The 144179-nt window shown below is 35.5% G+C and overlaps 7 protein-coding genes and 2 long non-coding RNA genes across 10 annotated transcripts; 4 read left to right on the top strand and 5 right to left on the bottom strand.

The window, feature by feature from the left end:
- The first annotated feature begins 25271 nt into the window (after window positions 1-25271).
- On the top strand, window positions 25272-42980 carry LOC144357006 (E3 ubiquitin-protein ligase CCNB1IP1-like). Its single transcript, XM_085493637.1, has 12 exons — window positions 25272-25318; window positions 25576-25676; window positions 27530-27589; window positions 31975-32045; window positions 33122-33196; window positions 38674-38788; window positions 39379-39399; window positions 40175-40266; window positions 40462-40484; window positions 40943-41046; window positions 41509-41571; window positions 42539-42980. Exons 2-12 carry the CDS (start codon window positions 25601-25603, stop codon window positions 42679-42681), a joined length of 843 nt encoding a protein of 280 aa, XP_085349763.1. The 5' UTR covers window positions 25272-25318; window positions 25576-25600; the 3' UTR covers window positions 42682-42980.
- Window positions 42981-44402: 1422 nt separating this feature from the next.
- Window positions 44403-48235, bottom strand: LOC102806448 (uncharacterized). The gene is made up of 2 exons (XM_006819841.1): window positions 47836-48235; window positions 44403-45676 (listed from the first exon to the last, which is right to left on the bottom strand). Exons 1-2 carry the CDS (start codon window positions 48233-48235, stop codon window positions 44403-44405), a joined length of 1674 nt encoding a protein of 557 aa, XP_006819904.1.
- Window positions 48236-50225: 1990 nt separating this feature from the next.
- On the bottom strand, window positions 50226-54135 carry LOC102805283 (uncharacterized). Its single transcript, XM_085494042.1, has 8 exons — window positions 54014-54135; window positions 53737-53858; window positions 53426-53552; window positions 53197-53285; window positions 52852-52909; window positions 52150-52349; window positions 50775-50945; window positions 50226-50689 (listed from the first exon to the last, which is right to left on the bottom strand). Exons 1-8 carry the CDS (start codon window positions 54120-54122, stop codon window positions 50540-50542), a joined length of 1026 nt encoding a protein of 341 aa, XP_085350168.1. The 5' UTR covers window positions 54123-54135; the 3' UTR covers window positions 50226-50539.
- Window positions 54136-57670: 3535 nt separating this feature from the next.
- Window positions 57671-66755, top strand: LOC146730912 (uncharacterized). The gene is made up of 2 exons (XR_014927487.1): window positions 57671-57923; window positions 66599-66755. It is a non-coding gene; the product is annotated as an uncharacterized LOC146730912 (long non-coding RNA).
- LOC102805164 (uncharacterized) lies at window positions 60304-67051 on the bottom strand. Its single transcript, XM_006819832.3, has 8 exons — window positions 66896-67051; window positions 66156-66339; window positions 64966-65090; window positions 64366-64471; window positions 63862-63950; window positions 62687-62893; window positions 62029-62190; window positions 60304-61824 (listed from the first exon to the last, which is right to left on the bottom strand). Exons 2-8 carry the CDS (start codon window positions 66277-66279, stop codon window positions 61699-61701), a joined length of 939 nt encoding a protein of 312 aa, XP_006819895.2. The 5' UTR covers window positions 66280-66339; window positions 66896-67051; the 3' UTR covers window positions 60304-61698.
- Window positions 67052-71229: 4178 nt separating this feature from the next.
- Window positions 71230-77664, top strand: LOC100371627 (cyclin-dependent kinase 1-like). The gene is made up of 8 exons (XM_002737469.3): window positions 71230-71320; window positions 72184-72236; window positions 73701-73857; window positions 74396-74519; window positions 74843-75013; window positions 75630-75793; window positions 76127-76268; window positions 77080-77664. The coding sequence occupies exons 2-8, from the start codon at window positions 72194-72196 to the stop codon at window positions 77185-77187; spliced, it is 909 nt and encodes a 302-aa protein (XP_002737515.1). The 5' UTR covers window positions 71230-71320; window positions 72184-72193; the 3' UTR covers window positions 77188-77664.
- Window positions 77665-79561: 1897 nt separating this feature from the next.
- On the bottom strand, window positions 79562-93831 carry LOC100372781 (la-related protein 7-like). Of its 2 annotated transcripts, none has more exons than XM_085494025.1 (9): window positions 93656-93831; window positions 91703-91987; window positions 90875-90958; window positions 90255-90419; window positions 87181-88175; window positions 85926-86148; window positions 82619-82778; window positions 82224-82330; window positions 79562-80108 (listed from the first exon to the last, which is right to left on the bottom strand). In XM_085494025.1, the coding sequence occupies exons 2-9, from the start codon at window positions 91979-91981 to the stop codon at window positions 80031-80033; spliced, it is 2091 nt and encodes a 696-aa protein (XP_085350151.1). In that variant the 5' UTR covers window positions 91982-91987; window positions 93656-93831; the 3' UTR covers window positions 79562-80030. The 2 variants fall into 2 exon arrangements, with proteins under 2 accessions (XP_085350151.1, XP_006819903.3); XM_006819840.3 differs by lacking the exon at window positions 93656-93831 and adding an exon at window positions 93339-93554.
- Window positions 93832-93883: 52 nt separating this feature from the next.
- LOC102806212 (uncharacterized) lies at window positions 93884-108263 on the top strand. The gene is made up of 9 exons (XM_085494026.1): window positions 93884-94126; window positions 97397-97643; window positions 102845-102904; window positions 103195-103267; window positions 103659-103837; window positions 104133-104372; window positions 104643-104725; window positions 107057-107253; window positions 107615-108263. The coding sequence occupies exons 1-9, from the start codon at window positions 94009-94011 to the stop codon at window positions 108113-108115; spliced, it is 1698 nt and encodes a 565-aa protein (XP_085350152.1). The 5' UTR covers window positions 93884-94008; the 3' UTR covers window positions 108116-108263.
- A 28833-nt stretch (window positions 108264-137096) lies between these two features.
- On the bottom strand, window positions 137097-142171 carry LOC144357008 (uncharacterized). Its single transcript, XR_013421612.1, has 2 exons — window positions 141960-142171; window positions 137097-137609 (listed from the first exon to the last, which is right to left on the bottom strand). It is a non-coding gene; the product is annotated as an uncharacterized LOC144357008 (long non-coding RNA).
- Between the last annotated feature and the right edge of the window lie 2008 nt (window positions 142172-144179).

Here is a 144179-nt window from a genome sequence, read left to right as displayed (position 1 = left end):
TTAGATACTGAATTTGCTATTGGTTCCGCTACTAAACGCTCCAACTGTCTTGACATGGATGTAGTCTACCATCGCCTGTCATTAACTGCTGACTGGTGGTGGGTGACTTGTATGTTCCAATTACTTCTTTCATGTCAAGTTCTCTTGAGGACCTCGCAATTACTAGAAGACGTGCCATGAGTGAGTTGGATGCCCGTAGACTTGTCTGTTCCATTGTTGTGTTGGTTTTTAATGGCTTACAACCAGCACTCCACCCAAGAACTTTTACCTTGCTCATATTTTCCCACAGATTTTTATTTCCACAAATCCGTTCTTCAACAAACAATCTATAAGAGATTCTGTTCCATATATGTTTTCTGCTACATTGTCAGGAAGTATGACTTTTGTCATCAAATTGAACAACTTAAGTTCAGTTCCATCATCTGAATCACCCACTCTGAATGGATTGGAGTTTGATAGCACTTTTTTTAGGTCATGTATATACTTCTCTTGTCGGTTTAATTTAGTGTCTGTCATTTGATGGTGTGAAGTTCTTGTAAATTTTGTCACTCCTAACATGTTCTCCAACTCAGTGGATAGTCTTGTTAATTCAGGAGCACTTAGGCAATACCTAAGTAGAGCTTCAGGGTTTGTGGTTGTTCCAGATACTCCTCCATCACCTTTGTGACCTTTGTTGACATATTCCTGCGCTTGGTCAACTCCAATAGCTGTAAATGCTACTGGGTTGGTCTTCACAGTGAAGTTGGCCTGGGCAAAGTCATCCCAGACATCAGGGTTTGTATGTTGCAAATGATACATTCGTGCAATGTATTCAGGTACATGTAGGGCATAATCTAGCCTGTTGTATGCAAAGAACCAGATACATAATTGTTCTGATGATGCCAACGTGTCACATGTACATTCTAGCCCATCTATAAACAGGGTACTTGTTATTTGCAGCATCGTAATCATGCAATAGTTTCCTAAAATTGGATGCTGAAATTGTAGATATCAGATCTTGATGAGCTTGGGATACATTCTTCTGCTTCTTGCACGCATTTAATAGGTTATGTAAACTATCCTGTAATGCTGCACAAGCACCTGGGTTTTTCTGAAAATAGCTTCAAGCAAAAGGTCATTCATTACTTGTAAGGTCACCTGATGACATTCTATGGCTCGGTTGTAGTGTTTACCATTCATAATCTGCATGACCGTGACAGTACTGTACATGTCTGCCTGAACCCATGCATAATCTAGTCCACTACTTTCAACTGTTTGACCAAGGCATCGCAATGCGCACAATACTGTATGAAACTGACCCGGCGACTCAATCCATTTATTTGAAAATTGAGTTGGATCCATGTAGGCAAGTTTAATAATTCTTTTTATAGATCCATATCTAGCCAAACACACAGTGGTTTATGGGAAACATTACTTCTGACAAGCTCATTCAATTCGTGTAGCTGTAAGAGTGAGGTAGTCAAAGTCGACCATTCATGGGCTGGTGCATTAATAAGAGGTAAAGCATGTACCTGGTCAGGTGTTTTCTGATTATCTGATATTGAATCTGCATTGATTACAAAGTTGTAAGCAGCCCACCCAGGTATACATTGTTTTGCTGAGGTAGCTTCCTGGGTGGCTTCCTGCTCCATGATCTGGAGGCCAGTATCTCCACTGAAATTTGACTGTGTTACTGCTGTAGTTGCTTTATTGCCGTCTGGGTGTTCCATGGTCTGTGTTTCTGCACTGATACGTGACTGTGTTGGTAAAGAGGGCATGTCCAACTCATGTATACTAAATACACCTTGGGTAGCTTTGCTGGTGGATGCCTGCTCATTAGTATGTGTGTCTGTAATGATACATGACTGTGACTGTAGTTTCTTCAGTGGTGGATGGTTGTTCCATGATCACAGTGTCTGTACTGATACATTTTTGTCTACAGAAGTATCATGCCAGCAACCAAGCAGTGATACAATGTTGTGACTCCAGTAGCTTATCGAGATGTTGGAAAACTTGAAATTCAGGATAATGAGGGCTTGCTTTGGGTTTAGGTGCACCGATAATATTACATGACAATAACTCTACACCAGTTAAAGGTACATTCTTCAACTTCATAGTGGAAGATTTCGTACCCAGCTATGGGTTCAACAGTTACTCCTTGTTGAGCTCCTTTCTGAAATACAGTTGCTGCGAGTGTATGAAAGGAGTTTTTACCATCTGGGGTATCTACCTTTGCATCGATATTGTCGATAGCCGCATAAATAGTTTTGCCCTTACTCAAACCAGGAGGTACATAAACACCTTTGTTGTCATTCATGTTTGCCTGTACTTCGCCTGCAATCTGTGATACATGTCCTAATGTAGATTTGTATGAGGTTCCAACCCCAGCATGTGCTAGAATATCAACCATGTTTTACTTCTTGTTGCATGGTAACAATGCAGGGACATTCCTGTTGTTAGAGGGGTTTCAGTTGTGTTGCGAAATCCAGCCATGGGTGACTTAGGTTTATATGCAATCTGTCTCTTTGATTTGTATGCTTGTTTTATCTGTTGGGCTAGGGTGTTGCAACTACGGTGAATCATATTAGCACGTAATACTGTCTGGGGTACAGTATGTCCCTGTATTATCCATCTCAGTAATATGTCAAGTTCATATGGTCCATTTGTTGCTGCTAGTGAAGCACTAAATGTCCATGTCTTGGCTTGTTCGATGGCCCTGCGCACAATTTGTGCACATTGAAATATAACTTGCACCTCTTCAATGCCATTCTTGTGTGCTGCAGCATCTACTGCTTCAGCTTGTGCTGCTTTTGAGTGAATCAATGTCGGCCTAGACTTAACTTTTGGATGTGTGAATTCTACATTCTCAATGTTTCTTTTAATTTTTCTTTGAGCATGTTCCTTGTTATTGTTATGCTAGCTACACTGTGTTCCTTCATGATTTCACTATAATCTGCCATGGCTTCAGTGATTGGGATATATGCCCCAAAGGAAATGCTGTCATTCAACTGAGTATAAAACTGCATCTCAGCAGCTAAGAAAGCCATTGTCTCTTCTGTATCTTGTTCCTGGGCTTCTGCCTTTGAAACACAGTATTTTTTCCACTGTCGTGTCATGCAAATCGTGTGATACATTATGTCTCTTGACAAAGCATCGTTTTCTGACAAGACATCATAGTTCACCTTCCATTGGGCAATATCTGAGTTTGTGATGATTTTCGATATTTGTGCCCCAACATTGGTAGAACGGCATTGATGAAGAGCGTGTTCAAAAATTTGACTTTGACAGAAGAAACACTTATTTCTATCAAACATAGGTATCTGTGACCGTGTATATCTCACTATTGTACATCCTTCTGCACTGTCTGCTTGCATGCTTGCTGCTGTTGGTCGCCCTCTCTTTCTTTTAAGTTGCGAGGTATCCTTAGCAGCGACACTTTTATCATGGCGCTGTCTTGCTCTTTCAAGTTGAATGCTGTTAGTAATAGATGAATAGCGTGTGGCATGCCATACAGCAGCTTTGTTCTTCAATGTTTCTACAGTCACTTTACAGAGACGCTCCCAAATTGGGATACACTCCACATCACCGTATTCAGCTCTTTGACATACTCTGTCTAAGAATATGGTGTAGCTGCTTATTTTGGATTGCTTCTTAAGGGCTCCTTTGTTGAAGTTTGACATTTAAGACACGGTTCAAAGTTTGTCTCCATGCATTGTTTCTTTCTTGTTGGTTCTGCCATGTCTTTATATCTTTATTAATTGAAATAAGAAAATAAGTATTATTTTAAGGTAGCAGGAGAGTTTTTTTGCAAGAAAAATGTAAACACCTATAATCGGAATAAATTTTACAAGAAACCATACAATCTATATATGTTTAGAAAGCTCTTGACTTGTATTTTCCTACTATTAATATTTTGTGAACATTGTGTTTGTTTTAGCGTCACGTGATTCTGAAAATCAGCGGGGCTGATAATTTAACTAACGTGAATAAAATTGTAATTGTCATCTCTACAGTCATTCATGCGATCAAAAACTTTACACTGTTTTGAAGCAAAGATCATGAAGTTTAAATCCGTATTTCTATTTTGTGCATTAAGTTTTTTTTTTCTTTCCGAAAATCACAAATTTCAAGCACGTTTTTTGGTGTTAAAGTTAGAGTATACCGGTGGTTTGCACGAGGTTTGTGAAAAAACGCAATAGAATTTTGCAAATATGCAAATACGGATATGAAGCCAACATATCCAAGAGTAAGAAAAGTTAAACGGCGACATCGTAGCGCTATTCACTGAAACGCCATTTAAAATTAGGTCAACGGTAATTGCCAAAAACCGAACACCGAGAAATCGGCACTTTTATGATTTCAAACTTCAATCAACGTTAACTCCCGTTTTAGGAGCAAAATTTACATGGGCTAATTGTAAATGAAATGCTTTGAAAGTTGTTTTCGGGAAAAATCATGAACCGACATTTATATCTGTGAAAAACTTTGTTTTTTGGCCGTTTTCTTTCACGCTATGGAGTTTTTTGACGGTCTGTGCTGAACGGTGCTGCAAAGTGGGCGGTTCTGTTTGCGAGTAACAAACAATACAGACACTACACTTGGCAGTTGAAGTGTTTGCAAATACAGTGTATTTATTTTTGGGCCGTTGTGTTTGTAAACTTATTAGTTCAAGCATGATGCCACGAGTTTCGAAGTCTCCTGGAGGCAGCTCGTACATACTGGCGAAAGAGCGGACCCGTTACTGGTTGAGGTAACCCCTAATAGCTTGACAGTTTCACCAGAGCGCGCCGTCCCTTTCCAGTCGCTCGCATTCCAATGGCAGCCTTTCTATTTATTTCGAAAACTGCCCCCTTCTTTCGGGATGACGGGAAGCTAGGCTGGCTCAGTTGCGATCGAATACAATCTCCTTGCGTGCAAAGAAATTCAAACTGACTGCCTAGACCGTGACGCCTGCGCTCCACTATTGAGATATTGCCTACTTTGCAAAATTGACAAATCTCTTTTTCTAGGGCGCCATTCAACAGTGACATGTCAACGAGTCGAATCTCGCCATCTTCAAACGATCGGCCGTGACATTCACTCTCACTTTCTTCTTCTACGTCGGAAGGTAACAATATTTTCCTGCGAGATACAGACATCTCTCGAACGTTTTGAACAGGAGTATCACCCACTATATCGAAGTCTGATTCATCGGACTCTCAGTGTCACGGTAAAACTTTCTTCGCCCACTTCATGGCTGACACTGGTTTCGACGGGGAAATCCGTTCTGTACGAACCCAGCATCGTCTCTTTCAACATCTTTTTTGACAGGAGTGATCATTCTTTTGACGTTTTTCTTCTTTCTTCCTCGCTTTCTTTTTCTTGGAAATTTTCGCGTGCTTACTATATCGTCCATAATTAGTGAATGACAACTAAACTAAAGAATTACTGACAACCCTCTCCTTCTTTGCATATTTTGCACATTAATGAAGGAAGCTGCCCTATTTTTTAATTGGTGTGAATAGAATAATTGTAAAATGTGACCCAGTGATGTATGCCGGCATGTAGCATTTCCTGTGCTATTAAAAATCAAATCCCGCAAAACAGAGTTTTACCGTCGCAGTAACCTCCGGTATTATACTTGTAGATGAATCTCTTCAAAATTTAATTGTAACCGGACTCACTGTTATCATCTATAAAAACTACCTAGATTTTAGATGATACTTTTATTTTTTACCGAAGTCGTACGAAAAAGTCAACCCTTGCCTTGCGTGAAACACTGGCCCACTATCCGATGTCAAGACGTCGGCCGGGGGGGGGGGGGGGGCACGCTACTATTTCGTTGCCGTGCATTTTGTTCGCATGAGCACATTAGATAAAACAACCAAGTATTTATCAGACAGATTTATTACATGTAACATAATTTACGAATTTAGAAAAACCTAAGCATGCAAGTATGCCTACTTGGTGAAAACTCCTCTGAAAAATGGATTATATAAACCAGGTCCTAGCATATTGTTATCATTGATCAACCTTTACATGTAGTTTGTGGCCTGAATTTTCATGCAATGCATAGCCACCACAGATGGCCGTATTTTATTGTTTGCAACCATATTTTGTAAAAGGGAGCACCCTCCCAATGTAACTACATTACTTCTGGACTAAGAAAGTAACCCCGTGGTCAGACACCTTTCAATGACAAAGCCAAGAAAAAATATTACAGAAATTTATTGTAAGTTTTTATTCTGTTAACATATAATTACATTGAAGTGGTACATTCATGTACTTTTTTGTTTATTCAAAATTTGTTGTTCAAAAGCGATTGTTTTGTCTTTGCTGTACTTCCTGTCTAGAAAGGCAGCGTGCACACATCTTATCAGCTGTGTGTAAACTACAAACAGATATCTTATCAGTTGTTTGTAAATAGCAAATAAAGAAAGTGGCTCAACTTAAAACTATTTACCCTCAGTTCAGTTATGTTTGTAAACCATGCATATTAATGAGATGCACTAGTTTGGTGTACACTGGATAAACAAATACTTGGCCATTTGTTTGCACACAAGAAAAAAATCAGTTTACTTGTACAAGATATTTTTTTTCAATAAAATAAAAACACCAATGTATGTAGCATGCCTAAGGGAGCTATTCGTGTGATTTTCAAAAAAAAATGTGAAAAGTGCACAAAAAACTATTCTGCTACCTTAACCACTACAATATATATCTAACTTGTTACAGTGAAAATTATCACAATATTCAAGAAAGCTTCAAAGACAATTAACACAAATTTTATTTCTATGGCCGCCATTTTGAATTTGGCAGCCATTTTGAATTTTCACTGCCATCTTTAGTTATATCTCATCAATGTAAATTGACATAGTATGGAAGTAGAAAAACATAGATTATTACAAAGAAAGATGAGAAAGAAATGTAAAATAATGAGCAATATGTGTTTTTGTTATGTCAAATTCAAAATGGCTGCCACAAATCCAAGATGGCGTCCATAAAAATGTAAACCATATTTTTTTATAATTTCATGATGTACTGAATGCAAAAAAAAATGATTTGCAAGATTCTACCCGAATTTTTGACGGGATTTGTTATTGTGACACAAGGGTATGCACTAATACTCCGGGCAAGGAAATCTATTTATAATTATAAAAACTCACAAAACACATTATTATATATAATGAAAACTGCTCGCTGTGAGTTTACATTATATACACAATTGCACTCCCAGGCCGTTCACATTATATGTTTATAGTCGTTTACCAAATTATCGAAATACTCAATTTATTTACAAATATGGCGGTTTCAGAGGGAGGTCGAAAGTAATTCGATATTTCAAAATAAGCATAATTTTAATTATCTTTGAAAATTGTTGAAGCAAAACGTTCCGTACCACAGGCAGATAATGAACACAATAACATTATCATTTGTTATAGTTGCTCTTTAAGTCTAAATTCGTTTTGGGTTTAAAATTGGTGTCAAAAATGTTATAGATGTTATAGAAATATACACAATTTAAATAAACTCTTTTACGATTCAAATGCATCAAAATCAAACAATCTTCGTATAGTACACGCATTTGTAAATAGGTTGCAAAAATCATTCTGAAAATGAAACAAACTCGCCTTACTGCGTGAACGTCACTCAAAATAATGAGGGCGTGGTCTAACATCATATTATATCTTATAGCTTGTTCCTGTCTTATCACAAACGTTAACGCTGAATCTCAAAAAATAAATATGACAAGATCTGGTTGGAATAAATCCGTTGTAGTAAATCTACAAAATAAAACAAGCATGATGATGAATTGGTAAAGGACTGTGGTTTAAATAATTACCAGAAATTTACATTGGAAGAATCAATTTTATTTTGTTTACGACTTTGAAATAGTGTATTTGATTTCTATCTATATTGTAAGATTGTCCAGTATGAATGTACTCATTCTCTCTGCGGTTTGAATTGTAAAATATATTAACAAATTAATAACGTATATAGTTAAAGTGATATTATTACAAAATCTGGCATCTTTTTCCTGAGTCAAAAACGTAATAAACGTAAAAATGAATGTTATCTACATTAAATAACGTGTACTGCTTGTTGAAAAAATACGAGAAAATTTACCACGGAAGGAGAACATGCCCAGTGTATTTTCTGATAAGTGAGTGTTCCACTAGATCACAATTTAATTTACACGACAGTTTGATACATAAGAGGCTCATTTATTCCAAAAATGCTCTCGAAATATAAGTCTCTTATTTGATTTGACAAACTAGGAGAACGAAGTCTGGTTGTAATTATGTAATTACGAAAACCTTTTCAACAACCAAACACATTTACAAAGAGCTTGGTGAATATTGATTCAAAATTTGATATTACGAGGACACCCCTTATTCATGTTGTCTAATGTAAGTGTTCGTTCTCACTCACCACTCAATACCGCGACGTAAGTGTGCAGTGTTATAATAATAATTGATTCTCTAAGAACACAAACATAGTGTCTATGTCTGATTTGCTATAGTAATTTATCTACACGTATTTTGTATTAACCTATTTTAACTGCATATTTGAAGAAGCACGCATGCGCTCTGGTGGCGTATATGGGGGTGTACATGTTATCGCAATATGTTTAACGAAAAGAATCATGTGTTTATACATTTCAGGGTATAGTTACATATAAACATAGTATATATATATTTATATAGAATTGTTAAATTCGGTTGCGCTAGTGAATAAAACATGTCAGTCGTATTCAATGCTAAAGGTCGTTTACAGTGTCAATAAAGGTTTCCTATCAATGCATTATATTAGACAATTTGTATGTCTGGTTTCATGTTTCTGGACTCCAATATCTCTTATCCATTATCTATCAATACATCGTATTGTATTTTATTCTTATTTTTTACTTGAGCGAAAGTTTTAAAAAAAAGTCATTCTAATTACAGAATATACTAATTCGACATTTTTTAACTTTTTTACTAATGCAAACATGAATATTGGACTGCCAAGCAAGAAATAATCAAGGCATTACCTCGTCTCTGTCAAATAACAACTGCTGCAACATATCCTACAAATTGACAACCCTCGAACACGTTCTCACGCTTATTAGTAAACTAGATCAATACAAATTTGGTGGTTTTGATATGAAGCCCGTCACGGATGAAGAAGGTGTCATCTGGTATCAACTTTCTGTCATAATTAGAAGATGTATACAAATTGACTCCTGCTGATTATGGTACATCTATGTCAAGCAAGTTTAGTCAACCAGCTTAAAGAATCATATTCCAATTTTATCTGCATTCAGATAACATCGTAGCTGTAGACACAAATACAAAGCACAAATGTCGTTGGTGTGACTTTAATTGATTTATCGAAAGCTTTTTAATGTCTGCCACAGTATACTCTCTTTGACAAATTAATATCGTCTGACTTTCAGGGCAGTAGTGTAAATCTATCTGACATACCGTCAAACTCAAGAATTGCCTTTAAAACCGGCAAAGATATATACTGGACCCAGATGATTAAATGAAAGTGGTCGTGGAGGTCGTCGCGCCGCGTCCTGTTCGATATGGGACTCATAACGACGTATACAACGCATGTAAAATACATTGTATGTTTACATGAACATGCGCTTCGTGACGACCATCGTCCTTTAACTTATTTCTTGAAGAACTGTTAATTACATCGCAAATTCGAACTTAAATTCGTATGCTAATCGCCTATATTGTGTATCAGTAGTTTATATCAGGAGTGTCACAACAAGACGAAATTAAACAATATACTCGTATGCCGGAAAACAGGGTAAACTTCTACGTCGGTATGTATGTAAACTCTGGGACCAGAATGCAAGGTATATTTCTACAACGCTACATCTATGCCAGAATCCAAACCAGAATCCAGGGTATACTTCTATTATGAAAAACAGTGTATACTTCTATATTGTGATGTAGAATATACTTCTCCGGGAATGCCGAATGCATAGTATAATTGTTCACGACGAGAAATGTTAATGAGTGAGCCAACAATTTTGAAAACGCGATTTCTGAAAGAATCGTGCTTCATAATATATAATTTACCATTATAATCAATTTTCGCTTTTATTGACGCGAACTGCTGATGATCAAATAAATTATATTTATTGTCGTAAATTTAGAACAGCTTGGTAATTATTGTAAAAGATTGATTAGCACAAGTTCCAAGTAAACGTGTGTATTATGTTATTTTATAAATTGACACAACAATGTTACGTAACGATTATTACCCGGAAGTAGCATTAATTAGTGTTTTACGGGTACATCTAATATTCCAATCACGTTTCGCACCATGTATTAGTACTTACGAAGCCAATGTAACGGCATGGATGATAACCTATCACTATGGTAACTCTGATAAGACTAGGTTTGTCTATTCAATATTAAGCCGTCTTAATGAATAACTCATTGAGACGCTCCATTGACTTTCGTATATCTACATTTAGATCAGGTGTCATGTGATGTAAAGAAATTAACATTGGTTTGTTGTTTGAATGAGTATAAGCAGTCTGTCGTCATCACTCGACTACTAATACTCACAATACTACACAGAGAAAATCGATGTTGTTTCTAGTGTGTGCGAGTGACAATTTACTGTGAACGTATTGTACGTATCCAATATAAACGCATTTATGTGAATTAGCATCATTTGTAAATTGCTTCGGAATCCATATGTTGGAAGTATATTTTTTGTTCCTAGCCCGAGTCAATTATTGCCGCATGGTACATTAGATTTCTGTTGTAGTCGGCGACTTACATATCATATGGTATATTCAATATAAGTGTCACTATGGTATTATTATATATTGAAGCGGAAAGTCGCCATCTACGCATGCGTCAGATGGCCATAGCGTGTCATTGTTACAAACAAGCGTCTACCCATGAGGTTTTGCGTTTTTAGCGCGTGTTGTTATCAATTTCTTCGCGTGCGCAGGTGAAGAGCCTCCCGCTTTAAACATGTTTTAGTGTGATCATGATGTAACAGTTGAATATGCAGACAATGCCAATCAATTTTAGAGTCTTTTACTAACAGCAACACATAGTATATTATTTGTATAATCCCATTTTCTTCTCAATATTCGTATCAAGGTTTATATACGTGCTCTAATGCCTACACATAATTACCATACTGTTAAAACAACGGAATAAAATAACGATTGGGATTGCGGAGTATAAACCGGTTTTTGCTGAATTGTGACACGTTGTAATATGTGTAATATAAGCTGGATAGGTGTCGTTTCGTAAGCTCGTTAAAGAACGGAAATCACATACTGATTGCGGGCATCGACAGACATGGCGCCAATGATGCTTAAGTAAGAAAAAGTTAATCTACGTTGATGAGCGTGATAGGGAATTACAAACAAATTATTATCGCAGTTATCGCGTGATTTGTGGGACATGTGATTAATTCAAAACGTACGTGCATTTTATGATTTCATTGTATGCAAGCCTCGCTTATAACTATTCAAATGCCTATTTTTTTTTATTTTACTGTATTAGATTCGATGATTATTTGCCAAATATGCAGTGTGCTGTAGCCGTGTTCAACTTCTGCAACTGTTGAAATGTATTACTCGTTGGAAGTATACAGACAATAAATCTTTCGAATATTTCGAGTATGGAAGAGTCGCCGAATACAGAATCAGAATTTACTGTAGGATAAAAGGAACTGCGCTTTCTATTTATGTTAATACGGATTATTGGAGAAATATTGGAGTGTTTCCAACTGTCACTTAACGCGATGAATAATATAATTCACGTACAGCCACCATCTGGATGCAATTGAAAAAACGGTATATGACTGGCACAATAAGTAACCTCATAATACCCAGGAAATTAAACGGAGCCTTTCAATGACTGCTTACACAAAGAGTAGAATGCAGAAATAAAGGAGAATTGCAATGTCACGTACTACTTAGGAAAATTATAATTAAGTATTTTCTATTTTAGAAATTCTTTACTAAACATGAACCCCTTTGCAAAGTTCACTATATTTATGTCGATGCCTTCCAGTAATGGTAGTCATTTATTGGATATTAAAGGACAGTTATTTCCTGACAAGTTTAATGTATAACACATTAGGTTACTCAGCAGAAGAGTTAAAACTACATGGGCCTGGGACCTCGTGTAAATTCGTCATGAGATATCGCTATTTCTTGTTCATATTTGGCGAAGCGCATATCTAGGAAGTGAGACTCGAATACAATTATATTTATGCTCAAACATTACTTTTAAGCAAATATTTGCTTGCGAGGGGATTCCACATTATTCATGAAACATGTATTATACGATACAGATTCATCAGGGAAATTCATCGGACTGGCCGTGGGATTCATAAGAAATTAAGAAACGGAGATTGAAAATTAACCTCTTTTAGTGTCTTATTATTTTTGAAAAAACTGTCTACACTGATTTTTAGTTTTGTTTTTCAATTTTATTATCCGTACGTTCGTAGATGTGACTATCTGTTTGAAACCACCCATACTATGCTTCTTCATGTTGCAGCAGCTTGCGTAACGAATTTTAACTCCAGTGCCGGACATGAACTATAAACGTATAAAGTATGCCGCTAGATTTTGTTTTTGATTATTTGTATTTCCAAAAAATAACTCGTAACGCATAAAAAATACGTGTTTTAAATGTGAATTTAGGGGTCAATGTTGCTGTATTCAGTATAATTTGATTTACATATTATGAACACGTATATAAAATATATATCACAATTAATGCATAAATATCAACAATGCAAGTATAATATGATATATATATAACTATAAATCATATTTTTTTATACTTCAATAAGAATAAATGACAATACATTTTATTTCAAGGGATTTCTAAATATTTTCATTTGTAAAATAAAATTAATTGCACCATGCGTCCATTATAAAATATCGAGTACCAGCCTAGACAGCAGACCTCCATATTCATCACATTCCATTTTACGGAAGCTGATGACTGAACTCAAGCACATATGCGAGTCTTTGGTCGGTTGGAAATGGTCTCCAGCTTGATTATCTCACACTCAAACCCCCAAATATCTCTTCTTGGTGTGTATTGATTTGCAAATAATTGGATATGACATTGATCAGTGCACTGAAGAACTCTTGTGTGATTAACATTTCGCATTTCTTAAGATATATGTCGTTACACTCCAAGACCCAATTAGTATAAAAATAAACTATAAACTATAATACTATTGGAATTACAACATTTAATTTCAGATGACAAATGAAAGCAGTAGATAACAATGCGAGACGCAATGTGCAAAATGAACACCTCACTTCAAAGAATAGACTCGCTCAGTACTAAGCCAATTACGGTGTCGTGAAAAAAAAACAAGTTTGAATAACCCAGTTTAGGTATCCACCTTCTAAAACTGAAATGGAAATATACACTATTGATAACATGGTTACAATGTAATATAACGGTCATATTTAATATTCCAGAACAAAATCCGTGATTGTCCATGGATGATAGATATTTCGACTGTACAAAAACGGTCTTACGGTGAATGCAAGAGCGATTCTCGATTTCACCTAAAGAATTACACGAATGTATAATGTGTTTCTCGAAACCAAAAACACAACCTGGGAAATGTGATCGGTGGATCAGTGCCTGTTCTCGTGCCGATGGCTTTGAAAGACACTTGATCACGCAAGACAACTTACAGTACTCGACCACGTTAGCGCTCAGTGTCTCCGGGCGCATACCCCAGCAAAAATAGTGCAAATGACAATTTTAATTGACTATGCGACAGATGCGTCTTTGAGGGAAATAAAATTACGAAATTAATTGCGTTGTCATTGAATAAAGAAACAGAAATGGTCACAAAAAATATGCACATTTTATTACAATGTCATGATTTATTTCTATTTGTTTAAAAATGGTTCACTGATACGACTTGATAGCTAGTTGCCAGTGAATATCTGGTTTATACCATTCAACACATTTCCATAATCTGTCACCATTTAGACCTATGCGGTGCCTTGGTCGGAACTGAAATCATTGACTGAAACTATTCATGACGGTTGGTATGTGTAGTTTTCCGATAGAGCAGACCTTCAATTAATGTATATGACGTGTTAGATACTTCGAGTGATTGGCTGTGTGTGAGTTGACTGGTTGGAGGCTGTGGCTGTGGCTCGATTTTGGAAATCATTGACTGTTTACCCAATTTATATAACCTTTTCACTTGATTTTTTTCATAATTTTGTTTATAAATAAATTTTGCACACAAAAAGTCAATTGACCCAATTCAGTTACACTTTAAGCAATGATCAAAGACCAAGTTTTATGATTAGACTGTCAAATTAAAAGCATGGGGATTTACGTAAAAGGCTCTTGAGCCGCGGCACTGTGGGTTTGTCGACATAATACATCATATAAACGTAAAAAGAACGATAAAACAAACGGATCGCAACTCTATGCAAGGGCGCCAATTTGAACCAAAGCTTGACCTGTGTCACGTGGCTGACAACCGTTGTCATGGTATCTCGCGGGATCTCGCACTGAGCGGAATATCCACTATTGGTTATCTCCAGCAATTCTGAAAAACGTGTTATCACGGTCTCAACACTATATTATGTCCCATATCCAGTACTATTCACCTTTCACCAACAACTGATTTATTACCATCCGTTTCGATAACTCCCTTCTAGTTGGCTGGGAATTGACAATGAACGCACATATTTGCTTAAATTTATTATCAGATTCAAGTATATTATTCATATCCACAAACCGTATGTAACGTAGACACATTCTTTCAAAGAATAGTAAACTTTATTCGTAATATCTCAAACGTGAACGGTTCGAAATGGCTTTAGATGCGTGCAACACACACACAATAATGTAAACTCGTATTTCATTAAAAGATAATGCAGCGAATGTCGCACTACCTTCTTTGATGATTTTCGCAAAAGAAGAAATATTTTGTATTGTTTGGACCCTGGAGATTTGAAAGACCCATATACCCATCGAAGAATCGAACAGCTTCTCACGCACAGTATTACAGAGTTTAGATGCATTTACAGCGAACACACAATAACAAATTGCCGTACAGTCAGAGTCTTTCCCGTTTTTGGCTATCACGTCGTCGATCATTATTTAGCTTCACATTCTGGCTAAACACCCTCACCAAACAGCATTTTTAGATTTTAATCCTCAACAACTTTCACCTAACGATTGCCGATAGTGGCCAGTCGACCAGGGAAAAGATTTATAGGGAACACGTATCACGCGCGGATTTAGGGGAGGCGCGCCCTCCCCTTCAGCCCACAAAAGATGACAAATCAATTGACAAACCCAGCGCCCTGAATCCGCCATTGCGTGTTTATATAGATTCGTACAACAATCAAGTTCTGGGGACGATAATAGAAAGGAAATTTAACCAAACCCTGAAACACTGCCTTTTTGCATTCGTTCGTAGTCGTAATATTTCATGGTATATAAAAGAGCACCTACATGCTGAATTGTTCGCTGAAAACAAATAACACGAGCTTCATTCACCATCATGTGGGTATTCCAGCTTTTTCAATCGTGTCATTTAATCTTTTGACATTCCGGTAATTGCATTAACCGTGGCAAACTGAAAGAACTACGTCCTTGTACTCTCGACTAATCAGACCACCATGCGTTAAATTTAGTGTATTGTGTTATATAAAGTGACAAGGGACGAACAAAATGAGATCGGCACAATTGTTGTTGAATGTGAAATTATAAACAGCAGTATACATTTATATATGTACATTTGTGGTCATTTTAACCTCATGGTGAAGTGACCGTCTTAAATTGATAAAACTAATTTCCTTTCGGATACAAAATCTGAGTAGTTATATATAGCGATGAGCTGGAGCTTGATTCGAGGGCCACAATACTGAACTCGATTTGATGAAAGATAATCTACACACATACTTCTATATTATTGCTCAACAACGTTAAGAATTTCATACAAAGATATGCATAGTTAATTAATAAATGCCTATGATTAGTTTGATGCTGTCCCCGTGTAATGTGCCTTCTAGCAAACATACACATCAGGTACGTTACGAGTGTTCACATGCACAAAGGTCTGTATTTATATATTCAATATGCATCGACTGAACGTAAGCGAATTTCAATGTGTTCGGGATATGTCTACTTTGTAATAACGGTTTGAGACAGTAATGAGCTTCGCTGATACAGAAACGCGTACGTGAGATAAATTGTCATCATATCCATGCACTTATATGTCTCTGTCAATAACAAGATAAAATAGACGGTGATAGGTGTACATTACAGGTTAATTATTGAACCTTTAATTGTGTTACAATGTATGGCATAACACGTTGTCCAATACAAGGGTGAAACTTTGTCATGTATAACTAATCACACTATTGGAGTAAATTTTAATTTATTATTAAATGTCTAAGTCTAAAATTGAAAATCGTAAAAAGAAAACGGTATACGCCGTACGTATTGTGGGTACTCAATCGTAGACATCGCCCTGTTCTGCAACTAATTAAAAGTGAACAAACGTGAATAGCGCCATCGATTGACAAACAGTCTAATAAACTAATATCAATGGCGGATTTAGAGGGGAAGGCCGCAGCCCCCTATTTTAAACAACCAACAAACAAATCAGCAATTTTCAATTAAGTGAAACGTCAAAATTAACTCCAAGGCGGTACTGTTACAATTACACAACAATGTCTAGCGTTTTGTACGCGAAAGTGCTCGTGACTAACTTGCTTGGGAGAAAAAAATCCATGCCAACCCAACAACATGTGACTCACCAACAAGACGCGTACAGCCATGGCAGATAAACGCAAACCACAGCAGAAAGGTTTGTTTCCATTTTTCATGTTCGAATTTATAATTTTAAGTTAGAGTAAAAAGGGGGTTGTTCTCCTTGTAGGTCCAGAAACGTTAGCCATACCGTAACGATAGCTTTAATTTTGATCCTGTTTGATATAGGCCCGCCTGCTCTGCATGCATTTCTGACAAGATATTTCCTTGGTAATCTTCTTCAGGTTATTTGTAAACGTACTGCTACTTTCGTATTTCTTCTACAAGTGCATCGTCCTCTGAAATATTTCTTGATGTTTTCATGATGAGTACACAGTATTTCGAGAATATTCAAATATCAAAATATGATTTCGAAATCAGATGAAAGTGCTGCTAGGAAGCCAAAACAAAAGAAACCAATGGAACCTCATTTAGTTTTTGAAATGACAGCGGCATACCTTTCATTTTGCGATTATTCCAATCGATTGATAAAGTTTTGATGTATTCGTAATTTCCCCTGTCATGTTTCAAGCGATTATATTATGTGGAAAAAGTTTACCAAAAGGAGTGATTTCACAGGCCCGCTATTTTCAAACAATAGTATTTTCACTTCAGCCAAAGTCAACCCCCTTGATGAAGATAACGACCAACCCTCTTCGTCAGACATTTCTGACGGAGAATCAGAATTTGACCAAAATGACCTTTTTCGGAATGATCCCGCAATGGCAGTTTCCACAGCAGGTATTAATGCTTACCTTTTTTATTTTCGATAAAGTTTTCTGTGAAATTCTCAAAAATGAAATCCATGAAACTTACTGGTACAACAAATCAGACAGGATCAAACTGAAATCAAAACTATTGTTTCGCGACATGAATCTTCAGAAGCTGATGGTCGATACCGAAGATACGATAGCCTCTTTCTTTTGGGAGGATTTACCCAAGCAAGAACTTCGGCTGTGGTGGCGACATTGGACTCCAGAGAAAGATACAGACGAGCTTCCAACCACTCTCTCGGGCACTCCGAAAAAGTTGAAAGTGGACGGCGTCGAGAAACTTCATCCTAATATAATCACCATTTTTCGTATGGTTCTTACCTACTCTGCAACCAGTGCAACTGTTGATCGAACCAATTCAGCGCTGAGATTCGTGAAGAATACCTATAGGTCAACCATGGGTGAAGACAGGTTCAATGCTCTAGTTCTTCTAATGACACATGAAGATTACACAGTTCCACCAAATAAATGAATGAATTTAAACCTAATTTCTTTACCTTCATTCACACTTGGTTTACAGTACAAATCTATCAAAGATCTACAAAACTTATTTGCCTGGTCATCTCTCAAATTTCTAAGTGAATTGAATTTATCGTAATTTACTATAACAACCAGTTCACCATTACATTCATTAGCATTTGAGGTTAATACATTACTGGTTCTGGAATAAATAGCTCCAGTATAAATATACCACATAATTCGGAAATATAATATTCCTGTCGTACAATAGCGTTTGTTTCTCTTGTATTATAAAATAGGGAACCTTTCAGGGAGAATTATGTATTGGAAAACAAATATATATGTCTATTAGGAGTAAACAAAATTTGGCGAAATTTAATATAAAACATATTAAATCAGCTAATTGCACTATTGGTCAAATAACACGATTTGTCTGATCACCCTTACCTTGTACAGGGTGGCAATGAGCTACAGGCTTTATTGTTTGGTGGCAAGCTTTACAGATGGCACAGTAACATTGTAGACCAATTACATTAGGAGGTCTCAGCTATTTGTATACCACCTTGTATGGAACTGAGACAATGTTGACACAATGTAAGAGTCCAATTAAAGAAAACACTACAATTACGACTTTCCGTTTTCGATATGCTTTCGTTTCCTGTGGATTTTGACAAGAAAATGTATCAAGAAGTTTCATAACGAAATGTATTCCATATGCTCACCAATGATAATTACCGATCACACAAGAATTTTACCAATGATAATTACCGATCACACAAGAATTTTACCAATGATAATTACCGATCACACAAGAATTTTACCAATGATAATTACCGATCACACAAGAATTTTACAGAAACAACTGCTATATTCTCTATATTTTCGCCTTTTAGTTGTTTTGAACTGTGACTGAAAGAAGCTGAATAAAATTACAAACTATGTAGTGTGTTCAACTACTCATGTATGAATAATAACTTCATTAAATATGATTTTACTTCGTAAAATACTGTATTTACTGTATTGCATTCTACATAAAAACGAAGGAATTTCAAAATGTCGAAAATTGTAGGTCTTTATCGTTTTTTTAAGATTAAGTTCTGTTTTATGCAAATTTCACATTATAGTGCAATTTGACACAGAATCGCATTTCATGATTCAGAATTGTTTTGTAAATTTTTATCAGTCGTTTCTTTTGTCTTCTTGGAATTTCTCTATGCGATTGATTGATTGTTTAATATGTTATTTTCACTAGCTTTAATAGCACATGTGTCACGAGGTTGAATGTTATTCAGCACGAACAATCCTGTCCGTGAAGAACACCACCCAATACACGTGATTGTGGGTTTTTTTTACCCATGGGACCTCTCAATAAATAACCAGATTGGAATCGTAAGATAGTAATTGCAGGGTATAACGTCACTCACATGTAATGAAAACACAATATTGGTAAAATTAATAGATTTAATATACGTATGCAAAATAGCACGTACAGTAAATAATTATCTCCAAACAATACAATCAATAATACGCAATAACACACGATTCCGAACGAAAACTGTTCACTGCAGAAAAAAGGCATCACACTCACGATGCGAATTGCAGGTATATTTTGGCCAAGGGATTGGCAGTGCAACCAGGCAAACAGTGCTAATGATGGCAAATACCTGCAGTAATAAAAGCCATGGTGTTACTAGCCAGAATTCCCTGCTTCAAAATTTAAAGCAGCTAGCAAGGAAGATTCGTTGTTGTTGTTGTTGTTGTTGTTGTTGTTGTTGTTGTTGTTGTTGTTGTTGTTGTTGATTTTAAACTTACAAAATCCTCAGCTACAACAACAATGCCAGACAGTAATGGCCTGCGGCGCCGATGTCGTGCTGATGTCGTGCCTTACATTTAATGTCTGACTCGTCTTGTGTTCGCTAGCTTGTCACTGATTATCAATGTCCCTCATATTGTCACCTGTTTGTCTAGCTTGTTCTTTATGTAACACCTCGTTTTGTTGTGTCCCTTGCCACGCATGCCTTGTTCTGATGAATTTGGCTCAGATACACATAAATGTATCACACATATATTCATTGTTTCTATAGGCGTTCTGGGACCACCAATTGTTTATTTTAGACTTAAAAAATCCCCTGCTACAACAACATTGCCAGACACTAATGGCCTGTGGCGCCGATGTCGTGCCTTTAACTGTTTGTTCAATATTTAATTTTTGTTTTCTATTTTTTTTTAGAATAATCTAATCTTCGAGTAAATGCCAATCATTTATAGCTTTTGCTTTTCGCAAATAACAACCAAAAAGCAATCACAAAGTATAAAAATATAAGTTTAGCAATACATGCAGTCACCCTGTATATATTCTATTCCTGGTACAGCTGGCGTCATCTCTAATGAAACTTCACACATAACCTATCATGTTGAATGTGTGGGTGTTTTGTTACCGAACAATCTTATCGTTGATAATACGATATCAATATGTAGTTGTGGCAGTGACAAAGACCCATGTTTATTAAGCTGATACAGTCACGTGGTTTCTCAGCTACATGGTTCTGTTGCCAGATTTCAGGATAGTGATAGGCATACCTACATTGCTCCCATCTCAAGGGCAGACTCAGAAATTTCTTCACCAGTTCTTCTAGGAACACCAGCTTCGTTAGTGTAATTTCACCTCGTATTCCTGGGGAGGAATGTAGTGAGAGTCTTGGTGAACTTTTGATTTTGCATCTATACTGATAAACCTGTGTCAGTTTTGCACATTTGCATTGACTGTTCAGAGATTTCATTGCTCTTGATTTACCGTACTTTACATCTGGCTTCTTTCCGTGGTGCTTTTCATGTACACGCGTCACATTCATACAGTGAGTTGTTGTTGAATTGTCTATCCAGAGTATCAATATTGAAGTCACGATTATAATCGGTTTGCACTCTGCAATCCTGTGTGTGTGAGGGGGGTCTGATTGGTCAACATCCATCAGAAACACGTGGTCATAGAAAAGCATTATGTATGTAGACATAAATGCGGACACATACTTGCACTGAGGTTTATTTCTGAATTGATTTTTCAGTACTGTCATTGAAATGGGTGGCCCACAGCTCGTCAGTTTTTATGACGACTGCGTGGTTTAGACAGCTTACCCTGTGCTCTATTCATACATATTTTGTTTTGTAATTGAGAGGCCCACAAAGGTGCTTCGGTGACAATGTTTTTGTTCCTGGCTCATCATCATATAGAGCTTATGAGAATGTATTTTCAATTGCACTTACATTTAATGTTTGACTTGTCTTGTGTTCGCTAGCTGGTCACTGATGTGTCCCTGATGTCTCATTAGTATTCAATGTCCCTCATATTGTCACCTGTTTGTCTACCGGGTTTGTCTATCTTGTTTCTTATGTTACATCTCGTTTTGCTGTATTCCTTGCCACGCATGCCTTGTTCTGATGAATTTGGCTTAGATACACGTACATGTATCACACATTTATTTATTGTTTCTATAGGTGTTCTGGGACCACCAATTAGACCTTAGGGACACAAGGCATCCAATCAACGAGGGGAAACATACGATACAAGTTAGCCAATCAGGTGGCAATACGAGGGTCATTGAAAACTGATGAGACCTTAGAGAACAAGGCAGCCAATCAACGAGGCGGAACAAGCGGGCCATTCTGGGACATTGAATACTAATGATATCTTAGGGACACAAGGCCGCCAATCAATGACCTGCCAGTAAACACAGCGAGATAGCCGATCATTAAATATTATAAGAACATAAGCATAGTGTTCTAAAAGAAACACGAGTACGGGAATCTCGAGCAATTTGACCTTTTTAGTGCTGCGTTGTCGTAAGTTGTTATTGAGATATAGCATGTCTGATGCATGTAATATCTACGCATCCCATCTATCAATGAATCCAACAGTTGGTGTTGTCACAAAATGTGTCAAGTCCTACCAATTTTTATTTACGTACATTTTGTATTTTGCTGTAGGTCACAAGCAAGCAATACTGTAGGTTTTCTATATGTCACTGTGCAATATACACATAGTAACACTTTTATTTTCAAATGCCCTTGATGTCTATTTATTAATTGGTGAACTTCAGTCGATGTTCAAAAGTGAAAAAATATATTTAGAATAATATATATACGCATTGATAAGTACAATAATTACATAATGCATTATGCTGCGAGATTACGTATTCTTGTCCTCTATACACTTAATTATTAAGGTTATTCGACGACAACTTTGAAAAAAATTACTTCTGTGACTGAAAACGGCATTCACCTTGGTCAAAAAGGTCAAATGACAAAGACAAAATCAAACACTGATTCCCATTGATTTTGTAAAGGACAGGAGTTTTTTTATAACTGAGATAACTGAGAAACAAACCTTCGTTTTCTATGGCCAATGAATTAATGTAGATAACCCACCTATTTATATTCTGTCAGAACACGGTTTGCAGAATTGTGCCAGAAAGTCAGATTGAATAACATTACACAATCACATGTAATCACATTACATGAAGCAAACTGCCAATTGAGGTGCGCCAGCCTGTGTCTTTAATTGTTTTACAAGGCACAGAATCATGTTTCATAACTATATGTTGAATAGAACGCCATAGCTGCTTTAATTGCGCATCATAGTAAATCGTGTACATTTAACTTGGGTGGCTAATGCTACAAGTAAATATGACATGGGTTGCCGATGTTATAATTAAACTTGGTGTAAGATGTTGTTGTTGTTGTTATGATTACAATCAATCGTTGGTGATGATATGAATAAATTAGACTTGGTTATTCGACGACTTTGCTTATATTGTACTTGGTCGATGGAAGCTACGAGAAAATGCGGATAATGTGGCTGGTAATTTGGATTAAATCGTTTGATCGTAATTCAGTAGTAGATACCTACATATAAACGCTGACTTGAATTGCCAGTGATTGTAAAATGACTTGACTGGTAGATGGTTACAATAGAGGGCAATACATTGGATAACAAATACTTATACGAATACAAATGCTGTTTCATTCATTCATTAACATGATCATTCATTCTTGCTTGCCAAGATTGAATAGCACATTGGATACATTAATATGCATCAATGACAAATGTTACCATTACAACCTTGGTTATTCTGAAATAATGAAATACATCTTATATTGGAAATATTACTTGTATATACATACGATAAAATAGGGTTGCAATAAAAAAGAAAAAACACTCTGCATAAATTAATCAATCGATGCTCAAATAATTGTAACTGGAACAATGTTAAACAAAACGTAACTGTGTAACATTATTCAATTCGTCAAAACCAGCAATTAAAACAACCATATTGAAAATAATCTTATTATTTCACTTTTCATGTGGAGAGTTTTGAAGGATTTATTCAGTGGTAGCTGCTCATACACCAAATTCAAGTTCACTGCCGTTCATACAAACCATTACATCCAATCAAAATTGGTATACAACAATCATTCTAAATGTGTTGATGTTATAATAGTAAAGTGAAGAGCCAGATACGAATTCTCATGCGAATTAAAGCCACATATGAAATTAACAATTGTAGTTATGTAGGGTCGACAGCCAGCCGCTAGTCCGAATTTCACAAGCAAACGTTAATCGGCTGGGGACTTTACAATTAATATCAGTACCAACACCAATAAGATATTTTCCAGTAGACAAGAGTTAATCTTAGGGTTAACAATGATCTAACAAAAACAACTTGCAAGCCTGTTTGTCTTCGGTTCAAAATTCGAAATTCCTGCACAACCAATCATCGAAAACTGCTTTGCTTGGGATGCCTTCTTTGAAAAATTGTGTATTGCGGTTTTGCGAAATATTCGGCACTGTTTAGGTATTTATAAGTGTTTTAGTATTATGGTAATTTTAGATCATTATTGACTATTGTTGCGTGGTTTGGCGCAATAGTATCAAGGCTAGCTTTATTATAATTTCCAAACTACAAAAACGTGTTCTCATCTATACGGTGATCATATAAATGTCACATTTATCAATATAGTGCAGACTGGAAGTCTAGATTGAAATCGATTTCCACTAAAACTAAAACACGTCAGATTCTTGTCATCGCCATGTGCAGTGTATATCAATAACAGTAATTACGCATATGATTGGTCAATACAACCATTCAGTCCAATATCATCCGCAAATTAAGAAAACTTGTTTGCCACAATGTGATATATTTTACAAAAACATACACATTTTCCCAGACGAATATGCGGCTGTGAATTAATCTGTGTCGTAAACTGTGGTGTTTTTCTTAAAGCATCAGTGAAATAGATCATTCTTATGGCATATTACACATGCAGCTTTAATAGGATTATCTACGAGTTTTGCAAAGTTAAACTTACACAATTGTTCTATATCTGAAATTTAATTTCCGCCTAATACAAAACAGTGGGCTTGTTTTTACCAACACAGGTTAGTTTATTGATCAAATCCCAGTTGAATTTCATATTTTCATATTTATTAATATTGATCTGACAATAAATAAACGGATATATTCTGCCAATGAATTATGCCCCAGGTATTTTTTTTTTCAAGTTTTTATAAGTATATTGACAAAATAACGGAAATTATGTCCGAGTACACTGTACGGCGAAGGTATTGCCATTGACAGTTTCGAATTAGAGGTTGGTTATCTCACAGTAAATAATCGGAAATATTCTGCCGATAAGTTATGCCCCAACCTTAGGTAATTTTTTCAGCATCATAAGCTTATTAACAAAATACCGGAATTTATGTTCGAGTACATCGTACGGCGACGGTTTTGTCCGAGACACATCGCAGTGTTAGGTTCGATGAAGGTTTGCTATGTTCTACTTCTATAAATACAGGACATGTAGACCCATGTATTCTGTATGGACTAGATATCTAGCGTGTTGTTATATCGTGGAGCGCCATCACCGACATACGAAATAGGGAATGAACATGTCTTTAATCAATAATGCTTACAACCCTTTTTCAGTCTGTTTGAATATCCAACCATTTTTATTGTCAACGTCTTCACAACATTTTTGTCCTATATTAATACCGATTAATTTGCTAAAATATCTATACAATCTATACAAAAATATAATATAAAACGCATATTTACCTGTGTTTTTGGTCAGCATGCGCACCATCAAGAAAAGTTCATCAAATCCCTAAATATGTTATTTTTAATGAACCCGGACACTTGCCGAGAAGCTTTGCACAACCATTGAAGGCGTGAGTAACTTTTAACCAATCAGTGAACGCAAACAATGATGACGTCATTGAGACGCCATATTGGATTTTCTTCGTGGAGGTTAGTTGTTCCGTCGTACTGTTGCCAGGTAAATCGTTTGAGTTTTAATTTCATTGATGGGGTAATATTTCATCGATTGGGAATGTTAATCCAGTCTTTATATTCATTTAGAACATCAAGGTAACTGAAAATCGAAGAGAAATTAATTTTGATTGTGAATTCGTAGATGATGAACTGATTCAGTGATTGCGTGACTGATCGAGTCAATGTAAATGACTGCAGAATTGCTGTTTTGATTGCGTATGTATTGAATTATTATGTTTCATTACTATTTCATCTAGCTAGAAGTTACGTATGATTAGTCATTACTATGGATGATCTGGTTTGTAATTTCAAGAAATGCCGGAAAAGACTGTCGGCGTTTGCATGGGTCACATCATGCTCTCGTATCCTTTTTAATCAAATGTTATGAACAACAAGCGAGAGTACTTGTCAGCACAGGAGCTACTTGCTTTGTTCTTCTTTTTTAAGGGAAATGGTCGAATTTCCTTGCCTTTTATGCACCAGTCAATTGAAAGCCCGACTTCCAGAATTGGAATACGTGGTACGCAGTGGCAATATCTCAAGGAAAAGCCAAACCTTTCCCTACAGTGGTATATTTTTGTGGCACAAACCACACGCCGGACATGTTACAGCCGTGTGGGTCGAGTTTCAGTTCTTGAACATGTTTCTTGAGTAAACTCCCAAAATTAACGAGATCTCGCGCACTGCCTTGGCTACAGATGATGGGCTATTTTTTCACCAAGTTTACAGTCTCAACATCCTGAAACATTTATGTGTACACAAGCCCACTAAATTGTAAACTATCGCCCTCTATGGAGCTCTGGATTTCAGTTGACTGGTGAATTACTCTATGGTTTTTATTTTATGCTGTAGTACACAAAACCCAGATAAAAATGTTGCTTTAAGTTTGTTTGGGGGATTGGGGGTTATTGGACAACATTTCTAGTTCCACTGTCCCAGGATTAGTATTAACAGTAGCCAGTAACAATAAACATTTGTAAAGAAAGCGTCATAGAAAACGTATTCCATGTGCACACCAATAATAGTTTTAATTATTACTGTCACTGATATCATGAGAATATTAAAGACAAAACATAATTTGTTTGCAATGTTTTTATAATTTAATTTGTTATAAATTATTTTCCCTCATAAAAATGAAAAAATTTAAGTTGAAAACAGAAAATCTTTATCGTAGTGTTTAGTAATCTTAGTTAATTTGTTAAGGTATCATAGTACATGTACGTTTGGGTAATTTCTTACTAGAAATCCACAATTTGGATTGTACAGGGGTTTTAAGGCAGACTTTTTTCACCAATAATGCCCCAGAGACTTTGTCCACTAATAATGACTTATAAACATTGTTTACTAATATTGACCCAGAGATTTAGTCCACTAATAATGAACCAGACTTTATCCGCTAATAATGACCCAGAGACTTTGTTCACTAACAATGGCCCAGAGACTTTTTTCACTAATAATGACCTATAAACATTGTTTACTAATATTGAGCCAGAGATTTAGTCCATTAATAATGAACCAGACTTTATCCGCTAATAATGACCCAGAGACTTTGTTCACTAATAATGCCCCAGAGACTGTTTTCACTAATAATGCCCCAAAGACTTTGTCCACTAATAATGACCCATAAACATTGTTTACTAATATTGACCCAGAGATTTTGTCCACTAATAATGAACCAGACTTTATCCGCTAATAATGACCCAGAGACTTTGTTCACTAATAATACCCCAGAAACTTTGTCCACTAATAATAACCCATAAACATTGTTTACTAATATTGACCCAGAGATTTTGTCCACTAATAATGAACCAGACTTTATCCGCTAATAATGACCCAGAGACTTTGTTCACTAATAATGACCATGAGACTTTGTTCACTAATAATGACCCAGTGACTTTTCAAAGTGTTAATCATGATGATTAATTTAGACCTTGATCTGTTGTGATAACTGGGTCATGGATTTTGGGTCAAGTAGTTCAGCAATCAGTCAATGGTGCTAGTACCATTCTGTTTATTTCATGTGTGCATGTCCACTGTTTATTTGTAATGGTGTCATAACTGTGCTGGAAGAAAACTGTCTTCAATATCTTCAATCATGTCAAAGATGTGGTAAGATGTGGTAGCTAGGCCATGCAACTATATATTAATGTTATTGCTAACATAGTTCACAGAGCAAGTACAACTTGTGTTAGTTTCCTTAGTGATCCTGTTTTAGATATTTTCTGTGATGAAGATGGGAGCAGGGAATTCAATAAAACTTATAGCTGTCCAGCATGTAAGTATTACTGTTGCTGTGGTAACAGGAGCTTGAACTTGAATTTGAGAGGGCAAACTCATTTTCAAGGCCGAATTTATTAAATTTTCTTAGCATGTAGGAATATAAGAGCATCAACTCGAACATTGAGGCAATTGCCTTTGATGCCTCTGTGAAGTTCAAGTCCTGTGGTAACCTGTCACTAAATTCTGTTTACCATATGCAATGGTCCATGCTTTACCAAGAAAAGTATAGTGAGCCAAGAAAGTTAATATGCATGTTATAAGTTATGGAATATTAGAAATACAGGGATTTTTTTGTTGACACTCAGAAGAAATGAAAATTGTGACACTTGTTCACAGTAATGAAATCTGATATTTTAAGGTCATTCATAAGATCATTACTCTTCATAATTGTTGCATAACCTATTTTATTTTATTTGTTTTACACATGAAGTGATTTTGCTGTTGAAATTTCATGTTTAGAATCATTTTCATTTTACTTCAATTTTTTTAATAATTATACAAGTATATAATAAATAGCTTTGTAACCTGATAGTGATAATAATCTCCATTCATTGGCCAATTTAAATGCTCACAGATCATGTGATATCCGAATATTAAGTAATACTTAATAATAAGTAATATGAGGTTATTTCTGAGAATACTCCAAAGTATGCATGAAGACAGTACAGTGATTGTATCGACCGATGCATACAATCATCTTTTGACCTGCACATAGTACCTGATTCTGCCATAAATTCGCACTGGGCTTTTAAACGGCATTTTAGGTTTTTGAAAAAAATAAAATGGGACCAAAAAACCGCCCAGGGCGATTTTTCGGCAGTTTTTTAAGGTCTTATATTAATCTTTTCTGATGCCTAAAAGTTTCACCGTAGTCATTGATGCCTATTCAAGAGTATTGATGTTTATTGCGACTAGTGTGAATGGGTTAGCTTTGTTTCGACAATGAGCTGTTATTGCTGTAAACAATGTTAAATTATTCTTCAAATGCTCAGTTTATCTTGTGAAAACAACTATTTTTTTTATTTGAAAATAAAAAATACCGCTTTCCCATCAAAATCCAAGCCAAAAGATCGTACAACAACATCGGCAAATTTCTTCCGTGCTGTGTTCAATAACTTCAACATATTTAAATGAGCTATGGTAATTTGAACACGTTGGCATCATCCATTGTTTTCATTGGTTAATTAGCGATTTGACATGTCAGGTCAAAGAACAATGTCTCAGGTCAAAACATGGCGGATATTCATTTCTACAGCTTCAAACGTTTAAAATATGACAGGAATCATTTGCTTACGATGAAATAAGTTGAAATTTATTTCCATTTCATAACAATTCAATAAATTAATTTTTTTCACATTATTATAATCATTACTAGGGGGTGATCTCATATTCAAACATGCGGGTCAAACCTACGAAAACCCAAACCACCCTAAACCGCCCGAACAAAACCCAGTTTTGCGGTTTGGAAGTTTAAACAATAGACAGTGCGGTTCAGGACGACCGCACGAATTTGCATAAAAACTGCAGTTCGAACTGATCTCATTCACACCTCATTCAAGCTGTTGTTTATTTTTAGGATTGACAGAGTTTACATTGCTTTTTGAAGACTAGATAGTTGTCTTTAAAATGTGTCGATTTATTGGTGTACAGTAGTCATTTTACCGTGTGCCTTGCCTAAAAAAACACTCTTTTATATATTGGTGAACAGCGTGCTGAATAAATTGTTTTGTTTTGATAAACTTATGCTCGAGTCGCAAATTGAGCAGAGGACATAAATCAGACTTTTCATTGGGCTGGACAATTGATATGTGTCTCTGACAGCTAATAAGTATCAAAAGACGAACATTTATTGATACAAAGTCGCACTTGAGACTTACGCTACTGTGTTCAAGCCTTTACTACTGTTGCGCATTCAATTTTCAAACAGTTCTTTCAGGAGTACGGCATCGCAAAATCCGGAAAAACAAATGCAGCGTACGCCATGAAAATTTATTTCGATTTGCTGCACATCGGTTATTTGCAGTTTTTCTTATTCAATTTCCAGTGACACGAAGTATCAAAACAGAAAATTAAATTAAATAGACTCGTGCTGATTATTCACGGCTATTCATCTGCAGGCGAGACTGCTTATAAAAAACGAACCCTGACCTCTGAAAATACTTTATTCATAGAGTGCCTTGTACCTAAGACCGTCGCCCAGGGCGACACAGTGCACGTTGCGATATTGCAATCGATGCATGCTGGGTTACAAGGGGAAATTCTGATTGAGGTAACCAAGATTGCTGCGTTGAGTGCATGGTTTTCTGCGGTGTTTAAAACAACACCTCGTTGCCTACTTCGCCCACAGTTCCTCAAGGCACTGTGCTTCGATGTATTTTCTAAAATAATCATTTATTTTTAATTAACCGGGGGTTTGAAATGTATGCATTTTGTCACAGACAAGTAAGATATCGGCAGCGGTAAATACCCGTAATTTCCCCGCAATGCCGCCAGCTGACAATGTTACTGTGATCGTAGCGCCAGAGTCGTAGCATTAGCCCCGACATTAGTTTTGACACAGTGATAGAGGGACTGTGGTTTTCAGATGCCTTCGTAGAAAACAATGTTGCCATTATCGATTTAATACTTTCATCATATTTTGATAACTCACAGTCTCAGACTTTAAAAAATGTGTTCTATGAATTTATGAAATGGCATAGACACAAAACTGACCGTACTTGTTGCGGACAAAATGTACCAGTTTGCTCCATGGATAAACATATTTTACTGACTATGCTATATATATATATATATAACATAAATAATTTATCCTAAGAAGCTGCTCATTAAAATTATAGTGCATTTTTTCCCTGTTCTGTTTCAAACATTAATTTACCATATATATCACAATAGAGAGGGTTTATGGTATCACTTGATTCACATTTAATGACAAAATATAACAAACCATCACGTCTGTAATTAATTCCAGATAAATTGAATAACAATAACAATTTTATTGACTTGTACGTACCAAATGTAAGTTGTGGGAAACTGATTATTATTACCAATCACTGAAATAAATGAATATAATTTTCATCACACTTATAAATGACATGATGTAAATAGATTTGTGAAACAAATGCAAGTTTGTTTTTATTAGCATTTACATGTACAAGACTTGCAAAGAAAAAAAAATCGCTGCTGTAATTCTTAACACTTCAAAGTATAACACTCAGTATGAACATTGGGCTCCATAGTATACATCTTATTTTTTTTCCTACTGAAACTAGGCTGAAACAGTATTGTAAGAAAAACCTAGGTTTCCCTAGGTCTGTCTTCTTTGTTCTCTGTTGTTTGTTTTCAGTGGGGGCGTTAATGGGCAGTTAATCTGGAGGTTAGGTTCAAACCTACTACTAATTTGCATATTGTAGGTCTAGTAGGTCTGAATAGGGCAGGTCGGATTAACCCAGGTTGACCCAGGTTTGACCCAGGTTTGACCCAGGTGTTTAAATATGAGATCACCCCTAGGTAATACTCAATAATTGTGATACACAGCATGACCGGATTGCACTACCGCAATCATTTGCTACTAAGCAATGCAGTTGTGTTCGTTTTTATTTGAAACTTTTTTTAAATATACTTTCGTTACTAATAAAATGAAAAAAATAATTGTATTTGGCGGACAAGGTTCGTTAATGTGATTTTTTTGGAGACATTGGGTGACATTGTAATGAAATTTTAGGTGGTCTACTTTTTAATTCGGCAAGAAAAAAATGTATGAAATTTTAGATTAGCTTCTGCAATAGTTTCTTTCGTTTTGGGGGGTCCAACTGCCGGCGTTAAAAATCGGCAAAAATATTTTATGGTCATTTTTTGAATTTTGAACCCCAAATAAGGGCCCACCAGCCGTGAAATCGCCCAGAGCGATTTTTCGGATGGGCGAATTTACGGCAGAATCCGGTAATAATTAAATGTGAAATAACAAAGAATGTTTGGTGCTGTGTGAATGTTTGAGTTCGTGAGTGACGGAATTCTATTTCCATCACTCATTGAGTGCACTCCTGCATCTGAATTAGTAAGCACAGAAAAGTGTTTGATTATTGCGTGAACATGGCGCAGAATTTTTAGACAAGAAAGACATCCATATATCCATACTGGTAAATTCTATTAATGTTGGTTTCAGGCTTTTAATAGTGGTGTTTCTATCAGCATTTTCAGTCAAGTACACTAGTTTATAGTCAGTGTAGCTGCAGTCATTTGACTTAGATTTGTGGGTGTATTGTGAGACGTCAAACCAGAGAAAATGTGTAGATTTTAGAAAATACATAATATCATGCACACCTCTGAAATCAACAAAGGTGACTAATTAACTCGTATACAATGGCATCTTTTCATTTTTAGGTGAAACAAGTCTTTCTGGAAAGTTTGATATTGTACGAATAGACTTGAATCCAATTGAGCAATACAAATCAGTGAGTATTCTTTAGTAACATTTGTGTTTAAAACCTCAGAATGAAAGGGTAAAAGTTTTATTTATTTGGGAAATTATGTTTATAAATTTTTCTCATGGTTTCATTTATTTGACTTGATCAATCACTTCCTTTCCTAATGTTGAAATGAATCTAAACAAGATGGAATTCTTCATGAACTTTATCACGAAACAGACATTAATGTTCATAATTGTTGACAATGAAAATCAGCGCAAGTGTTTTCAACTTCTTTAACTTAATTGCTTACTAATACCCGTTCGGCTTAGCGATGCTCTGCTAAGCGCCAACTCTCTACTTTTTGTATGTTCTCTTTTTCGGTGTCACATTTGGCTAAGCACCCATCCCCTCCAAAATGCCCCAAATTTGACTTTCTAATCATAAAATCTGGTCTTTGCTTTTTCTGAATACTGGTGATCGTAGTTATATAATACAGCATGGATATCGACCGCCATGATTATGTTGTGATTAATGCCTAGACCAGGGTAACCATGCCGCTTTTTCACAGAAATCAATTCCAATAAACTGTACTACACCGATAATTCACTCCCGCATTGCATTACCGAAATGCCTTCAGGAATTCCTGGAGAATTGCTACAACACAGCATTCTGATTTGTTAATAACAGAATTTACCTATCAGGTCAAAGGATGTTGCTGCATATCAAATCGTGCAAAAAAACATCATATGACTGAAAATGATTTGTTTTGAAAGTTTGCGCTTGATTGGCTCATTCAACAATGAAGATATTAATAATAATTTTAACCTTGTAAATTCAGCTGGTACATAAACAATAGTGTAATAAAATGTGCAAATTTTACTATTTCTTGATTGTGAAAGTGAAATTAATTATGACGCGAACAATTTTGTAATTTTTATTATTAAATACATAATGTGAATGAAAATTGCCATTTGCACTTTTTTTTGACGAGGGTGCTCAGATAAGGCGCTAAGTCAGACAAGTACTGTATGTAAGCTTCAAGCACTGGTGGTTCAACAAGTATATAACTGAAATGTTCAAATAAGCTTTATTATACACTTGTTCTTCCCTTCCACTCACAGATGGTGTTAGCAGGTCAACGTCCTGAAGTTGTAATGGAAATAGCATCAAGAGCATTAGCATTCTGGTCATACCAGGTATTCAGTTATTTGTATTTGTATATATAGTCCACAACTATTTCTCAGATAAGCTGATTTCATTCACACGCATCATACCATATGCACATGCATTTGTTTCATGATCCAGTTTAAGATGATCAAATGGCAACCACTTTTTTAGTGCTGAAAATTCATCAAAATAATGCATTTCTACCATTAGAGCATTGACATATTTCATTCAAATTTGGTATGTTCATTTTTCAGATCAGATTAAAAATGCAGTTCAACAGGGTCATATCTTGGACATATTTTGATATAATGATATGCATTTGTTTCATGATTCAATTCAAGATGACCGAATTTTCAACTAGAAAAGATTGGAAATAGTCCAGACTAAAGATGTGTCAGACTTGTCTAGTTAAATAGTCCAAACTGGAGATATGTCAGACTTGTCTAGTTAAATGGTCCAGACTGGAGATATGTCAGACTTGTCTAGTTAAATAGTCCAGACTGGAGATATGTCAGACTTGTCTAGTTAAATAGTCCAGACTGGAGATATGTCAGACAAGTCTAGTTAAATAGTCCAAACTGGAGATATGTCAGACAAGTCTAGTTAAATAGTCCAAACTGGAGATATGTCAGACAAGTCTAGTTAAATAGTCCAGACTGGAGATATGTCAGACAAGTCTAGTTAAATAGTCCAAACTGGAGATGTGTCAGACAAGTCTAGTTAAATAGTCCAGACTGGAGATATGTCAGACAAGTCTAGTTAAATGGTCCAGACTGGAGATATGTCAGACTTGTCTAGTTAAATAGTCCAGACTGCAGATGTGTCAGACTAGTCTAGTTAAATAATCCAGACTAGAAATGTGTCAGACTTGTCTAGTTAAATAGTCCAGACTGGAGATGTGTCAGACTTGTCTAGTTAAATAGTCCAGACTGCAGATGTGTCAGACTAGTCTAGTTAAATAATCCAGACTAGAAATGTGTCAGACTTGTCTAGTTAAATAGTCCAGACTGGAGATGTGTCAGACAAGTCTAGTTAAATGGTCCAGACTGGAGATATGTCAGACTTGTCTAGTTAAATAGTCCAGACTGCAGATGTGTCAGACTAGTCTAGTTAAATAATCCAGACTAGAAATGTGTCAGACTTGTCTAGTTAAATAGTCCAGACTGGAGATATGTCAGACTTGTCTAGTTAAATAGTCCAGACTGGAGATATGTCAGACTTGTCTAGTTAAATAGTCCAGACTGCAGATGTGTCAGACTAGTCTAGTTAAATAGTCCAGACTGGAGATATGTCAGACTTGTCTAGTTAAATAGTCCAGACTGCAGATGTGTCAGACTAGTCTAGTTAAATAATCCAGACTAGAAATGTGTCAGACTTGTCTAGTTAAATAGTCCAGACTGGAGATATGTCAGACTTGTCTAGTTAAATAGTCCAGACTGCAGATGTGTCAGACTAGTCTAGTTAAATAATCCAGACTGGAGATATGTCAGACTTGTCTAGTTAAATAGTCCAGACTGGAGATATGTCAGACAAGTCTAGTTAAATAGTCCAGACTGCAGATGTGTCAGACTAGTCTAGTTAAATAATCCAGACTAGAAATGTGTCAGACTTGTCTAGTTAAATAGTCCAGACTGGAGATATGTCAGACTTGTCTAGTTAAATAGTCCAGACTGGAGATATGTCAGACTTGTCTAGTTAAATAGTCCAGACTGGAGATATGTCAGACTTGTCTAGTTAAATAGTCCAGACTGGAGATATGTCAGACTTGTCTAGTTAAATAGTCCAGACTGGAGATATGTCAGACTTGTCTAGTTAAATAGTCCAGACTGGAGATATGTCAGACTTGTCTAGTTAAATAGTCCAGACTGCAGATGTGTCAGACAAGTCTAGTTAAATGGTCCAGACTGGAGATATGTCAGACTTGTCTAGTTAAATAGTCCAGACTGGAGATATGTCAGACTTGTCTAGTTAAATAGTCCAGACTGGAGATATGTCAGACTTGTCTAGTTAAATAGTCCAGACTGGAGATATGTCAGACTTGTCTAGTTAAATAGTCCAGACTGGAGATATGTCAGACTTGTCTAGTTAAATAGTCCAGACTGGAGATATGTCAGACTTGTCTAGTTAAATAGTCCAGACTGGAGATATGTCAGACTTGTCTAGTTAAATAGTCCAGACTGGAGATATGTCAGACTTGTCTAGTTAAATAGTCCAGACTGCAGATGTGTCAGACAAGTCTAGTTAAATGGTCCAGACTGGAGATATGTCAGACTTGTCTAGTTAAATAGTCCAGACTGGAGATATGTCAGACTTGTCTAGTTAAATAGTCCAGACTGGAGATATGTCAGACTTGTCTAGTTAAATAGTCCAGACTGGAGATATGTCAGACAAGTCTAGTTAAATAGTCCAGACTGCAGATGTGTCAGACTAGTCTAGTTAAATAATCCAGACTAGAAATGTGTCAGACTTGTCTAGTTAAATAGTCCAGACTGGAGATATGTCAGACTTGTCTAGTTAAATAGTCCAGACTGGAGATATGTCAGACTTGTCTAGTTAAATAGTCCAGACTGGAGATATGTCAGACTTGTCTAGTTAAATGGTCCAGACTGGAGATATGTCAGACTTGTCTAGTTAAATAGTCCAGACTGGAGATATGTCAGACTTGTCTAGTTAAATAGTCCAGACTGGAGATATGTCAGACTTGTCTAGTTAAATAGTCCAGACTGGAGATGTGTCAGACAAGTCTAGTTAAATAGTCCAGACTGGAGATATGTCAGACTTGTCTAGTTAAATAGTCCAGACTGGAGATATGTCAGACTTGTCTAGTTAAATAGTCCAGACTGGAGATATGTCAGACTTGTCTAGTTAAATAGTCCAGACTGGAGATATGTCAGACTTGTCTAGTTAAATAGTCCAGACTGGAGATATGTCAGACTTGTCTAGTTAAATAGTCCAGACTGGAGATATGTCAGACTTGTCTAGTTAAATAGTCCAGACTGGAGATATGTCAGACTAGTCTAGTTAAATAGTCCAGACTGGAGATATGTCAGACTTGTCTAGTTAAATAGTCCAGACTGGAGATATGTCAGACTTGTCTAGTTAAATAGTCCAGACTGGAGATATGTCAGACTTGTCTAGTTAAATAGTCCAGACTGGAGATGTGTCAGACTTGTCTAGTTAAATAGTCCAGACTGGAGATATGTCAGACTTATCTAGTTAAATAGTCCAGACTGGAGATGTGTCAGACTTGTCTAGTTAAATAGTCTAGTTAGATGGTCTAAACTAAGTTAATGTCAGACTAGTTCGGTTAAATGGACTCACAGTACCATTATAGCATCATACTTAGTCTGCATGGCTGTTATGTTAAGCAGTTTATAAGTTTGGGTGCAGGCTGATTGGAGGTCAAACTAGTCTTCCCACAGAGTTGGACAGTAAATCCACAATCAAATCTAAAAATAAACTAAGAACCTACAAACTTTTTAAAACCAAAATTGAACAAGAAAAATACTTAACAATTATGAAAAACAATGAACTTCGCAAATCCTTAACAAAATTTAGACTTGGCAACCACTGTCTGAAAATTGAAATAGGCCGGCATATAGGTTTGGATTTTAAAGACAGAGTCTGCAATATGTGCGACAATGACCATGTTGAAGATGAACAACATTTTGTCATAAATTGTCCTCATTACAACGAAATAAGATCAAAACTTCACATTGTAGCTAATAAATGTATACCAAATTTTGACAAATTTAGTAATGAAAATAAATTCATATCATTACTAAGTAACGAGAAAATGTCAATTCTTTTAGCGCAATATTTAAAAAACTGTTTTAATACAAGACAGCAGCATCTACATAAACTAAGCCAGTAACACATTCCTCGTATACCAATTTATCTTTTTTTTTTTTTAATGCTTTTTTGTTCCCTTACTTTTTAGGTAGTTATTTTTCTTTTACTAATATTTGATTTGTAACCCTTTTCATCCCCTCCGGGGGATGTTGTGTGTTAATAAATAAATAAACACACATTTATCAGTCCCTGGTCCCTGTTCAGACGAAGTCCAAAAACGGGGACTTATAATTCGGTCTCCGTCCGTCCGTCCGTCCGTGCATCTGTCCGGAGTCATATCTCAGAATCCTTTGGACCGATTGTGTTCATTCTTTGCATGTACCTAGTACTTTATGTAGGACATACTGTAAAGGGGGTAATTATTTACTGGGTTTTAATTTAGCTTATTTCGCTGACTGGAAAATGCGCTAAATTAAAACCCAGTGAATATGTAAAATTTAGCATAGAACACATTATCTAAATGATGAAACCGTGAATTTAAAACCCACTGAATATGCCTGAAATGGTAAATCAGTGAAATTTAAACCCAGTGAAAATTAGTCATTTTACAGTATGCACATGCAATGGTTTAGAGATTCGATTCAAAATGGCCGACTGACAGCCATCTTGTTTTTTGGAAATGTTGCATTTTTGACATGCTTTGTCAGTTTTCATTCAAATTTGGTACATAGATTAAACATGTTATGATACATGTTCCCGACTGTCCGTGAGTCTGTCCGTCCATGCATCAGTCCGTCCAGAGTCATATTTCAGAATCCTTTAGACCGATTCCATTCAATCTTTGCATGGGCCTAGTACTTTATGTGGGACATATGCACATGTAGTGGCTTAGCGATTCGATTCAAAATGGCAGACTGGCCATCTTGTTTTTTTAAATTGTCATATTTTGTACATGTTTCGTCAGTTTTCATTGAAATTTGTCCATGACATTTTCTTTTGCAATTGGATCAAAGATGGCCGACTGGCAGGCATCTTGTTTATTTTTTATGTTTGGTATCTTAGACATGCTTTGTCAGTTTTCATTAAAATTTGGCACATACTTTATACATGTTAGGATACATGTCCAGGACAATTTGTTTCCAAATCGGATGGAGGATGGTCGATTGACAGCCATCTGACTTTTTGGCCTTACTACTATATTTCCAAGATTTATGTACCATTTTCATTCGTATTTGGCACATACATCATACATGTCAATTTGTTTCATAATCAGATCAAAGATAGCTGAATAACGGCTGTTTTTATTTTTGGCCATATTACTATATCTCTGTCACCATGTATCATTTTCATTGATATTTAGCATGTCGTAAATGGATACATGTACATGTCAATTCGATTTGCAATTTGATCAAATATGGCCAACTGGCGGCCATCTTGTTTGTTTAAAATGTGATAACTTGGACATGCTTTCACTTTTGATTTATGTTTTTCTTTGCTGTCTTAAGCCGGAGGGGTTGTAACACAACACGTGTTCGAATTTTATGTGAATAAATAATCTGTTGTATATGCCACTTGGGACTCAAGTTTCAAGGACACACACATGACAACCCCTCCGCTTTAATATGATGAGCACAAAGAGACATTTCAAAAATTTAACAGGGCCTGTGTCATTTTCAATGACTTGTTTATAAACTGATTGTTTTATATTCTGTAGTGTCATCAAGAGAAAACATATCAAGAGTATATGGCAAATAAGAATAAGGAGAGAATCACTCAACTAGAGCAGTACTATGAACAGATACTAACTCGAACACAAACTGAAATTAAGTGTATCCTTTATAGCAGATTTGCATAGGTTTATTGACTTCAATAAATATATACTGTACTAAATTGATAGTAGGGGAACCAACATCATTTTTCTGTTTATCATTATATTACTAATTTCTGATTTCTCCCACTGCTTCCTGATTTGTTCACTACTTCCTAATTTATCCCAACGATTCCTGATTTCTCTTATTGATTTCCTTCACTGATTCCTGATTTCTCCCAGATTCCTTACAATAACTTTCTCCTGATTTCTCACAATGTTTTCTGAATCCTCTCAGATTTTTTTATTTCTGTCACTGATTTCCCCAACTGCTTTTTGATTTCTTCTCTATCTAACTAAATGCTTGGTCTCGTATGCACTGTTTTCATGACTAGTGGGAAAGTAGTAGTACTGCCAGCAGTTATACCTTTGTTGGTAAATATAAAACATTTTAATGTCATATAACTAGTGAAAATCCAATTGAAAACATGCTGAATAACTAAACAAACATTTGAATTCTGACAAAATGTTAGTCTAGCCTTTTGTGACTGAGATATATACAAATATTCTTTTCAGATTCTTCAGGTATTTTTCTTAAACATTTTCCTTCAGCTCTAAAAACTCAAATATCAGGTAAGAATTTTCTAAACATTTGATATTAAACATGCTTCAAATGACCTATATTTGGAATTTTAAATGAATGACAGTTGGTAAAATTGACATTTACAACATAATTTGGTTCTTTGAATTCAAGTTATGTTAATTTTAAATATGTCTCTATGTAATTGCTTACTCTTGTGTATGAAACACACAGTAGAAATATTTCTAGTTACCCTATTTGTGTGTGTGTTTGTATGTCTATTCCACTGCTCATCATAATTTTATGTAATATACTTAACAGACAAATATATATAAAAATAAAACACAGGACAGGATTAAAACTCACAACTACGGCCTTGCCACTATGAGCAGATGACACTCTTCCCTGTGCAGGGAAGGTTGGCAAGAACTTGATGTTGATTAGCATTCAAAAATAAAATAACAGCGAATGTTGTTCACTGCTATTATTAAATATACATGTATATGTTCCTGTTTATAAAGCAGCGTATGAGCAATGTTATCGCAGTAGATCGCAACACATTATTGATCAGTGAGTGACATTTGTTATCATAAGTTCACAAGCCAGTTGGCAAAAAAATAAACATATGATATCACAGTGCAATAGACTACGGTATACTGTGGGATACATTGCTTTAACATTGTGCATCTCAAAATAGAGCTAATATAGCTATATATTAGCCAACATGGTTATATATAGTTATCAAGGCTATTTTTGATTTGGTAATTTTCAGCACACACGAGTTCTTTCTACAGTGAGAGGATTTAATTGTCATTGATTTCCCTACAGCTGCTAAGAAAGAAATAGAAACAACTAAAAAACGATTTAGCGAAGTATCAGATAAGTTGATGGAGAGAAACAGACAATATCAAAAATTACAGGTATTTAATGTATATGCATGTGTTCTTTCTATACCTACCATTTAGGTTTAGTTGATAAGAAAATGAAAACAAGATAAGATGCATACCACCGATAGTGATTATTGATTTGCAAAAGGTTGTGAAAGAAAGAAATATTTGTGTGTTATATAACATCTCAAATGTAATATTTTTGTTTTTTCATTGCATGCTGTCCAGACAATGTATGATGCTCTTCGAAGGTATGCCATTTTAATTTTATATGTTTTATTAGTTTCAGAGCTACAGATCTAGAACTATTGGTTTTGCTCGGTTTCTCTTTTATTTCTGAAATTTTCTTGGGGAATCCGCACATTTTGTGTGTTTCCAGCATCCTTTGCAAGCCTCCCTGTGATTAACCGACAGGCCAAGTTTTCTAAGTTTGTTTTCTTCAGCACATGTGCAGTTTGTGTTTTTCTCATAGTTAATACACTCGCTTACCATGGGTTATTCAAAACAGCACATCTTTTGTTGGAGTTGGATGATTTTTTTTTTGTCACATTATTTTACTGGTATTGTCAAATTTCCCTTTCAAAAATGTATAGACATGCATAGACACATTCGAGCTGACATTTTAGTAGACACCTCGGGTTAAACAATTTACAAGAAGTGACATCACTGTTATAAACCCATTAATTGTGTTTCATGTACACTCTTTCAGACGTACAATAAATGCTTCCAGTTTTGACACAGGTGTTAAAGATATGTCTGGTAAATTTGGTAATGTGACTGGCACTTTCGATATACCTATAGCAACTGGGGAATGTGAGTATTGATTTAACAATCAACCATATCTGACACTCAGTTAAACAGACACATACATAAATATGCCAAACAATTGAAGCTGACAAGCTGAAACAATAGTATAGTGTTCAGCCAAATCATCAAGAAAGCCTATTACCAGGTAAAAATAATAAATAAGACGTAAACAGTTTTATACTTTGATGTACAGTATATAAGCATTGTGTAAAACGCTTATAAGCCATCATTTTGAGAAATACAAATATGTCTGCTGTCAACTTTTAAATAGTTGATATGTACCATATTTGTATAAATATTGTACCATTCAACCATGTGCCATATTTGTATAAAACTGTCATTTGAGCAATAGCTAGTGCACACTAGATGTCTTATCCATCATCTTACAATCTCGTCAATGCAGTAATGTGATATTTACCTTAAATTATGTCAACTTGTGATTACATTTATGTTTCTCTTTATATACAGCTGTGTTAGGCCACCCTGTGAGAGATAATACCATGATGCACCAGACACCAACAAGACCAGAACGTAAGTATCTCAGTCTTGTAACAATGAATTTCATTCAAACTTGTAATATTCTTTGGTCGATATGCGACCTTGATGGACATCATTTTGTTTTTCAGATTCAATTCAAAATGGTTTGAGAGCATAATATTTCTGACATGCCCTGACACTCACAAACTGTATATGTACTAGCATGTCATATCACAGTGTTTTGTTTTTCGTGTTTCCTTTTTTGGACTTTAATGAGAATACAATTCATTAAGATATGCACATACATTCATTACACAATTCAGTTCAAGAACAAATTCAATGCATCAAAATCAAGCATTCCTGTTTGATAACATACAACATAATTTTATATTAGGTTTTGATTTACAATCATTAATTCTGTTTATATTATATACTGATATACGTTAAATAATCCATATATACACTACGGATTGTACTTATTAAGAGCTAGTCTATAAATCTATATAGTACATTTTGTGCATAATAATTAGCTAATTAACAGCTAATTTGCTAGATACACATGTCGTCTGTTGCATTCCAAAACTTGGCACATGGTTGATACATATTGGTATAAATTCAGATACAAAATGATGACTGGTGGTCATATTTGACACAAAAAAGTCTAAAAACCTACATCTACATAAGTGTAGCCCAATGTCACCAAGTTGTGCTAGCCGATTCAAATTAGAATATGGCTAACACCTAATGGTGTAATAAAGCACATCCTTGATTTTTTTTCGAAATTGGTCAACTGGCAGCCATTTTGTTTGTCAAAAATAGCTGGTACATGCACAAAAAGGAATATATAAATGCTGACATTTCATTTGTCATATATTACAAAACAAGAAGTACAAGAACAGGGGGGCTGACATTCTCAATGACTTGTAGCTGCTAAGAATTTCTTTGTATTTTTTTGCTAGAGCACATTCATAATAGTTGGGAAATGGTGTAGTTAATTATTGATTGTTTTGTTTTGTTCCAGATGAGTTTGTCTTTCGTCCTTCAGGTAGCACAAACACTACACCAGTACTTGCTGGTGGAGACAATGCTGCTCTTCAAAATCGTTTTAGTTTAGATTTGGGTACTCCAACTGAAATCACTCGTAGATTAAATGTAAGAAAGTAAATTTTTATGTCTTTGTTGCTTGTCAAGTTTAGAAGACTATTTTATACTTGTGAAGTAGTGCCTTCATTGGAAAGTGGGAACAGTACAGACCACTTGAAAGTAGAGGTAGTGTATTACTCAAACTAATTGCTAATTGTTATGTACAGTTACACTGAATAGTTTGTTTGCATTCAGTATTCGTGTAATTACTTATATAAATTTTTGTGAGGGGTTGTGTATTTTTTTTTATTTACGCATTGTACCAGAATAGTAATATAATTTTTAAAATAAATGAAAAATGTTACCTCTGTCTCTGCAAATCTATGAATTATTATTGTGTGTTTAAGGTAATTCGCAAAATGAACATATATGTAGATTACAAGACACCAATGTCCACATATATATGTAGATTACAAGACATCAAGGTATACATGTATATGTAGATTACAAGACACCAAGGTATACGTATATATGTAGATTACAAGACATCAAGGTATACGTAAATATGTAGATTACAAGACACCAAGGTACACATATATATGTAGATTACAAGACATCAAGGTATACATATATATGTAGATTACAAGACATCAAGGTATACGTATATATGTAGATTACAAGACACCAAGGTATACGTATATATGTAGATTACAAGACACCAAGGTATACGTATATATGTAGATTACAAGACACCAAGGTATACGTATATTACAAAACATCAAGGTATACGTATATATGTAGATTACAAGACACCAAGGTATACATATATATGTAGATTGCAAGACATCAAAGTATACATATATAAGTAGATTACAAGACATCAATGTCCACATATATATGTAGATTGCAAGACATCAAGGTATACATAAATATGTAGATTACAAGACATCAAGGTATACATATATATGTAGATTACAAGACATCAAGGTATACATATATATGTAGATTACAAGACATCAAGGTATACGTATATATGTAGATTACAAGACATCAAGCTATACATATATATGTAGATTACAAGACACCAAGGTATACATGTACATATATATGTAGATTACAAGACATCAACGTATACATATATATGGAATAATTGGAATACTTTCGTCCTAAATTTATTACCTCCTACCAGTCTTGTAATAGCTGTGTTCAAATAGTCATGCTTTTTATTTTGGCTACGCTGCACACTGGTATAAGAGATCTCCGGCGCCGACATTGTTGCACTGTATCAACGTAATCGCAACGCAACTTTGAACTTAGAATGAACTGTAAATGCTGCCTTCAATCTAGGAAATACTATCGCAAAACGGCAGAATACGTCCTAGTAATGAAGTAAAGTGACTTCTAAAAACTGAATGTTTTTTGCGAACTTCGTATACGGGGCCAGGTTTTGCTATAAACAGCAGAAAACATATTGCTTGTTTTTTTAGTGGAGCGGATCGCCAACCAGCCTACCGGCTTGTACAAATATGACTGTCAGTTTAACTCCCAGAGTGCATTATACGTGTTTGCCGCAAGTTTAACAAAGTGTATTATACAAATATACCTGGCAGTTTACCTCCCAGAGTCCATTTTACAAATATGGTTGCTAGTTTAACTCCCAGAATGCTTTATACAAATATACCTGCCAATTTACCTCCCAGAGTGCATTATTCAAGCCTCCCAGTCTGAGAGTGTAATTTATCTATATGGAGATCGTCATGTAATCAGTGGTGTATAAAATCAATTCAATAATAAAGTTAAAATTATAAATCGGAGTCTTTACTACATTTCTTACACTTTCCCGGCAGTTTTTTGACTTTGGCTATGAGTTTTTTTTCAGATAACGTAAAACAAACAGATAAAATAACTAAACCAATAACTATGTACGCCATAACCAAAGCAGCTCCTAGTTGTTTTTCGCCTGAAGTGAACTCCAAAGTTGGTACCATATCGCCGAACCCAATGGTTGTTATAGTAATGACACTGAAGTAAAATGAATCAAAATAACTCCAGTCTTCATAGAGCCTAAATATTGCAGCACCAACACATGTATATAGAATAAGCATAACTGCAAGAAGGGAGATTGGGACGCTGTTATAACTCTCACTGCTTTCTTCTTCAGTGCTACTGCATGTTTGCGCAGCGATCCTTTCTTGCCTTACGTACATCTGACTTGAAGATGATTTTCTGACCTCTGTTGTCATAGTTTCCGCTTCTGTCTGGTGAGATATTATATCAAAATACTGAATATCACACACTTTATGTTCATGTATCGCATCTGGTAGCGTATGGGGTGTTTTGCCTGGCTGGTTCGTTATGAGTAAGAGGTAAGATTGTTCATCTGTTGATGGCGAAATAGTCACAGAACTGTTCTGATCAGCATCATCCGTTAGCGCCAATATAAGGTTTCTCGGGGAATTGTATTCAATTTTCCTACACCGAAAAATGTAGATTTTCCCCTGGCTCGCACTTTTATTCAAGTCTTCACAGTTTGTTGTGGGTGTTGAGAAATCCGGAACACCTTGACGTATTTCATCCGTAGATAGTTGAACCTGAACACCTTCTGGTGTTTCATCCATAGATGGCTGGTCATGAGCGTTCTCTGTTCCCCTACTCTCAGTTTCAATGGTATTCATTGCACTCCAATTCGTGTATCCTTCCGTGTGTGTACAAGTACGTGCATCGGCACCTTTCCTCTGACAAGTCGCATCTTTCTCACATGGTGTGTTCGTCACAGTCCCGGTGAAGTCACGTGATATGCCTGTGATACTCTGAGTATCTGTTGTATACTCATACGAGGCAGGTATTTCCATAATTGTTTGGTGGTTAGTTATATAGCTATTGCTAACCTGTCTTTTAACTTGATTGTGTGTTTTTGACATGTGCTGTATGCATCTTTCGATGACGAATTGAAACGGCATGGCGACGACGGCTCCAGCATAAGAGAGGAATGCCAAATTGAGGGGTATCCCAACCAAAGCATACATCATACAGAAAACTCTCCCACCAACTGTGACGGGTGCCAAGTAACCATAGCCTGGAGATAAAAATAAAGACACATACATACACATAATACATCTAAAATGACTTGATCACTGTATTATTTATTTTATTGTGGGCGAATTGTGGTAATTGCTCATGACGTAATCTACCCAATCCACTTGTGAGTAGTGAGGTAAGCATGCGCATGACGTAATCCACCCAATTCATTTGAGTAGTGAGGTAAGCATGCGCATGACGTATCTACCCAATCCACTTGTGAGTAGTGAGGTAAGCATGCGCATGACGTAATCCACCCAATTCATTTGTGAGTAGTGAGGTAAGCATGCGCATGACGTAATCCACCCAATTCGTTTGTGAGTAGTGAGGTAAGCATGCGCATGTCGTAAATGACCTAAACCTCTTGTTTTTTATGCGAATGTTTTATATATGTCGTAAAACAGGCGAGCAGATCTCATCTAATTTTAGAGTTTGTAATTAAAAATTCGCCATAAATAACTAAATAAATTGAAATATTTTATTGATTTAATTTTCCAAATATTGATATTATTGGATTTATGTTTTATTATTAAATATTGTTTTGTTTTGAGTTTTGCAATCTGTTCGTGTTTAAATGCATATTATATTGTGTTAGAGTGGTCTGTATACAATTAGAAAATTGAGGCAATATTATCTAAAGCTAAGCTACTTTCTATACTAACATTTAATAATATTGCTGTTTTCGTCGACGTCGTCATTGTGGTTCGTGTTGTTGATGTCGTCGTCACTGTAGTCATTGTTTTTGTCGTAGTTGCAACTTTTAATTGCTGTTTTTGATGTCGTTGATGTTGTTTATGTTTCTGTTGATGGTGATGACGGGGGGGGGGGTAGCGTTAGTGGTTGGAATCGTGACGACGGTGTGGGCGGTGGTAGTCGTGTTGGCAGTTGGACCATGAAGGTAGTAGTATTTTTAATGGTGGTGGTGACGGTGGTGTAGACTATTAAATTAACCATTATACTTGACATTTGACCTGTTCGACGTAGACCACGCTTCGGTGAATGATTGATTACGTTTAGCCTTGAACTACATGTGTCGAAATTTTTACATTTTTATTATTTATGGCATATCTGCATCAGAGTATAAACATTGTTCAAACGAGCTGCCATCTGTCAAATCTAACAAAATTCATCTATTCTCTGGTGAAAAACCAACGTTGTTGCTGTATTTTAATATTTGATATATAATATTTTCATAAACATCTATATCAGTATTGATATGGGGTATTTTTTACGGTGGTCATATTTTTATTTATAATTAACTATAATAGAAAATAAGGTGGTATAATTCTATTATTAGTTAGTACATTTCATTTATTACTGTCTCCATACCACGACAGCTTTCAATATTCTTCAAGATTCCAATTAATGAATTTTCAGAGCAAATGAAATGGCATATGGAATGAGGGTGAGATCTCCAGTTATCCCCTTCGACTGCTCGTAAAGTGCCACAAACTGAATGCCGCAAACCAGCAAGCGACAATATGCCCTCTTTTTATTAGCTATTTAAGTGTACAGCCGACGATGAGAGTCGGACACGCGATTCCTCAATGATTGACGGACATCATTAACGCTACCATTATGCCATTTATCATACAGTAAAGATTACAATATTTGTGATCTAATATAACCAATAGACGTGTTGTAAATTGGTGAGTTTAGGTCTACTCATTTGTGGCCATTCATTATGTTCAATATTCGATTTAAGTGAAAACTCCAAATTAAAAAAAAAAGACGTGTATTTCGAAAACATTTCCAGAATATGAATCCATATAGCAGTAAAATTGAATGATAAATTTCAGACATCACTAATAATTTTAATTAATCCATTTTCACACTAAAGAACAATGGGGAATAGCTCAACAGTAGAAATAGGGTGTGCCCTTATTTGTGTGAGAAGTGGTGAACATAGTTTCCATTAATAAACTAATTATCCGGGTTTTGTGGACATTATGACATAAAACAACACAGTAAAATTCAGTTAACTGCCCTCGGGACATGCATAATAATAATAAAATACCCCGATTCATGTTAATTATAGCGTGGCAATAATTATATGTGTATATATACCTGTCTTTCAAAAAAAATATTTGCTAGTAATTAATATTCTAATACTATTCGTAATACATTTCACAAGGTGGGCGAATATATTGGGCTTACCTATCGTTGTGATAACAGAGACACAGAATAAACATGTTGATGTCCATGACCAGAGCTCGGCCCCCGTCGGACCTACGCTTGCTTTCTGCAAAATATCTTCAAATCGCTTCAAAAGTTTGGAAGCAACTTCACTAAAATTAGCTTCTCCCAGAACGTTGCATGATTGAGTGAGTTCAGCGGTGAAGTTGTCTCGTATCTCTGGAACACGACCGTAGAATTTGTTGCTGGTCCCTGCCCCTTCGATAACTTGGAATATAAACGTCCCCATGAAGAGGTACACAAGCAGCGTAATTGTAAGAATGACACTCGTTCGAAGTTTACCCAGAAATTTGGAATGCTTCGTGCAGCACCCGCACAATCCCGCATTATTGGGAGCAAGACCACTTCCGCCCTGGACCATTGCGACTCGGTGGTTGCGTTTAGATGATTAATATATGTAATTAGTCAGGTTTTCCAGATAGCAACGGTTCCCGATCATGCGGTGCAATTCTGACAGTAAACAATCCCTAGAATACCGGCATTTTCTACTTATGGTGATAACAGCTCATTGTTTGAGTTCCAAAATAGGTCACACGATACGAGCTACACATTACGAGGTCTAAAAATATCATATATAGAGTTCAGAAAGTCGTGACCCATTACAAGACTTTTAAATTTCCAACATAAACAGCAGAGCCCACGTGAATAGGAATTATTCTATGCTGTACGACATAAATACGTAGTCATCTGTTGACTACATCGCTAATTAATTAATTTAGTACACTTCGTTAAAAACTATATTAAACGACTAATTGCGTGGTTAATTTTATGCTTGATGAAACATCTGGTGTGTGTGTTCGAATAAACAGGATGCGGGCAATCTCCATGCTACGCCGATGTAACAAGTTATTGTTTTTCTACTGAGTTATGACATGATGATATGAATATATATTAGTAACCAGTGCACAAGTACGTCGAGACAGCATGGTCAAATTTATGCAGTACATATTATAGCAACTTGGACGTGGGTGGATATTTTAAAGAATATATATTCTGAGAACTCATATAAATGCAGTAGAAATGCGACAGCATAGAGAAAACTAGTGCCGCACTATTACTAGTAGATCCAGGGCGAGCATTATCAAAAGTCTCAACTGATCAGTTTATTTGGTCACAATTGACTATTACTGAGTGGTTGGCTACTTAGAAGACATAAGAGCGAAAACTGTCATTTGAAACCTCAAAGCGCAATTTGCTTGTCATGGACTAATAAATTTGTTCGGAATCATCAGAGAAATTCAAGAAAATCTGTAGGTTTTGAGCACATTGCATCTTCGCCCGAACAGTGGTGTGGTGGAAAACTAGCACGGCAAAGAACTTAATGAGAAAAGTAAATTTAGCTTAAACATGTACATGTATATCAAATTGAATAGCTCTGCTTTGCTCTGCATTTTATGAACAAGCAGTCAATCATCATTTCACACAATCCATTAAGGAAGTGCACGTGAAAATTCAAGTAGCAACGTTAAAGCATCCTATGAAAACAATCCACCAGACCATATTGTCAGAAAGCCACAACACTTAAAAGACTGTGTAGAGAACTGAAATATAGTAGATAAAAAACTGTAGTAATAGAAAGTAACCGTTAAGTTAAAGCGCGGTGGTCGTCGCGCAGCGCGTGTTCGAATTTCATGTAAATAAACAATGTATTTTACACGCGTTGTATACGTCGCTATGAGTCCCATATCGAACAGGACGCGGCGCGACGACTGCCGCCCTTTAAGGGATTTGTACACAAGTCGATTTTGTTCTCCGAGTCATTTTTTTTTTCAAATGGAAAAGAATGTACAAGTAATGTACAAGATGTTGTATTTTCAACTTAACTACAACATGATACATGAATATATATTAGTAGGAGCTAGTGTTCATAATGTTGTAAGTCATCGTGGTTTGAAGGGACGGCTAAATAAGCACAGTGTATGTTACGACTCGCAAAAAAGCGTTTCCATTTAATCAATGTACATAGAAAACATTGAACTGAGTTACGATGGGCTTGATACTCTTCAATTGACTTAGAGTCATCCTTCTGTCTTTCTATTATTCATCTTATAGACTTTATGACAGATATAGTGTCAGTATCCTTTGAGTTCATGTTTCTGATTACCCGTTGATGTAGTTTTCTGTTAATTTATAAATATTTAAATACTATTCAATTTGCAGTATGTCAGTTGAAAACTGTTCAACCAGTCATAGAAACAGTAATCAAAATCAAGTGGTCTACAAACTTGCCTAGACAAACTAGTCCAATGTCATTGTAATCTCAAAATAAAATAAAAACAAGTCTACAAACTTGCCTAGACAAACCGGCATCATAAACCCAAGAATTAGAACGATATTTGGAGAAACGCTAATTACGATAATAAAATAAGAAATTTATTTCGAGAATTACAAAAATCATGAATATTGAACTAATACTGAATTATTAAACAAATGACGCAAAACGCATCTCCCGCTCTTTTAAGTCAATACCTAACGTGTCGTTGTAAGCGTCTACCCATGAGCCCTTGCGGTTTTAGCGCGTATTGTCATCGTCGCTTAGGTCTTAATTCCCACGCCTACGCAAGTGGCGATTACCTCTCCGCTTCAAGTGAATAATAAATATATTGGATAATCCAATGCCAACAGTGTTGAAAATGGTCAGTGAACTTGACGATTTTGTTATAGGTTAAAGTGGTCGGTTAAGACTCGTTCTCGACATAGCATGCATTGCGTGTGCAACATCCGCCATTCCACTGTCAACTAGAGCGCCCTCAAGGGTAGAATTGGTTGCCATCATACCATCACGAGCAATCCATCGCTGAAGAAGCTCAAACACCTAAAAAAATATCAAGGGTCAATATTAATTATTCAAAAATTAGGAATGCAAACTATATTTTTCCGATTTAAATTACATTCAATACCTGATCCCTGGGTCTATCTGGGGCCAATCTTTTAATTTTTTCCACTTCGATTTCAGTAAACCCAAGTTTGTTAGCAAACATCAGCCAGTCACGCTGCGATATTTTTAGTGAGATGTGGAAAAGTGTACCGTTTGATGGACGTCCCTGTGGATCACGGGAGGTTTGAGGTTCCTGTAAAAAAGGAATATAATTGACGTATTACTACAGTGCCCATTTATCTGACACCCTACATTTCAGTACATTTGTGTGCAACATATTTCACGCTACAGTTAGAGTGTGTATCGAGGCGCGAGAATACCTAATAATACCCTATCCTCGGGGGCGGACATCCGGGCATTTTCACCGCCTGGCAACCCGCGGCGGTGAAAACACAGGCCAAAAACTCGCTGAAAACAGTACTTTGGGATGATTGTTGAGACTCCTCTGAACAGTGTAACAAGATTAGCCCTACGTGTGTAACATATATAAATTTGGCTGTTCGGGATTACTTCAAAGTTGAGTTTGTGTTGTTTTCTCGAATTTTCACCGGCTCGACCGGCGTTCCACAGCAGCGCGCACAGAGCCCATAGAAATGCATGTGCAGTGGTGCGCGTCGTAGCAACGTGGAACGTCTTGTGACGTAGCTCCGCCCCGAGGATATTTTGAAAATACATGTAAATGTTAACAAATGGTGGCGTACTTTACTGAATATAATACCAGGATAACCAAACCTTGAATTTGTCACTTGAGCTAAAGTGAAACTCTACATGTGTTCGGCAGAGTCAACTTGCCAGTGCCAGAGCGGACACGTGTTATCAGGCTCATCTTTGGGATTAATGTGATAATATCTTTTAATGTTTGAATTTAAATACCAGACGAACCATTTATTCATTTTTGTTTTATTTTGGGTTTTCACATTGTTGTCTATGAGTATGTAATTGCAGTGAGTCATATATACATATTAAATTTAAGGAGACGTTATTCAATGGGACATCTCAAACAGGTTAGAAACTGACAGTTCTGAAAAAATATCCATGAAAATGTCATGTCGGAGAACATATTGCTGAGATAGAGACATCATCTAGTGTAATTGTAATCATTTGTGCCATCAACTGACCTCCACTGATTGGCTAAATTAGTGTATTCGGTCGACATTAAATCCATAGTCTTCCAGTGTTCTAATAAACCTTCACGTTTTGATACCTAAATCTGACTAGTGTACGACTCTCCACTCGTACATGCTTGTATGTGTGTATCGATTAGGTTCCCGGCTTCCTTTTCTCTCTCTGCAAGGCTGAGTTATAATACCCAAAGCCACACTCTTTAACAGCCATCTACACCTGAAGTCCTCTCTAGCATTTACATCCCTTACAGTCATCAATACAGTGACACTTACCTCACGTATCGTCCGAAGGGATAGTTGTGACGTCCCAATTTTGGTGGGATTATACCTGCCGTCTACCCCAGCTGCTCCCATCGAGCCTGCCGCAAAATCTTTCAATTCTTGGGGTACTATCGAAAACTCTAATATAGACTGGACTGAGTCACGTGGTAATTTCTTCATCCATCGGACAAATTGTTCTTCGTCAATTCTTCCTGCGATTGAAAAGGATGGAAGTGAAATATAGACAATTGGTACCCATAGTAACTGTTCTAATCTTTCTATATATCACTTCTAATGGCCAATTACATTCAATATGGAATCGTGTGACGCGATGTTTGGTTACACAACTTTGTGTAAGTCGATCTCGGATGCCTCATGTCATCATAGACAATGAATTACATTTCAAAGCTCGTTTTAGCCGGCATTTTTGTGGGGGCGAGACATGTATTGAATACAATTTCTATGCTATGATTACACTGGGCAGGGTTCGACAAATGCGTCTAACCTGGGCCAGAATCGTCCCGTTGGACCAGAAGAGCGGAACGAAACTTGCGACCAGGTTGCATGCATCTTACCTTGGATTCTATACACATACGTACTACACGAAATCTCCAAACTAATTCGACAACTTGTGCTCGGTGATTATTTGCCTAAACAAAATAATTTCTTTATCGCTGAGTAAGATTTGCGTTTATAGTATAATATTTTTTTTACCTTGTTTTTTATCATCTATACACGCCATAAGAAGTTGTGATCGGAGACTCAGGTCCTCCTAAAAAGAGATAGAAATATTCACATGAAATTATTATATTACTGCTCGTCCGTATGCGAAAATGCTAAATAACAATAGAGCGGAATTGATCTATGATTATATTTGCCATAAAGCAATATCCAAATATGTTAACGATTTGAGATTTTCCGATATAACATCTAAATATGGCAACACCCGAATAAACCGATAAACAAATATTCAGTTCAAATATGGTAATAATGGATTATAATAATACCCATATATGGTAATCGTGTGGACATGGATAAATAGGCATAATAATGTCTTACCCTTGATTCGCCGAGATAAATCTTAGATAAAACATTAGTTAACAAATCTTGGGAGACACTCTCTCCTCCGTTAAGGACTTTGAAAATGGCTGAAATACATGGAGAAGAAACTGATGTAAGTACCAAAAACACATCTTTCATATTTGTACATAGTATTTATAAATCATTTTAATCTTAGTCAGTTGGCTTTCCTGGCAGTGTAATTTCAATATATTTGTTGTTTGCTTACCCCTTAGTTTGATTTCCTGTGAATTTTCGTGATCGAATGGATCTGGTTGTTGGAACCATTTCATGGCATTGCAAAACGTTTGGAAATGCAGACTCCCTTCCCTGTCTCTGGGAAAGTAGCGAACTATCTGGAGAAATCGTAGTTTGAATTGAATAGTAGTTTGGTAACCTAAATCGACATACGGTCAATCATTCATAGTTTCACTCACTGATTCAGTCCGTATCATTTAGAACGGTCACTGTTTCATTCATTCATTCATTCGTTCATTCATTTTTGTGTGTGTGTTTGTATTGTTTTATATTGTTACTCACTTGTTTCAAAAATAAATCGTCCTTGACTCGCTGTTGCAGTGTCGCGTCATCGAGTACTCCTCTGTCATCGCACCCCATATATTGAAAACGGGACCAGAGTCTTTCCACTTCCGGTACTTGCACTGTGTACATAACATGTTTTTTTTCAATTTATATGAAATAAGTTTTATAAAGTAGTTTATCCTGACTATACACTCTTAGTCTGTGGGCATAAAACACGCGAAATGGTAACCGGAGTGAATATATATTGGTTGTTGATACAACGCGATGTACTTACTCTGACAAGCTTTGGCGTGTGCTGTTATCCAGTTGGGCTTGGTGGAATCCGTGTAGGTATGAACAACGCCACCACCGGCGCCTTCAAATGAACTTGCAAACGTACCCATACTCAGTTGTCGATTAGATCTAAAAAAACGCATTCACAACTTTTAATCAGGATTACTAGTAACATTCCAGTATTACTAGAAAGAATCAGGATAATACGAGGAACATGGCTATGTTACTAGTAACATTCCAGTATTACTAGAAAGAATCAGGATAATACGAGGAACATAGCTATGTTACTAGTAACATTCCTGTATTACTAGAAAGAATCGGGATAATACGAGGAACATGGCTATATTACTAGTAACATTCCAGTATTACTAGAAAGAATCAGGATAATACGAGGAACATGGCTATGTTACTAGTAACATTCCAGTATTACTAGAAGGAATCAGGATAATACGAGGAACATAGCTATGTTACTAGTAACATTCCTGTATTACTAGAAAGAATCAGGATAATACGAGGAACATGGCTATGTTACTAGTAACATTCCAGTATTACTAGAAAGAATCAGGATAATGCGAGGAACATGGCTATGTTACTAGTAACATTCCAGTATTACTAGAAAGAATCAGGATAATACGAGGAACATGGCTATGTTACTAGTAACATTCCTGTATTACTAGAAAGAATCAGGATAATACGAGGAACATGGCTATGTTACTAGTAACATTCCAGTATTACTAGAAAGAATCAGGATAATACGAGGAACATAGCTATGTTACTAGTAACATTCCAGTATTACTAGAAAGAATCAGGATAATAGGAGGAACATAGTTATGTTACTAGTAACATTCCAGTATTACTAGAAAGAATCAGGATAATACGAGGAACATAACAATGTTACTAGTAACATTCCAGTATTACTAGAAAGAATCAGGATAATACGAGGAACATAACAATGTTACTAGTAACATTCCAGTATTACTAGAAAGAATCAGGATAGTACGAGGAACATAGCTATGTTACTAGTAACATTCCAGTATTATCAGAAAGAATCAGGATAATACGAGGAACATAGCTATGTTACTAGTAGCATTCCTGTATTACTAGAAAGAATCAGGATAATACGAGGAACATAGCTATGTTACTAGTAACATTCCAGTATTACTAGAAAGAATCAGGATAATACGAGGAACATAGCTATGTTACTAGTAACATTCCAGTATTACTAGAAAGAATCAGGATAATACGAGGAACATAACAATGTTACTAGTAACATTCCAGTATTACTAGAAAGAATCAGGATAATACGAGGAACATAACAATGTTACTAGTAACATTCCAGTATTACTAGAAAGAATCAGGATAATACGAGGAACATAGCTATGTTGCTAGTAACATTCCAGTATTACTAGAAAGAATCAGGATAATACGAGGAACATAGTTATGTTACTAGTAACATTCCAGTATTACTAGAAAGAATCAGGATAATACGAGGAACATAGCTATGTTACTAGTAACATTCCAGTATTACTAGAAAGAATCAGGATAATACGAGGAACATGGCTATGTTACTAGTAACATTCCAGTATTACTAGAAAGAATCAGGATAATACAAGGAACATGGCTATGTTACTAGTAACATTCCAGTATTACTAGAAAGAATCAGGATAATACGAGGAACATGGCTATGTTACTAGTAAAATTCCAGTATTACTAGAAAGAATCGGGATAATACGAGGAACATAACAATGTTACTAGTAACATTCCAGTATTACTAGAAAGAATCAGGATAATACGAGGAACATAGCTATGTTACTAGTAACATTCCAGTATTACTAGAACGAATCAGGATAATACGAGGAACATAACTATGTTACTAGTAACATTCCAGTATTACTAGAAAGAATCAGGATAGTACGAGGAACATAGCTATGTTACTAGTAACATTACAGTATTACTAGAAAGAATCAGGATAATACGAGGAACATAGCTATGCTACTAGTAACATTCCAGTATTACTAGAATGAATCAGGATAATACGAGGAACATAGCTATGTTACTAGTAACATTACTATTGCTCAATTTCTTGAGCAGCAACATACTGGATTCGAACCAACGAGATCGACTTGGTGTACATGAATACATGTTATACGTCACATCAATGAACGAGGTAACTATCAGTATTAATAGTGACATTACAGTATTACAAGCAACAGTCCAGTATTACTAGTATTATCACAATATTACAAACAACAGTCCAGTATTAATAGTGACATCGCAGTATTACTAGTAACAGTCCAGCATTAATAGTGATATCACAGTATTACTAGTAACAGTCCAGTATTAATAGTGACATTACAGTATTACAAACAACAGTCTAGTATTATCACAATATTACAAACAGCAGTCCAGTATTAATAGTGACATCGCAGTATTACAAGTAACAGTCCAGTATTAATAGTGACATTACAGTATTACAAGCAACAGTCTAGTATTACTAGTATTATCACAATATTACAAGTAACAGTCCAGTATTAATAGTGACATCGCAGTATTACAAGTATCAGTTCAGTGTTAATAGTCACATCGCAGTATTACAAGTAACAGTCCAGTATTAATAGTGATATCGCAGTATTACTAGTAGCAGTCCAGTATTAATAGTGACATTACAGTATTACTAGTAACAGTCCATTATTAATAGTGACATTACAGTATTACAAACAACAGTTCAGTATTAATATTGATATCGCAGTATTACAAGTAACAGTCCAGTATTAATAGTGACATCGCAGTATTACTAGTAACATCACAATATTACTTGTAACATTCCAGTATTACTAGCAACATCGCAGTATTACAAGTAACAGTCCAGTATTAATAGTGTTATCGCAGTATTACTAGTAACATCACAATATTACTAGTAACAGTCCAGTATTAATAGTGATATCGCAGTATTACAAGTAACAGTCCAGTATTAATAGTGACATCGCAGTATTACTAGTAACATCACAATATTACTTGTAACATTCCAGTATTACGAGCAACATCACGACGAGACATGGTGTTATTAACCATAATTCCAGCTGCAAACTTGCTGTCAGTTTCAACATTGTTCTTAAGACGGGAGAGTTGTTCCCGGAACTGTGATGTCGTAAAAGAACCGAATAGGTCTAGAATAGTAAGTGTTACCTATGTTACATAATACAGTTTATCACATTCAGGTTTTCTGTCACATTTAGTAACATTACTCGGATAATTCGATTCGACATTTTCCGGCTAAATTCGGAAAGTAGATGTCACATGACAGCCTTTGATGTCAACCTTTCTGCTAACCATTTGCTATAATTAATGTTGTCAGACTGGCTAATAGGGTGGAAATTACCACAAACTACCCTTGAAAACGCTGTATCGGACTCTTGAGCCTATCCCGGTACGACGATTGTATCACACCTGTTTAACTCGGTGAAGACCGTTAAGACAATGCACACATTTCTTTGATTGATCTCATCTTAGCTTGCTTATGAGTATTATTAATGGTCCGTCCCTTGAGAGATATACGGCTTGTGTCGCTTTGTGGGTGCATCATCATTCTATTTGTTATTTGGGCCGTGCCAAATTCTTTGGAAATTTTTAACAGCTCGGAACAATACGCACTACGCTGCTGTTCAGGTGCGCTATTCACATTGCCCGATAATTAAACTGTGAAGCAGATTCATGGTCATTATTTCAGAGCCTGATATAGGGATCAAGTTGAAATGTTATCTCGCCAGGACGATAATCCCATAATCTGAACTTAGATTACGTGTGAAAGCTGACAGTGAGTGCTATGATTCTGACGGGCTGCCACTTACGGTCATTATAAGAGCTATCGAATGTACGAATACGGGCGTCGTGGGATCACTCAGTCATGTCAGGTAGAGTAAACGATTTAACAGATAATGTGGTTGTAACTAACTATATAATTGCGCCACCACTCCAGGTTGACTGAAGCAATCGAAACTTAAATACTCGTTATAAAATCACATGATGAAGTGTTAGATATTCCAATTTACAATTCGGGCACATTTACATATAACTTATATACGCCAACAAATATACTATCTACTATCGTATGAGTGTAATGGTACTTACCAAGCCTATTCGACGTTAACCAATGTCGAATATTTTTAAACGCAGATATCTTTAAAATTGGAATAGTCTTTCACACTATAAATATAGGCAGTCTGTGGCAATGCGAATATTTCGCATTCAGCGTTGAATAGATCCGTTGGTTGCAGTCTTTCGTATAGAAGTTCTCCGTTTCTTAGAGACTTTTGTGTCCTTCAAACAGACAAATAAAATCGAACAATTGGTGCACACATAAGTTCATTCGGGATCTCGTTAATCAAAACACAGCCTTTATTGTAGCAGTGTTATAGCGTACCAGTACATGTATAGACGCAAATAACAGTTGGAATTTCCACAAATAGGATTAGGGGGATGATCTTTGCACGGCAATCCTATTAGCCCAAGGATCAGTAGGTGCGTATTAACAGTCAGTAGTACCGGTATACCAGAAAGTCGTTAAATCCTTACGGGCTATCTCCGTTACTTGGGTTGCGGTGGGATTAGATTAGACCGAAAAACGACATCAAATACATGAGTGGTCTAGGGATTGTGTCTAACTTTCACAGGGGTGGCCTACGATGGCGCGTATATTTCGCACAAGCGTTCAAGGGATGTTGTGGGGGGGGGGTCAGGAGATGTTGTTTACCTTCCATAAGGGATATATATATTTCACCAGGGATTTCGGGCAAAAAAATGGCCAATCTGTGTTCAAAACATAGTGCATATATACCCGTATGAACTACTGCCGCTCATCCGTTCCCGTCACAGAGAATTCTAGACCGAGTCGATCACATTATGATTTATTGGTACGTACACTATAAAATGTGGGTTACCGGAATGAAAGTACTAAATTGAATGAATTCATTTGTGTTTGAGGCATAGCCTTGATTCCACTGCGCTTTTCATTTTTTTTTTTTTTTTTTTTGAACTATTCTTAGCACAAATGTTATGACTTTCAATAATTTTAACGTTGGTGGCGCCCTGCTGTATTGCTACTTCTCTACTACTCCAACTACCAATGTTTGAGGTCGCCCTATACACAATTTGATAATTGGTATTGAATCGACTAGAATTCAATTAGAGAATTGAAGATTTCATCTCGAAATGAACAAATTTGAAAGTGGTCCACCCGAATTACATATAAACCAAGTTTAAAAAAACGGGGGGGGGGGGGGGCATTCTGAATGTTTGCTATTCATAGCCTTGCTAAACAACAGTGGTCTAACACTCCCTGTAGCAAGGTACCTAAAGAAGTGTTTTAAAATAAGACAGCAACCCCAGTAACAACCTTCTTCCACTATTTGAGTTTTGCATTTTGTTTTCTATCTATTGTAGTATCATAATTTAATCTTAATATATTTATCTCTTTTTTAAACTTTTGTATCCATTGCCAATCCCTCAGGGGAATGTGCAAGTGTTAATAAAAATTATTATTATTAAAGTTTGGACCAATTAGTGCTGAGGCCCGATGGCCATTCTGGACTTTTCCGGAACGCAGATTATCGCCCCTGTTTTTAGGAGAAATACAAGGTGATGGATATTCAAACAAGAGACATTGAAGGTGTTCCGAATTGAAAGTATACTTGGGTGGCCAGAAATAAAGATACATTTGCTAATTTGTAAAATCACCCTCATTGGTGACTTACAATATACCATTTCCTAACATCTTGTCAAAAGTTATGAATAGTAAACTGTGTAGAGATATTCATCCTAGGAGCGGATAATCGTTTGTAGCTTGCATTTATTACTAATTTGTAATCACATGCAGCTATGTAAATAAAGTCATCAGAATTAACATTTTGAAATAAAAGAATTAAACACATTTTGAGTGTTTCATTGAAAATGGTGAATTAAAATTTTGACTACATAACAGCATTGATGTTTACTTTTCAAAAAATTAAAAAAGTGAGTTTTAATCAAAATGTGTCTGAAAAGGTGCATCTCATCCTTTGAGTGACAATAGTTCTGAATCAGAGATTCTAGAAAGTGCTCCTGTCAGTGTGTGAAGTGAATGCAAAATCCTAACCATTTCTGTTTAATCATTGCTTATGTTGGTTGATCCACAGATTGATTCAAAAAGTATGATACACTATTTTCCAATCCACTTGTTTTTAAGTTGAAAATAGTATTCAAATTGGTTAATTAGTATTCACACAGAAAAACAGATAATCAACCCCACACAGTATGTACAAATATTTAATTTATTTGAGCTACTTTTACAATACAAAATAAACAAGCTGAAAAGTGAATCAGTATGTAAATGAGGTAATTAATATGGAAAAACTGATATCAAATTTTCATCCACACACAGCAAGCATGCACAGAAATATCACAGAACATACTGAAATTAAGTGTTATGCAAATTAGCTAATTAAAATGCACAGATTCATTTCAAACAATTACTTGCGTCTACACAAACAGTACAGACTCATGCAATTAATTTTAATTCATTTGAGCAACCTGCTTGTTCTAATGTGTACCAAATTTCATACAATCCACCAAGTAGTTCTTGTGATATGAGAGAGTATGAAATCACCTACTATTTGTACTCTGCTCTGCACACAAGAGCCAAAAACTGATTTTGGAGTTATAAATTTTGAAATTTTCAAAATAAAAAAGTAATGTATCTGTAGGATACAATCTAAAATTTATTCTTAATATATATATATATATCCACCAAATAAATCCATTCTTGAAATATATATAAATATTCATCTATCAAAATCATTTTTTTATATTTATATATTCCTATACACATATTCACAATATAATTGACATTTCTAACAAATTAATAGTTAACAATATATTTTTTAAAAATTCATAACACTAAACTGTGGCTAAACAGACATTTAACACTAATTTGAACACAAAATATACATAAATAATCCAGATAATGTAAAATAAAGAAACATGAATTTTGATGAAATAACTCAGTAAGAGTTTAATAAAAAAGGTTTTTTTTTATTGCAGCCATGTCACCATGGGTTGCTATAGTTATGGTAACTATGGAAAACTATAAACCAATCATGACATCCAAGCTTCAGTTACAAGATGAAAAAAAATTAAATCACAAAATTAAAATTAAATCACAAAATTAAAATTAAATCAACATATTACAATTTGATGATAAACTGGTTAAAAATTTCTAATTTTGTGGATATATATTATATATAAGATATTTTCATAGATATTTATATTGTTTGATTCCAAATGAGCCAAACTTTTTGTCGAGCCACAATATTATTAAACCTCTGAGTCTATGCTTGATAAGATCAAAGCAATTTGTTCATGCATACATCAGATATTTTGGAAAAAATACTGTAAATTGCTAAAATTAGCCAGTATAAATTTTTCACGTTTTGATTAAATAATGACATTATTTGGTTTCCATACACAGGAGCCAAAATAAGCACATTTTGAAGGGACTATTTTATGAAAGGTGTAAGCACAAAAGATAACTGTGGTGGTGAAAGGGTTAATGCTGCTGATGAAAGGCTGAATGAAATTGAATTTATAGCATTCAATGTCAAGTGATTTTGAACGGATAAAATTAATTGTGTTATGTAGTATTGTGTTTTGTTTTTATTCAAGATTCATGACTTCATCCGCTATATCTCCCATCTGACTCTCCCTCAATGCTTTCTCTAAAGCAGCAGCAGTAGCATGATGTGCTTCTTTAGACATCCATGTCTGAAGCATTGAATAAATCTAGAAACAAACAAATTGAATGAATGCTTGTAAGTGATTTTAATTTGCAAAAATTACAAAAACTCCAATCCCCTATGATGTGTATACTAAACAGTAAAACAGTTCATTCATACCTGCTTGTAAGTGATTTTAATTTGCAAAAAATACAAAAAACTCCAATCCCCTATGATGTGTATACTAAACAGTAAAACAGTTCATTCATACCTGTTCATGGTCTTTCTTTGGAAACCTGACGGCTAGTTGGTCAACATCTTCTAGAGTGAAACCTAACTTATTGGCGAGTACACTCCAATCTCTTGCACTAGCACGGGTGGCAACTGTATCCAACATATCACCAGTAATGGCTTGTCTTCTCTTTTTTGGAGGCTGCAATAAGTAGACATAACTATGTGAAATTGAGCAGTGGTACCATATCTTGCCAAGTCGTGGTAAACATTGGTTAGTGTTGTATCTCTCCCAGTTGCTATAGCGATTGGTTAGTGTTATGTTTCTCCCAGTTGCTATAGTGATTGGTTAGTTTTGTATCTCTCCCAGTTGCTATAGTGATTGGTTAGTATTGTGTCTCTCTCAGTTGCTATAGCGATTCGTCGGTGTTGTGTCTCTACCAGTTGCTATAGTGATTGGGTAGTTTTGTGTGTCTCCCAGTTGCTATAATGATTGGTTAGTATTGTGTCTATCTCAGTTGCTATAGCGATTGGTTAGTATTGTGTCTATCTCAGTTGCTATAGCGATTGGTTAGTGTTGTGTCTCTACCAGTTGCTATAGCGATTGGTTAGTGTTGTGTGTCTCTTAGTTGGCAAAAATCACAAATTTTTGTACTCATTGTGACTTTCACAACATTTTGACAGCTGTTTATACTTACTGGTTTTGAACTATGACTTGTTGATAAGTTATCTCTTCTAAATTCTTCTTGAATGTGATCAGGTATAATGGAATACATTAATATCTTTTGAACAGTTTCATGTGGCATGTTTTTCATCCAGCGAATAAACTGTTCCTCATCTATATATCCCAGTCTTCTTTTGTCAACTTCAGACATAAACACCTTGGCATGTCGGGAAATCGCTTCCTGCAAGCGAATGTATTATAACATAGTTACTGGCTTGATAAGGGGTACTTAAAGGAAAAGTCAAGGCTAACAACATAACACTCCCAGATGAAAGAGCTCAGCAAATGCAAGGACATGCAATTTACAGTTTATTTATATCACTTTTAATTCTCTAGATATTCAACTTTTCACCAGTATTATGTAGTCAGCCATCTTGGTTCTTCAGCAAAGTTTTATAGGTAAAGTATATCCATTGCTGTCAGAAATTGAGAAAATGATTTCATCTATAACTTCAAAAGTTGAAATTCAAATTGGCTGAAAGTTTATAACATGGTAGCATACATGTACTGGTGCCAAACATGCATATAAAATAGTTGTCATGACAACAGTACTGAAAAAAAATCATTTTTGTGTTTTTCTACCAAATGCTCAACTAATATTGTATACAATTTGTCAATGTCAGTAGGTTATATAGGTGATATATAATCTGTTTACCCCAAAAAAGGGACTAAAAAGTGTCATTCTATTTTTAATGACTAAAATAATGATTTTTATTTGTTTTACATTTGTGGCAATATCTTCACTTTATTTGTAACATTCTAATTTCTATTACTATAATGATATACATGAGTTATGTGCACACTGAATTTGAACAAATTCGCGTTACGTTTGGTTTCCTGACACTGTGATGTAAATGAAATTAACAGTATGACTGATGTTCTGCATTTGCAGTTTTATGACCAAATTGTTCATAAATCGGTTTAATTTGAGAACAGCTACAGTTTTCAATGGTATAACAAAATTCTACATTGTTTATACAGATTTAGTTCACAAATAATTCAAGTAGTTAACACAATAATTTACATTCAACTAAAATATTTACAATAATCATTATTTCATTGATAGAATGTCAGGCTCCATGGCAAACACTGATATTCTGTTAAAACTTGAGATTTCCATCAGATTACAACTGTTTAAGTCTTACTTACCCTATTGTCTTCAGGGTAGACAGACTTTAAAATCTTCTTTAATGTATCATTATCGATGTAATGTCCATCATTTAGAGTTCGAAAACACCCTGGGAATATAAATAAGGTGATAGAGGGCGCTGTCACTTGTGATATGCAAAAATATTATAGTAACGTTACCTCCTCCCCAAACCTTGTATTTTACTAAATTTAGTATCAAAAATTCATCAGTAATAATTTATGAGAAATGAGAAATCCATATTGTATCCCTCAGCCAACTTTCCCCAGGGACTTCAATACACCTGTTACAGGCTCAACTTTATAATCAAAAGTGATTGTTTAAAATGTTTAGTTTAGTTTATACACCAATCAATCACCACCCCCCCCCCCTCCTGAGTAGGGTGCCCTCTATGGCAGATTTTGAAATCTAGCATACAGAATACATACATGTACATTGATCACACTGCTTGGCATTTTGTATTATCATCTTAAATTGCAAAAATTCTCTTCATTTTGCTGTCTCACCTCTTAGTTTTCCTTCTATGTTGATGTTTTCACACCATTTTGATGCATTGCAGAATGTTTGGAATGTCATTCCTCCATCTTTGTTTTTCGGCATGTGAATAAGAATCTTCATAAACAAATATGCAACAAATTAATTATTATAGAAAACATGCATACTTTGAAATGGTTACTATAGAAATGTCAGGTACCCAAGTGTTTATTCTTTTTAGTTTCATGCATGATGTAAGTACACAATTTTCATGACCATTGTTTATAATATGTACATAAACAATTTTTTTTAGTCAAGTTCAATTCACACATTACAGAAAGGGGATTCATGCAATTTGCATGTTTGTATAAACAATGCATTTCACCTACATGCATATGTAAACTTCATATGTGACCCACATGGGATCCACATGAAACCCACATGGAATGAACACATGATCCACATGGGATCTACATGGGATCCATGTGAGAATCAAAATGGTATCTACATGTAAAAGTCTAATCTAGTGCTGACTAAATTGTGCCATCTATACCCATCATCACATTGTTGCCATAGTAACAACTAATAAACAATCTATTTCTTTATATACACCAACAAATACAAACACTTACCTTTTTAAGGATGTCATCTTGGTAGATATTTGCTTCACTAAGTGCTGTTTTGGTCAGTATACCGTCACTACTACCACCAAGTTGTCGAAATCTCAGCCATAGTCTTTCAACTTCAACCACAGGTACTAGAAAATAATCAAAAAATCAAAAACATGAATGACAGCAGACAAATGAGTGAGTTAGTCAACAGCTTGTTTTAACTCCTATGTTAAAGAAGGTGGTTGTCACGCAGTGCATCAAAATTGCACATAACACATGCGCATTGTATACATCACTATGGGACCCATATCGAACACGATGTGGCATTGCGACCACCGCCCTCTAATGTTAAAAATGCATGAAATAGTATATCATCAAAACAACAGATTAACATACAATAATGAATATGCAGTCTTCTTCTGCTAGATACTGAGGGATGAACCAATTGAAAACTGGGGAATTTTCAATATCAACAATTATTATTTCAATGATGTTTGTCTTTTCATAGTAACACTGAGAAAGCATGAATACAAATCTGACAATATTACTCTTTTTTTTTTTATTGTTTTGTATTTACAATTTGTTTGTGCCAGGCAATAGTTCTAAACATTGATTGTCACTGTTGTATGTGCAAATTGCAAGTGCTGGCACATTTTTGCCACAGAGGTCATATTCATGTTTGGGACTATATGACAGGGCTTTGCGGCCATCTCTCTATCAAATGGCAATTTTAATGCGCTATCCTGCAGTCAACCAGGATTGGTCGAACACAAGCACCTGCGGACCTTAATCAAGTCATAATCATTCGTTAGTGAATGAATCTCGGCCAGTGGAATTGGCCTTTCCATTGAGTCTGTCACACTCACCCAGGGTGGGGGATGTTCAGCTTAAGGTAGGATTTGAACTTGACTGATGCAAGAACCACTATACTACCAGTGACCGGTTATCAATACTGTAAAGGGGTTAATTATTCACTGGGTTTTAATTTGGATTATTTCGCTGACTAGAAAAATGCGCTAAATTAAAACCCAGTGAATATGTAAAATTTAGCATAGAACACATTATCTAAATGATAAAACCGTGAATTTAAAACCCACTGAATGTGCCTGAAATGGTAAATCAGTGAAATTTAAACCCAGTGAAAATTAGTCATTTTACAGTATTACTCTTTCCTTTAACCCTTATTACTTGTAAAATGTAAAAATACTCACTTTCACATATCTGTGCATGAACATTAATCCAGTTAGGTGCTGATGGATGATACTGTTCTGTCAAAACAACTAAGTTTTCACCGTCATCAATGTTGCTGTCAAAACTACTACTTATATTACCCATAATGACAGTGACAGATCTAGCTCAGTACGACTTATTGGAAAATTGTTACAGGATCAATCCCTGAGTGAATGAGAAAATTTACAGTCATTTATTCCTATCGTCACATCCAACAAACCCATTCCCCTCATTCAAACTAAAATGAGAGGTTTGTATTGGCCAATGGAATAACATAAGAAGATGACGTCGCTGGTCACTGATTGGCTGCAACTGAAATTTTAATATAAATATTTATAAAAATGAAGGGAATGGCTTTTCAATTATAGTACCAAAAACTGAAACACAAAATATTAAATTCTTTTTAATTTGTATTTTTTTCCAGATCACGACAAATAAAGTGGCTGTTTGTCTGAAGTCTGATTTGTTATAACATCCAGATATGATGACGTCATGAATGATGTGGATGAAGACTAGGGGCAGAACAGATTGAATATGTATTGCACGTGACTTTAAAGAATCTTACATTCTGAGATTCCAAATACATGTATGATTTTTCGATAAAATTAATATCCAGTAGGTAGGATCATGGAGGATACACCCTAGGGGTACCAGATCATGAAAGGCGAATTACGAACTCCTCAGATCTATATAAAAAAAGTAAAGTTTACTGCGGTCTCACCTCTACCCACACTGTCACTACAACACTCGTGGCACCGGTATGTTTTCACGACATATCAACAATCACAACACTGCCGAGAGAGGTCGCCATATTTGTTATACCCACAATGCAAAGCATTTATATATGACCTTACATGACCCTGGACTGAAAACAAAAACGTCCCAACCACACATGCTTGTAACGAGTAATATCGCTCAACCGGTATGGGATAATGCACTTGGGTCCGGTTGAATGTTTACATGCGACTTAGGTTTGGCTGATCGTAACCCCCAAAACATAAGGCTGTACGCAGGGCTATGATATAATAAATAGTACTTATCTCGGGTGCAAGGGTGCATAGAACACAGACACGTATCATAATATAGCATTTTGTATCAGTATTATAACATTCTACACTCGGACTGTAACATTAACGGACTAGATTTTCACCATAATAACATACATTACTTTCTTTTTAGAAATATTGTCACCTTTCCTCTAAGCATATAGCGCCGATATAGTCCGTTAGCAGCCTAACAGGCGATGGTAACGTAGTCATGGACCGGATTACTTATACAATGCGGCTCAGACTTCTTTTAGTGGTTATCTTGCAGCAAGGACGCCAACGCTCATTTTCTACGGCACTTAAAGACAATGAGTATACTAGATTGTACAAATATATTTGTCATCACGTTCTTTGGTTCTACTTGAAGTTTGAATTTTCTATTCGAAATAAACTTACTAAAACCAAACAATGCTTTTTGTATATTCAAGCTCAATTTGTATATCATATGATTTTCCCGTTCAATAGTAAGTTCATGGGTGACCCGCAAAATATAAATAGCAATAAATTCCAAATTTATGGCCTTCCTCGTTGGGAATTACTGTTACTCAAAATCTAGATTATTCAGTGTGAAAACGTAACAACTTCCTGAAATCAACCAACGAGCTGGATTTATGAAGCAGCTTTCTTCTCTTATTACAGATGGAATTTCATAATCATATCTAGTACTTCTTTAATTGTATACAAGCTATGAAACCGTGTCTGTAGACAGAGATAGTTGATCAGCATATCAGCATATCAGCATATCAGCATATCAGCATATCAGCATATCAGCATATCAGCATATCAGCATATCAGCATATCAGCATATCAGCATATCAGCATATCAGCATATCAGCATATCAGCATATCAGCATATCAGCATATCAGCATATCAGCATATCAGCATATCAGCATATCAGCATATCAGCATAATCCTAGGATAAACACCCATTAACATACTTATCTGTAATAAATTCGTAACATACTGTAATTGTTTTCACATTTTGGCAAAAGTCATCAGTATGAAACACTTTTAAATATAAAAACTGTCATGTCACGAAAACATGTGAAAATCAACTTGAAGTCGACATATGAAAATTAAAATTACATTACAACTTTTTAAAACAAAATTAGCGGCACTATCCTTTTAATAATATATGCACTATGTTGAAATTGTGGATTGGTTAATGATGAGACATTAACTAAAGAAATTTACAGTACTTAGATTTGTAAATACTAGACACCGGGAAGATTTTGTTTGTTCTTGAAGGTCAATTACATTGTAGGTATGCTAGTCTACTAGAACCTATTATTCTCAAAATAAAATGGGTGACAAGGTCAGGGCAGGATATCTACTTTTAATATCTGACAATTATTATATCGGTTTTTATATATGTTATGTTTTAGTTTGTCATAGGGATGATGTTTTGCGTATACACATATATAGTGAAACCAGTTCAAGACTACGAGATCGAGGCTGCATCCGGGTTATTGATTGAGGCTCAGACAACAAATGTGGTTGTCTGCGAGTTCATACTTGATCTAAGCATGCTAATACAGAGGCGGCGGCACGAAATTTTGCATGAGGGCGAGATCTGATATCTAGACCCTCTGAAACGCTATTTCCTGGATTTTGAGGGGCACATTTTGCTGAAACAAAGGGTTTCAGCTTGATTTGGGAGCGACATTTTTTCCGAGTGGGTGACCACCCCTCTGCCCCACCGCCACTGCAATATAACAGCCTTTACATCATCATACGGTATATGCTGTAACACTTTCAGTCAGGAAAATGCCCTGTGAGTTGCGCAGAACATCTGTAACGCTGTAGGTTAGAGAATGTGTCTTTTTTTCTTTATCTGCCTTTGTTTTGTTTTGTTTTGTTTTGTTTTTATCTCCGTTGACCAAATAACGACAAACATGCTACTACGAGCAACGGGTTGTCGGTACGCTATTGTACTCACCCGTATACAAGCTTTCAGATGGTGTATAAGTTGTTATAGTAGCATACTCAGCTGATTTGAGAAAATGTATAAATTACAGATCAATTTTCAACTCATTTTCCGCTGTTGTTACCGTAACAGTTTCAATGATTATTAATAACTTTATTACGTCGTTATCGTTACAGTTAAAATAGTTTACCAACGTGCTTTTGATAGTTAATAAGCCAGTCCACTTTACGTGATTTGCAAAATATTAATATTAAGCATCTGAATTTGCTAAACCGTGACCATAATAACCAATCTTAAAGCGCGGTGGTCGTCGCGCAGTGCGTGTTCGTATTTCATGTAAATAAACAATGTATTTTATACGCGTTGTATACGTTGCTATGAGTCCCATATCGAACAGGACGCGACACGACGACTGCCACTCTTTAAATCTATATATGATATGTTACTGAACAACTTTTGAGATATGGTAAAATATGATGCGGTATATTTTGCACAGAAACCAGTATTACAATGTAGTTTTAATTGTATTTACATACTCGGAGTACGTCGATCGATTACTATTTTTCTGTAATGCCATGTTTAAAATTGGTTAAAATAAATGTTTTTGTTATTGACAATCTAAGTAGTTATGATCATATTTATGACAATTCGTCAGCTTCAGCACTTCGTTTGCGCAATGGTATTGTTCTCAGTGAAGTAGAAACTCAGTGGTGACGAGATCCCTGTTTGATCCCCTCAGATTCACCTCTGTGTATTGTATTAACAAGTTAAATTAGACAGAACCTGTTTTCTCTCAAAGTGCCATAAAATTATAATAGATGTATTTGTTTTAAATGTGTGTTTTTTCGTCTATAAATTGATGGTTATACAAATCAAGAAAGTTCTGTGGAATTCGATTATATGTTACTTTTTCTTCGTATTATTATTGGTAATGTCCTCATGGTACTGAAATCGGAAAAATACTTAAGGTCGTCTGAATATTATCACAAATCAAGAATTATCACGAAAACGGCATTTGTTTTTTGTTTCTGTAGTGAAAGTATTTTCCTCGGTTCTCAAAATATTAGTCCCTCTATCAGAGAATGAGGATAGAGGGAGTGACTGTGGTCGCCGTAATACATTTTTATTGATAATGAATCTTAATATCGGCACGTTCAGGTGTAAAATAGCATTTAATTTAACGTGAGATCATGTTGCCGTTATTTGTGTCTCTAATAATGACAGATGTTCTCGGTAAACATTTAAATTTGGCTCGCATCTCCGATCACGTGATTACCAGGGATGTGTCTCACGGTTAAAGCCTTGCGAAGTTGCCACTACTAAAAACAGTTAGTAAACAATCTATTTATAAATTTATAAAAGTCGTGTAATATATTATAATAATGTCTACTTTAAACATGCATGCTGTTGTTCCTAACGATCTCACGTGAACCAAATGCGTACATGATATCATTGATAACACCATTTATATTACTGGAAAAACATCTGACGTCAATTGTATATGCTAGATTTCACAGAATAAAATAGGATCCTGGTTCGGGCTTTTATTTCTACAGTATTTTTCAGACATTGAATTTAATTGTCGGTAGTTAAATCTACTCGAATTTAAAAATAATTATCTTCAGTTTCACAAAAGTTGCCTGTTATGATATAAGGATGAAGAAAATGTAATACAAATGTTAGGTCATCGGGGGAAAGTTGATGTAAAGAATGGTGAAAACAGCGTGTTTTAGGACATGTTATCATTCCTTTTTATGGCAAAGATATATCTCAACATTTTCCTCGGTGCCATGGGTAAACATAATATCGTACTAGTATGTTTATAAACTTGACATTATTTTTATGGTTTTTAATGACGAAAACCATCAGTAAATTGCCATTGTATGTATATTATTTTTCCTAAAAGAGTTAAATTTTTAAACTAATTCCTAATGATGAAATAAAATCAATACAAATCTTATACAAGCCGTATACAAACGAGAGGTTTTGTTATCGTCGCTATATGGGGGCGCTTGCGATAACTAAATCGAGGTTCATTTCATTCCAATGTCATTGGTTCATGTAAATTACGACCCGGTGACCTCGTTTGTGATTGGTTTATTCGAAACTCGGCGGATATTCTGAACAGAGAACAGTACGCCCAGAGTTTTAAACGAAGAGGACTTGTTGAAGGTATTTATGAACATTTTACTCTATGTATTTTACAGTTTATTCTAAAAGAAAAGTGTAAATGCGTATGCCAGCCACAGACAAAGGTATTGCTGCTCCCATTTTCCGTACATTTATCTTAGAAATCTAAATTTTCGGTGTTGAAAAGGTCGTGCGATGACTTGACCTCCAAAAGTCCAATTTTGGCAGATGCTTTTCAATTTCGATCAGTCTGCTTCACTTTTTTTCAACGTAACATTTTTGTCGTACAATATTGACGTGTGTCTCTCTCCTGAAACGATCAACCAAGATTTTGATTGATAATTATCATATTCTCGGTTGTTTTGTTGTGCACCGGACAGTGCCATGACGGTTAGCACGTCAACTTCCGACTGCTCATTTAAAAAAAAGAAACATTATAAATCGTATCGTTTTCTCTGACATAATGGCGATTTGTCTTTAAGTCATTGGCAATCCTTCTAATGTAATTTATCGAACGTTTCGTTTACTGGAACTGGGTTTGTTTGCATGATTTTAGTAATCTTGAGTTGACAAGTGGCACATGAGGTCGGTAATATAAATTATGACAATGTACATGTATGTTCACTGTTGTAGTACGATCGTTCTCAGTTTAATTCTTTTTGTAAAATTTCAAATCATATATATTCCCAACACTTTCCATGGTTTTAACTTAACCACTTTGTTATAATATTATTTTGAAAGATTGCATGGTAATAATTATCACTGATGTCTCTTCCTTTGTTCTTTTGTTGTATCTGTATGTGGCTGTTAACGTAAACAGTTTACTGTTAAATAATTGAATGTTCTCAAAATCTTGTGAAAAAGGGATTCCTTTTTTTAATATTTATATAATTAATTTTTTTTAGTGAATTAATCATGAGTATGGAAGATTATGTCAAGATTGAGAAGATTGGAGAAGGTTAGTAGAATTACACATTGGTACTAAAAAAAAATTCCCATGTCACCATCAACTTGTGGTTGTAAATTATTTATTGTTTTAAAAAGTTCTCATAACAAAAATTGATGGCCACTGAATATTTGACAAGAGACTAAGTCATAAACAATATATATCGCAGATATGTATGAGCGAGAAAATCATTAATTCAAAAACAATTACTGAGAATTAATAGCGTAATCACTGCTGCTGATAATATCTATTATAGATCTGTCACCGTAACGCCATAATTTTATGGGGTATTTCATTTCATTCTACCATATTAGAAAATGCAAATTCCAAGTATGGAATGATTATGCACACAAGCGTTCTCTAATAATAAAAACAAACATGGCTGCCACCAGGGTTTGACCGGACTCCACACAAAGAAGTTTGCTGATTCTGTTCTAAACTTGTTGGATTTTGCCATTCCCATTATGTCTCATTTGGAAGAAAAGATGTGTAATAATAAGGTTATTACGAGGTTATTAGACAGTACACTGTCGCATTCAATTCCACTCCGCGTTTGTTGATACTCTCGTTGGACTGTCTTCATGCATATTTTCCGGTATTCTCGTAATAACCTCATATTAACACATATCTCGTAGAAAAGATTAAAATGATTATACAAATCAAAATACTAGTGAAAAGGTGACAATAAAAACAATTTAGGCTGAGAAAAAAATATGTTTCTTGTTTCCGTGCGCATCGTTTTGAACTATGTGCCTCTGACGTTTTTTTCCTTCTAAAGCATTCCAAAATGTGCTTGTACTCGCACTTGTCTCAAATCTCCCCCATTTTAGCTCAGTATTCAAAAAAAAAAAAAAAATCACCTCACTGCCTCATTTTGAAATTTCCATGAAAGGAGAAACAGAGAATTTTTTTTTTCCTGGCCTTATGAGAATGATTGACTACTATATGGTAACTCCAACCCAAATAATATTTTATTATCAGCCTCTGCTACAATTACTCTTAAAAAAATGAAATTGACATAACCAACAAACCTTGAGTATATTGTGCTATTATTACAGCAGGTGATGAAATAAACTGATCTGGAAAAACATCCTTTTTCTTTCAATCTCCCTCTGTATCATTGCAATATCTCTAGAAACGCCCCCAGCGCCAATCCCACTTGTAATTTAAAAATTCAGTTATATTATAAAATGTTCAGCGTATTTTATCTATTACGTGTGCCTGGTCAAAATGAATGATCCAGTATAAAATAATTGTACTTTTTTGGTTTTATAGTGTTTCTCTAAATCTAATTCTTGTGCCCCAATCAAATAATTAATGTTGAAAAATATTTCACTTGTGAACTGAACAATTTTTCAAGATGCTTCTTCAGACTTGCTTATAAAAACTTTCTATAAACACCATCTAAGTCAAACATGTTTCTGTTTGGTGCTGAGACAGTTTTCACTTTACATAACTTTCTTCATCCCTGTACAGGTACATATGGTGTGGTGTACAAGGGTAGAAACAAAAAAACTGGTAAATTAGTCGCCTTGAAAAAAATTCGGTTAGAGAGTGAAGAAGAAGGCGTGCCCAGCACTGCCATCAGGGAAATATCGTTATTAAAAGAACTACAGCATCCAAACATTGTCAGGTGAGTGTACTGCCAGGCACCATCATTATGTCTTTGTGTTCTGGATACATGATAGAAGTCATTGTGTTGGTCACAAGTTTCAATCACTTGTTGATTGTGATTTGGAACTATTAAGCCAGCTTAAAATTAGCTAAATGTTACTGCCTCATTGTTTCCAACACCAAAACAGTAACGCTGCCAGCTATGTTGCTGACTGTTGCTGATCCCTCACTGTGAGTTTGATGCCTCGTGTTGAGTTTGGTTTGAACCAACTTGTTTTAATTGCATATCGAGCTCCGGTTACCAACTTTGCTGGTAATGTTGCTGTTTTTGTGTTCAAAACATTAATATGGTGGTGACAGTAAGTTACGCTGGGCCGCATTGTATCACAATTGGGTAACTGCCAAAAAATCACAAATTCAAAAACTCAGAGCTGAGTGCATATATCTGCTCCTCTATGTTATTAGAAACCATAGCCTAAACATCAACTGCTAATAAATTCTGTATATTGTGAATTATATTACACTCAGTTTAGTTTACAGTAATTTTGTCTAACCAGTTTGCAGGATGTGTTAATGCAAGAAGCCAAATTATACTTAGTTTTTGAATTTCTTACGATGGATTTAAAGAAGTACATGGATAATATACCCTCAGGAAAATTAATGGATACAGGATTAGTGAAGGTTTGTAGAGTAGCATTGAAATACTGTAGAACGTGTTGAAATAGCTACCAATACATGCAATTTTAGCAAATTTGGTCGCGTTCGAATATCTAAGCGTCTGAATGTGCACATAAAATCTACAATCACTTTATCACACTTTTCTAATAATTTATGTAATTTTTGAAATGCGCTCTATCAAATATGTTTACGACAGACTTGTTTGGGTACCGATCAAAAAAATAAAAATATTGTATTATATTTTACTTGATAATTGTAATGCCTAAGCTGTTTTGCCACATTGTTTTCGTAAACATTGACAATGACATGTTTCTTCTTATTTTCAGAGCTATCTTTATCAAATATGTCAGGGCATTGTGTTCTGTCATGCAAGGAGAGTTGTTCACCGAGATATGAAACCACAGAATTTACTTATAGACAGTAAAGGTCTCATCAAATTAGCTGACTTTGGTCTGGCCAGGGCATTTGGAATTCCAGTTAGGGTCTACACGCATGAGGTAAGATTGGCAGGGCTTTGGTTTTAAGTCAGTGTTCACCTAGCCAGGCTAGCAAATTTTAGTTGGTACAGGGTGAATGATAATTTAAAGTCGTCAAATTGAAAGGGAGGATTGCCTTAATTGAAGTAGTGTTTTTGTCGAAAATGTGGTGAAAAAATTGATGGTGTTGGCAATGCATTGACCAACTTTTATTTGTAGGTAATACACAATACATTATATATTGAAGCAAGAGGGTCATCACCTGCGCACACACGGGAATCCCAAGCGACAATAACAACACACACTAAAAATGCTAAGGCTCATGGGTAGAAGTTTGTTTGTAAACAATGACGCGCTATGGCCATCTGACGCATGCGCAGATGACTCCCCCCGCTTTAAGACAGTTTCACAATCAAAGTGTATCTGGAACGTCTTTTAGGCCTAACAAAAAACAATTGAGTGGAAATGCCACTTTTTGACACCAAAATCATGCTTTAATATGCACAGATTTTTTAACATGTTTGAAAATTCCTCTGTCATTTACAAATTACAAGCATTGTTATATCAACTTATTGGAATGAAGGATTCTTGATGTAGGTGTGTTTGATGTTTACAGTAAATTTAATGTCTATTCCAGGTTGTGACGTTGTGGTACAGAGCACCCGAAGTTCTTCTTGGTTCGCCTCGGTACTCCACTCCAGTCGACGTGTGGAGTATTGGTTGTATATTCTCAGAAATGGCAACAAAAAGACCCCTCTTTCATGGTGATTCAGAAATAGATCAATTATTCAGAATATTTAGGTGGGTATAAAGTCCCTTGACACTAGCTTTTTTGCTAAAATCTACAAGCCATTAATAAGTTTGATGTAGATTTCAGTCTATTGCTTTTAATAAATAAAGCCATGTGTACATTGCAGTATTCCCGCAGTACATTGTTTTCTTTGCTGCATACTTTTCATAATTTGGATGCATTTTCTTCAGTTATATTTTCAAGACAAAATCGCCTACACACACACAACTTTATCACTGGCACATTCATCTGCAATTCACATACTAATTATGAACAGGTTTATATAATTATGACTCAAAACTTCACCGATTTGTAATCTTTTTTTTGTTTTTCTAATTTTTCAGAACATTAGGCACGCCCAATGATGAGATATGGCCTGGTGTGAGTTCACTTCCTGATTACAAACCCACCTTTCCAAACTGGAGCCCCGGACAACTGCCAGCTGCAATTAAGAATATAGACGATGATGGTGTGGATCTTTTAAAGGTATGACTGTTCATCCTGTCTCTGATTTAAATAAAATCTGGCATTAGCTTACAATAACTGACTGTACACACATGTGAGCATTTGTTAAATGTCACAATACCATTTATAATATTAATACTTCAGTAAATCTTGACCTTCAGCTTAGGATGCCATCAACTGGAATTTTTATTTTTGCTTGCAAAAATCTTGCAATAAATGGTCACAAAATTCAGTGAAACAGTCATAAAATGTTATCAAATATCACATTTTGAACAGGAGTTTGTGGACGCATACAAAAGAATTGTTCGCCCTCTTTTCAAAAAATACAGTCTGATTGCTGTATTCTCAAGAAGACGGAAATGATGAATTGTGTTTTGGTGTTTTTGTCCGTCTGTCAGTCTGTCCCACAAAACATCAATAATTACCAGTGGTTAGCCTGTTCACCTCGCATCAGGGAGGTAATGGGTTTGGTTCCAGAAGCAGACGATCCACTCAGTCGCATTATGTACAGTCTGATCTACCTTCCAAAAACCTGCGATTAATAATGGCAGACTGGTTTGCACACAGTGCTCTTGCAATTAGATTAGATTTTATTGTGCGTCTTCAACAATTTCTTAGACATGAAATGGCACCTATTCTTAGGATCAAAATTGCCTTAGTGTTTAGAAAAGGTCTCCAAGGTATTCGACTTTAATGACACTGTAACCTTGCAGATTTGGTTCAAAGCAATTTTAAGTCTTCAAATTCAACCGAATACAACAGGGATGATGTCATTGAACTCTTTTTGATAGCAACTTGTATGTTTTCCTAATTTACTTATTTTTTACCATAGAAAATGCTCGTCTATGACCCAGCCTACCGCATATCTGCCAAGACAGCACTCAACCATCCATACTTTGAAGACCTTGACAAAAGTGCTCTGCCAGCCTCAAATATTTAATGAGTCTCTTCAACAGTAGAAAGAAACCAGTAAATAGACTCGCATCCTAATGTTACGAAACATTCTGTATTACTTACTGAATTTTTAAGCCACATAACATATGGCATGTCTCCTGTAAGCAACAACATTGTTGTAAAAAATCTTTTGAAGTGGTTATATTTATTATTGCTTTTTCACAATCCTGCAGTGTAAAGAATCTGCCCATTCCTGTGAATAGGTTTAATCAGGGGTGAAAATAGGTGCTGGAGCTTGTGGAAAATTAATGTAACAGAGTAAAGTTACATTTCCTGTTTTTTTGTGTGTGAAATTTTTGTATTAGTTTATGTTTCTTTCAAATATCTATCGTCTTACAACATATGTTATATTCTTTCTAGTATTTTTCATTTAGAGGTAGTTTATGTATATTCTTATTTTTGTTGCCTAATAATGTGCTTCAATTAATTCTTACAATTAAATGTAAAACTTGATTTTAATGGATACTGGGAGTCTTGTATTGATATGTACTGTATCGGTATACTGCTAGTTCTTTTTCCGGCACCTAATTTACTGGTGTATGTTGCAGTGAAACAGAATTTGATAGTTTAACAGCAGAAAAATGCCTTGATATAACTTTTAAAGCTAGAACTGTAATAGTTCAAAGGCTTATTCAGCTCATTTTAAAAACTTGCAAATAGCTGAGAATTAGTTTATCAAAATAATTCAATGATGTAAATTTATAAAATTATATATTTGTATTAAATTTATGTTTCAGGTGATCTACTTGTCATTACTTAAAGTAGAATATTTCCTTGTATTTTTCAATCATTTTTTTTTTATGATAAATCAGACCAGACAAAATGTATGAAAAACAGATTTTTTCACTGATTAATTTCTCCAGTTGAACAGTAACCATATTTTGTTTGGTCCCTGGGCCTATTCCTTCACAATTGGGTGATTACAGCTCAAATTTAGACACAAACTTATCGTGTCTGTTATTGATATGCAATGATTAGTTGTGATAACATTTGAAAAGCTGAAAATGATTAAGTGTGCATATTTGTCCCATCAAATTTAAGATGTATAGTTTTGTACATGTCAGATATGAATCCAGAAGCTAATGCTTATGATTTTTTAACATTAAATTGATTGACCTCTTGTATCTGTCCATATTGAGAAGAGCATTAATTAAAACGAAATGGCCACTGCCCCATCATTTTGAATTGGGTCAAACCAGTGTTGTATAATAAAGAGGAGCATGTCTGAGATATGGCTCTATAACCGCATTAATTGAAACTAAATGGCAGTCGGTCATTTTGAATCTGATCTAAAAAAACAAAATGACGTGCATAAATGTCCAATGTACTGGGTTTGAACAAAATCCATCTGAACAGCAGAAATGTTTGATTTTTCAACACAAAAATGGCCACCATTGTCCATCCTGATGTGCACATGTACTGTAAAAGGGTTAATTATTTGCTGGAATATGTAAAATTTAGCATAGAACACATCTAAATGATAAAGACGTGAATTTAAAACCCAGTGAAAAATACACACGAGGTCAATCTAGAAGTCGCGGTTTTTAGACTGTCTGAACAGGGACTAATAATGTTGATTAATGTTCTAAATCACAGTAGGTTATACAATTGTTATGGCAATTGTTAACTTGTTGAAAATATAACCATTAAATAAAGCAATTGAGCTGGTAATTTTCATGTCAAAGACGTCAACTCAATACATGTGCACTATAATAATTATGAGCCCTGGTGACTAAAATCATTTAGGCATTTTAGTTTTTTTTATAATAGAACAATCTTCTAGTATACACAAATTTTGTGAAATTGTATTGAACATTAAGTTACATTTTTAGTACTTCTAGAACGAGCTGGAATTAAAATTACCAGCCAATGTCACCTCACTGCTGAACGAGATGTCATTTTTTCAAGTTGAGATATGCTAATATCCTTCAATCAATTGACTACTTCACCCTTTGACAAAGTTGTGGCAAAAAATTATTTGTGGATTCTCTGTGTATTAATCACACTGACTTGGAGAGATTTGAATGGAGGTCATGAGAAACCAAGACAAATCACCAACATGTAGACAAACTGAAAATTAGACCATGGATATTTTCTGTAGTTTGTACAAATTCATCCTTCCCATTCCCATGGTCCCAATGTATATAGGAGTAATCTCAGAGTAAAACCTAACTAAACATTGAGATGCAATGATGGTAATATGAGATATTGTACTTTATTTGAAGAATGTACACAAATATAAAAAAAAAAAAAAATTCTGTAAATATAAACAGCTAAAATAGCATAGTATGGATAGATTCTCACACCATACAGTAAATAACTGCAATTAGTTCAATTAATATAGCAATACACTGATCCAGTTAAGGTAACTTTTTCATTTTATATACGGTAATTTCTTTTTAAAACAAGTTTGTAGAATTTCTCGCGTTGATGCAAAATTTCCATGACTGAGATGATAATGAGTATCATAAATTATAAGCTGCCAACCAATAAGAAAGGCCGTATTTGATCTGAGCTATTCTACACAACTATAGCATGTCTTTGGATCCTTTGATTGGGCAAACACACTTCTTTCCTCTTGGAAGTGTTCCACTCCTGGGTTCCATAACCTCACTGCATATCATGAATAATTAATAGCAATGAATATGCCTTAGAATAGACCAGTCGTAATTTTGCATCATACCGAAATAATAAAAAAAAAAAAAAGTATTATAAAATTGCCAAAACTGGGCCAGTCTAACACAGCACCAACATGAAACGAATTACTGGTTGATCTACTTGAAAGGTATATGTACAAGGCAGCACTGGAACAGTGAATAGAATTCCTGGTTAATCTTCCTGAAAGCGTATATGTGAGGCAGTACCAGTACGTAGTGAAGTTGAAAGTCTACTAGCTTTAGCAAGTACCTGCAACAACAATGATAGAAAGAAAGTTATAAGTACCAGTATCTTAAAATGTGCAACAAAATTAACATGAAAAAAAACACAAGTACCACGATATTTGATGGCGACGTTGAAATCTGAAATCAAACACAATTTAGTATGTTCAAGTTATCCAGATTTGTTGAAGCAGTCCCACAAACCTGCATGTGATTGTGTTGAACTCAGTTAAATTTGATTGTGCACACCAAGAATCTGATTCCCATCAATCAGTGTTCCTCTAACAACTTGGATCAATTTAAAATTTAAACTAACAGACTTTGTTGTGTTATATCACGTCAGGGCATAACTGATAAAACCATGCGACAGACGCAGAGTACATGCCATTTGACATTCATTGACAGTGAATACAGTTTTAATTCAGGAAATTCTGCCAAGATATAAAATGATGAGATAACAGATGAATTAATGAACTTTGGCTAAGATGGTGTTTAAAATACTCCTCATAGGACATATATTGCCAGTACAAGGGCATAAGAATATTAAAATAAACCAATGGTACCAGGTGAGTGACCAACCAAAACAAAAATGGCACGACTACGACACACAAACTTTATCACCCAGATATTAGCATTTAACATTTTCACCACCAGACATTGTCGCTCAAATTATTATCACTTTTTTCATATATTCTTCAATATTTCTGGATATGAACCCTAATTTTAGAGCAAACAGACAAAATTGGAGTAAATTTTCTGTTCTGTCTCAAAAAATTTGGGCTATTTTTGTCCGAATCTTCTGAAGGAAAGTGCAGATTATGAATGGGACTATTTTGTGAAGTGTAATAATGAAAAGATGGAACTGGTGATGAAAAGGTTAATGCGAGAAGGCCAAATAGACAAAATTACCTGCAGAGTAAATTTCAAACATTTCACAATGAATATCATGAAAAAAGGCAGTGTAGTGTCTACATCTGAGCCTAGGTGTGCATAGTTTTCATGTGTAGTTGATATTGCAATATGTTTACAGAGGGTGTATCTGATCCGATTTAGCATGATGCATGAATAGAATTTGGGCTGTGTTGAGTTAATGTGTGTTGAGTTAACGTGTGTTGAGTTAACGTGTGTTGAGTTAACGTGTGTTGAGTTAACATGTGTTGAGTTAACGTGTGTTGAGTTAACGTGTGTTGAGTTAACGTTTGTTGAGTTAACGTGTGTTGAGTTAACGTGTGTTGAGTTAACGTTCACTGACTGGCATACCTTAAATGCATTGTTATTGCATATATAACAGATATACATTATGGTGAGGACCAAGTGTGATGGTTGATGCATACGAGATATATAAAGCCCGAGTATTGGAGAATATTAAGAAAAACAAAACCCTACTGAACATTACTTTTTTGCACCATACTATATTATGAAGTTATAACGAGGATACTGCAAAGTATGCAGAAAGAGTATTGGCTGACACGCAAAGGAGATTGATGCAACCCCATACTGTCTGAGTGCATACTTTGCAGTATCCTCATAATAACCTTATTATTATTATACATCTTTTCCTTCTAGGAATACATCATGACAATGTTGAAATCCAAAATGTTTAGAAAACTTCTTTGTGTAGGGTTCGGTCAAACTCTGGAGGGAGCCATGTTTTTTTTATTATTATTATTATTATAATTATTATTAGAGAACGCTTGCACGCGTACCGCTAATCGTTCCATATTTGGAATTTGTGTTTCCTAATATGGTAGGATGAAAATATCCAGTGCAATACTGCAAAATTAAGGCACGCTGTAACCTATGGCGTTAGAGTGACAGATGTATAATAATATTCTATATTTGCAAGATAGCATGTCACAATGACTCAGAATGAATGCATAGTTCTATCCAATCAAGTATCTCAAAATATATTGATGTTGACATATTGACATGTAAGTTTCTCTGCAGAAGTAGATCATTTGCAAGAACACAAGAGTTTAAAAATTTTAAATTCGAAAAAACATTTTTAATATGCAGACTAACTTCTTTCAAAGGCATACCCCTTTTCCAATCTATTCTTCGCAGAAAAGACGCCTATAAACAAAATTGGAACTGTGTAGTTTAGACAAATCTCCAATGTGAATAGTCTAGTTGTAACACTCACCTTCTCAATTCCTTTCTTTTTACATCTTTTCTTTTTACTACCGCCAGAACTCAGTTTGGTATTTCTATCTAAGTTTATCTTCTCCCAGTATTTTTTTTCATCATCACCTTGAAACAAAACAAGAACCATTGATCAAATTTTCAAAATATGACATTGTTATTGTCGTATATGAACCATTTATATTCATTTTGTTTTGTTTTCCTGTGCAGGAATTACGTCTCTTATCAATGGAGAACACCTCATCCTTTTGAAATGACTGGAGAGTAAAAAGCACTGAAAAGTGTTATGGGATTGATTTTAATGTGTAGAAAAAACATTCTGCACAAGTAAAATAAAAAACATGATTTTTTAGCTAATTTTTTTGGAGAGAGGAGGGGGGTTATAATTGTGTTTACCTTTAAGTAGAGTTGTATAAAGTTTGGCTTCTTTTCCAGCTGGGGAAAACTGTTCAACAACTAGTTTAGCGCCCTCTTGAGTTTGAAACCTCACAAATCCAGTTGTGTCTTCATCTTTGAAGTCAATGTATGCCACTGGTGATATAGCAGCGAATAGCTCCTTCAGAAACAAACAAACAATTATATTATACCAATGCTATGAATACATTGTGATTGGATGATAAATGGGTTTTGGTTTTTTGAGGGTATGCCCCAGAATATGAATATCAAATATAGATACTAAACCAGCGTCTTTTGGAAATTAGCTTTAATTGTGTTTTATGCTGGGGAAATTAACTGAAATGACAAACATTATGATATCTAGACAGGAAAGGAAAAAGAAATAAAATTTGAAAACAAAATGTAATTCCCATAATGTCAAGATAGGATTTATCACTTTATTTCAATTGGCAAAATGCTGATTCCAGGGCTCATTATTTTTTGCTCCAAGCACATTCACGACGCGTCATTGCAAGTTTAATTTTGTTTTTCCTGACATTTGACCATTTTTGTGTTGTTTTCATAGCAAGAATGCTGAAATAAGATAACAGCAATAATCCCTCTCCCAACAATATGGTGCCTTATGCAGTCTTCTAAGCTCAGTAAACATGATGATGTATAGTCATACAAATGAATAAAATATTAACATGTAAAATCAGTCTTTTTTAGCTCTACTGAGGTAGATAAATACTTTAGCCTGAAAAATTAGTTGTGGTTATATTTTGACGATTTCAGCCATACTTACATTGACTATTTTTCCAAACAAGAAAATCATTGCAGCACCCTTCATCATCAAACAATTGAGATAACCACCAAAATGCAACTGTTTTAATAAAAAGTGCAACACATCTAAATAGAACACCTAACAATATTCCTCTGAACATCAGACAATACTCATTTGAACACCTGATATCCTTTGAACACCCAAAAATAATTATCTGAACACCAGACAATATTCCTTTGAACACCTGGACAATATTCATTTAATTACCTGACAATATTCATTTGAAGACCTGATATTTATTTGAACACCTGATATCCTTTGAACACCCGAAAATAATTATCTGAACACCAGACAATATTCCTCCGAACACCTGACAATATTCATTTAAATACCAGACAATATTCATTTGAACACCTGGAGAATATTCATTTAATGACCTGACAATATTCATTTGAACACCTGATAATATTCATTTGAACATCTGATATCCTTTCAACACCTGATAATAATTATCTGAACACCAGACAATATTCCTTTGAACACCTGACAATATTCCTTTGAACACCTTACAATATTCCTTTGAACACCTTACAATATTCCTTTGAACACCTTACAATATTCATCTGAACACCTGACAATATTCATCTGAACACCTGACAATATTCATTTAAACACCTGACAATATTCATTTAAACACCTGACAATATTCATTTAAACACCTGACAATATTCATTTCAACACCTGAAAATATTCATTTCAACACCTGAAAATATTCATTTCAACACCTGACAATGTTCATTTCAACACCTGACAATGTTCATTTCAACACCTGACAATGTTCATTTCAACACCTGACAATGTTCATTTCAACACCTGACAATATTCATTTTAACATCTTACAATATTCATTTGAACACCTGACAATATTCATTTTAACATCTTACAGTGTTCATTTGAACACCTGACAATCATCTGAACACCTTACAATATTCATTTGAACACCTGACAATATTCATTTCAACACCTGATAATATTCATTTGAACACCTTACAATATTCATTTAAACACCTTACAATATTCATTTAAACACCTTACAATATTCATTTAAACACCTTACAATATTCATTTAAACACCTTACAATATTCATTTGAACACCTGACAATATTCATTTGAACACCTGACAATATTCATTTGAACACCTTACAATATTCATCTGAACACCTGACAATATTCATCTGAACACCTGACAATATTCATCTGAACACCTGACAATATTCATCTGAACACCTGACAATATTCATCTTAACACCTGACAATATTCATTTGAACACCTTACAATATTCATCTGAACACCTGACAATATTCATCTGAACACCTGACAATATTCATCTGAACACCTGACAATATTCATCTGAACACCTGACAATATTCATTTGAACACCTGACAATATTCATTTGAACACCTGACAATATTCATTTAAACACCTTACAATATTTATTTGAACACCTTACAATATTCATTTGAACACATGACAATATTCATTTCAACACCTGACAATATTCATTTCAACACCTGACAATATTCATTTGAACACCTGACAATATTCATTTGAACACCTGCCAATATTCATTTCAACACCTGACAATATTCATCTGAACACCTGACAATATTCATTTCAACACCTGACAATATTCATCTGAACACCTGACAATATTCATCTGAACACCTGACAATATTCATCTGAACACCTGACAATATTCATTTTAACACCTGACAATATTCATTTGAACACCTTACAATATTCATCTGAACACCTGACAATATTCATCTGAACACCTGACAATATTCATCTGAACACCTGACAATATTCATTTGAACACCTGACAATATTCATTTGAACACCTGACAATATTCATTTAAACACCTTACAATATTTATTTGAACACCTTACAATATTCATTTGAACACATGACAATATTCATTTCAACACCTGACAATATTCATTTGAACACCTGACAATATTCATTTGAACACCTGCCAATATTCATTTCAACACCTGACAATTCATCTGAACACCTGACAATATTCATTTGAACACCTGACAATATTCATCTGAACACCTGACAATATTCATCTGAACACCTGACAATATTCATTTGAACACCTGACAATATTCATTTGAACACCTGACAATATTCATTTAAACACCTTACAATATTTATTTGAACACCTTACAATATTCATTTGAACACATGACAATATTCATTTCAACACCTGACAATATTCATTTAAACACCTTACAATATTTATTTGAACACCTTACAATATTCATTTAAACACATGACAATATTCATTTCAACACCTGACAATATTCATTTGAACACCTGACAATATTCATTTGAACACCTGACAATATTCATCTGAACACCTGACAATATTCATTTGAACACCTGACAATATTCATTTGAACACCTGACAATATTCATTTGAACACCTGACAATCATCTGAACACCTGACAATATTCTTCTGAACACAACTTACCCTAAGTACTTTCTTTGATGATATCGGCTTACTGCTCTTAACTTTCACAACAACTCCTTCAGTGAAAGGCATTTCTGTTATTTTCTCTTGGTTCTCCTGATCAATTGGAATGCGTTTCTTTTCATACTGCTTGCCTCTCAAAGCTGCCATGTCCTTCTTTAACTGTGACATGTTAGCTTTCTGCAGCTGCAGGTATTCATTTCTCAGCTCAAGCCATTCTTTCCTATAATGAAATGCATTACTGAAACATCAAGATCAAACTCAGGGTTAGGGCAAATAAAACAGTTTCCAGGAAAGGTTTAAAAACGATACTGGATAGGAAGGCAGGAATTTTAATTTTCTTATTTTCCAAGTGATTTTTTTTATCCAACATAAGGTAGTATGCATAGAAGGTATTAATATACATCTGTCACCGTAACGCCATACAGCGTGCCGTAATTTTGCGGTATTTTACGGGGTATTTTCAGACTACCATATTTGGTCATGCGAATTCCAAATATGGAATGATTACGCACGTAAGCATCCGCTAATAATAAAAACCTGGCTGCCACCAGGATTTGACCGGACTCCATACAAAGAAGTTCGCTGATTCTGTTCTAAACTTTTTGGATTTCGGCATTTCCATGATGTATCCTTGAAGGGAAAAGATGTATAATAATAAGGTTATTACGAAGATACCTCAAAGTATGGACTCAGACAGTATGCTGTCACATCGACCTTCGCTGCGCGTCGGTCGATACTGCCACTGTACTATCTTTGTGCATACTTTGAGGTATCTCGTAATAACCTTATAGTATGCATAGAAATAAATAATTCAAGCAAATATCCCTACCCCGGTACCGGTAATATAAATAACCCCCGTCCCCCACTCAACACACACAAAACAACTACGTAGGGTTACCAGAAACACTGAACTAATTTCATTTGGCCTTACCAAGTCACACAACTGAAAGTGCAATTGCTTCTTGACAGAGAACATTTTGAAATTATTTGGGGGGGGGGGGGTGAATGCGAGAAGAATAAACAAGTGAATTTCTGGAAAGGAAAGCCTGCATGTACATTCTGGTCTAGTGCTGAACCAGAATGGAGAGCCTAACTGTTGTGATTAACTAGGGTGTATTGCCTATTAAATACAGTGTTATGGTGCAGCACTGACACAGAATGGAAAACCTATATTAATTAAGGGATCCGGCATACATTTCAATCCAGTGTTAGTAAAATCATATTAGATCAACACATATACAGCCTTACTCACTTAGGAATGACTCGCATTTGAGGAATCTTTGGTGTGATTTTCGACTTTTCCTTTACTCGATCCGCTTTCTTCTTCTTTAATTTGTTTCGTTTGCGTTTCTTTTTTACCTCCACAACTTGAGATTGCAGTTTTCTTTTCTTTTTATAATTATCATCATCATCTTTGAGTTTCCTTTTTATGCCTTGTGACTTTCCTTCTTGGTGTTTTTGTTTGCTCAAATCATCAGGATTATCATCACTTTCACTCTCATCTGAATTTTGAGTTTTAAGTTTGTGTTGTTTTTTTGAAATACCAGTGTTATCTTTTGTCAATCTTTCTCTTTTTTGTTCATCACTTTTCTTGCTCTCCCTAAGTTTATCTTTATTTTTGTCATGACTATCCTCCACTATTCCATGTCCATCCTTGTCTTTCTTGCCACTGTCTTCATTATTATCACTTTGGTTTCTTGACAACTTTTCCTCATCTTTTATACATGTATCCCTGTCTGTTTTGTGTCTATCTGTTTCTTTGGAAGGTTTATCCTCCTTTCTACGTTTATTGCCATCTTTTCCATCACTTTTTATCTGTGAATCATCTTTATTAGTATCTTTCTCATATCTATCCTTGTCTTTCCTATCTTCATCCTTTCGATGTTTATTCTTGTCTTTTCCATGTTTATCTGTGTCCTTTCTATTCCCAGGTTTCTCTTTCACTTGTCTATCATTATCTTTCACAAAATCTAATTTTCTATGTTCGTCATTTGTTTTCTCTGACGGTCCTTGAACTGCTTCACTTTCTTTTTTTCTCTTTTTAGCGTCACTCTCATCACTACTTGAATTGTCATTACTCCTCTTTCTTCTCTTCTTTACTCTGCTATCGTCTTCAATTTCCTTTTGTATGTCACCATGCTGATGAGGATGCTTATCACCAGTGATACCAGGGATGAATTTTCGGGCTACAGTTTTAGGGAATCTTCCAGGGCGGTCAGCTACGTCATCCGGTGGATTGTTAAGTTTCTGTAAAAAAAAGAAAATGTGACATTCCTAACCAAGAGATACATAACTGACTCTTCAATTTCATATCAATTAATAAGATTTCAAAGCAGTTAAAGAAAAGGTCAAAGGTCAATCATGTCAATATTGTTTGGCCACATAGTAGCAGTTACGTACACTTTTTCAAATAATGAAAAAAAAATGAGAAAAAATTAAGAGAGTTAAGATCCCATATACTACCTGATATAGTCGCCGCCATTTTGATGGCAGATGTATTCAATAACTGACTATGATCGACCTTCAAATGAACATAGCCTAAAACGTCATTAAAGTACCTGGATGTTGTTTGTTAATATGTTGTTCGTTTTTTCTTATCTCCATGAACAGTCTCCATGGGCAGATTCAAGACATGTTTAAAAGTCAACCACAGCCACAAGAATATGGAGAAAAAATTAACATGGATATAATGCTCTTGGAAATGGTCAGGGATATTTTTAAACAAGGTAACAGGGGCCCAGCGCCCTCATGCCATGGCCATGCCCCTCTTACCCTGGGGAGCAGATCCTCTGGCAACCATAAAATTCAGATTGGCCAGGGATCACATGTGGCCACAGTCTTCAACTGTGACCCGTGATAGTAATTTTGGCCCCAAGGAAGCCATATAATGCTCCATTTTAACTTAGAATTATCAACAAGCAGCCTGTCGGCTGAGATAGCTCCGCTGTTAGCAATGCACATGGCAATTAAAGAACAGAAGATATCATTAGAAAATGAACAAATCTGAGAGAGGTCCACATGTAGTACCTATATGTATAATATATCAAAGCAATTGGACTTGCGGTTTTCAACAAGAAGTCGAAAATATCACTTTTTACCAAAAATTACAAAAATATTCATCAAAATTAGAGAATTAAAGATATCATCATGAAATGAACAAATCCGAGAGAGGTCCACATGTAGTACCTATATATGTAATATCAAAGCAATTGGACTTGCGGTTTTCAACAAGAAGTCGAAAATATCACTTTTTACCAAAAATGACAAAAATATTCACCAAAATTAGAGAATTAAAGATATCATTACAAAATGAACAAATCTGAGAGAGGTCCACATGTAGTACCTATATATGTAATATCAAAGCAATTGGACTTGCAGTTTTCAACAAGAGGTCGAAAATATCACTTTTTACCAAAAATTTTCACCAAAATTAGAGAATTGAAGATATCATTACAAAATGAACAAATCTGAGAGAGGTCGACATGTAGTACCTATATATGTAAATATCAAAGCAATTGGACTTGCGGTTTTCAACAAGAAGTCGAAAAAATCACTTTTTACCAAAAATGACAAAAATATTCACCAAAATTAGAGAATTAAAGATATCATTACAAAATGAACAAATCTGAGAGAGGTTCACATGTAGTACCTATATATGTAATATCAAAGCAATTGCACTTGCGGTTTTCAACAAGAAGTCAAAAATATCACTTTTTACTAAAAATGACAAAAATATTCACCAAAATTAGAGAATTGAAGATATCATCATGAAATGAACAAATCTGAGAGAGGTCTACCCAAGTATCAAAGCATTCAGGCTTGTAGTTTTCAAGAAGAAGTCGAAAAAGTAAAACATTGACACGGACGACGACGACGGACAATCACTCATATGATAAGCTCCGCTCGACAAAGTCGACAGCGGAGCTAAAAACTCCACACCCTGGTGGAGAGAACCCTATCTCCACCACTTGGTAGCGCCGCTGAATTGCAGCACTCCCTCTTGCAGTTTGTTTCTAGAAAAACCCCTGGTTATATTAAAATCAGTACAGCCCAAAATTTTTGCCACCTTGACCTACACTTTAATGCCTTACTAAGCACAAGAGAATTGACAATTTAACACAGAGTGACCCACTTTCCTTAGGACCATGTTCACCGCGACTCCCTTTCTTAAGACCATGTTTACTTTGACAATGGTTTACATAAAAAGTTAGCACAAAGTCTTAGCATCATTGGTATATATATAGTATATTCAAATGTCAATTCCCATGATGCATTGGGACAATCCACAGGATTGTGCAGCCCTGTTTTAATCACTGTTTTCCTTACCTTACATGCCAGCTGTGCCTCTTGTGGAGTAGAGAACTCAATAAATGCAAACCCTTTTATGTCACCAGTGGTTTTATAGCGAGGGATACTAACATATGTAACCGTTCCATAAGCATCAAACACGGTCTTCAACCATTCATGACTGGTGTTAGAAGGAAGACATTCCTGTGCAAGAAGCAAATTAATTTTTAATAACTTGGAATTAAAACAGGAAATGTAATTTTCAAGATCCCACTATGAGTATCATTAGATTTACTGGTAATAAATTATAACTTAACATCGAAAGCAGTAATACATCCTTAGGATTTGATTATTGTTTATTATAATGTGTCTCGTGAATGCACAATATGCAGCTACAATTTTGTAAAATTGTTTCCTCAAACCCAACTTGTTCATTAGTATCGTTAAATCTCTATTAGAAGCTGCATCCCTAATAGATGTCGCACCCATTTTTCGTGAACAATTAAGAACCAAAAATTCATCATTTTTCATATGTGTAGATGCTCTAATAAAAAACGCATCCCCTCCTGTTGCATTGTACCATTTTAATAGAAGCCGCAGTTTATAATACAGATTTTACAGTACATGCATTATAGATAGGTTTGACTTGATATACTTACCGCATAAACTGTTAAATCATCTATGTTATATTTTGGTGCTGACAAAGGTTTCTTTCGTCCAATTTTATTGCCTTCCAAATTGACCTAGAATATTTAGAATAATAGATGTGCATGTCAATCTAGAATATGGAATTCCAGCAGCAAATTTATATTTTACTTTTTGAGTAAAAATGTACTATATTAATTTTGTGGCTACTGGTATTAACAATTATTATAATATATGTAGCACCAAAAACAATAGAATTTACCGTTCAGTAAATAGCTGAATGAGCATTTCCTCCAAAATGTATTTGCAGGCATTTGAATGAAATGCTGAATTGTTCCGAGTTACAGACATTGAATTATGAAAACGTTGAGTTACAAAAATGACTACACCACATATTAGAAAACGCCCACTATTGCGAAACCAGGCCCAAATTGTAATAATGTGGATGTTCAACAACAAAAAAGTGTACCCCCAGTATGTTGTCCATAACTCAAAGTTCTTTTAACTGTCAATTGAACATTGAGTTACAATTTAGGTGTGGTTTCGCAAAAGTTGGCGTGGTTTCTAAAAGATTTTTTGTAACTTGATGTTAATTTGATTCATAACCTGACGTTCGTAACTCGAACAATTCAGGATCTCCATTGAACGTTTGAATCTTTGGTTTTTTTTGGCGTAAACAACAAGACCAACATTAAAACGTTCAAGATTATTATAATAATATTATATTATATTAGAAATACAGTAACCATACTACCTTAAAGCATACTATGTGGTATTTTCATGATAGCCTTTATAAGACAATATTATATCATAAAAAATAAAGTGATTATGCGTCTACATACTTTTAGTAGCGTTGAGTCAATGGCAGCTCTGACAATTAATTTGCTGTCTTCACTTAGTGACTTCAATTTATTGAAGAGCAAAAGTACATCTACATCAACAAAGCCTTCTTCATTGCTGTCCATGTGCTGCTTCAGAAATCTATCTTTGCGTAGATTTGCATCACTGAAGTAAAATTCCAGCTGGTTCTTGATTTGTGAAATGAGGTTTTTTACTCGCCTCCTCTTTGGTTTATTAGGATGGACATCATCCTCCTCATATTTCTTTTTCATGGTTTCCATTCTATTCTGTATATAAATAAGTGATATTTGATTAGTTCCCTTGCTCCTTTGAGTTTTTAGTACACAGCCTCCACAGAAAGACATATGACTAGCCATGGTAAATATTTTGCTCAAGCATCTTGATTTGTTTAGGGGTAAAATTTTTAATCACATTTAGGGGTACAAATTGTGGGGCTAAAATATCTACATATAGTTTTTTGAAGGAATATAAAATACTACTAAATATTCTTCAAACTGGTATTTTTTATAGATTTTATTTTTCATTCTGTTCGTCTGTTTTTCCAGTTTAAAAAATGTTAGCTGGCTAGAGCCTTCATCCTTTGTCTATTTGTTACCAGCCGATACCTCTCCCCCGCTCATAGGTAGTGCGTACAGTTGATCATAGTTCCTGGGCTCCCTGTGATATAACATTATCATTAGCCTATCATCAACCAATCAGTCAGTGTCAACATGGAGGTAAAAAGAGAAGTAGTCACAGCCAAGCTTAGAATCAAAAGTACCAGGATGGTCGTCGCTGTTTGTACATAGAACAGGGAGTTTATTTGCCGAACGGACCAAGGACAGTTTCTGCTTAGTGCAGTGAGGATTATGATGCATTAGCATACTACGGACGCCTTCGATAGCATTCAGTGATTTTCATGACAATTCTAGTCAAATTCTTATAAACAAATATGGCGACGATCGTTAACGCGCACGAGTTTGACTACGATGCTGAAACTGCTATATGCTTCAATTCAGAAGACGTAAACAAAATCGAAGAGCATATTACAGATGAAGAATTGTTTTGCATATGCTGTAAACAAAAAGATTGCTCGAAAAAAAAAATGCAGCGAATTTTTACCTCCATGCACTGCCATAGGAAGTAGGACATACACGGGATTATAAACTTCAAAAAGTGTCATTTCGAACCTCAAAATTCAGTCTCTGGTACAACGCGGTGCGGTATATGTCATGCACCATTGCAAACGGGCTTTATTTTGGACTAAAAAACAGTACTAGCAAGGTTTCGAAACATTACCATATTGCCGATTCAATAATACAACGGAAAATTTTCTGAAAAACGAAAAATTACATAAACTTAACAAGAAATTCTCTAATTTTCAATATTCCAACGTTCCCGTTCTCACAAACACGATTCCTCTACGTATAAAATATCTGTGCATGCTTTATGTCCTTTAAGATTCACTGTGACACCGTAAAACAAGACCTTGGAATGTGTACTGTATGCAACAACGCTTGAGAATAAATGACGCGTCGGCGACGATTCTGGGGTAAAAGGACGATAAGACAAAGGAAATTATAGGATTAAACTTGACTAAAACAAAAGAAGTTTAGCCGTGACTCCTTCTCTTTTTACCTCCATGGTGTCAATGACACAACTTTGAGTACATGTTTGTTGTTCCGGTCGCTACGACACCATACACATAGCCCTGTGTTTATGCATGTTGTTCCGGCCGCTATGCAACACTACGTACCGCGTAGTAACTGCCGCAACAACAAGCATGTACACAGGACTGCAGCAGACTGTGTCACTAATTCACGTTGCCGTTAGTTAATAATTTCTTACGCAACAAGCAAACTCAATAACAATTGACGTCGCGTTAGCCCCGATAACAGAAGGGTAAGGTGGGCATATTTTCTTACCAGCTGAGCATTATTGCCTATTATACTCACGTTTTGTAATCTAGTTTCTAGTAGCTTCAGTAAGAAAACAACAAACAACTCAGAAAGTCTTCGCACACGTTTCACACTTTTATGAACGGCGCCATATTATAAACTGACGCGTTGACTAAATTTCAATCGATGTTTCTTAAAAGTATTGTGATTGGCCAATATCTAATTTCTGGTCGAAATTTAACCAATCATTGTAATTTTTGTATTTCTAAAAAGGTCACTGCGCAGGTTCATCAGGTCGCGTTGTTGTATTTGGCGTGTCAGATTTCTGTCCCATTGTCTGACTGATTTGTTACATAACGGTTGAATACCAGATCGTATGTGTATACAACACAACAACAAGGCAGTGAACTATGGCTACTGCACCGGGAATCGGGATGATGGCAAATCTTATGGAAGCGGTACAAAATTTCGGTGTATCTGATTGTGCTCGGATCATTCAACTACACCCAGAAACTGTTAATTTAATTGGTAAGAATAATTGTTGTAATTACCTAAATTTGCGGTTCATTGTTGACATCTGACCTTTGTTGTGTATCAATGTTGAAACCACATCTAATTGGATTCAGATGTTGAGTGCCGTTTACCAACGGTTTATAGTCATCTTGTTTTAAGGGATTGACCATTGAAAATCGTGAGGGGTGACGGAAGATTTGTTCAAAAAATTTGCAAGGTAGATACCAAAAATAAAGTTGCATGTAACGTGTTGCAAGAAATATAAAAATGTGCCGATAAGACCCCCCATGTTTTCAAATGTTTAACCCCTTACATGTAAATCAATTCTATCATAGAACTACAAAGCACGTACTTCCATGCTGGTATTAACAATATATCCCATCTTATATGTTTACATTTGAAATTAAATTGTACCCTTGTGATCAAATAATAATTCATTGTGTGTAGAATTTAAAAAAAATCACCATTTTAATATTTCACACTTTTTCTGCACTTGAAATCTGATTGAAAACAATATTTGATGAGAAACTTCACCCATAAAACTAACTATCCACACTATACATGCACCATCTGCATCTAATTAGGATATGATTAATTACCCATAATCAATTTACTCATATAATACAATTCTAGTTTGGGCTTTATTGTTTTTGTTTTTTCTCAATTTTTTTGTTTTGAAATATGAACAGTAGGTATTAAATTATTATTTCCCATACCATACTTACATAATTTTATTTGGAATAATTATTTATTTGCTGGCAATTTTTTTAGGGACGACGTCAAAAGATCGATGTCGGATAACAAACTTATTTCCTTTAGTTTGGGAGTGGGGGTTTTGACCTCAAAAAGTTTCCATCCTACAAAAACGATTTTATTTTTTAATGAAGTCAAAAAAAATCTTGGAGTATTTGTAGTTCGTTTTTTTTCTATCCAATCATGGACAGAAATAACCGAAAAGGGAAAAAAACAGAAAAATGGTTTGGTCCGAGTGTAAATCTGCGTCAAATGAGGTGCATTTGTAAAATCTTTTTACACCCACCCGACAACCAACTGCTATGCAATACTACTGTCCGATTATCAATTTGTATTTAATGGTGAATGTAGTCTGACGCCATGACCGATAATTATCAATTAAGTTTCAGTGGGGGGTAGGGGGTTTGGAAAAAAACTAAAGGAATTAAGTTTTTTATCCGACATCGATCTTTTGACGTCGTCCCTTAGGTGGCTAGTAATCGTTAAAGCCCACAAAGTAAATAAAGACACAAGATGAATGAAAACATCTATTTTTTTAATATTGTTGTTTGATACTCAATAATGTTGACCAAATCAAACTATGATTTATACAATCTCACAACAGTATTCATTGGATGAAAAATTAAAACCAATAATACATATGTGCGGTGATTGTTATTGTACATGTATGTATCAAAACATTATTTACCAAAAACTAATTGGGTCTTTGCATAGTCCTTGGTTCATTGAAATGTGATGATGAATACTCTATGAAAGTTTCAATAAAATCCAAATAGTGTTTTTTTATATATCAGTGGAACATTCATGGAAAAATTAACTAATTATGCGAATTAGGTAATTAATATCCACAATTATTTACCCTAAAACTAATCAGGTCTGTGCATAGTCCAAGAGAATCTATGTAGCAAGTCTCATTGAAATATGATGATCAGTATTTGAGTTATCAGGCGAAAAGCTGAAAATTAACTAATTATGCTAATAAGGTAATTAATATGCACAAATATTTACCCCAAAACTAATCAGGTCTCTGCACAGTCTTTAAATAACTATGTACCAAGTTTCATTGAAATGTGATGATTACTACTTGAAATATCAAAAGCTGAAAATTAATTAATTATGCAAATTAGGTAATTAATATGTACTGATATTACCCTAAAAACCATCAGGTCTGTGCAGTGTCCTATGATATCTATGTACCAAGTTTTATTGAAATGTGATGATTAGTACTTGAGATATCAGGGAAAAGCCAAAAATTAATTAATCATTATGCAAATTAGGCAATTAATATTGCACAGATTTTTACCCAAAACTAATCAAATCTGCGCATTAGTTCAGAACATCTATGTGCCAAGTTTCATCAAAATCCAATGAGTGGTTCTTTAGATATCAGTGGAACAATTATGGAACAGCTAAAAATCAGCTAATTACCATGCAAATTAGGTCATTAATATGCATGGATTTTTACCAAAACCTAAACAAATCTGCGCATTGGCCCAGAGCATCTATTCACCAAGTTTCATCAAAAATCAATGTATGGTTCTTGAGATATCAGTGGAACACACACACACACACAGACACACTAACTGCTAAGACTCCCTTTTTGTGCTTCGCACACAGGAGTCAGAAACTACATATTCTCATCTATATTGCATCCTTGAAGTAATACAAAATACTGAAAATAAAGTACAAATAAAATAAAATTGGCACTAAAAACCTGTTCCCTTCATCGCTGAAACAAGAGGTTGCTATTGCCTTATAAAGTAACATTGAACGTTTTCAAATGACGTTGTTGTTCACTGTGCTTCCTGATTGCCTAGTTGTATTCAGTTGCCATTGGCATTTATAAACATTTATAAAGATGGAAGAAAAAAGTTTGCTGAACACATAGGTTAGATGGATTAAACAAAAAAAAATTTGATTTTATCATCCATGTTTTGAATTACTGCGACTAACAGGAATTCTAAATTTACATATTAACTATAAAATACTGCTGGCATTCTATTTAATTTAGCTTTCGTGTAATTTCACTAATTTAAGATGTACCTAATTTTAAAGAAAATTTATTATGATTGTTGTAACTTTAGTTTAATTGAGATTCGGTGTTAAAATGGAAGTGTTTTACAGTATTCAAAAATGTTATCAAAGGGAATTTAAACACACTCAAATGAGAGGAAGAACATACTGAACATCATTGAAATTTGAACATTTTTTATGTATTTAACCCAATTCGCATCTCCCTGCGTCATTTCCTTAGTCATGGCCAATTTAAGAAAAACTTAAATCCCATAAAATATATTCAAAATGCTTAAAACAAATCCATATTCATTTTGAATATTATAAGTACCGGTAGTAATAATTATCTTCACTGCAGTTTTGCCCTGAATGTTTTAATTGTAAAATGTATTAAGTTTTAAGGTAGCAGGGATTTTTTTATGTTGGTTCATTGGCAACACTGACCATCATGATATCTCACCAATTCTGTGACTTTAAGTAGTACATGTACTCATGTGCTTTTTTTTTACTTTGTTGTAGGCTGGAGTGGATTAACACCCATTCACAAAGCAGCTCTGCGAGGAAATCTAGAAATTGTCCAATTATTAATAGCTAATGGTGCTTTTATTAATCAGCCGAACAATGCTGGAGAATTACCCGTCCATTATGCATGCAAACGAGGGAGTCCTATGATTATTCATTTACTAGTACAGCATGGTGCAGCCATGGATGAGGTTGATTCATTAGGAAGGGGGTGTATTCATCATGCTGCTTCAGGGGGCTCATTGTAAGTACTACATGTCTATATCCCAGAATGCATTGCATCAATGGATGATGTTGATTCATTAGGAAGGGAGTGTATTCATCATGCTGCTTTAGGGGGCTCATTGTAAGTACTACATGTCTATATCCCAGAATGCATTGCATCACTGGATGATGTTGATTCATTAGCAAGGGGGTGTATTCATCATGCTGCTTCAGGGGGCTCATTGTAAGTACTATATGTCTATATCTCAGAATGCATTGCATCAATGGATGATGTTGATTCATTAGGAAGGGGATGTATTCATCATGCTGTTTCAGGGGGGCTCATTGTAAGTACTATATGTCTATATCCCAGAATGCATTGCATCAATGGATGATGTTGATTCATTAGGAAGGAAGTGTATTCATCATGCTGCTTCAGGGGACTCATTGTAAGTACTACATGTCTATATCCCAGAATGCATTGCATCACTGGATGATGTTGATTCATTAGCAAGTGGGTGTATTCATCATGCTGCTTCAGGGGGCTCATTGTAAGTACTACATGTCTATATCTCAGAATGCATTGCATCAATGGATGATGTTGATTCATTAGGAAGGGGATGTATTCATCATGCTGTTTCAGGGGGGCTCATTGTAAGTACTATATGTCTATATCCCAGAATGCATTGCATCAATGGATGATGTTGATTCATTAGGAAGGAAGTGTATTCATCATGCTGCTTCAGGGGGCTCATTGTAAGTACTACATGTCTATATCCCAGAATGCATTGCATCACTGGATGATGTTGATTCATTAGCAAGTGGGTGTATTCATCATGCTGCTTCAGGGGGCTCATTGTAAGTACTATATGTCTATATCCCAGAATGCATTGCATCAATGGATGATGTTGATTCATTAGGAAGAGAGTGTATTCATCATGCTGCTTCAGGGGGCTCATTGTAAGTACTATATGTCTATATCTCAGAATGCATTGCATCAATGGATGATGTTGATTCATTAGGAAGGGGATGTATTCATCATGCTGCTTCAGGGGGCTCATTGTAAGTACTACATGTCTATATCTCAGAATGCATTGCATCAATGGATGATGTTGATTCATTAGGAAGGGGATGTATTCATCATGCTGTTTCAGGGGGGCTCATTGTAAGTACTATATGTCTATATCCCAGAATGCATTGCATCAATGGATGATGTTGATTCATTAGGAAGAGAGTGTATTCATCATGCTGCTTCAGGGGGCTCATTGTAAGTACTACATGTCTATATCTCAGAATGCATTGCATCAATGGATGATGTTGATTCATTAGGAAGGGGATGTATTCATCATGCTGTTTCAGGGGGGCTCATTGTAAGTACTACATGTCTATATCCCAGAATGCATTGCATCAATGGATGATGTTGATTCATTAGGAAGGGGATGTATTCATCATGCTGTTTCAGGGGGGCTCATTGTAAGTACTACATGTCTATATCTCAGAATGCATTGCATCAATGGATGATGTTGATTCATTAGGAAGGGGATGTTTTCATCATGCTGCTTCAGGGGGCTCATTGTAAGTACTACATGTCTATATCTCAGAATGCATTGCATCAATGGATGATGTTGATTCATTAGGAAGGGGATGTATTCATCATGCTGCTTCAGGGGGCTCATTGTAAGTACTATATGTCTATATCTCAGAATGCATTGCATCAATGGATGATGTTGATTCATTAGGAAGGGGATGTATTCATCATGCTGTTTCAGGGGGGCTCATTGTAAGTACTATATGTCTATATCCCAGAATGCATTGCATCAATGGATGATGTTGATTCATTAGGAAGGAAGTGTATTCATCATGCTGCTTCAGGGGACTCATTGTAAGTACTACATGTCTATATCCCAGAATGCATTGCATCACTGGATGATGTTGATTCATTAGCAAGTGGGTGTATTCATCATGCTGCTTCAGGGGGCTCATTGTAAGTACTACATGTCTATATCTCAGAATGCATTGCATCAATGGATGATGTTGATTCATTAGGAAGGGGATGTATTCATCATGCTGTTTCAGGGGGGCTCATTGTAAGTACTATATGTCTATATCCCAGAATGCATTGCATCAATGGATGATGTTGATTCATTAGGAAGGAAGTGTATTCATCATGCTGCTTCAGGGGGCTCATTGTAAGTACTACATGTCTATATCCCAGAATGCATTGCATCACTGGATGATGTTGATTCATTAGCAAGTGGGTGTATTCATCATGCTGCTTCAGGGGGCTCATTGTAAGTACTATATGTCTATATCCCAGAATGCATTGCATCAATGGATGATGTTGATTCATTAGGAAGAGAGTGTATTCATCATGCTGCTTCAGGGGGCTCATTGTAAGTACTATATGTCTATATCTCAGAATGCATTGCATCAATGGATGATGTTGATTCATTAGGAAGGGGATGTATTCATCATGCTGCTTCAGGGGGCTCATTGTAAGTACTACATGTCTATATCTCAGAATGCATTGCATCAATGGATGATGTTGATTCATTAGGAAGGGGATGTATTCATCATGCTGTTTCAGGGGGGCTCATTGTAAGTACTATATGTCTATATCCCAGAATGCATTGCATCAATGGATGATGTTGATTCATTAGGAAGAGAGTGTATTCATCATGCTGCTTCAGGGGGCTCATTGTAAGTACTACATGTCTATATCTCAGAATGCATTGCATCAATGGATGATGTTGATTCATTAGGAAGGGGATGTATTCATCATGCTGTTTCAGGGGGGCTCATTGTAAGTACTACATGTCTATATCCCAGAATGCATTGCATCAATGGATGATGTTGATTCATTAGGAAGGGGATGTATTCATCATGCTGTTTCAGGGGGGCTCATTGTAAGTACTACATGTCTATATCTCAGAATGCATTGCATCAATGGATGATGTTGATTCATTAGGAAGGGGATGTTTTCATCATGCTGCTTCAGGGGGCTCATTGTAAGTACTACATGTCTATATCTCAGAATGCATTGCATCAATGGATGATGTTGATTCATTAGGAAGGGGATGTATTCATCATGCTGTTTCAGGGGGGCTCATTGTAAGTACTACATGTCTATATCCCAGAATGCATTGCATCAATGGATGATGTTGATTCATTAGGAAGTGGGTGTATTCATCATGCTGTTTCAGGGGGGCTCATTGTAAGTACTACATGTCTATATCCCAGAATGCATTGCATCAATGGATGATGTTGATTCATTAGGAAGGGAGTGTATTCATCATGCTGTTTCAGGGGGGCTCATTGTAAGTACTACATGTCTATATCCCAGAATGCATTGCATCAATGGACGATGTTGTTTCATTAGGAAGGGGATGTATTCATCATGCTGTTTCAGGGGGGCTCATTGTAAGTACTACATGTCTATATCCCAGAATGCATTGCATCAATGGATGATGTTGATTCATTAGGAAGGGGATGTATTCATCATGCTGCTTCAGGGGGGCTCATTGTAAGTACTACATGTCTATATCCCAGAATGCATTGCATCAATGGATGATGTTGATTCATTAGGAAGGGGATGTATTCATCATGCTGTTTCAGGGGGGCTCATTGTAAGTACTATATGTCTATATCCCAGAATGCATTGCATCAATGGATGATGTTGATTCATTAGGAAGTGGGTGTATTCATCATGCTGTTTCAGGGGGGCTCATTGTAAGTACTACATGTCTATATCCCAGAATGCATTGCATCAATGGATGATGTTGTTTCATTAGGAAGGGGATGTATTCATCATGCTGTTTCAGGGGGGCTCATTGTAAGTACTATATGTCTATATCCCAGAATGCATTGCATCAATGGATGATGTTGATTCATTAGGAAGGGGATGTATTCATCATGCTGTTTCAGGGGGGCTCATTGTAAGTACTATATGTCTATATCCCAGAATGCATTGCATCAATGGATGATGTTGTTTCATTAGGAAGGGGATGTATTCATCATGCTGTTTCAGGGGTTCATTGTAAGTACTATATGTCTATATCTCAGAATGCATTGCATCAATGGATGATGTTGATTCATTAGGAAGGGGATGTATTCATCATGCTGCTTCAGGGGGCTCATTGTAAGTACTACATGTCTATATCTCAGAATGCATTGCATCAATGGATGATGTTGATTCATTAGCAAGTGGGTGTATTCATCATGCTGTTTCAGGGGGGCTCATTGTAAGTACTATATGTCTATATCCCAGAATGCATTGCATCAATGGATGATGTTGTTTCATTAGGAAGGGGATGTATTCATCATGCTGTTTCAGGGGGTTCATTGTAAGTACTATATGTCTATATCCCAGAATGCATTGCATCACTGGATGATGTTGATTCATTAGCAAGGGGGTGTATTCATCATGCTGCTTCAGGGGGCTCATTGTAAGTACTACATGTCTATATCTCAGAATGCATTGCATCAATGGATGATGTTGATTCATTAGGAAGGGGATGTATTCATCATGCTGTTTCAGGGGGGCTCATTGTAAGTACTATATGTCTATATCCCAGAATGCATTGCATCAATGGATGATGTTGTTTCATTAGAAAGGGGATGTATTCATCATGCTGTTTCAGGGGGGCTCATTGTAAGTACTATATGTCTATATCCCAGAATGCATTGCATCAATGGATGATGTTGTTTCATTAGGAAGGGGATGTATTCATCATGCTGTTTCAGGGGGTTCATTGTAAGTACTATATGTCTATATCCCAGAATGCATTGCATCAATGAATAATGTTTGACATTTGTTAACTGTGCATTGCAAAATGCTTATTTTATTAAAGAGACAGTGTCATAACTGCATGTGCAAAATTCTTCTGTTTTGTTGGTTCTTACATTCATTGTATTCATTGAGTGATTCATTTAAACATTGCAGCTAATTATGGCCATCATTGGATCATATCCTAGTGCCTGTATGCTTTGAACCATGATTGGCCCAATACATTAGATTTGGCCAACATTTAGTCGTCTAGATTGGTTTATTTTCTCACTAAATGCTGTGAGACCTGTGTAATGCATACAGGTATGTACATGTAGTTTGGGATGATGTGCCTTTAAAGTATCAAAAATCAGAAGTTATTGTGCTAGTTTGATGGTACTTGTAGGGAGTACAGTTAATATTACACATAAATTTGTTGTTTTGAGTTTATTTATTATGTTTATATCCACTATTAGGCATGCCATGCAGTATCTGGTTGAAGTTGTTGGTTCATCATTGAATAAGAGAGACAATAGGTAAGTAATAATAATTACATCATTCTCTGTGCTAAATTCAAAATATTTCATCCAGGGAAAAAGTAATTCTTCTTGGCAGCATCGCATTATTTTACAGGATAATGTATCAAATATAATCTGAACTGAAGTATCATTGTTTATTGTTGGGTAACTGTTCAAATTTGATGTCACAAATTTGCAATTTGCGTGACTCGCAAAGTTCGTGAATTTTTGTCTCTCGAAAAATTTAAAGTTGTTTTCAGTAGTTGCAGAATGCCCCTCTGAGTCTTTCATTTCTGTTCTTATTTCAGCGGAATATCTGCCCTACATCTAGCAAGTCAGTTCGGGCATTTTGACACAGTTAGGTATCTACTGAAAAACCAGGTATGTTTTGATAAGTGTGTGATGAGCTTCAGGGTTTTCACTTGCTGACATTTTGCATTCTCTAATCACACAGTTCTAGAACTATCAGACTTAGTTATTGCAGTAAACGATTAAAAATTTTAAAATTATTAAATTTGTATATAAACAAGAATTGAAATATATTTTGTAATAGATTGTTTATTCAAGTGGTGTGTGTGACTAAAATTGAGGCTTGCTCAGTGTTTGTTTTCTGCAGTAGCCCATTTTGTTTATTTGTTGGTTTTGTTGGGAGTGAATTTGGTCATCATTATCAAGTTTTATAACATAAGAATGAATGAGAAATGTTATTTAGTGCTTGTCCACATAATGTCCACAAAAACTGTAGTTGATGTAATTACATATTTTCTAAAAGCGATCCGATGTGAACTGGATGGATCATGCTGGGAATCTTGCACTCCATTTAGCATGTACAAACGGGCATTCTGACATAGCATGGGTGCTGTTGCAGAAGGGAAAAATTGCACAGATCAACCAGAAAAACAAGGCTGGTGATTGTCCACTAAATATTGCCAGAGACGGAAAATCATACAGGTAATTATTATAAAGAACATTTTGATTCATATTATTAATATTCTCTGCTTACCCTGTATTGCACTTACTGCTATCAATTCTGCACTTCCACATGCCTGTTCCAAACTCCAAGCCACCTTTTCCACACTTCATGCTGCCTGGCCCATAGTTTAATACTGTCCCATAGTTCAATACTGTCCCATAGTTCAATACCGTCCCATAGTTCAAGTTGCCTGTTCCACAGTTCAAGCCACCTGTTTCGAATTTTCAAACACCTTTTTCACACATTTTTGATTATATTTCTGTTCTGTTTCAGGCATGCTCCTCTTGCCAAAGAGCTTGCATACTGGGGCAGTTTACGTTGCCAGGACCATCCTCCAAAAGGACCTTTATTTTCGTGGTATTTTCTACTGCTCTTACCAACCATTGCATTTACATTTTTAATACTATCGTGTTCATATTTGGGCGTTTATGGTAATGTTGTTGCCTTATTTGGTATATTTTTCCTGACATGTTTAATTGGTCGACAGATGCACAGACTAGCGCATATGTCAAGGTAGTGTGAATATAAATATTTTTTAAAGATTTTGTTTAGTTTCAAACCAAATTATATGTCATAATAATCATATTTTCATTTTTCAAGATACATAGTCAAAAATGTCAGGGAAATGGTCAAACCTGGCATTTTTACACAGGTTTCGATGGTGAAATTTTTTCGTCATATTATGCAAGGTCACACAGGATGAAATAGGGGTCTCCCTATTGAGTCTGTGGGCCTTCAGTAACAACCAGTGATCACTAATACACTGATATGTATATTTTTCAGGTGGAGTAATCCAGTTTTTTTTGGAGCGTTTGCTGGCGGCTTATTTCACACATCAGTTTGTTATTTCTATCTGGTGCTTCCAAATATCCTTTTATATAATGTATGTTTGGAACAGCCTGTATGTTGTATTAGGAAAGAGGGAGGTGGCATAAGTTTGGAATAATCTATGCTGTATTGGGAGGAGGTGGTAGATGTTTGGAACACCCTGTATGTTGTATTGGGAGGAGGGAGATGGCAGAAGTTTGGAACAGTCTGTATGTTGTATTGGGAGGAGGGAGGTGGCAGCCGTTTCAAACAGTCTGTATGTTGTATTGGGAGGAGGGAGGTGGCATAAGTTTGGAATAGTCTGTATGTTGTATTAGGAAAGAGGGAGGTGGTAGAAGTTTGGAACAGCCTATATGTTGTATTGGGAGGAGGGAGGTGGCAGCCGTTTCAAACAGTCTGTATGTTGTATTGGGAGGAGGGAGGTGGCATAAGTTTGGAACAGTCTGTATGTTGTATTGGGAGGAGGGATGTCATTATTGCTTCAAAAATATTTTAGTTTCAAAGATATTCTTTGCTCAATATAAATTATAAACGTGGGACTATGTGTGACAAACAATATAACAAATGAGTAGAATCACAACACTGGGTGTGCAAGGCTTAGTAGTACAGTACCATTGAGTTAACCAAATTGTCATACATATCTTAGGTGTGTGCAATGATATATACTCGCAATCCATGTTATGTCAACACTACTACTGGTAACACTCGAGCGGAGTGCAACGACTGGTTGGTGTAGTCACCAATAATGGTTACAGCATGTGTAAAAGAATAGTATTATGATGTTTATAATAGTGTAAACATTTTTGCATTTTCATTTTAAAAAACTGACGTTATACGCCAGCTGGGCACAGGGCTGGACATGTTTGGTCTGAGGTTTGGTGTAAAGTTACAAAAAAAAAGTGTGAGTTTATAAATTATGCTTATGCTTAACTTGGTCTTGCATATACTGTGGAATACTTTATTTTTGCTGGAATAAATTTTCGCTGAAAAGGCTTTTTAGCCGTTTTGTGTTGAATTTATTTTCACTGATTTTTGATGACTTTAATGCGAAATATAGGAAAAAAAGTATATTCGCTGAATTTTATTTTTACGGAATCATCCCTTCAACGAAAATAGCGAAAATAAATTCCAAGCGAAAATAAAGTATTCTACAGTACTGTCTACTAAGCCCTATATGAATTTACTATATTAGCTGCAGGTAATGTAGGCGCAACTAACCCAATAACCTTCGAGTTCGAACACTACTTTTCACAATTGTAAACATTGCGCATTGCTTGATATAATATGAGAACAAAAACAATCGTAATATTATACAAAAACAATCGTAATATTATTATTACATTACATTCACTGGTATCGTCATTGGTCACTACGTCAAGTGGTCGTTTTGCTTTGCTCAGGTTTTACTGGCAGTAATTCAATTTTCAGCACTCCGTCATTTTACGTTTCCAGATTGTGGAACTGCATATCTGATAAATGTATAATCCCATGTCAATTTCACTTGGCAGACATCAGCAGGTACAAGAAACACTGCGATAAAGACTTTGCATTTTCGACATTGTGAAATTCTTTCCTTTTTATGCAAAAAATCATATCAAGTAAAATCATATTTATTAAAGTTATTGTTCATACATGAGTTGTTGAATACACTACATAGTTTTTAATATTATTAAGCTTCTTTCATAAGTATCCTTTTTCTGTAATATTCTTGTGTACCGATAATCCGATATTATCAAAATTATTTATGGGTGCATAGGGAATACACTTCGTTATGAATTATTCTTTATATAAATTTCTGAATTATCTTGTCAAAATTAGTTTTTTCTCCCAAAAAAGGAAAAAATTTCACAATGTCAAAAATAGAAATCTTTATTGTAGCGTTCAGAGTAGGATTAATACTGTTTCTGCTCATGTCAACCTAAAAGAAAATATCATGAGATACATGTATACTGCGGATATATACAAATATGTAAATGAATATTAGAAGAATAATTAATTAATTAATTAATTAATTAATTAAAAATATAATGATGTCTTGTTGATATTTATATAATTCTGAAATTAATATGATACTGGAATTAATTTTGGATGAAAACACAGTTTGGCTGTTTTGTATGAATTTAATTTTTACTGAATGTTTGATGAGTTGATTGTGAAGTATAGGGTTATATTTTCACTGATTCATTGTTTGAGTACAGATAGAAAAATAAAATCTGAGTAAAAATAAAATATTTTACTGTAATTAATTTACTGTTCATGTCTATATTAGAACAATGATAGTCACAAGTTTTATTATTAATTGGATATTGTGGAAGTTGCTAATATAAATATCTTACACTCTCTGTATATTTACCTTAATGTTTCCTTACCCATATGGCCATCTTACTTCTTCATTGGCTTTCCTGCCTATATTCTTTTGCTGTACCAGTATTATGCAATTTTAACCAAAGATCCAGGTATATGTCGTATACCAAGGAGAGGACCCGGAAAAGAGTCTCCATTCATGACAATAGAACACATTGCAACTAAGGAATTGGAAACTGAAAAATACTGTATATTTTGTGAGGTATATATGTTTATTTTTTGGGTCTAGCGCCATCTTACATTAAGCACATAAATTATTTTGTTTTTATTAGATTTTTCTGCAGTTTAGTGGTTAGGGTATTGGTTAATATTTATATGTTTCCATGGTGACTGTAGGCAACATTTGTATTGTTCGTTTAATAGATTGAGTTGATATAATATTTAATTTATGCTTTGTCTTAATCAAAATGTGAAAAAAACGTCTCATTTTAAAGCTCTGATTAGATTGTGATGTTATTGTTGGAGAGGTTAATGAACTTCAAATGTGTTTTTTATTTTGTAATTGGATGGCGGCTAATACTATGCATCCAAACTTATATATCAATGCATGTATTTTTTCACAGATGTCTTTACCCGACCGCACCCGACATTGTAAGCTATGTGAGAACTGCATGGTTGAAATGGATCACCATTGTCTTTTCCTATTAAGATGTGTAGCTGCTAACACTCATCGGCTCTTTGTGTGTTTCATCATCGTCGTCATGTCGGTACAGATTACGTTTCTCTTTTCGGCTGTGAAGTATATGCAAGTGAGTTATGAGGATATGCCGCTTTGGGATATACCGAGCACGGCTTTTTCTGAGCAGGTCTGGCTGTTCACTGTCTGCTTGGTAAATATTGCTTCCATTGTCTGGGGGACGTTTCTTCTGAGAAGTCAGTTGGAGGTGATATCTACGGGACATACCACTGTTATTCGCTCACAGATGAATGCTACTAAGCTCTTGACTTTTCTTGATAAATTAAACAATGTGTGCAATTTTTTCAGAGGGTTAAAAACATTGACGCCAGAAGAAATTTGTGAAATGAAAGCAACGTCTTTGTTTGAGAACGTTCATCCTCTTTAGAAAATGTTCGGACATCTGGAGAGCCCCCAAGTGTCAAGTGCCATATCTTTAGTACAACAGAGAGGAGAGTACACAAACAAACACATTATTTCTGAACAACCAGGAAGTCTGGTTTCATAAAGTAATTTGTTTAAATTTAAAAACAAAATTCAGTGGAAAAATTACTGCAACATGTTACTCCGGTGATTAAGTTAGAATGCCATAGTTACAATGTATGAAACCATACTATGGTATCACATAGAACCCATGTCAAACACACTGTGGTGTGGTATCACATAGAACCCATGTCAAACACACTGTGGTGTGGTATCACATAGAACTCATGTCAAACACACTGTGGTGTGGTATCACATAGAACCCATGTCAAACACACTGTGGTGTGGTATCACATAGAACCCATGTCAAACACACTGTGGTGTGGTATCACATAGAACCCATGTCAAACACACTGTGGTGTGGTATCACATAGAACCCATGTCAAACACACTGTGGTGTGGTATCACATAGAACCCATGTCAAACACTGTGGTGTGGTATCACATAGAACCCATGTCAAACACTGTGGTGTGGTATCACATAGAACCCATGTCAAATACACTGTGGTATGGTATCACATAGAACCCATGTCAAACACTGTGGTGTGGTATCACATAGAATCCATGTCAAACACACTGTGGTGTGGTATCACATAGAACCCATGTCAAACACTGTGGTGTGGTATCACATAGAACCCATGTCAAACACACTGTGGTGTGGTATCACATAGAACCCATGTCAAACACACTATGATGTGGTATCACATAGAACCCATATCAAACATACTGTGTTGTGGTATCACATAGAAACCATGTCAAACACACTGTGGTGTGGTATCACATAGAACCCATATCAAACATACTGTGTTGTGGTATCACATAGAAACCATGTCAAACACACTGTGTTGTGGTATCACATAGAACCTATGTCAAACACACTGTGGTATGGTATCACATAGAACCCATATCAAACACACTGTGATGTGGTATCACATAGAACCCATGTCAAACACACTGTGGTGTGGTATCACATAGAACCCATGTCAAACACACTGTGGTGTGGTATCACATAGAACCCATGTCAAACACACTGTGGTGTGGTATCACATAGAACCTAATTATTATTAGATAATTATAATCTCTCAAAAAATCAGATTCAAATTGAACTTGTGGTAAAGGTGCTCTTGATGAAATCTGACTAGAAACCACATATGTACAATCAAATTTATTTTCTGTAATTATTATAAACCTCAATAATATGGATCACATTGTTTATACACATTGTGCATTTCAAATAGCAGACATATATTAATCACCAAGCGTCTTATTTGAAAGCCGAATCTTAAATTTTGAATTAATTTGAATATGCTTCCAATACTCTTAGCACACAGGAGTTCTTTCTAAAATTCTTTGATTATATTTATCATTGTATACCAATAATTTGTTTGGATGACTGCGTTTTATATGAGTGTAAGATAATTGGTGTTGAGTATATGAATCTGCATGGAAACAGGATCTAGTGTTTATGAACAAAAAAACTATACTCCTCCAATTTTTTTTTTAACTACTTAGTATGTATACATTGTGTCATAGGAAATATAATTTTTCATGCCATCCCATTTTGTGTTTGAAAAAATATAAAATCCGAAGTTTTCCATGAAATTTTGTTTTCCAAGAAAATCAAATCAGTTACATTACCAATTATAGTTATACACTAGCTACTTTTCTAGAATTCCCAATATCATTACCACCCGTTATTACCGCAGTTTATTGAGCGACTGGGATTGATTGCCATGTTTTCATGTATCCCAACATTCAAAGGACATGTAGATATCACTGTTCATCTGATTTAAATTGATTTTGATAAATTATTTATTTAAATTATTTAATTGTCATTTCCTCATTGATTTACTTCCAGTATTAAGGAGTTTGCTGACATGCAGATTGAAGGAACTAGTTTTTGTTTTGTTTTCAATAACATGTTCATTGTTAAACTTCACTTTGCGATCATTTATAAAGCTTTATTGACGTTTTGTTACTTTGTGAAGTATTTGATTGTCTGAGAATAGAAATTATGTGCATTCAATTTTCAATAATTTTCATCACATCTGAATACTGCAGATCAGTTCAGCTTTCCACTTATCACAAATTTGAATTTTAATAAAGTATGAACGATTTCAGAGTGCTACTCTCAAGATACCTTATGGACAAGGAGTATTATCATCATATTTATATTTCCAGCAGTTACAATTATCTGAAAATAACTACTACCAGGCATAGTATTACCCACCTCCCCAGTTTAGCTGTTATGATACTACTATAGCTTTCTGACTCTGACAAATTGGAGAACTGATGTTTTATGAAATTCCCAGAGGCCATCTGATGCCCTCTAGAGGGTGCTATTGTATAGGGACCTACAAATCCATAGCCTGAGGAGGATTTGAGTCGGCGATATAAAATCCTTAATTTGTATCATTCATCTTAAACAAATGTATATGTTATGGTGAAATAAAAAACGACAAGACTAGCAGCCTTTGGTTGCAGTATTTTAAAAATTATTGAGTCTTATTGAATTTGATGTATGTCGTTAAGTTTTCATTTTTTTTTAGCTCCGCTGTCGACTTTGTCGAGCGGAGCTTATCATATGAGTGATTGTCCGTCGTCGTCCGTGTCAATGTTTTACTTTTTCGACTTCTTCTTGAAAACTACAAGCCTGAATGTTTTGATACTTGGTGTATATGTACCTTGGATAGACCTCTCTCAGATTTGTTCATTTCATGATCATATCTTCAATTCTCTAATTTTGGTGAATATTTTTGTCACTTTTGGTAAAAAGTGATATTTTTGACTTCTTGTTAAAAACCGCAAGTCCAATTGCTTTGATATTACATATGTAGGTACTACATGTGGATCTCTCTCAGATTTGTTCATTTTGTAATGATATCTTTAGTTCTCTAATTTTGGTGAATATTTTTGTCATTTTTGGTAAAAAGTGATATTTTCGACTTCTTGTTAAAAACCACAAGTCCAATTGCTTTGATATTACATATATAGGTACTACATGTGGACCACTCTCAAATTTGTTCATTTTGTAATGATATAGTCAATTCTCTAATTTTGGTGAATATTTTTGGTAAAAAGTGATATTTTTGACTTCTTGTTAAAAACCGCAAGTCCAATTGCTTTGATATTACATATATAGGTACTACATGTGGACCTCACTCTGATTTGTTCATTTTGTAATGATATCTTTAATTTTGGTGAATATTTTTGTCATTTTTGGTAAAAAGTAATATTTTCGACTTCTTGTTAAAAACCACAATCATTTATGGTGAAAAATGATATTTTTGTTGAAAACAGCAAGTCCCGTTGCTTTGATACTATGCATATTGTTCATTTTTTTCTAATGATATCTTCTGTTCTATAATTGAGATGTGCATTGCAAACAGTGGAGCTATCTCAGCCGAGAGGCTGCTTGTTTTATCCAGTATCATTATCCGAAAAAATGGACGTTTTCGAACAATTTCCACATAAATTCTTTTTATAGTATTATTTCATAAAAAGAAAAAAATAACTAGTACAAATCAGAATTAACTGATATTTCTTGATGGTCACAAGTTATCATCGTATAACTGCTTATAATTTTTATACCACATGTAACAAAACAAAATTAGGAGATGACCCAAAACTTTTCTTTGATGTACTGTACTTAGGTGACAATATATTTTTTCTCAAAGCAATTTGATTTTCTCAAGTTTTGTCAAAGAAATCTGTTTTAGTATTAGCCAACTACAATATTTTGAATATAGTGCCCTCAATGTTGGAGACAAATATACCCAGAGTGAGTTCAGTGATGAATCAATTGCCATATTCCAAAGTACAAAAACATGTCAATGACAGAAGTTACCTTGCTGCCTGTCATGACATATACCAAAGTACAAAAACATGTCATTGACGAAAGTTACCTTGCTGCCTGTCGTGACATATACCAAAGTACAAAAACATGTCATTGACGGAAGTTACCTTGCTGCCTGTCATGACATATACCAAAGTACAAAAACATGTCATTGATGGAAGTTACCTTGCTGCTTGTTATGGCATATACCAAAGTACAAAAACATGTCATTGACTGAAGTTACCTTGCTGCCTGTCATGACATATACCAAAGTACAAAAACATGTCATTGACGGAAGTTACCTTGCTGCCTGTCATGACATATACCAAAGTACAAAAACATGTCATTGATGGAAGTTACCTTGCTGCTTGTTATGGCATATACCAAAGTACAAAAACATGTCATTGACGGAAGTTACCTTGCTGCCCGTCATGACATATACCAAAGTACAAAAACATGTCATTGACGGAAGTTGCCTTGCTACCTGTCATGACATATACCAAAGTACAAAAACATGTCATTGACGGAAGTTACCTTGCTGCTTGTTATGGCATATACCAAAGTACAAAAACATGTCATTGACGGAAGTTACCTTGCTGCCCGTCATGACATATACCAAAGTACAAAAACATGTCATTGACAGAAGTTACCTTGCTGCCTGTCATGACATATACCAAAGTACAAAAACATGTCATTGACAGAAGTTACCTTGCTGCCCGTCATGACATATACCAAAGTACAAAAACATGTCATTGACAGAAGTTACCTTGCTGCCCGTCATGACATATACCAAAGTACAAAAACATGTCATTGACGGAAGTTACCTTGCTGCCCGTCATGACATATACCAAAGTACAAAAACATGTCATTGACTGAAGTTACCTTGCTGCCTGTCATGACATATACCAAAGTACAAAAACATGTCATTGACGGAAGTTGCCTTGCTGCCTGTCATGACATATACCAAAGTACAAAAACATGTCATTGACTGAAGTTACCTTGCTGCCTGTCATGACATATACCAAAGTACAAAAACATGTCATTGACTGAAGTTACCTTGCTGCCTGTCATGACATATACCAAAGTACAAAAACATGTCATTGACAGAAGTTACCTTGCTGCCCGTCATGACATATACCAAAGTACAAAAACATGTCATTGACGGAAGTTACCTTGCTGCCCGTCATGACATATACCAAAGTACAAAAACATGTCATTGACTGAAGTTACCTTGCTGCCTGTCATGACATATACCAAAGTACAAAAACATGTCATTGACGGAAGTTGCCTTGCTGCCTGTCATGACATATACCAAAGTACAAAAACATGTCATTGACTGAAGTTACCTTGCTGCCTGTCATGACATATACCAAAGTACAAAAACATGTCATTGACTGAAGTTACCTTGCTGCCTGTCATGACATATACCAAAGTACAAAAACATGTCATTGACAGAAGTTACCTTGCTGCCCATCATGACATATACCAAAGTACAAAAACATGTCATTGACGGAAGTTACCTTGCTGCCCGTCATGACATATACCAAAGTACAAAAACATGTCATTGACGGAAGTTACCTTGCTGCTTGTCATGACATATACCAAAGTACAAAAACATGTCATTGACTGAAGTTACCTTGCTGCCTGTCATGACATATACCAAAGTACAAAAACATGTCATTGACGGAAGTTGCCTTGCTGCCTGTCATGACATATACCAAAGTACAAAAACATGTCATTGACTGAAGTTACCTTGCTGCCTGTCATGACATATACCAAAGTACAAAAACATGTCATTGACTGAAGTTACCTTGCTGCCTGTCATGACATATACCAAAGTACAAAAACATGTCATTGACAGAAGTTACCTTGCTACCTGTCATGACATATACCAAAGTACAAAAACATGCCATTGATTGAAGTTACCTTGCTGCCTGTCATGACATATACCAAAGTACAAAAACATGTCATTGACAGAAGTTACCTTGCTGCCTGTCATGACATATACCAAAGTACAAAAACATGTCATTGACAGAAGTTACCTTGCTGCCTGTCATGACATATACCAAAGTACAAAAACATGTCATTGACGGAAGTTACCTTGCTGCCTGTCATGACATATACCAAAGTACAAAAACATGTCATTGACTGAAGTTACCTTGCTGCCTGTCATGACACATACCAAAGTACAAAAACATGTCATTGACTGAAGTTACCTTGCTGCCTGTCATGACACATACCAAAGTACAAAAACATGTCATTGACGGAAGTTACCTTGCTGCTTGTCATGACATATACCAAAGTACAAAAACATGTCATTGACTGAAGTTACCTTGCTGCCTGTCATGACATATACCAAAGTACAAAAACATGTCATTGACGGAAGTTACCTTGCTGCCTGTCATGACATATACCAAAGTACAAAAACATGTCATTGACGGAAGTTACCTTGCTGCCCGTCATGACATATACCAAAGTACAAAAACATGTCATTGACGGAAGTTACCTTGCTGCTTGTCATGACATATACCAAAGTACAAAAACATGTCATTGACTGAAGTTACCTTGCTGCCTGTCATGACATATACCAAAGTACAAAAACATGTCATTGACGGAAGTTGCCTTGCTGCCTGTCATGACATATACCAAAGTACAAAAACATGTCATTGACTGAAGTTACCTTGCTGCCTGTCATGACATATACCAAAGTACAAAAACATGTCATTGACTGAAGTTACCTTGCTGCCTGTCATGACATATACCAAAGTACAAAAACATGTCATTGACAGAAGTTACCTTGCTACCTGTCATGACATATACCAAAGTACAAAAACATGCCATTGATTGAAGTTACCTTGCTGCCTGTCATGACATATACCAAAGTACAAAAACATGTCATTGACAGAAGTTACCTTGCTGCCTGTCATGACATATACCAAAGTACAAAAACATGTCATTGACAGAAGTTACCTTGCTGCCTGTCATGACATATACCAAAGTACAAAAACATGTCATTGACGGAAGTTACCTTGCTGCCTGTCATGACATATACCAAAGTACAAAAACATGTCATTGACTGAAGTTACCTTGCTGCCTGTCATGACACATACCAAAGTACAAAAACATGTCATTGACGGAAGTTACCTTGCTGCTTGTCATGACATATACCAAAGTACAAAAACATGTCATTGACTGAAGTTACCTTGCTGCCTGTCATGACATATACCAAAGTACAAAAACATGTCATTGACGGAAGTTACCTTGCTGCCTGTCATGACATATACCAAAGTACAAAAACATGTCTTTGACGGAAGTTACCTTGCTGCCTGTCATGACATATACCAAAGTACAAAAACATGTCATTGACGGAAGTTACCTTGCTGCCTGTCATGACATATACCAAAGTACAAAAACATGTCAATGACAGAAGTTACCTTGCTGCCTGTCATGACATATACCAAAGTACAAAAACATGTCATTGACGGAAGTTACCTTGCTGCCTGTCATGACATATACCAAAGTACAAAAACATGTCATTGACGAAAGTTACCTTGCTGCCTGTCGTGACATATACCAAAGTACAATCAAAGAAAGCTTAGAAAGAACTCCCATGTGCTGAGAGTATTGGAGACACATTAAATATAATTCGAAATTACTTAGCTGAAAACTAATTATGCAAATCAGAAAATTAATATGACCAGATTTGAGTGTAAAACTAATGAGGTCTGCGCAATGTAACAGAAAATCTATGTCTCCAAGTTTAATTGAAATGTGATTAGAACCAAAAAATTATGAATTATTATGCTTATTAGGGAATTAATATGAACAGATTTTTACCCAAAACTAATTAGGTTTGTACATTGTCCTAGAGCATCTTTATACTAAGTTTCATTGAAATGGAATAATTAGTACCGTGAAAACTCCAAAATTTCGACCCCTCTAAAAATTCGAACGCCTATTTATTTGCCGGTTTCTGTGTTTTATTTACCTACAAATTTTCGACTCCACTAAAAATTGCCGACTCATTCTTATTCGAAAATTGCGACCAGTTTTAGTTTTCCCCCAAACGAAAAAAAAAAAAAAAACGATGTGAGCGTTCAAACGGGACCTTCCTCGAAGGCATGAATCCGGGTTTTTGATTGACTGAGAGATTTTTATTTTATTGGTAACGAAAATATATTCTAAATAAACGAAGTTTCAAATAAAAACGAACACAAAAATCTCGGCATGCTGCGTTTCTGAATTGTTGATTATTACTGTACTCAGTAGTGATTATAATAATGTACACAAAATAAATTTGTTGAATGGTTATGAAATAGAAATAAAAGTCAACTTAGTTTCATCGTAAGCGAATGATTCCGGTCTCGTATAAACGTTTGATGCTGTAGGATATCCGCCATGTTCTCTTAGGTCAAATAGGTCAAATCGCTAATTAACCAATCAAAAAGCTGGATGATGCCAACGTGTTCAAATTACCATAGCTTATTTAAATATGTTAATGTTATTGAACGCAATGCGGAAGAAATTGGTGTTGTAGTACGATATTTTGGCTTGGATTTTGATGCGAAAACGGCATGATTTTTTTTAAATAAAAAAATTAGTTGTTTTTAAAAAATAAACTGGTCATCTGAAGAATAATTTAACATTGTTCACAGTGATAACAGCTCATTCTCGAAAGGAAGCTTACCCGCTCACGCTAGTCACGATAAAAATCATACACGTGTACTCTTGAATAGACAAACGTCAATGACTACAGTAAAACTTAGACTCTATTTTAGCCGGCAGGATTGATTGAAATGTCCGAAAAATGATGCCAAAATACACCTTAAAAGTCCCATTTTATTTTCTTAAATCCCATTTTATTTTTTAATCCAAGGGCGAATTTACGGCAGAATTTGGTCCCTCAAATAAGGGACACGTGAGCTTTGATTCTAACCGGATACATTGCACTGGGTCGGGGAGATAGTTTGCTAAACTTCCATGCATCTTTTGTCCAATGGGTACCTGTACTTCGAACATTCGCAAGTTTTTCTAGGTAGTGCGAGACAGCTTTGTCTTTTGACCTATTAGTTTTGTGCTGACCTCTTCTCCGCGTCTTGATGTTTTGTTTTGCTTGTCATAATACTCACTGATTGATGACTTTGTTTAGATTTTGAGTTACAACTCGGCCACGACCTTTGCTTTTACCGTGAAACATGAAGAAGTTTACGTCAATTGACGGACATTGCATTTTTTAAAAACTAATGAAGCACACTGTCTATCATCCCCATTTTTTCATTTGCTGATTTCTATTCTGAAAAATTCGACCGTCCGAAAATGCACCTTAATTTTGACTATAAAAACACGTCACATATCGAACACCAATTATTTAAAACCGGTCAAAATTTTGGAGTTTTTACGGTACTTTAGATATCAGTGTGAAAGCTTAAAATTGGTTAATTATGCAAATTAGGTAATTAATATGTACAGATTTTAACCCACAATTATTCAGGTCTGTCTATTGTCCTACAGCATCCATGTACATTCATTGATATGTGATGTATAGTACCTGAGATATCAGTGTGAAAGTTGGTTAATTATGCAAATTAGGTGATTAATATGCACAAATATTTACCGGAAACTAATTGGGTCTGCATAATTCTAGATTCATTGAAATGTGATGATTAGTACTTTAGATATCAGTAGAAAAGCTGAAAATTAATTATGCAAATTAGGTAATTAATATGCACAATTATTTACCCTAAAACTAATCAGGTCTCTGCATAGTCCTAAAGGATCTATGTACCAAGTTTCATTGAAATGCGATGATTAGTACTTGAGATACCTGTGGAAAAGCTGAAAATTAACTAATTATGCAAATTAGGTGATTAATATGCACAAATATTTATCGAAAACAATCAATCTCTGCATAGTCCTTAAGTATGTAAGTACCAAGTTTCATTGAAATGTAATGCTAACTACTTATATCAAATGCTGAAAATTAATTAATTATGCAAATTAGGTAATTAATATGTACTGATATTACCTTAAAAACTATCAGGTCTGTGCAGTGTCGTATGACATCTATGTACCAAGTTTCATTGAAATGTGATGATTAGTACTTGAGATATCAGTGGAAAAACCGAAAATTGACTAATCATTATGCAAATTAGGTAATTAGTATCCACGGATTATTACCAAAAACTAATCAAAACCTAGCATTAGTTCAGAGCATCTATGTACCAAGTTTCATCAAAATCCAATGAGTGGTTGTTTAGATATCAGTGGAACAGTCATGGAACCACTAAAAAATAGCTAATTATCATGCAAATTAGGTAATTAATATGCACGGATTTTTACCAAAAATTAATCAAATCTGCGCATATGTTCAGAGCATCTATGTACCAAGTTTCATCAAAATCCAATGAGTGGTTCTTTAGATATCAGTGGAACAGTCATAGAACAGCTAAAAATTAGCTAATTATCATGCAAATTAGGTAATTAACGAGCATGGATTTTTACCAAAACCTAATCAAATCTGCGCATTGGCCCAGAGCATCTATGCACCAAGTTTCATCAAAAACCGATGTATGGTTCTTGAGATAGCAGTGGAACAGTCGGACACACATACACACACACACACATACACACACACACACATACACACATACACACATACACACATACACACACACATACAGACACACTAACTGCAAAGACTCCCATTTTGTGCTTCGCACATGGGAGTCAAAAACATGTCATTGACGGAAGTTACCTTGCTGCTTGTTATGGCATATACCAAAGTACAAAAACATGTCATTGACGGAAGTTACCTTGCTGCCTGTCATGACATATACCAAAGTACAAAAACATGTCATTGACGGAAGTTACCTTGCTGCTTGTCATGGCATATACCAAAGTACAAAAACATGTCATTGACGGAAGTTGCCTTGCTACCTGTCATGACATATACCAAAGTACAAAAACATGTCATTGACGGAAGTTACCTTGCTACCTGTCATGACATATACCAAAGTACAAAAACATGTCATTGACGGAAGTTGCCTTGCTACCTGTCATGACATATACCAAAGTACAAAAACATGTCATTGACGGAAGTTACCTTGCTGCTTGTTATGGCATATACCAAAGTACAAAAACATGTCATTGACGGAAGTTACCTTGCTGCCTGTCATGACATATACCAAAGTACAAAAACATGTCATTGACAGAAGTTACCTTGCTGCCCGTCATGACATATACCAAAGTACAAAAACATGTCATTGACGGAAGTTACCTTGCTGCCCGTCATGACATATACCAAAGTACAAAAACATGTCATTGACTGAAGTTACCTTGCTGCCTGTCATGACATATACCAAAGTACAAAAACATGTCATTGACGGAAGTTGCCTTGCTGCCTGTCATGACATATACCAAAGTACAAAAACATGTCATTGACTGAAGTTACCTTGCTGCCTGTCATGACATATACCAAAGTACAAAAACATGTCATTGACTGAAGTTACCTTGCTGCCTGTCATGACATATACCAAAGTACAAAAACATGTCATTGACAGAAGTTACCTTGCTGCCCGTCATGACATATACCAAAGTACAAAAACATGTCATTGACGGAAGTTACCTTGCTGCCCGTCATGACATATACCAAAGTACAAAAACATGTCATTGACTGAAGTTACCTTGCTGCCTGTCATGACATATACCAAAGTACAAAAACATGTCATTGACGGAAGTTGCCTTGCTGCCTGTCATGACATATACCAAAGTACAAAAACATGTCATTGACTGAAGTTACCTTGCTGCCTGTCATGACATATACCAAAGTACAAAAACATGTCATTGACTGAAGTTACCTTGCTGCCTGTCATGACATATACCAAAGTACAAAAACATGTCATTGACAGAAGTTACCTTGCTGCCCGTCATGACATATACCAAAGTACAAAAACATGTCATTGACGGAAGTTACCTTGCTGCCTGTCATGACATATACCAAAGTACAAAAACATGTCATTGACAGAAGTTACCTTGCTGCCTGTCATGACATATACCAAAGTACAAAAACATGTCATTGACTGAAGTTACCTTGCTGCCTGTCATGACATATACCAAAGTACAAAAACATGTCATTGACAGAAGTTACCTTGCTACCTGTCATGACATATACCAAAGTACAAAAACATGCCATTGATTGAAGTTACCTTGCTGCCTGTCATGACATATACCAAAGTACAAAAACATGTCATTGACAGAAGTTACCTTGCTGCCTGTCATGACATATACCAAAGTCCAAAAACATGTCATTGACAGAAGTTACCTTGCTGCCTGTCATGACATATACCAAAGTACAAAAACATGTCATTGACGGAAGTTACCTTGCTGCCTGTCATGACATATACCAAAGTACAAAAACATGTCATTGACTGAAGTTACCTTGCTGCCTGTCATGACATATACCAAAGTACAAAAACATGTCATTGACTGAAGTTACCTTGCTGCCTGTCATGACATATACCAAAGTACAAAAACATGTCATTGACGGAAGTTGCCTTGCTGCCTGTCATGACATATACCAAAGTACAAAAACATGTCATTGACTGAAGTTACCTTGCTGCCTGTCATGACATATACCAAAGTACAAAAACATGTCATTGACTGAAGTTACCTTGCTGCCTGTCATGACATATACCAAAGTACAAAAACATGTCATTGACAGAAGTTACCTTGCTACCTGTCATGACATATACCAAAGTACAAAAACATGCCATTGATTGAAGTTACCTTGCTGCCTGTCATGACATATACCAAAGTCCAAAAACATGTCATTGACAGAAGTTACCTTGCTGCCTGTCATGACATATACCAAAGTACAAAAACATGTCATTGACTGAAGTTACCTTGCTGCCTGTCATGACATATACCAAAGTACAAAAACATGTCATTGACGGAAGTTACCTTGCTGCCTGTCATGGCATATACCAAAATACACAATCAAGTCATTGGCACAAGCTACGTCACTGCCTGACACGGCATATACCAAAATACACTAACAATTCTTTGGCAGAAGCTACGTCACTGTCTGACATGGCATATACAAAAATACACAATCAAGTCTTTGGCAGAAGCTACGTCACTGCCTGTCACGGCATATACCAAAATACACTAACAAGTCTTTGGCAGAAGCTACGTCACTGCCTGTCACGGCATATACCAAAATACACTAACAAGTCTTTGGCAGAAGCTACGTCACTGTCTGACACGGCATATACCAAAATACACTAACAAGTCTTTGGCAGAAGCTACGTCACTTCCCGTCACGGCATATACCAAAATACACTAACAAGTCTTTAGCAGAAGCTACGTCACTGCCTGTCACGGCATATACCAAAATACGCGCTGCACTAAACTCTGTCTGGAAGATAGCAAATACGTATCCGTATTGTAGCTATGAGTGATCACATCGTGTGTCTAAGATTAGATCTACAAAGCCATGTGGTAAATGTATATATGTAAAAAATATTCTTGTTAGCTAAGTGCAGATTTCTTTTAAATCAATTTCGATATTTACAATCGTATTATTGTTCTATTAGATGTCTTTTTTGAGGTATTTTTTGGATTGAAATGAAGCGCAAGGGACTTCCAGGGTAAATGTCTTCTAATTAAATTTCCATGAAAAACATTAATGCCTTTAAGGCGGATGCATTCAAAAACAGTTGGGTCTACACAATTGTATGTTATAAGTATCTATCTTACCGGGTGTATTATAACCTGTATCGATGTATTTTATTTAATAATATTTAATTTTCCAAGATATGAAAATAATGGGCATCGAACGTAAAAGTCATTTTATGAAAGTAAGTATAATTATTACGCAAATGTTTGTCCATCTTTATCTTGAAGAGTGATAGTCGTCGAGACACGCATGCGTAAGATATATGGGTATCATATAAACAAAGATTGCGACTTTGGCTGTTTGGCGCAGATCAAGGAGTATAAATTTAATTAGGCATTTTTGTAGGAGATTTAAAGGCATCGAAGGAGTCATTGGCGGTAATTAGTTCAAGTCGCGCCCAGGTCAAACCTCATACTTGTGATTTCCATCAGAATAGCGCATTGGATTGTAGAAAAATCAATGTTTATCAACACAAATCCTTTAAGGATCTATGACGTTTAACTGCTAGCAGACTATAAAGAACCAATTAGGTTCATTATGTAAAGGTCAAACGTGTTGACGTGCGTGTAGGTCATAAATGAAGACCAATAACAATGATGCCCGTCATTTGATGACTTAACTGTACCTGACGTCACGACGTTAGTTTCCAGGAAACTAACACGTGCTCTCATATAATTGAAAGGTGCAACAATTGTTCTGATTGGCAAATCATCGTCGTTATAACTAGACCTTCCCAAATCGTTAAAGCGCCACCACAGACGTTGCTTTGCATGGGTCCCATGCGAATTTCTTGGAACTTTTGAAGAATTGAATTCGTGGTCGTGATTAGCTGCAGGTACATAGCTATAAATTGTGCCGGTCCTTTGTGGTGGTATTTTAGTCATTTCTCATACATTTGGTGCCCTTGAACAAAAACTAAAGACCGACACAAGAAAAGTATGGACCCAAAGCTGGGTAACGATACGATGATGTAAAAACCTAAGATGTCGTATGTCACGCCCCGGTCTATCCTCATCCAATGAAATACGACCAATACGTTCAAACAATATTCAGAGCTTATAGTGAACTATTCAATGATTGGAAGTTCGATACCGCGAAAGTAATATTATAATAATCTATGCCAGTTTTCATTGGATCAGTACGTCTCCATAGCTGATGTAGTAAGTGATCTACGAAAATCATCGCTATAACTTGGTCTCACAGGAAACAGTTATTTATGTACACCACATACACAACGTCCCTATGGGATTAGCAAAATAAATTTGAGTTATTATCTAATCGAAGGTTCATGGGCTGAAACGGCGTGTTTTTCAGTGATTTTGGCTTAGCTACGAAAATTGACATATATGTCAATGTATTAATTGCAATTAAAGTTGCAAGCATTAATTCGGTATGTGCACTACCACATTCCCCGTAGCTGAGCTTTTAAAGAATTTCACGGCTTGATTTATTATCATGTTTAGTAACTTTTAAAAAATGAATCACAGAACAATTTTAACACATTTAACCCATGTTGCTACTTTCACACATTGTGTTCTTACAATTCATATTGTATTTCACTGTCCACATTCTGTCAACTTTTGAGGAACACGGAAACCTAATGTACCAAAACTAGTGTCAAACTCTACAATACATCTTGCAGTCCCGGCAATATAGAATCACGCCAATGAAGGTAAAATTTCAGTAAATTTACCAAAGTCATCACAATGCTTTTATACTGGGAAAGTTGTTTAATATGTGTTTGGCAATTGTGGTAGTAAATATAAAGAAATATATTTTTTTAATGAAACCGCATTTGCAAAAGTATATTGCTTCGCCACTCTCTACCTGAATAGTAAACAATTTGTATTATATTGTTTATGGCTGGTTCATTGGGAACATTAGGACGATGGTGAAACAACTATGCAATTTTTTTTTTTACTTCGCTAGTTTTGTGCTATTTGTTGTAGTTCCTCTGTGTGTTTTTTCCGATAGAATAGATAGGCGTGCAGATTAGTTTATGTTATTAATCAGTGCGGGAGTTTTCCCATGATTGTTCCTGTGCATATTTTTATATTATCTGCCACCTCCGGGTTTCTAATAACCCACCCCTCATTTTAAAAAAAGTCCCGGTAGTAGTAGTTGACACACAGTCAGTTGATTTATCGTGATAACATAAAAGGTTCGCTGTTAATGCTATGTATTACTAGTATCGTGTTAGATTTTTTATTTAATGAAATCGGACAATACTCATGCCACGGTGAGTCACCATTTAGGGGTCACGTGCATTAAGAGGTAATGAGGGTCTTCTCTGATGGTCTGATACAATCAGTGATTTATTTATGCTCAGTCCGATTTTCAAATATATACTAGGTTTACATTTGTCGTCAATTGCAGCTAAACTTTTCGTACGTTATATTTTTTAGCTCAGTTTGTAAATATATACTAGATTTATAAATCAAATCCACGTCCACACACAACTTGTAATCAGTGTTCCTCGTTAGTATGACGCTGTTAATCTCAAATGATCGTATGACCTTTTCCCTGCTGGGGATGGTGCGGGGGATGTTTGAATTGGTTGCAGCGAGGTTAGAGCTGGACATGATTTCGTATGTTTATTCATTCATATTGTTCCGAGGCACGTAATTATAAGTATATGTGACTGAAACAGCCGCCCGTGATAATTGCGTGCACGGTGAATCGAACATTCGTGAGTGAGTGGATCCACGTTCAGGGCCATGTGAACATTTTTGCAGTGTTCCTTTTGTCGGCATAAGTGAACAAATTGCAACACTGAAAATAATCCACACATGAAATGAGTCGTTTCTACATCAAAACACTTTAACAACAACTTTGAGATAACATAGCAGAATAGTAATGTAAAAGTGGTATTGTGTGGCCACAAATATAAGTTAGAGATATGTGCATAATTTTCATCAAAGACTGTGGTACTTTCTATTTATCTCCTTTGCCAAATTGTCACATGGGCCAAAGGTGTCATCACACGTGACCATCGATACCATGACATAATCATACGTGTCCAATGGCACCACAACGATCCAATGATGTCCCAGTAGATCAAACGCATTTTGCGTAAAATGAGATTTCGATCATTTTAAAAATTCCAACTGCCACACCGGTTCTAATTACAATTGCTTACACCTCTAGTAATTATCTAGGCGTGGCAAAGGGACATGTCCAGATACTAGGTCTCGAATCACTGGGGTAAATAGCCTTGCAAATGCTGATACTTACTAGAATGTATTTGTAAACACAATATGTGTTCATTAGGATATACACTCATATTATGCGTGCATGCCCTAACAAACATTGTGAGAAAGTAACATGTACGTGATGCTACGTTAATATAGTGACAACACCATCCAGAATCACTTAAAATTGACATGTGCTTCATTGATTTCCGCCGGGAAACAATTAGGTCCACATGCTCTGTTTTTTTAACCTTCTTATTGCACTGTTAATTTCATCTTCCGTAATTTCTTTGTTTAGGATGTTTTTGTCATTTTTCATTCTCTCTAGATCACTGAGCTGGGTAGATAAATCTTTCTGATTTTGCTGATTTCTTAAAAATTATCCATCCATGTTTTATGTGGAATCTGTAAAATTTGACAATTGTCTTCATATTTTGTCATCTAATTGTTGTCACACATACTTGTGGGTTTGAATCACATCTCAGTTCATCTAGACCTTTCATTTTTTGCCCTCTCTTTCTTTTGTATCTTCTTAACATATTTTTTGAAAATATTCTATCGAGTATTGGGATTTCTTTTCATTTTTCTTCTTTGACTATTTGTTAGTTTCGTTTGTTTCTCTATTTCTCGACTCATATTTTTCTTCTATGCAATTTTATTAGGTATATTTTGGAAGTCCGCTGATAAACTAAGGTGATATCACTATGGTTAATGTTCCGAAAGTATTGAATACTTGGCAAGCCTTCTTTAGTACTTCTTCAGTGATCATTGGATGTCTGAAGTGTATTTACAGTAAATTGTGAAATGTTATGGTAGATACTACTAAACCATTGTTTACTGTACTTGATCCAAAAACTGCGTGACAATTCAATCGATCCTTTTTATCTCCCAATCTCTTCCGTTTAATAAAATTGGTTTGATTGGTATATTTTGATAACGTTTTCTTAGAATAAATTCGTTCTTCTGTCTTGATTATTTCTTCTTGTAATGTTTATATATTATATGTTTATCATCGATTGATAACTATGTCATTCATAGTAACGTAGTTGTCCTGGCATCGAAATTTAAATTGAATAACATAAACCGTTGTATTTTGGAATTTCTTGCTCCACATTCTTTCCAAAACGAGTTTGCAGGTAGTACATATGTAGTGCAAATGTAAATGTCCTCGAAGATGAAGTCCTCGGTTGCTCGAATAAATGTTTGTTCAAATTCACATCAAACAGTAAATTGTGATGTATTTGGAAGAATAACTGTCGGATATATACACTAATAGCCCCGAGTTTCTCCATGCCTTTTCATGTTTCATTCACGTTTTGTGGTATACATAAAATCCTTCCAGGTCTGGTAGAATATCGGTTTAGCACCCATTTACCATGATTTTTGATTGTCCTTTATATAATTCTGCTTGTTTTATTGTCATTATTGCTTGATAGCATATATTTGTATCTTGGTCCAGTCACATTCCAGTGAGAGCAGTGAGAACGATTATATTATATCTACGCCTTCATTACCAACAATATCCAACAATAACAATATTCAAGGACGCAAAATTGTATAAGAAATTACAAAAATACCAATATACAGATCGTTATAGTAGTATGCTTAGAATCACAGATCAATCTTTAATTAGTTTGTCTATTTCAACGACAATTTTATGTTCTCTTGCTTCTCATACACATGTACGCTTGGTTCATCTCATATACAAACATTTTAGTCATGATTTGCCTGAACGTTTAACCTGCTGATGTCATCGATATGTAATATGTATGCAAATGACCAGCTACAAATTAAGATAAACAAATGCTGATGAACGTACTTGACCACATATATCACGTGGCATTGAACCCTACAAATGTTGTGTTATAGCTATCCTTGCAACGTGTACATCGGAAACAGGTATACGAAGGTAATTGTTTCCTGTGTCATAAAGATTATTTGCAAGATAAACGTCATACATGCATTAATGTGAACGTGTGCCCATACTGACTGCTATCTTAACGCACTTTGGTTAACGTTTGCGGCAAACTCGGTCGTCATTCCCACTCAGATTTGCATTAAATATTCCACGAGTCTAAATCTTTTAGAAAATTCATGTAATCCCAAGGTTGTGTTTTCTATTAACACTGCGAACACCCATCATTGAAATTACGTGATTCATCTCCGATAGATGGAACTTGAATGAATAATTAAATTTGCAATAGTACTGCGGTTACTATTACCTTGTGACTGCAAGCAATATTCTTAAAATGATTCTCCTGACATATCTAATATTTATTTATTTATTTATTTATTTATTTATTTATTTATTTATTTATTTATTTATTTATTTATTTATTTATTTATTTATTTATTTATTTATTTATTTATTTGTTTGTTTGTTTGTTTGTTTATACGTTCGTTCATTCATTCATTCATTCATTCATTCATGTGGAGGATTGTAGTTTTAGCGTATATGTAAACTCAAATATACGTTTGAAGTATACATATACATGTATTTAAGTTGATTTGGGTGTATTCAGTTACTCGGTCGACCTTGATGACTTACAGGAATGATCTGCAATCAAATATGTTCTCATCGTATCAAGTGAAAATACATGTTACACAGTTACGTGTTTACGCATGTCTAGTAATTGCGATTTGGTGGCAAGTCGAGACAACGATCACCACATTAACATGTGAACCGTTTACATCGTGTCAAGCTTGGTGTAGGAAAAGTAACCACAAACCGTTCCTTCCCGGATCCGGGGTAATGTCTTTTTGTATTCATGACACAGAGTTTGGAAATTAAATGCAGGCTGTTTGAACTTACGACCATACCGGTTTGATAATCCAAGACGGGTGTGTCTTTGAGACTTCACCTTACTGGAATACGTGTTTAATATCTTAGAAGGCAATGACTGTCTTCGAAACTTGATATCTGTAACATATTATCTTTTACACAGGTAATTAGTTTTGCACCTTCCAATTTAAAGTTCAAGTCCAATTTGAACTAATTACATTTCTCAAAGATTTCAGCCGCTTAATTGAACTACAAATGCCAGTAAGATCGTGTTCTCTACAATGCATAGTCTAATCGTATATCATCCTATCATCAGATGTCTTTGATTTCACAGTGAGGTTTTATTATTGAAACTGTTGTTCACGATTCCCCATCACCACACTATTCTTTCCACACACAAAATATCACCACGTTCGACAACCTGACAATGCTCCCTATACAAAATTATAGAATAGAATTCTTACCGTAAAGATAATGTGACATTTCTCTTTTGGTTAAGAATTTAATAGTTTTTATATAGTTGAGCGATCATAAAACTATCCGTGAATAGTAAAGGTGACACAATTTACAGTATGTAAGAAATCAATATGGCATGTGTTGTTTATTTATATCGGTAATGTATTCCTTATGTTGTAACACTGTTCAATGTACTTTATGGTTTCTTTAATTAGTGAAGTGTACTTATTACTCATTATTTGTATGAATTTTGTATAGTTTGTCTTGTCCTGGAATTCATCTATACAGGATTTGGCTGTTGCATATAGAATGTATCTGTTTGCATATCAGGTGCATTATGTTGTGAAATGATCTTCATCTTCAATTTTGGCAAGTTCTGCTTTGTAGTGGTAATTTAGGTTTTTAATGACGACCAGTTTCAATTTTCAGTTGTGGCAACTCATTCGAAATCTTGCAAATGCCCCTATTGCTTTTCTGTCAATGAGTTTTTGTATATAGGTTTCTTGTTGGATGTTATTTTTGAATAATTTAAAAATCTTTAGTTTTGAATCAGTACTGTTCATGTTTGACATCCATGTATTCATATCCTTACATAATTCTTGAAAGTGTTATTTTGTTGTTTGTATATCAACAGGTTAGCTGTATGTTTTTTTTCAGATCATGAAGTTTTGATAACCAGCTGTTTTCTGTATTGTATTCTCCATCTCTTTAGGCGCATAATATGCTATGTTGCTTTCATCAATGGATTTTAGGTGTTTATAGTATATGAGAGTTTTGTATTGAATGTTACATAACAGTGATAGTCGCCCTGTATCCATTCTAACAGCTATGTTACTGGTAGTGTTATTTACATTTACTATTTTTCTGTGCTAGTTTTATTCCATCTATTCCAGTTTGTGCATAGTCCACATATTTCTCCAGCATATGTTCAAATTGGCCGTTGAGTTGTTTCAAGTAATTTAGTTTTCAAATTTACATGGTTGTTGTTAGTACCACTGAAAAGATTGAGCCCTTTCAGTTTCCCTAGCCTTGTCAGATAGCCGTTACATTTTGGACCCATTGAACCATTTGTATTAAAAGTCCAAAAAATATACAATATATAATGTTGTTTTTTTCTAATTTCTCATTTCCAACTTTCTGTGTGATGTCCATTTCTTTGCAAATATAATTGATTTGGTCTTCTTAATTTTGATTTTTAATCCCCAGGTAGTTGTGGGTAGTATCCAATAGTTGACGTAGTCCTGATGCACTATTAGAAGTACAATATCATCTGCCTTTCTTGTTCAATGATGGTTGGTTTGATGGTTGTTTGTTTAATTTATCATTGATGTATATATTTAACAGTGTTGGGCTTAGTGGACAGCCTTGTTTCATTCCATTGTGTATATGGAATGGTGTTGTTATTCTGTCACCCAACTTTAGTTTGTATTTCTCATTGTTGAACATGCTTTCAATTATCTTATATAAGCTGACATTTATATTGTTGCTTTGTAGTTTGTACATCAATCCTTTGTTCCACACAGTATCAAAGCATTTCTTTAAATTGATAAAGCAGCACTATATTTTTTTCCCTTTTTCCTATTATTTTAATCATGGTATGTAGTGTGGTGACATGATCTGTTGTCCGTTGTTTGCTTCGGAAACCACCTTGATTTGGGTAAATAATATTGTTTTCATCTTCTGTCTAGTACTGCATTAAATAGTTTTCCAATGTTGCTGTCCACTTATACACTTCGGTGGTTGTTAGTGTTAAAATAATTACACTGTTTATGTATTGGTGTAGGAACTGTTTTGCTACCAGAGAGGAGCAGTTGCTAGTAGTGTAAAGCTGTTTTTCTACCAGAGAGGAGCAGTTGCTAGTAGCGTAAAGCTGTTTTGCTACCAGAGAGGAGTATTTGCTAGTAGCGTAAAGCTGTTTCGCTACTAGAGAGGAGTAGTTGCTAGTAGCGTAAAGCTGTTTCGCCACCAGAGAGGAGTATTAGCTAGTAGCGTAAAGCTGTTTTTCTACCAGAGAGGAGCAGTTGCTAGTAGTGTAAAGCTGTTTTTCTACCAGAGAGGAGCAGTTGCTAGTAGCGTAAAGCTGTTTTGCTACCAGAGAGGAGTATTTGCTAGTAGCGTAAAGCTGTCTTGCTACCAGAGAGGAGTAGTTGCTAGTAACGTAAAGCTGTTTTGCTACCAGAGAGGAGCAGTTGCTAGTAGCGTAAAGCTGTTTCGCTACCAGAGAGGAGCAGTTGCTAGTAGTGTAAAGCTGTCTTGCTACCAGAGAGGAGCAGTTGCTAGTAGCGTAAAGCTGTTTTGCCACCAGAGAGGAGTATTTGCTAGTAGCGTAAAGCTGTTTCGCTACTAGAGAGGAGCAGTTGCTAGTAGGGTAAAGCTGTTTTGCTACTAGAGAGGAGCAGTTGCTAGTAACGTAAAGCTGTTTCGCTACCAGAGAGGAGCAGTTGCTAGTAGCGTAAAGCTGTTTTGCTACTAGAGAGGAGCAGTTGCTAGTAGCGTAAAGCTGTTTCGCTACCAGAGAGGAGCAGTTGCTAGTAGCGTAAAGCTGTTTTGCTACTAGAGAGGAGCAGTTGCTAGTAGCGTAAAGCTGTTTCGCTACCAGAGAGGAGCAGTTGCTAGTAGCATAAAGCTGTTTTGCTACAAGTGAGGAGCAGTTGCTAGTAGCGTAAAGCTGTTTCGCTACCAGAGAGGAGCAGTTGCTAGTAGCGTAAAGCTGTTTCGCTACTAGAGAGGAGCAGTTGCTAGTAGCGTAAAGCTGTTTCGCTACCAGAGAGGAGCAGTTGCTAGTAGCATAAAGCTGTTTTGCTACAAGTGAGGAGCAGTTGCTAGTAGCGTAAAGCTGTTTCGCTACCAGAGAGGAGCAGTTGCTAGTAGCGTAAAGCTGTTTCGCTACTAGAGAGGAGTAGTTGCTAGTAGCGTAAAGCTGTTTCGCTACTAGAGAGGAGTAGTTGCTAGTAGCGTAAAGCTGTTTCGCTACCAGAGAGGAGCAGTTGCTAGTAGCGTAAAACTGTTTCGCTACCAGAGAGGAGCAGTTGCTAGTAGCGTAAAGCTGTTTTGCTACTAGAGAGGAGTAGTTGCTAGTAGCGTAAAGCTGTTTCGCTACCAGAGAGGAGCAGTTGCTAGTAGCGTAAAACTTTTTCGCTACCAGAGAGGAGCAGTTGCTAGTAGCGTAAAGCTGTTTTGCTACCAGAGAGAAGCAGTTGCTAGTAGCGTAAAGCTGTCTTGCTACCAGAGAGGAGTAGTTGCTAGTAGCGTAAAGCTATCTTGCTACCAGAGAGGAGCAGTTGCTAGTAGCGTAAAGCTGTCTTGCTACCAGAGAGGAGTAGTTGCTAGTAGCGTAAAGCTGTTTTGCTACCAGAGAGGAGCAGTTGCTAGTAGCGTAAAGCTGTTTCGCTACCAGAGAGGAGCAGTTGCTAGTAGCATAAAGCTGTTTTGCTACAAGTGAGGAGCAGTTGCTAGTAGCGTAAAGCTGTTTTGCTACTAGAGAGGAGTAGTTGCTAGTAGCATAAAGCTGTTTTGCTACCAGAGAGGAGCAGTTGCTAGTTGCGTAAAGCTGTCTTGCTACCAGAGAGGAGTAATTGCTAGTAGCGTAAAGCTGTTGCGCTACCAGAGAGGAGCAGTTGCTAGTAGCGTAAAGCTGTTTCGCTACCAGAGAGGAGCAGTTGCTAGTAACGTAAAGCTGTTTTGCTACCAGAGAGGAGCAGTTGCTAGTAGCGTAAAGCTGTCTTGCTACCAGAGAGGAGTAGTTGCTAGTAACGTAAAGCTGTTTTGCTACCAGAGAGGAGCAGTTGCTAGTAGCGTAAAGCTGTTTCGCTACCAGAGAGGAGCAGTTGCTAGTAGCATAAAGCTGTTTTGCTACAAGTGAGGAGCAGTTGCTAGTAGCGTAAAGCTGTTTCACTACCAGAGAGGAGCAGTTGCTAGTAGCGTAAAGCTGTTTCGCTACTAGAGAGGAGTAGTTGCTAGTAGTGTAAAGCTGTCTTGCTACCAGAGAGAAGTAGTTGCTAGTAACGTAAAGCTGTTTCGCTACCAGAGAGGAGCAGATGCTAGTAGCGTAAAGCTGTTTCACTACCAGAGAGGAGCAGTTGCTAGTAGCGTAAAGCTGTTTCGCTACTAGAGAGGAGTAGTTGCTAGTAGTGTAAAGCTGTCTTGCTACCAGAGAGAAGTAGTTGCTAGTAACGTAAAGCTGTTTCGCTACCAGAGAGGAGCAGATGCTAGTAGCGTAAAACTGTTTCGCTACCAGAGAGGAGCAGGTGCTAGTAGCGTAAAGCTGTTTCGCTACTAGAGAGGAGTAGTTGCTAGTAACGTAAAGCTGTCTTGCTACCAGAGAGGAGCAGTTGCTAGTAGCATAAAGCTGTTTCGCTACTAGAGAGGAGCAGTTGCTAGTAGCGTAAAGCTGTCTTGCTACCAGAGAGGAGCAGTTGCTAGTAGCGTAAAACTGTTTTGCTACTAGAGAGGAGTAGTTGCTAGTAGCGTAAAGCTGTTTCGCTACCAGAGAGGAGCAGTTGCTAGTAGCGTAAAGCTGTTTCACTACCAGAGAGGAGTAGTTGCTAGTAGCATAAAGCTGTCTTGCTACCAGAGAGGAGCAGTTGCTAGTAGCGTAAAACTGTTTCGCTACCAGAGAGGAGCAGTTGCTAGTAGCGTAAAGCTGTTTCGCTACTAGAGAGGAGTAGTTGCTAGTAGCGTAAAGCTGTTTTGCTACCAGAGAGGAGCAGTTGCTAGTAGCATAAAACTGTTTCGCTACCAGAGAGGAGCAGTTGCTAGTAGCATAAAGCTGTTTTGCTACTAGAGAGGAGCACTTGCTAGTAGCGTAAAGCTGTCTTGCTACCAGAGAGGAGCAGTTGCTAGTAGCGTAAAACTGTTTCGCTACTAGAGAGGAGTAGTTGCTAGTAGCGTAAAGCTGTTTCGCCACCAGAGAGGAGTATTTGCTAGTAGCGTAAAGCTGTTTCGCTACCAGAGAGGAGCAGTTGCTAGTAGCGCAAAGCTGTTTTGCTACCAGAGAGGAGCAGTTGCTAGTAGTGTAAAGCTGTCTTGCTACCAGAGAGGAGTAGTTGCTAGTAACGTAAAGCTGTTTTGCTACCAGAGAGGAGCAGTTGCTAGTAGCGTAAAGCTGTTTTGCTACCAGAGAGGAGCAGTTGCTAGTAGCGTAAAGCTGTTTCGCTACTAGAAAGGAGTAGTTGCTAGTAATGTAAAGCTGTTTTGCTACCAGAGAGGAGTAGTTGCTAGTAGCGTAAAGCTGTTTTGCTACCAGAGAGGAGCAGTTGCTAGTCGCATAATGCTGTTTCGCTACTAGAAAGGTGTAGTTGCTAGTAACGTAAAGCTGTTTTGCTACCAGAGAGGAGCAGTTGCTAGTAGCGGAACAAATTCTACTAGCGTAAGGCTATTTTAGCATCAGAGAGAAACTGTTTACAGCTCTCATTTCTAGTTGCGGTCGATTTCGCTACGTAGTACCGAAGCTACTTACGAATCATTCTGATATGTGGAAAAGACGTCTTGAAAATTGTCTCCACTTGAACACGAACTGGCTTAATAATTACAACACCAGATGTATCTGAATTTTTGATGCACTTGTCTATATGTAATAACCAATATGTAGTAAGTGTACAAATACACCAGTTGTTTTCAGCTCGTTTATGCATTAATTGTTGACCTACTTGTTACCTTATATATGACCAATCAATGTTGTCTGTTGCCTTTATAAACGTTTCGTATTTATATTCATGTAGAAATCGACATTTATGTAGATAAATACAAGCTCATACAGCTACAGTGAAACATCGGATTCGCATTCAGTAAAAACATGATGCTAATATGTTAAGGTATAGTATTGTCGTATCTGTCACTAACATCATTTATCAATGCGATCATGTTGTCCCCCAATATCCGTGATTGTCAGGGGAAATTATATTTACCTCACGTATCAATGTCGAGTTCACTGAATATTGAAAAAATATCGGAATTAAATAACACCCGCGGGGAAGGCCGTTAACAGTCAGAAATCCAATTTACGTTAAAATAGCTGAATAACCGATATTATGTAAAATGAGGACATTGGTGATCCATCTATGAGTAGCTATATGTGTCCTTCAAGAAGTAGAGCATATTTGATAATTTTAACACCAATGTCAATATTGAAATGTAATACATGAAGCCATTATGATAACATATTTACGAGTTACACTTCAGATGTTTGCCGCATGTATTGTATGAACAAAACTCCCCAAATGCTACCTGTGCATTTACCTAACCTTACTTGTAATTCTGTTATGTTTTATTAGCTGCTGCTTCGAAACGACTTAGTGTACGTTAGTAGTCTTATTACAATGCAATATTCTTATATTGTAGACGGTTATCTCTTCATGGTACGTCTCGCCCGCTCCTGGATTCTTGTCAACGTTCTTTGTGTAAACAATTTGTAAACTTTTTATTCATGTACAACTCCAAACAATGCAATGTTATTAACGTCATTATTGTCACCATTAACATTGACTTTGACATATATTACAACTTAACCTTTGAATAATGCATTGAAGATGTATAAAATACATTTTTTGAAGTAACAGAACATGTTGGGACTCATGTTGTATTTAATTATTTGCATATTTTTTTCGAAATGAAGTGAAATATTAGATAAAACCTATGACGGGAGCATTCACACCAATATATTGTTCAGCAATGTATTGAATTAGCTCACGTTTATCTTTAAATGATCACTACGCGCAATAGCGAATGAAGTGATTATCATGTGAATCACCCTTTGCTGACAGTTCACACATTCGATAATAAACACAGCCACAACGAATAAGAGGGACAATAAGACTGTATTCATGAATAACTCTTTGATAAAGTTACACTCCGTGGTAGGATAAGTCCTAAGACAATATATGATATAAATGTTTATCCTAGATCCACATGGATTATAAGTGAATCAATAACTACTGAAACATTCACACCAAGAGCTTTTAATATAGTTTGTTACAGACGGCACCATACAGTCAGAAAGACGCTTCATAAGTACTGAAAGACGTGGTGAGAATTGAAAGTTTCAGTTTCAGTGTCAGATAATACGACATACACGATGCATTTATAAATGTCATTAGTGGAATGTAAGCTCGAAGAGATTCAACACGATGGGTGGAAAACACTAGATGACATCAGTAGTGAAAAAAGGTGTAGTGTTTTGCTTCAATCTACCTCTTTGGGCAAGATTTGACAATTTTACAAATATCATAGCAATACATTCATCCGTATAAAGCAACTAAAACAATAGTCGACTTCAACTTCTAACTCCGAAACATGCATTGTTTCCAATATACGACCGGAATAGTCGGTATGGAAATTGATGACGTCAATAGCACAACAAAAGACAAAGCAAAGCGAGTACTTATTGAACTGAGAACTAAATTTAATTAAGTTGAAATGCATTTAAACGTAAACAGGTATTTACATTCTCAGTATTGTTAGAATTACACAGCTCCCCCCTTTTTATATTGTTTAGAAATCACCTTACTTTTTATGGGATTTAGATTTCCTTTCCAGATATTTATATTAGTTTACTGTGTTGTCGTGTGTGTGATTTGTTCTGTTTTATCACAATGTGAAAAGAACATGATGCTAAGTATGCTCACAAGTTTGGAGGTTCTATTCTCAGCTGCAATGGAATGGGCACTCATTTCAATGATACTTAACAAATAAATTGGCTTGTAAATTTCCCTATACGACTTTTGTCTAAAGTTGGTATGGTATTTCCAATGTACATCGTATGTAATTCAATTTAAACTTAATATGAGTAGCAAACAACATATATATATTGCGATTGAGAATGACGTTTCAGCATAATCGTTTATATAAATATATAATATAACACATCGTCATGAAATGCTATGTAACATCAATAGTCCAAGAAGGTTATGCTATAATGAATACGTGTACAAGGTAAATTAAATACTATATTAATTAAAGATATATTCGACCACCTAGCTTTCAAGTGGACACCTTAAACTCCGTCCAAATCTATTCACATAGCATAACCAGATGACGAGGTCAACGATAATAAATTCTTATAGTTGCTGCTAACTGAAGAAGTAAGGTTATGTGCTAAAAGACAGTGAAATGTATTTCAGTATATGATATGATATGATATAATATGATATAATATAATATGATATGATATGATATGATATGATATGATATGATATGATATGAATTATTATCGCTGCATCATTATACTAAGACACTTACATTAGCATTAATAACTCCAAGTGAAGATTTTAACTAATCAATAATTCGTAATAATTATTGGTAAACAACAGTCATATTATGTAAGTATAATGTAGGTTATGAATTTAATCTGATAATATGATTTGATCTGAAAATGTACATATTTTGACAATTTAAAATGAAACATGCTGACTATGTCTCTAATGGTAATGTCAAATCTAATTGAATTAGTTTTTTTAAACGACAAACAGCAAAAGCAATGTTATTTGTTATTACACCGCCTGTACAATAATACGCTGAGAATTCTCATGGAACGTACAACAGCATACAACATATTCAAGAGTAAACAGATGTTATTATGTAATAAAATATGTAAATAAGGAAAGTAGTTGATTGTATTTATGAATAGCATAGAACAATGATTCACATTAATTACATTATTTTCTACATCACTATAAATTCAATACTGATTACCACATAATAGTGAATATGTCATTATGCATTTCATCTTATTAACTTAATTATTCATGCATTTTTTAAGTTTGATAAAACTAGTACTTTTGTCTTTTCGTTGTGCTGTAAGATTCGCATTAAAGTAATTGGTAATAATTTTATTCTTATCAAGATAAAATGTTATTAATAACAACAACAATATTTAGTGCATGTATCTGAAAGTTAATGGAGGAATTGTAATTACTGTGACGGTTTTATTTAAATAAAATAAATACACGTGTTTGAGAAGAAAGTATACACACATGTTTAATTGATAATTGTCGTTTTTTAACTCGCCGAACATTTATCATTTATTTTTGTGTCAACAGGGTCCTTAAAATATCATACAATCGCAGTTTTTCGCCCTCACTGAGTTGGTTAGCAATATATTCATCGGGTCTTGATTCCGTATGCTGATTAACGCTTGATGACCGGGAATCACTCGCACTTCCTTGATCCGCTGACAATTTGTTTAAAAAGGCTATCTTTGTCAATATTTTTTCTATGGACTCCATCTCTTGTTTCATTGGCTCGTCTGGATTCAGCTTCAGGTACGTTTGGCCCATATTCGAGCCATCTTTTTTCCCAAAGATGTGATAATACGTTTTTTCGTCTAACTGGTGGTTGTTTTGTCGGCTGTTCCGAGGAGAGGGATCACCTTGTGAGTACACCTCTGACATTATGAAAAAAATTACCAACAAAGATATTAAGCTGTGTTTCTGCAACATCTTCTTTTGGTGCATGTCTTTTTATTCTGTGAAAAAAATGAAATAATTCAAATTAAATATACTGTATTTGCAAATTTGTGTTTTGAAATTTATAATTGAATATTTATATTCTAAATTGACTCTTGTTAAACGTGACTCAATATCACACAACAATAAAAGTGTTAGAATTACTGGAAACTCATGTCTGATTCAAATCTCAATATACATATTCATATATCGTAATTCGCCAGATGAAATATTACAAATACATGTAGGGTTTCCCAATTTTCGGTATTTGTTTATAGCTTTCTAAATTCGATTGCCCATATCGCGTTTAGTAAAACGCTTTGACATCGATCGCACGTTTTCGTAAATGACGAGTTTACCATTCTAAACATACGATAATAAAAACTGTAAAGTTGTACTAAATAGCCTGTTTTATATCACCATTTACAAATGTTCATCTATATACATGATTCCAAAACATCCATTAAAAGCCATAATCCTTTTTAGTGTGCTCCCTGCTGACACCGGCACATCGTTAAACCTTGTATCGATCTATTCTGTGTAACATCGATGCATACAATGCATTTCAACAAAGAATCCCCTAGAATGATTTATGCGGGATAACCCTTCATTACAGACAGGCATTCTATATGAAAACGACACCTTCTTTGCATTTTCGGCAACTCATTTAACGTTGTTTCCGATTCTGTTCATGACTATTGCATTCATTGAGAGTGTATGAACGGATATTTGACATTTGTATTTACTATTATAAGATTGTAAGTTTATCTAAATAGCCAAAAGTACGAAGTATCATTCTATTGAACTCGATAACCATTAAGGTGCAATAATATGTTAAACAACGTGTAGACCCCCAAGGGTAGGCAAGTAATCACGTCTAGACGTAATGTTCACTATTTCCAAGCCAAAAACAATTAAGAATAAAGAACTTATCGGGGGTCACATTTCAACATCAGAGTGTATACAACATTTAAAATCATCGTTTATTTATGAAACATATGAGAGTTACATATGGATAATACAATAAAACAATATTATATTAACAATGCCAATAATATATTTTTATTGTTTTTTAACGTAATAGCTTTTTGTTTTCGTTGTGTGCAAAACTACAGTCACTGTGTGCCACTGCTGTCTCACGTCAATCAAGGTTCGCTCAAAGTCGCATTCGTTGATGGCTAAATTTTGGTTATTGATTCGGTGACACGCCCTCTCAGGGTGTAAGATTTCAACTAGGGTTCTAGTTTATGTATCCGCTGCATTCAATTACATGTGAAATCACATTTCAATCATGTATTTGGTCCTAGCCTGATGATTGAAAAACGCCATTTTTACAATGTGTGTTTAGTTGGTGTTTGTACATACTGATTGCATGTATCATCACAGTTACCACATCACTATGTGTATGGTGTTGTCTTCCAACCAGATCTATGTGACATGTATAACATAAATATATATTTGAAACGATGTCGACTGAAAATGTAACGAAGCAGACATACATAAAAGAAAGTAGAGTAAAGATTAATGTCCGAAATGTCACCAAAGTTAAATATGTATCCTAACTTGAGCCGCTAAAAGTAGAAATGCTATTAGCGCTTTTTGTAATGCAATAACAAAGTGAGCATCGTCTATCGTACCGAGTAAATTAAATACAGTACACACCTGAGACGACACACCAATACGTCTTACTCAGTCTGCCTTTTAATCATCAATGAACTATCAGTACAATACAATTTACCCTTCTATCATACATTCATGAGATATATGTTATTTTGGTTCTATTTTTTCATGATTTATATGAATACAAATTTCTAACACAGTAGACTGTACTCTTGTCGCAATCCGTCACATATAACTTCTCTTTCTTTTTACATCTTGGTTTATTATACATCGACAATTTCGAGTCTGTCATACCGTACAAATACAATCGTACAAATAAATTTAAAACCATCTAATGTAATTATTTTGCGAACACTTCACAAATGTTTACTTCTTACATTCTGTGGTTACGTAATTTATTACCTAATATATATATATATTTGTATATTACAGGCAAATAGAGTGCGTATTGCATAACATATATACAATTTTCTGCGGGCAGTCGTCAAACACTAATATGCAAAACTAATTGGATTATTCACCAGGAACTCGAGTTCCAATTAGTATGTACTATTGGCCTACTTTCATTTCATCTCAAGAACTTATAGTTACAATCTAATTTATAAATGTTATGCAATATGTATTAGTCCGTATTTCCTTTCAAATAGCAAACACCCCTGGCGTATCTGGTCGTAATTAGTGCATATTATGGTGACTGATTGGCGAGGTTCATGTACGCAATGATGCATTATTAACCGGATAAATGTAGAGTAATCCAGTAAAACTGACTAATTACCCAGGGTAATGTAATCCAGCAAAATTGAATAATTTGCAGACTGTCCTTGGATACAAATGTGCCGGGTGTATGTACACATGTAGCAGGTCTTATTGACATTGAAAAACACAATAAATGGAACAATTTCTGGATCTTGTACAATAAACTTTACGCCACAGACTAAATTCACACTAACATCAAACACCGGATTATACAAATAATGTGTATATTAACAATACATTTAGATTTACGCCTCACCTGGCATACTCTTGAGACACACTAACGTAATTGATACCTTGTCGTAAAACTGCTGACATAGGAACAAGTAAGTAATCCCTGGGGCCAAATTTCAATTTTACTGGATCGCAGTAAGAACTTTCTTTCTATTTCGACTAAATAGCAATGCTTGACATAGATAGCACAGATACGAAGAACTGCATACGTACTATGATTAATTAGATAATCTTCTAGTATCGTATGTTCCCTGGATATGGGTAATCCATTGTTTCATTACAAACAGTACCTCATCTACAAGAACATCATGTTATGTACCAATTTAATTTTTTTTTCAATGTTTTTTTGTTTTTAAATCGGCATAATAATAAAAAGGGAAAAGTTACAATATCAAGGTTATATCACATCCATCATTGGTAAAGCACAGTTTATCTATCGGATTATTTTACTTAAAACTGGTTTGTGAAATGGGAGACTGAGACTTCAAATAAAACCCTAACATGTAAGAATATCTACACGTTGTAGAATAATATATTGCCTTGGAAACAATTATTATTTTATTATTATGTCGTGCCATATTTATGTTTTCAAATCGTAAAGTTTATACAATAGTCACACTTTCATTCGTGCTTTTGGCTTTCCCATGAATACATAAATATAAACTATATAAATTTATGCTACGTTAGTGGTGGGTTTGTCAGCATTACTTTCATGTTTGTTTTTATTATTAGAGGACGCTTACACGCGTAATCATTCCATATTTGGAAATCGCATTTCCTTATATGGTAGGATGAAAATACCCCGCAAAATTACGGCACGCTGTGACTTATGGCGTTACGGTCACAGATGTATAATAATATTGTGTATTTAACGACCTATACTAGAGTTATTGTATTACGCGAATATTTCAGCAACAACCTTTATAGACTACATGCACATTCATTAAATTTTAACTTTATGAACGACGATAAAGTGCTTATTAAATGTATAAGTATTGTTTTTTTCAAACTTGTGTCAGAAATACGGTAACCAAAATATGCAGTTGGAATTTAATCGCTAAAGCTAAGTACATTCTGTAAGCGATATAGGTAAGCATCACACTCATATAATAACGTTAGAATAACGCACTTACAGCTGTGAAAGTTGATCAGTACTCGCAGCCACTTGAGCCAAAGATAAACGAGTTTGCAAAATTAGGAAAATTACGAACGGCGAGAATAGCGAACAAGGAAGGTAAGCGATGCAATAGTCTAAACAGCGTGTAAATAAATAATTTTGCGGTTAATATGGAAATGGCACAATTGAAAGAAATGTCGTTATAAAATCGATAAATGTAGAATCCCGCAGTCATTTCGTCGTATCACATAGCGGAGTGGTCACCGCATTAGTAAAGTTGCGATTGTCAAAATGAATGACACTGTATACAAATTGGGATGATTACGGCATTATTTTGATATGTGGACAGAAATCCACCCAATAAATTACACGATATGGGCGCACAATTTACGTACTACATTCAGTCGCAGTAACATTGCATGAAGGTCAGACATCTATGAAATCGTTGTCACATGGAAAGAGGATATCGATTTCTAACTAACTTTATAAGCGATAACAAGTTTAAAAGAAAACACGATCATGTCTTACTTCGTAAAGCGTAAGTTGTCTTTAAGGTCGTTGAAAATTGAGTTAAATGTCTCCAAAATGGTTTTAACATTCTAATGGTAAAATAAACAACAAGACCGGTGAAGAATATATGACCTACCTTGTTTCTAGGCAATGTAGTTCAATTCCTCTTCGTATTCGGCAACCAATCCCGTTGTTAATCGTATATCATCCGGCCTATGTACAGAACAGAAGTCAGAGCGCTTTGTTCACAATGACTCTACCAACTAATGCTCAAACCTATATAGGGACCGTTCAATGGGCGGTAATTATCGAGCACGACAAGCGATGACACCATATACTCATTAGGCGATTATCAGTTCCTCGGTCGTAGCCAGTCATTTCCTAGCTAAGCCTTGCACCCATCAATCACTACCATATGCCTGATTAAGAAGCGCGCTACTTTCATGTGTAGGAGTTGACATCTGATCACATGGTTTGGAAGTATGGCATAAGACACACCTTCGAGTGATCCTTAAACTCAACGGTACTTATATACTTTTAAAAAGAATCCACTTTCCACGAGAGAAAATACACTGCTAACTGCCGACAGATGCGATATAGTTTAAGAGTACATTCTTACTGTAAGTGCAGATCGACATGAAACTCCTCCACGCGATACCAGAACGAATAAGACTAATATTTTCTTATTGTGAATAAATGTTGAAATTTACAAGATGATTAAGCCAATAAAGTCAATGTGACAGACATGATAGATGTAGAATTCATTTAATGAACAGCACATTTTGTAAATTCAAAGTATAATTACATTTTTCCTAGATTCTATAAATATAGGCAGTATTTTTTTAATACTCTGACGATAACCTTGATTAATATAAAAGTCAATCATTGATATTTACGTATTTGACCTTGACTATGATATGCTTTTGATATTGTTATGTAACATTAATATCTGTCTGCGTATAGCCCATGTTATGACGTTCGCGACGCCCCCCCCCCCCGTTATAGGTGGATTTGCGATGTGTCATGTCAGTTTCGTGTACTTTCGATTCACCGCATGGTTACCCACAGGTAATTGCTCACACATACTGTGGGAATGTACCTTCGATATTGTGTTAACAGTACGCGAATATTGAAATGAGTGTCGAAATAGATTTGAATAAACAATCTTACATTAATATATTCTCATAAGTAACTAGAAAAACATATCCTTGATTCAAAGAAAGACTCAAGTACTCAACGATGTGATTGTGTATACAATTAATAATATATTTTCCCTGTTTAACGGAATCGACGCGCTTAGATTAATAACAAGAAATATGAACCTGTATTTTCACTCATCTATCAAGAAAATTACTTATTGTTTGCACTGCCATTAAAAAACAAAACGCTTCCTAACAGCGGGGTGAACGGCACGCGAATTTAGCTCAAGGCTTATTGTAAAGGTATACTTGTTGGTGAATTACCTGTACACTGAATGAGCGAAAACATATGTATATTACATGTTGCAATTATCGTCACTATCCCCATGTTGATTCTGATAATTATATACGTGTAATGTCACATGCGTTGCGATCAGACGATTATCTCATATTGCATGTACTGTGACTTCACTCACTTCTATGTTGAGGTACATATACATTACGTATATCGTTTGTAGTTCGTATTTATCACGGTGCGTCAGAGATGGAATGTACACGGCTAAGTTGGGTACAATACAAATGCATGCAGTGTAAACAATTGTGAATAGAATTATAATTATGTACTTGAATTTCAGCCTCCTTGAATCTACTAATGAGTGGAATATAAGGTTTCTTACTGGCAGCATGTGGATAGTTCAAATACAAAATAAATTGACTATTTTTCGTTCACCGTGCTATGTGTGAAATTGAAGTGATAACAGGACAAACAAAGTTCACAGCGTCGTAGTAGCGTTAACACATCGCGCGCGATTCGACAATTCGAGTATTTTGGAGTATTCCCACACTAAATATTATGCTATACATTTGATTAGGGTATGTTTTTATGGGCTAAGGGACATCACAACGCAATATTTCACTCTAAAAGATCAGTATTTCGACTGAGCTATGACAAAAATGAAATTCATGTTGAAAATCAATCATTCGATTTGTGCGTCAAACGTTAGGTCCGCGGCTTTTCACGCAATACGCGAGATCTCGTAGTGAACGGGAAATCGCGTATTGTCAGAATGTGTGTCAGTTGGCAGCATAAAATGGCGTATTCTGATAAAGATATACTTATTCTTGAAAACAACAACCGTAAAATAACAGTCTTTAATAAAAAACGAAATATCCGTTAAATCACAAACGTGAAGTCTGCTTCTATTTTTTTCAGTGGC

This window comes from Saccoglossus kowalevskii, chromosome 19 (genome assembly GCF_978046115.1).
Source record: "Saccoglossus kowalevskii chromosome 19, keSacKowa6.1, whole genome shotgun sequence".
Lineage (NCBI taxonomy): Eukaryota > Metazoa > Hemichordata > Enteropneusta > Harrimaniidae > Saccoglossus > Saccoglossus kowalevskii.
The sequence above is the reverse complement of the archived record's forward strand: the minus strand, read 5'-3'. Positions and strand labels throughout refer to the sequence as shown.

What these genes read in the sequence shown, in the direction of transcription:
- LOC144357006 (XM_085493637.1), top strand. Translation starts at nt 25,601, where the DNA reads ATGGATGATCTGGTTTGTAATTTCAAGAAATGCCGGAAAAGACTGTCG. An exon ending in TAGCATTCTGGTCATACCAG is followed by an intron (nt 33,197 to 38,673) that starts GTATTCAGTTAT and finishes TATATTCTGTAG; the next exon opens with TGTCATCAAGAGAAAACATA. An exon ending in TCTAAAAACTCAAATATCAG is followed by an intron (nt 39,400 to 40,174) that starts GTAAGAATTTTC and finishes ATTTCCCTACAG; the next exon opens with CTGCTAAGAAAGAAATAGAA.
- LOC102806448 (XM_006819841.1), bottom strand. Translation starts at nt 48,235, where the DNA reads ATGGTCCAGGGCGGAAGTGGTCTTGCTCCCAATAATGCGGGATTGTGC. An exon ending in CTCTGTTATCACAACGATAG is followed by an intron (nt 45,677 to 47,835) that starts GTAAGCCCAATA and finishes TTTTATCTCCAG; the next exon opens with GCTATGGTTACTTGGCACCC.
- LOC102805283 (XM_085494042.1), bottom strand. Translation starts at nt 54,122, where the DNA reads ATGGGTACGTTTGCAAGTTCATTTGAAGGCGCCGGTGGTGGCGTTGTT. An exon ending in ACACGCCAAAGCTTGTCAGA is followed by an intron (nt 53,859 to 54,013) that starts GTAAGTACATCG and finishes TTATGTACACAG; the next exon opens with TGCAAGTACCGGAAGTGGAA. An exon ending in ACGATTTATTTTTGAAACAA is followed by an intron (nt 53,553 to 53,736) that starts GTGAGTAACAAT and finishes CGATTTCTCCAG; the next exon opens with ATAGTTCGCTACTTTCCCAG.
- LOC102805164 (XM_006819832.3), bottom strand. Translation starts at nt 66,279, where the DNA reads ATGGGTAATATAAGTAGTAGTTTTGACAGCAACATTGATGACGGTGAA. An exon ending in CATAGAAGGAAAACTAAGAG is followed by an intron (nt 63,951 to 64,365) that starts GTGAGACAGCAA and finishes TTATATTCCCAG; the next exon opens with GGTGTTTTCGAACTCTAAAT. An exon ending in CAAGTCATAGTTCAAAACCA is followed by an intron (nt 62,191 to 62,686) that starts GTAAGTATAAAC and finishes TACTTATTGCAG; the next exon opens with CCTCCAAAAAAGAGAAGACA.
- LOC100371627 (XM_002737469.3), top strand. Translation starts at nt 72,194, where the DNA reads ATGAGTATGGAAGATTATGTCAAGATTGAGAAGATTGGAGAAG. An exon ending in GATTGAGAAGATTGGAGAAG is followed by an intron (nt 72,237 to 73,700) that starts GTTAGTAGAATT and finishes ATCCCTGTACAG; the next exon opens with GTACATATGGTGTGGTGTAC. An exon ending in ATGGTGTGGATCTTTTAAAG is followed by an intron (nt 76,269 to 77,079) that starts GTATGACTGTTC and finishes TTTTTACCATAG; the next exon opens with AAAATGCTCGTCTATGACCC.
- LOC100372781 (XM_006819840.3), bottom strand. An exon ending in ATGATTTAACAGTTTATGCG is followed by an intron (nt 90,420 to 90,874) that starts GTAAGTATATCA and finishes CTTCTTGCACAG; the next exon opens with GAATGTCTTCCTTCTAACAC. An exon ending in TTATACAACTCTACTTAAAG is followed by an intron (nt 82,331 to 82,618) that starts GTAAACACAATT and finishes TTTTGTTTCAAG; the next exon opens with GTGATGATGAAAAAAAATAC.
- LOC102806212 (XM_085494026.1), top strand. Translation starts at nt 94,009, where the DNA reads ATGGCTACTGCACCGGGAATCGGGATGATGGCAAATCTTATGGAAGCG. An exon ending in AGAAACTGTTAATTTAATTG is followed by an intron (nt 94,127 to 97,396) that starts GTAAGAATAATT and finishes ACTTTGTTGTAG; the next exon opens with GCTGGAGTGGATTAACACCC. An exon ending in TTGAATAAGAGAGACAATAG is followed by an intron (nt 102,905 to 103,194) that starts GTAAGTAATAAT and finishes TTCTTATTTCAG; the next exon opens with CGGAATATCTGCCCTACATC.